Source organism: Erythrolamprus reginae, chromosome 1, assembly GCF_031021105.1.
Source record: "Erythrolamprus reginae isolate rEryReg1 chromosome 1, rEryReg1.hap1, whole genome shotgun sequence".
NCBI classification, from domain to species: domain Eukaryota; kingdom Metazoa; phylum Chordata; class Lepidosauria; order Squamata; family Dipsadidae; genus Erythrolamprus; species Erythrolamprus reginae.
The window spans coordinates 1,319,403-1,433,634 of record NC_091950.1 but is presented as its reverse complement, the minus strand read 5'-3'; the positions used below and the strand labels follow the sequence as shown (position 1 = coordinate 1,433,634).

Genomic DNA, 114,232 nt, shown 5'->3' with positions numbered 1-114,232 from the left:
TTTCAATAGTTACTTTAAACCAATGTCAGTTCTTTTAGTCGTTTCTCCACCTTTGGATTTGAGTCTCTCCCAGGAAATTAAGTGGGTCCTGTAAACCAGGAGCAAGTGAAATAAGGAGGGAAAAAGGTGCATGTTACAACTGCACATGGAAGGAATGCATCAACCCTGAATGACTTACATGTGAAAGTGACTAGAAGGAGCCACGTTGAAGAGCAAGGTTATATTTGATCTCAACGTTACCGTGGTGAGCATGCTGATGAGGTGGTCTCCTGGCCTGTAGTAGCTTGGTGGGTGTTTCCCATCCCGGTGCTCCAAATTCATCAGGCACTTCATCCTGAGCTTTGCAGAGACTGGCTGGAACACCGGCAGCACCAGAAGCAGCAGGAGCAGAAGCAGGAGGTCCATGATCCCAAGGAGGCGCAGAAGAATCCCAGGCCAAGATGGAGATGCCCCTGGTTCTCCTGACTCAGACAGAGACCAGCCGAGCTTCAGCCGGAAAGGGGAGAAAGTGCCTTCGAGAGCCCAGCCCCTGCCTGCCCCAAAGCCTGTGCCTGCATGACCTCAGGTGTTTTATCCTTTTCTGATGCAAGATCCCTTCCGTGCTGCTTCAGTCGCTGGAGAAGTGACAGAAGAGGCCTCAAAGACCAGGGTGGCCATAATTGCCCTCTGGAGCACCTTCTCCTTTGGGAATCCTGGAGTCCTCGCAGGGCTCTCTCGGGGGAGGAGGGAGGGCTGGAGAAAAGCGTGGAAGGGCAAAATCACACATACACTCCTGGGACACTATTCTGTGGTGGTGGTGGTCCTTCCTGTCTGGACGTGCCCAGAAAATGATGCTGGATGAAGGAAATTGACTTCTGCTGTCCTTCAACTTGGCATCACTGGGAAAGATTCCCACAGCTATGGACTGTGGTGCCACTCTGGGTTTGATGACCCTTAACTCCAATGTTTTCTGTCTTCTGAAGCCAGGACCCTTGGACCCTGACTAACTTGAGAGTAGGGCCTGTTTCTCATATATTTTTTCCCTATTGGATCTCTATTTATTAATCTCAAAAGTTAAATGTTGGACCTTTCTGGAAAAGGAAGTGAAAAATAAGGGCAGCCACTTCCTTCCACATGGTCCCACTTGATCAAAACTTGATCAGATTAAATGAATGGAATTTTGGCAAAAAGTGCAAGAGGACATTAACAGAATGTTAAATACACAATGGACAATCACAAAGGAAATAGCAGTATTAGACAATCACAAAGAAAATGGCAGTATTAGTTAAAAGTAAGGTTAAAAAAAAACCAGGACACACATACAGCCTGGGAGAAACCCCACTTAGCAGTAGCGACTGCGAAAGAGACCTCGGAGTCTTGGTGGATAATCAACTAAACATGAGCCAACAATGTGCAGCAGCAGCCAAAAAAGCCAACACAATCCTAAGCTGCATCAACAGGGGAATACACCCCAAGACCAGGGAAGTCTTAATACCACTCTACTACGCCCTGGTCAGACAACACCTGGAGTACTGTGTTCAGTTCCGGTCACAACACTTCAAAAAAGACATTGAAACTCTGGAGAAGGTGCAGAAAAGAGCAATCAAAATGACCAGGGGTCTAGAAACCAAGACTTACGAGGAGAGACTGCGGGAACTGGGCATGGATAGCCTAGAGAAAAGGAGGGCCAGAGAGGACATGATAGCAGTCTACAGGTATACGAGGGGTTGCCACAGAGAGGAGGGGATCACATTATTCTCCAGGGCATCGGAGGGACAGATGAGGAACAATGGCTGGAAGCTGACCAAGGAGAGATTCAACCTGGAAATAAGGAACAATTTCCTGACAGTCAGAGCGATCAACCAGTGGAACAACCTACCAGCGGACGTTGTGAACTCCAATACTCTGGACATTTTTAAGAGGAAATTGTACTGCCATTTGGCTAGGATGCTATAGGGTTCCTGCTTAGGCAGGGGGTTTGACTTGATGACCCGCATGATCCCTTTCAACTCTAACAATAAATAAATAAATAAATAGATAGATAGATAGATAGATAGATAGATAGATAGATAGATAGATAGATAGATGAATGAATGAATGGACGGACGGACAGACAGACAAACAAACAAACAAACAAACAAACAAACAAATAATGTGATGGGAGAATTTAGAGAGATAAAACAAGCAGTGATACAAAGCGCTCAGGCAGTAATAGTTCTGGGTTGGAAGGATGCAACAAAATGGACAATGCAAAATTGGTATAGGTACATGGTGGATCATATTCAATTTGAAATTATGGATAAAAGGATAAATTTGGATAATGAAACTGATTTGAGACAACTGATGGGATGGTGGGACAAAGGAAGACTGGTGGGTAACATGATAGCAGTGTTCCAGTATCTCAGGGGTTGCTACAAAGAAGGAGTCAACCTCCTCTCCAAAGCACCTGAGGGTAGAACAAGAAGCAATGGGTGGAAACTAATCAAGGAAAGAAGCAACCTGGAACTAAGGAGAAATTTCCTGACAGTTAGAATAATTAATTAGTGGAACTGCCTGCCTCCAGAAGTTGTGAATGCTCCAACAGTGAAAGTTTTTAAGAAGATGTTGGATAACCATTTGTCTGAAGTGCTGCAGGGTCCCTTCCAACTCTGCTGCTGTTGTTGTTGTAGTTGTCAGTTCTATCTCTGGCTCATCTTCCTCCTCAGATTCAGGCTCTGACGGGGGCACAACAAAACTTTTAAAAGTACATAGGAGTAAAACTACACATTGAAATTAGGATTGTGGTGTTAATTTCCTTGTATGTACATCTCTTTAGGAAAACCTGGAGTTGAAAAAGGTGTGATTCAATGTCCCACGATAAACAGATTCTTTTATAACATATGTCCCTATTCCAAAATTCCCATCATTTTTCAGGATGGCCATTTCTGCAAGAATGTGTATTAATCAGGAAAAGCCAATATTGAATGCTCTTTTTTTCCTGTCTCCAGAAGCAATTTCCAAGTAGAAACAAAGTAGGATAGGATAGGGGAGGGCAGGGCAGGGAAGAGCAGGGCAGGGTAGAATAGGATAGGGTAGGATAGGATCGGGTAGGGTAGGGTAGGTAGGGTAGGGTAGGATAGGGTAGGTAGGGTAGGGTAGGTAGGGTAGGGTAGGGTAGGGTAGGTAGGGTAGGGTAGGGTAGGGTAGGGTAGGTAGGGTAGGGTAGGGTAGGTAGGGTAGGGTAGGATAAAATAGGAAACGAAACAGGACAGGACAGGACAAGATAGGACAGGACCTCAGAAGTCTTCTAGCTCAATCCTCCACTCAGAGAGGAAATCCTAGGTTCACCAGTGATGGTGGACCTTTTAGACACTGAGTACCTGAACTGTGCATGGCCAAACTGAAAGGTATGCATGTATACACAAATGCACACACATGCCAACATGTGCTGATGTGTAGCAGAGTCCCAAAGACCAGCTGGCCGGTGCAGGTGGGGCATCCCAACACCAGCAGTGCAGCAAGAGGTCAGATATTTTTCTCCCATGAGTTTCTATTTCATCATTTGCAGGGAAACCAAAGACCAAAGACATGGAGATCTGACTTGGAGTGACAGCACACGTGCCAGCAGTGAGGGCTCTGCATGCCACCTCTGACACGGCCCTATGCCATTTCAGATGAATAGTTGTCCAATCTCTTCTTAAAAACCTCAAAATCCAACTACTGATCGTTCTTCTGAATGAAAGGCACAATTTTTCTCTTCAAAGTTTGTGTTCTCCTAAATGTGCCTCTTCTGCTGGGACTGTGGATCTTCCTTGAAACTTACAGGCCTGTCAGAGAAATAGATCAGTCTTCCCATGTCTGATAGCCACTTCCTGCAAAAGATCTTTGAATGCATGCTGGGAGAAAGCGATTTGACATTGGGAAATTCATTCTCCCACCTCACAGACTGCCCATTCCACACTCAGGTGTCTGAGTGTGTTCTCTCTCTCTCACTCTCCCTCCCACTCTCTCTGTCTCTCTTTGTGTGTGTGTGTGTGTGTGTGTGTGTGTGTCCTTTTGATTTTAGGATAGATAATATTCCCTCCTGGTGGACAGCAGGAGGAGGTAGGAAGCCGCTGCTCCACTAGACTATGGGTTTTAACATCTTGTATAGAAGTTGCTTATGCGTGCAGTAGCCCGTTTTCTGTACCATCAGAGAGGGGAAAAGTTGCTGCCTCAGAAGATCTGTCTGTTTGTCTGTTTGCCTCTGCTGAAGACACTTGAAGGCTGGTCAGCCGATTAGCCGGGACCAGCTGGGACTCGGAAAATGGCGGCCGCCATTACAGCCTGAGCCGCCTGCTTAATTACAGCCTGCATAATTACATCCTGAGCCGTCTGCCATCTGCAAGTGCCACAAGAGCTATCTTTTATGAGAGTCATCCTCTTTGATATTCAATACCTAATCCCTGCTATCTCCTGCTATCTACCATCTGTGGAAGAAATGTGAGTTGTGCTGCAGGACAGGTGAGAGAGGTGTTGAGGGCACCGAGGGCTGACAGGCTGATCAGCTGGGAGTCGGGAATGGCGGCTGTAGGGAAAAAAAAACTGAGCCGCCGATTGCCTTCCATCTCTTACACTCACCCAGGACTGAGACTCAGATTGAGAAAGAAACTATAGAAAGAGAAAAATAGCGACATCCTACTTATTTCATCAGCGGATTAACGGACCTAAGATGCTGGGACACCGAAGGTGGGGGCGCCGGGTGTCGGAAGGACGTCTTCCGCTATTGCAAAGAAGAGGAAACGGAGTTTTTCACCGAGACCGTGTTACACCAAGATTTACTAAAAAGCGCTTTGCAATTGTGTAGACGGCGTGGCGCTACAAAGGGGCGATGGAGATAGAGATGTTATCGAGTGTGACTGAGGACTACCGGAGATTGCCCAGGGCACCTGATGGAAATTGGAGCCCCCAGAGAGGAAGAACTTGGGACATTCTCAATCGAGGCAAAGACACAGAATTTTTACAACACTGGTCACCGATCTTGAGCAGTCCTAGAAAAACCAAACTGTATTTAGACCCTGAGACCCAGATACTGATATCCGAGGCTTTCAGAACTTTTACAACTTTGAGAACTAATCAGCCAAATCAACTTGGAGTCTGGCGCCCTCTTGCTGCTGCTTTTTGCCCCTTATTTTTGCTACTTCCCCTTTTTAAGAACTATTAGCAAATTACTTCTATACTACTCCTGTCTATGTGTTACATGTTTTTATATTTACTGTTTTTTAATTAATTGATTTTAAGGGATCAATTATTGATGCTATTAGTGTTTTTTAAGTAATCTATTTTTTAAATTAATTATTAGGGTTTTTAGCAATGGATTTTTATGGCAATGAAATTAATGGGGGTGGGTGGGAGGGGGATAGTGAATGGAATGGGTTTAGTGGGTGTGATTACAGTATGTATGAATTGAATGGTTATGTTTTAAATGATACTCTTGGCACACCTGACGCCGGAGAGGCAGGAGGGGAGGGGGCACCTATCTCTGGGGTGGCGGAGGGTCAAAATATTCCGGTCTTGCTGGGGAGAGGCAGATATGGTGGGAGCCTTGGAGCTAACTGTTCCAGGGGAAGGAGAGATCGCTGCTTAGTAGCGATCCCTTCTTCTGGCTCCTTGAGCTCAACCCAAGATACTGGTGACAAGTGTAATTCTGGCCCTGGGCTCATGTTGCTGCTGCTCAATGCCAGGTCAGTGGTAAATAAAGCTCTCCTCATCCGGGATTTAATCCTAGATGAGGAGGCCAACCTGGCTTGTGTGACTGAAAACTGGCTGGGCCCGGAGGGAGGAGTTCCTCTCTCGGAAATCTGCCCAACTGGGTTTTGGGTATGGCACCAACCTCGACCCCAGGGAAGGGGAGGAGGAGTGGCTGTTATAGCCAGGGAGAGTCTTTGCTTGCGTAGGCTCATTGCTCCAGAGGTTGCGGGTTGCGAGCCCCTTCTGGTGAAGTTGGACTTAGGGGTTCAGGTGGGCTTGTTACTCACATACCTGCCTCCCAGCTGCGTATCAACAGCCCTGCCTGTGCTGCTCAAGGAGGTGGCCGGGTTGGCGGTGGAGTTCCCCGGACTTATTGTCCTGGGGGACTTCAATCTGCCGTCACTTGGCGGTTCCTCTGGACTGGCACAGGAGTTCATTGTCACCATGATAGCCATGGACCTGACTCAAGTAGTTCAGGGTCCGACTCACGAGGGTGGGCACGCACCCGATATGATATTCCTCTCTGAGCAATTGAGCAATGGTCTGAGACTATGGGGCTTAGTTTGTTTAGTTTAGTTTAGTTTTATTGGATTTATATGCCGCCCCTCTCCGAAAACTCGGGGCGGCTAGCAACAATCATGAAAATATACAATAAAAACCAATACTAAAAGCAAATTAAAACCCCTTAATATTTAGAAACCAAACATACATACAAACATACCATGTATACAGTTGTAACGGCCTAGGGGGAGAAAAAAGTCTTAATTCCCCCATGCCTGGTGGCAGAGGTGGGTTTTAAGTAGCTTACGAAAGGCAAGGAGGGTAGGGGCAATTCTAATCTCTGGGGGGAGTTGGTTCCAGAGGGCCAGGGCCGCCACAGAGAAGGCTCTTCTCCTGGGTCCCGCCAAGCAGCATTGTTTAGTTGACGGGACCCGGAGAAGACCCACTCTGTGGGACCTAACTGGCCGCTGGGATTCGTGCGGCAGAAGGCGGTCCCTGAGGTAATCTGGTCCGGTGCCATGGAGGGCTTTATAGGTCATAACCAACACTTTGAATTGTGACCGGAAACTGATCGGCAGCCAATGCAGACTGCGGAGTGTTGGTGTGAGATGGGCATATTTAGGGACGCCCATGATTGCTCTCGCAGCTGCATTCTGCACGATCTGAAGTTTCCGAACACTCTTCAAAGGTAGTCCCATGTAGAGAGCGTTACAGTAGTCGAGCCTCAAGGTGATGAGGGCATGAGTGACTGTGAGCAGCGACTCCCGGTCCAGATAGGGTCGCAACTGATGCACCAGGCGAACCTGGGCAACACTTAGAAGTGTTGCCTTTGTCATGGTCAGATCATTTCCTACTGCGGCTTAACTTCCTGGCTCCAATCCTTCCCCGCAGGGAGGCGGAACCGATTAAGTTGTTCCGCCCCAGACGCCTGATGGATCCAGAAGGTTTTCAGACGGCGCTTGGGGTTATTCCAGATACACTCGTTCACAGTTCGGCAGAGTCTCTTGCTGAGGCCTGGAACAAGGCTGCAGTAGGGGCTCTTGACCGGATTGCGCCATTGCGACCTTTCCGCGGCACTAGACCCCGTAGAGCTCCATGGTACAACGAGGAGCTCCGGGAGTTGAAGCGCCAGAAGATATGTCTGGAGAAGCGATGGAGGAAGAGTAAGTCTGAATCCGATCGAACACTTGTAAGAGCTCATATTAAGACTTACAAAGTGGCGCTCAAGGCGGCAAGATGCGCGTATCATGCCGCTTTGATTGCATCAGCGGAATCCCGCCCAGACACTCTGTTTAGGGTAACCCACTCCCTTCTTAATCAGGGGGGAGTTGGGGAACCCTTGCAGAGTAGTGCTGAGGATTTTAACACGTTTTTCGCTGATAAAATCACTCGGATCCGGGCGGACCTCGACTCCAATTGTAAAACAGAGTCGACTGACAACAAGTCAGTCGAGGTGACTGGGGCTAAACGTCTTTGTCCACCTGTCTGGGCAGAGTTTGACTTGGTGTCACCTGATGAAGTAGACAAGGCCATTGGAGCTGTGAGTTCCGCCACCTGTTTACTGGATCCGTGTCCCTCTTGGCTGGTTTCCGCCAGTCGGGAGGTGACATGGAGCTGGGTCCAGGAGATTGTCAACACCTCCTTGGGGAGGGGGTCCTTTCCGGCCCTTTATAAAGAGGCACTCGTGCGCCCCCTCCCCAAGAAGCCTTACCTGGACCCAGCCGTGCTTAATAACTACCATCCAGTCTCCAACCTTCCCTTTATGGGGAAGGTTGTTGAGAAGGTGGTGGCACTTCAACTCCAGTGGTCCTTGGAAGAAGCCGATTATCTAGGTCCTCAATAGTCTGTATTCAGGCCCGGCTACAGCATGGAAACTGCTTTGATTGCGTTGATGGATGATCTCTGGTAGGCCCGGGACAGGGGCTTGTCCTCTGTCCTGGTGCTTCTTGACCTCTCAGCGGCTTTCGATACCATAGACCATGGTATCCTTCTGCACCGGCTGGAGGGGTTGGGAGTGGGAGGCATTGTTCTCCTGTGGTTCTCCTCCTACCTCTCTGGTCGGTCACAGTCAGTGTTAGGGGGGGTCTCTCCCTTGTGGTGTGCCTCAGGGGTCGGTCCTCTCCCCCATGCTATTTAATATCTACATGAAACCGCTGGGGCGAGATCATCCAAGGACATGGGGTGAAGTATCATCTATACACCGATGATACCCAGTTGTACATCTCCACCCCATGTCCAGTCAATGAAGCAGTGGAAGTGATGTGCCGGTGCCTGGAGGCTGTTGGGGCCTGGATGGGTGTCAACAAACTCAAACTCAATCCAAACAAGACGAAGTGGCTGTGGGTCTTGCCTCCCAAGGACAATTCTATCTGTCCATCCATTACCCTGGGGGGGATTATTGACCCCCTCAGAGAGGGTCCGCAACTTGGGCACCCTCCTCGATCCACAGCTCACATTAGAGAAACATCTTTCAGCTGTGGTGAGGGGGGCGTTTGCCCAGGTTCGCCTGGTGCACCAGTTGCGGCCCTATTTGGACCGGGAGTCATTGCTCACAGTCACTCATGCCCTCATCACCTCGAGGCTCGACTACTGTAACACTCTCTACATGGGTCTACCTTTGAAAAGTTTTCGGAAACTTCAGATCGTGCAGAATGCAGCTGCGAGAGCAATTATGGGCTTCTCTAAATATGCCCATATCACTCCAACAGTCTGCATTGGTTGCCGATCAGTTTCCAGTCACAATTCAAAGTGTTGGTTATGACCTATAAAGCCCTTTATGGCACCGGACCAGAATACCTTCGGGACCGCCTTCTGCCGCACGAATCCCAGCGACCGGTTCGGTCCCACAGAGTTGGACTTCTCTGGGTCCCGTCGACTAAACAATGTCATCTGGCGGGACCCAGGGGAAGAGCCTTCTCTGTGGCGGCTCCGACCCTCTGGAACCAGCTCCCCCATGAGATTAGGATTGCCCCCACCCTCCTTGTCTTTTGTAAACTCCTTAAAACCCACCTCTGCCATCAGGCATGGGGGAACTGAAACATCTCCCCCTTGCCCATGTTGTTTTGTTGTTAGATTGATTGTATGTTTGTTTTTTAATATTTTGGGGTTGTTTTTTATGAATTTTTTAGCTTAAAATTGTAATTGGATTGGTGGGTATTGGATTTGTTATTATGTATTGTTTTTACCTTGTTGTGAGCCGCCCCGAGTTTGCGGAGAGGGGCGGCATATAAATCCAATAAATCTAAATCTAAATCCAATAAATCTAAACGGGGAATATCACAAACCCTAACTGATAAAACAACCCATCTTCAAAGGATGCCCAAGGAGCTATTGTTCTACAGAGGAATCATTGAGTCTATCATCTGCACCTCTATAACTGTCTGGTTTGGTTCTGCGACCCAACAAGACTGACACAGACTTCAGAGGAGAATCAGAACAGCAGAAAAAACAATTGCTGCCAACCACCCTTCCATTGAAGATCTGTATACTGCAGGAGTCAAAAAGAGGGCAGTGGAAATATTTACTGACCCCTCGCATCCTGGACATAAAGTGTTTCAACTCCTACCCTCAAAACAGTGGGTTGGATTGGATGACCTGCAAGGTCCCTTCCAACTCTGTTAAATCTGTTAAACTATGGAACAGGCCAAACATGTCCATCTTGTGTGCACATGCTCAGTCTCACATAACTCAACTACCCATCTTCACCTTGACTCTCAACTGCATCTGATCTGTGAATTAACAAGAGACCCAAACTCATTTTTCTCCATCTGCTGTATGAAGAGTAGCTATTGCTCAGTAAATAGAACATGAAGTAAACCCAGAGGCAGGGTTTGTTAGAACGGTACTTTTATTCAGCTCAGCATAGGAAAGTGACTTCCAGTGAGTACCGTCTGCTCTGCTTGGGAGAAACCGCTTCTTTTATACATTTGCGGTTCCCGCCAAAGCAAGGGCAGGGCGCGTCTGAGCCAATCAGGAGCGACTCCCTGATTTCCAGCTCAGACAGCGCTTTAGCAAGGAACAAACTATTTATAGAGATACAAGGTAGCCATTACAGGATACAACACCCCTCCCTCCTTAGATGGATGCAACCATCACGAAAGCCATGTGACGAAATCGTCCAATCTGTTGGGTCGCCGCGAGGCTCGCTCCGACCTGCCCAGCTCAGTTGCGTCTTCGCTATCGGCGGTGGAGTTTGCTGGAATGGGAGAGTTTTTGTCAGCGGTTTGCTCTAGGGGGTTTCCCATGCGTTTCCGAATGTGATCAATGTGCCGTTTCCACATTCGACCATCCTCCAGTTTCACCAAATATGTTTTTGGAGCAGTCTGTTTAACAACAATTCCTTTCATCCAGTTTACACCTCCATCAAAATTCTTTACAAATACATTTTGTCCCAAATACATTTGTCTTTCCGGGTTCACATATATTTGGTCATTAGTACAAAACCTTGGGTGTAACCTATCCAGTGGGGACCTTAACTTCCTTCCCATTAGTAACTCAGCAGGACTCACGTGCGTGTGAGAGTTTGGGGTAATGTGCTGAGTTAACAAGAACTGGTCCAAATTCTGTTGTACGTCTCCTGGGCCTGACCTGCGTAATGCTTCCTTGGCCACGCGAACATAACGTTCCGCCAACCCATTAGCCCAGGGCGAGTAAGGTGAGATGAGTGCATGTCTGACCCCTAGGTTATCTAAAAATAATTCAAACTGTCTGGCCGTTAATTGAGGCCCATTGTCAGACACTAGGATATCAGGGCAACCATGGGTAGCGAACAGTCTGCGCAAAACCTTGATGGTAACACTTGTGGTTATGTTGTTCATTGCTATGATTTCCACCCATTTGGAAAATGCATCAACCACTATTAGGAAATATTGTGACCCCACTGGCCCTGCGAAATCAATATGGACCCGTGACCAAGGCCCTGCAGGTTGCTCCCACTCTGCTGGAGTTGTTTTGGGGGGGGTTAGGCCGTGATTCCTGGCATGGGTCACATTTGGCTACCCAATTTTCAATATCAGCATCCAAACCTGGCCACCATAAATGCCCTCTAGCTAGGCCTTTCATCCTGACAATCCCAGGATGGCCCACATGTAACATTTCAAGTACCTTTTCCCTTAGGCTTTTAGGAACTATTACTCTATCCCCCCACAATAGACAACCTTTTACATATGACAATTCAAGTCTTTTGGTTTTGAAGTCACACAATTCAGGTTTCACAGAGTCATATTGCCATCCTTTTAGTACACAGTTAACCACCTGTTTTAGGATTGGATCTTGCTGCATATGTGCAGCCACCTCCCTTGCAGTAGTTAGTGGTTTGTCTTCGAGCTCTATCATTAAGACATCCGCAGAAGGGGCAGGGTCCTCCACTAACTCTGCCATGGGGCACCTACTGAGGCCATCTGCGTGGTTGATGGTTTTACCCCCTTTATGGATGAGCTCGTACTGGTATCCTGAGAGGAAAAGGGCCCATCTGATTAATCTTGGGGACATAAATGGAGGAGTAGGCTTGTTGGGGGCTAGAAGGCCTAACAAGGGCTTGTGGTCGGTAACCAGTTCGAAACTCCTCCCAAAAAGGTAATTATGAAACTTTTTAACTCCTGCCACTAGAGCTAGAGCCTCCTTATCTAGCTGGCTATAGTTCCTTTCAGTATTGGTCATCTTTCTGGAAAAGAAAGCAATTGGGGCCTCTGTTTTGTTAGGCAAAACGTGAGCCAAGACTCCTCCCACGCCGTACGGGGAGGCGTCGCACGTAAGCCTGATAGGTAGCGAAGTACTATACTGGACTACCACACTTTTAGAGGTCAATAATTGTTTTATTTGTACAAAGGCTTCGTGTTCAGTTCTCCCCCATGTCCAAGGGGTTTCTTTCTGTAGCAAACGGTGTAGAGGCTCTGCTGCTGTTGCCTTCTGTTTTAAAAAAACGGAGTAAAAGTTAAGAAGGCCTAAAAAGGCTTGCAATTCAGTCTTATTTTGTGGCTCTGGGGCTTCCCTAATAGCTCTCAGTTTCTCAGTGGTGGGGTGGATACCTTCCCTGTCAATTTTGTACCCTAGGAATTCTACACTGTTGGTTCCCCAAACGCATTTATCAGGCTTAATTCTCAATCCTTTGTCTTGAAGTCTCTGGAGTACTTCCCTAATCCTTTTGTTGAGCTGTTCTTGGTTTTCCCCTGCAATTAAGATGTCATCAAAATAGGGAATGGCCCCTTTAATCCCTGATAACAATCTTTCCATTATGCTTTGGAATATCCCTGGGGCTATGCTTACTCCAAACTGTAATCTGGTACATTTAAAGGCACCCCTGTGGGTCACAATCGTTTGCGCGTTTGCTGTCGCTTCATCGACCGGCAGCTGCTGATAAGCCTGGGCGAGGTCGATCTTTGCAAACCTTTTCCCTTCCCCCAGGGAGTGCAGGAGTTGTTGTACCACTGGAATGGGGTAAGGGTGGTGTTGGAGGGCCTTATTTAGCGTAGATTTATAGTCAGCGCAAACTCTTAGGGAGTCATCCGGTTTCAGAGGTGTGACTATGGGTGTTTCCCATGGTCCCTGCTCCACAGGAACTAAAATGCCCTGGCTTATGAGCTTATCCAGCTGCAGGTCAAGTTTGGGGAGTAGCGGAAGGGGTACCCTGCGAGGTTTGAGCCGGACAGGTGGGACCTTGGGATCGATGGAAAACGAGATAGGGGGCCCTTTATACGACCCCAAGGTGGGGCTAAACACTTCAGGGAACTCTTGTAAAAAGTTAGGCATGCTATCACAGTTAACATTGCAAATACCGGAAATTTCAATTCCCAACGGTTCCATCCAAGCCAACCCCAGGAGAGAGTGTTTAGCCCCTGTAACAACAATCATGGGTAGGGTACATTTAACATTCTTAAATACGATAGGTACATTCACTTTGCCCAGAACAGAGATTATCCCCCCTTGAAAATCTCTAATTACCAACGAGGTTTGCAATAGCTCAGATATAGACAGGCTAGGCATGTACAATTTAAGCTTTTCCCATGGCATAATGGTGTATTTAGACCCCGTGTCAAGTTCCATAGAACATGGCTTGTTATTTAAAAGTAAAGAAATAACAATCTTGCCCCCATTTTCTGTTGCCGTGGTATTCACGGAAAATTGAGTGTTACCTCTTGAGTAGTCGCGGTTAGCGGCTGAGTAGTTCTTACGGCTCGAAAAATGAAAAGGTCGGTTTTCTCGCGGTTGCGGTGTTTGATTCTGGGGTCGTTGGTGGCGCGGTGTGGAGAAGGTTTCCTCCGGCGCTGATGCTCTGCAGGCTTCGGTGATGTGGCCCTGTCGGTTGCAGCGGCGGCATATGGCGTCCCGGAAGGGGCAACGTTGGCGTTGATGGTTTCCTCGGCAGCCGGCGCAGGGGGTGGCGGGGTGAGGAAATCTGTGTTGTCTCGGTTGGTCTTGCAGCAGGAAACAGCTGTCCTCGTTACGAGCTGGTGGGCTGCGGTCATCTGGGTCCTCGGCACGGGAGAACGTGGAGTCTAGCTTGGCGATGACTTCTTTCTTTTCGTGATCTATCAGCTCTTTAGCAGCGGCGTCGGCGACCTCCGCGGTTTGCGCTAGCTTAATCACTGTTTGTAGGGTTGGTTCGTCTTCGGTGAGGAGTTTATTCCTGACCGCGGCATTTCTCATGCCAAAGACTAAGGCATTGGTGAGGCGAGCTTCCGGGTTGTCAAACTTGCATTTCGCAAGCACCGTTCGAAGTCGCGTTGCAAATTGGTTGATTGATTCCGCTTCGCGCTGAGCCATTCTCGAGAACTGGTGCCGGAAAACCATGGCTGGTTTTGTTGGCCTGAAATGGCTCGCGAGCTTGTCTTGTAGGACGTCCCAAGCGACGGATCTTGCCGGCAGCGGGTCGGTGAGAGTCTGGGCGAGGGCGCGGATTTCTGGACTGCAGTAATTTAGGAAAATGGCCCGTCTTCGGTCGGCGTCCCGTATTCCTGCTGCCTCGAGGAAGATCTCTAAGCTGGCTAGGTAGTCATCCCAGGAAGTCTTTTCTGGGTTGAAGAACTCCGGAGCCCGGCCGATTTGGAGATTGTTCATGTTGCACGCGTAGTTTCTTTCGTTCCTCGTCGCCAGTGAAGTAAACCCAGAGGCAGGGTTTGTTAGAACGGTACTTTTATTCAGCTCAGCATAGGAAAGTGACTTCCAGCGAGTACCGTCTGCTCTGCTTGGGAGAAACCGCTTCTTTTATACATTTGCGGTTCCCGCCAAAGCAAGGGCAGGGCGCGTCTGAGCCAATCAGGAGCGACTCCCTGATTTCCAGCTCAGACAGCGCTTTAGCAAGGAACAAACTATTTACAGAGATACAAGGTAGCCATTACAGGATACAACAGAACAGTTGCTTTTTTCATGCAATTATCAAAAGAACAGTAATTTCTAAAGTATCCCCCATGGATTTCTACACACACACACACAAACCTTCTGAGATAAAACTTGTTTTGATGGTAACTTCTCCCAGTGGGGGAGGACATGTCACCTTGACTTGTCTTGCAAAGAGTGAACTCCTGAGATTGCGGAGACTCAGCTGGGTTTATTTTCCTCTTTGGTCGCAGCCCAAACTAAGACAAGTGGAAGCATGGTTGACATACATTTGTACTGGAGGCATCCAAAGTTCTGGTGATATTTCAGGTGCTACCTACCAACTCATCTTCTTCACAAGCGTGGATTTCTGATCTAGGAGGGAAGGTGAGAAGAATGGCTCGGCTGCCTCTTTCCCTCCCCCTCCTCCTCCTGCTGCTCTTCTGGCTCCTGCCTCCAACCTCTGCTAAGAGGATGCACACTGGATGTGCGTTGACAAACACTTTGCAGAATATGAGAGACTTTCACAGGCCTGGTGATTTCATTATTGGTGGGAATTTTCCCATAGGAACCATACATGCATTCGATACCCAATCCTACAGGACAAAACCATCTCTATTTCAAGACAGTCTTTCGTAAGTTTCTCGATATATATAAATAATTTATTTGCTTTGTGTTCAGGGATTCCTGTCAGACATGCTTGTTCCAGAGACGTTTGCAATGTCCTGGCACAGCTTAGATCTCTGTCCTTTTCTCAGTAGAGAACTGAACTCATAAAATTGGCTAGTTCTTTCCAGAAGATTATAGACCTTCCAAAAAAATTAGGAGTGACAGCAAATTAGAAATTCTGCAAGTGAAGACATTGACTTACAATATGGTGGAAAACTCCAAGATGGAGTCAACATGTTTATAGTGTGGAAGAGTTGGAATAAACTCCACAGTTTTGAAACCAGGATCGCTCATAAATGAGGGCCTTCATTAAGCCTATGCTGTCACCCCTACTATAATCCTGTGCTCAACCATGGTGTCCAGACCCGAAGAAGCTGCTTCAAGAGGGAAACAAATGAATTATGATGAAAGAAAAGCAATTGGGAAGAATTACCATCACTGGAGGAAAAGAGGGAGGACTGATAAAAGGGTATCAACTGGTCTGTGATGTGGATAAATGGGATTTTCTTCTTTCACCATCAAATGTTACTCAAGGAATGTCCTTAACCCCAAACTACAATAACAATGATACTTGACATTTCCTGCTACAACATTGCAGTAGGAACAATTGCCTGCCTTCCATAGAAGACCTGTATATTGTACAGTTCAGGAGGGCTGAGAAGATATCTGCAGCCCCCTCACATCCTGGACATAAATTGTTTCCACCCCTTCTCTCAGGACTCCACTATAGGGCATTGTGTGCCAAGACAATGAGTCACAGGGACAGTCCCCCCCCCCCATGTCATCAATCTACTGAACACTGAATTCTCCCCTTCTGCCTAATGTTTATGTATATTAAGCTATATAGTGTGGCTGTAGTATTATTATTTATCTTTCTTATTATCTTGCTCACTTTCCCCTTTTATTTGTATTATTATTAGTAGTAGTATTTAAGGTTTAATCTTCAGTTCAATTCACAGGCTGTGACTGGTAAAACTGTAACAGTTGAAGTCCAACTCAAAGACCTAAGAGCTGTTAAGGTAACATCTGGGTTTATAGGCAATTCTGAGTAAGGTGGTTTTTTGCAAAATAAGAATATTTAAGTCTGATAAGTTAAAAAATTCTATCTATCTAAGCAATGTTTTGGGTATTGCTCCAAGTATTGCTACATCTATTGGATTATTGTTGTTGCTGCTGTTGTCATTGTTGTTGATCATTGGTCAGTCAGTCATATGTTCAGATTGAATTTGGCATTTTTGCCTATCTAAGCACATAAGAACATAAGAAGAGCCATGCTTAATTGGGCCAAAGCCCATCGAGTCCATCATTCTGTGTCACACAGTTGCCCACCAATTGTACCTGGGGATCTTGAGCAGAAAGAGGGCAAAATTATCCCTTTCTCTTGACCCCTAACAAATGGGACCCAAGGGACCTATCGAATCCTTTCCAAGGACCTGGGATAGATAGATGTGGATGTTTGATAATGGTACAGATATTGTCGCAGGATGGAAGCTGTCTCCAGTAAACCCACATTTTGCAACTGACTGATGGCAAATTTGAAATTGACTGATGGCAAATTTTTACTATTATTATTATTTTTGTTGTTGTTATCTGTGTTCCATAAAATGTGTACTGAGCGCTTCTGTACTAGAGACAAATTCCTTGTGTGTCTAATCACATTGGCCAATAAAATATTCAAATTCAAATTACAAAGGAAAAAAAATTGGGGGGAAATAGCAGGATAAACTCCACCAGCCCACACAAACTTTGCTTAAAATTTCCCCAATGATTTTCTTCCCATAGAGTCATGCCCAAGAACTACCAGCAGTTCATGGCCTTGGTGTTTGCAGTCAGAGAGGTCAACAGGGATCTAGTTCTCCTTCCCAACATCACTCTGGGCTTCCACATCTATAGCAATTATCAGACTGGGATGACAATTTCCATTATCAACCTCTCCTTGCTCTCCAGACAAGGCCGAATGGTTCCAGGCTATACATGTGGCATGAAGGACCCTTTGCTCTCTGTCATTGGGGGTCTCAACCCCAAATCCTCAAGGCAGATGGCCTCCATCTTCAGCATCTTCAAGGTCCCACAGGTGAGGGGGCTCTACTGGAGACAATATGAGGTAGACAAACAAAAGAAGCCCAGACAGAAGCCCAAGAGGAGAACCTCATGTGTTTTGGGAGGCAAATGAGCAGTTTATGACCTAGAGAATCTGCACTACAGTTCAATTTGCTTTTTATATTTTATGTGTTGAGAAATGTTTTTATTGAACCCAAAAGTGATAGGTAATGAGATAATTCTGAAACGATGTACTTTCCAAGAGGAATTCCTTCCTAATCTATTCTTCATAAAAGTGTAAACATCCTTTCTGTGCAGTCTGTTATCTGTATCCAGTTGATGAATTGTTCCCATAAAAATTTACATTGATACTCTAGAAAAAGTGCAGAAGAGAGCAACCAGAATGATAAAGGGACTAGAAACTAAAACGTATGAGGGAAGGTTGCAGGAATTGGGCATGGATAGTCTAGCAAAGAGGAGGTCTGTGGGGGGGACATGATAGCAGTCTACAAGTACTTGTGAGGCTGCCACAGGGAGGAGGGGAACACATTGTTTTGCAAAGCACCAGAGAACCAGACAAGCAGCAATGGATGGAAGCTGACCAAGGACAGATTCAACCTGGAAATAAGGAGGAACTTTCTGACTATGAGAGCGATCAACCAGTGGAACAGCTTGACTGCAGAGGTGGTGAAGACTTCAAAACTTTCAAGAAAAGAATTGACTGCTATTTGACTAGTGTGATGTAGGGTCTCCTGCACCAGCAGGAGGTTGAACTAGATGGCCTGCAAGATCCCTTCCAACTAGATAGATAGATAGATAGATAGATAGATAGATAGATAGATAGATAGATAGATAGATAGATAGATAGGCAGGCAGGCAGGCAGGCAGGCAGGCAGGCAGGCAGGCAGGCAGGCAGGCAGATGAATGAAGGAAAGAAAATTAAGATTGCCACTCAAAGTGAGCCAGCCTAATAATAATCCATGTCACAGTGACTCCTAAAATCACCATAAAATCTTACTCTATCAATAATCTCACTTTCAGCAGCTAGGTGTTGGCTTTGAGTTAACCCAAGGAGGCAGAAGAGTTTATCCTTCCTTCTTTCAGATGAACCCCAAGGAATTTTCTGAGTATGTGGGTTTTGTGCAGCTGCTCCTGTATTTCCAGTGGAACTGGGTTGGGCTTGTAGCCCCTGAAAATGACAACGGAGAACGTTTCATCTCATCTCTGGTGCCAATGCTCAAGGAGAAGGAGATCTGTTTGGTTTTCACTGAAATATTGAAATCAAATTTTCTTCATACTAAAATGTTGAAATTACTTCATATGTTGGACACTTGGGCTAAAGCTGAAGTGATTGTTCTATTTGGAGACCCCCAAAGTATTACAAATGTACAGGCGGTAATGAGTATCCATGAACATTTGAGAAAGACATCAGTCTGGAAAGTTTGGGTCTTAACTTCCCATTGGAAACTCAGTGTGTTGGGGAATCAAGACATCTTGAAAGTAGTAAAGCCCTTCCATGGGTCTCTGCATTTTAGGCTCCACACTGGGGAGGTCTCAGAATTCAGTCGTTTCCTCCTGTCTTTAGACCCCCTGAAGCCACAAGGGGATGTCTTTCTCCCTCCATGTTGGGAGAGGTTGTTTGGCTGCATGATGGACAAACCAGGCAGGATCCTTCCAAAGGGGGGAAAACCATGTACAGGAAAGGAGAATTTGCAGACTCTGCCTTCTTACGTTTTTGAAACAAGCATGGATGGTGAAAGCTACAATATCTACAATGCCATTTTTGCTGTGGCACATGCATTGCATGCAATGGATGGGTCAAGAATTCTTGAAAAGAGGGTCTCAAATGTCCAGCCATGGCAGGTAATTTCTGTGACTTCTTATCTAGTCTGCAGATCCTTAGAGAGGAAACTTCCCATATGCATTTATTGCATTACTGATTATATACAGTAGAAGGAGAAATAAGAAATAAACCAAACCAGTTGTCCATAAGATCCACAGAGGAAAGATTTTCCCATAGGTTCCTGAAAGGTCTTCAGTGGTTGTCTAAGAGTCAGGGTTGACCGTTCCCTGAAGGAGATTTCAGCCCAGAGCAAGATGACAATTTACTTTTTTTATTTTATTTATTCTTTGTCCAATATACAATACATATGGAATGAAATAGACATTAAGTAGTATATATAGGGATAGTAAGTAAAAAAGAAGAGGACTGGATGAGAGGGAGAGAATATATAGGATATATGAGAAAAGGAAAGGTAATTGGACAGGGGACGTTAGGCACATCAGTGCACTTATGTACGCCCCTTACTGGCCTCTTAGGAACTTGGAGAGGTCAATCGTGGAGAGTCTAAGGGAGAAATGTTGGGGGTTGGGAGTAGACACTATAGAGTCTGGTAATGAGTTCCACGCGTCAACGACTCGATTGTTAAAGTCATATTTTTTACAGTCAAGTTTGGAGCAGTTAATATTAAGTTTGAATCTGTTGCATGCTCTTGTGTTGTTGCGGTTGAAGGTGAAGTAGTCATTGACCGGAAGGACATTGCAGCATATGATCTTGTGGGCAATACTTAAATCGTGTTTTAGGCACCGCAATTCTAAGCTTTCAAGACCTAGGCTAGTTAGTCTGTTTTCGTAAGGTATTCTGTTTCAAGTGGAGGAGTGAAGGGCTCTTCTGGTGAAATATCTTTGGACGTTTTCGATAGTGTTGATGTCTGAAATGTGGTGTGGGTTCCAGACAGATGCGCTGTATTCGAGGATGGGTCTGGCATAAGTTTTGTAGGCTCTAGTCAGTAGTGTGAGATTGCCAGAGCAGAAGCTACGTAGGATCAGGTTAACAACTCTGGAAGCCTTTTTGGCGATATAGTTGCAGTGGGCTTTAGCACTTAGGTCATTTGATATTAGTATTCCAAGGTCTTTTACTGAATGTGGGTTGGCTGTGAGGGTTTGTTTATTCAGTTCATATATGAGGTTTGGATTCTTTTTGCCGATGTGGAGGGTAGAGCATTTGTTGGTTGATATTTGAAGTTGCCAGGTGTTAGACCAATCTGAAACAAGGTCAATGTCTTTTTGGAGAGTGAGTGTGTTGTCAGTGGTGTTGAAAAGTTTCACGTCATCGGCAAAAAGCACACAGTTGCTTGTAATATTATCGCAGAGGTCATTGATGTATAGGATGAAAAGGGTAGGACCTAGTACGCTGCCTTGGGGAACACCACTTTTGACAGGGACGGGGGTGGAAATGGCGCTTCCAATTTTGACGACTTGTTGCCTGTTTGACAGGAATGCAGTAATCCAGTTGTGTAGGAGTCCTGAGATGCCATAGGATTTGAGTTTTAGGAGAAGTTTGTCGTGAACCACTGAGTCGAAGGCTTTGCAGAAGTCAATATAAATTGCATCGATGGATTTTCCTTGATCAAGGTGGGTGGTCCAGATATTTTTGCAGTGACGTAGTTGTAGGTTGCATGATAGTTTGTTACGGAATCCAAATTGTTTGTTTGAGAGTAGGTTATTAGATTTATAAGTGTCGAGTGATTGATCGGTTTATAATTGATTCCATGATTTTACAAGGGACGCAGCATAGTGATATTGGTCTGTAGTTGTCAACTAGTGATGGGTCTCCTTTTTTGAAAATGGGGATGACTACTGCTTTTGACCACAGTTTGGGAAGGGTGCTGGTCCTGAAGGATTTTTGGAAGATAATGCTTAGGGGTTCAGCTATGGCAGAAGAAAGTTTTCTTAGGAAGTAAGCACAAAGACCATCTGGACCGACAGATAGGGAAGGTTTGAGAGCACGGATTGCTTTTTCAACGTAGTCTATAGTGAAGATGGTTTGGGTTAGTTTTTTTAATGAGTTTGGAGTGCGAGTTGCGAAGAAGGGGCCGTTACTGTTAACAAGAACAGAGCCAAAAAAGGAGTTGAAGAGGTTAGCTTTGCATGGGTCATCAAGGTATTCTTTGTTATTGGGTCCTACGAGAGGTGGAATAGGTTTGGAGTCATTGAGTTTGTTGTTGACGAAGTTGTAGAAGGCACGGTTCGATTTGGTGTGTAGGAGGTTTTCCTCTTGTTTACTGTGATAGTTGAGACATTCTGCTTTTATTTGTTGGCATATGCTTCTGTAGCGGCTTTTAAAGTTGGTTACTGGGCCTTTTTTGTTTCTACGCCAGAGGGATCTTTTTTTGGTTTGTAGTTTCTTGATCGAGACAGGTACGTTATTTTTTCATTTTCTTCTGGGAGAGGTGAGTGGTACATGTAGATCTATAAGTCTATTAATTTGGTATAAGAACACATTGTAGAGGTCGTCAATGGTGCTGCAGTTAGAGAACAAGGATTGCCAATTAATGAGTGAGAGATTGGCGTCTATGAGTTCGTAGTTGGCTTTCCTGAAATTGTACTTAGGTGGTGCGTTGTTCAGTTGAGTGATATGATGGTGTAGGTTTAGGTTGAAGTTGATCATACTATGGTCACTGTTGGAAAAGGGTTCTCTGATATGCAGTCCATAAATAGCACTTTTGCTATTACAGAATATGAGATCAAGACAGTTGTTGAGTCTGGTATTGTTTGATACTAATTGTTCCAGTCCCAGGCTGGTGATGGCATTATAAATGGTGGTATGTATAGGTTTGGTGGAGCATTCATTTAGTGTCCAGTTGATGTGTGGTAGGTTGAGGTCACCTAGGAAGATAATAGGATAGGGGCAGGAGGTTGCCCATGTTAGTAGGGAGGTTAATTTTGTTGCATGGGTAGTGTCATAGTTTGGAGCTCTGTAGCACAGTAAAAAGCGGAGAGTAGTGTTGAGGGAAAGATTGCAGATTAAGGTTTCAGGAAGAAGTAAATTGTGTGCAACTTGAATGTTTTTTAGATTGAGTGAGCTTTTATAGAATATGGCTACACCACCTCCTCTGCGGGATTCGCGGTCGGACCGGAAGACCAGGTAGTTATTTTGAGTGATGATGGAGTCAGGATAGGAACTATTCAGCCATGTTTCGCAAACAAAGATTATGTCAAATAAGTTGGTGTCAAGTACAAGGAGGAATTCAGATAACTTGTTGATTAAACTTCTTGCATTGATTAGTTTGCATTTGAGATTGTATTTGTTTTCAGGAAAGAGATTGGGTTGGGTTGAGTTGAAGTTGGATTGAGGCGAGGTAGTAAGGGGCGCGTTTTCCTATTTATTATTTAAATAAATATTCTGTATTGGTAATATACATAGAAATAACATTGTTTATATAAATGATGTGGGTACTGATAAGAGGAAACATTAGGACAGGGACGGAAGGCATGCTGGTGCACTTATGCACGTCCCTTACTGACCTCTTAGGAATCAGGTGAGGTCAACAGTGGACAGTCTAGGTGTAAAGTTTTGGGGGTTTGGTGATGAGTCAGGTAGTGAATTCCAGGCATAACCACTAGGTTGCTAAGGTTGTATTTTGTACAGTCAAGTTTGGAGCGTTTCCCTTTGAGTTTGTATTTGTTGTGTGCTCGTGTATTGTTCCACATGCGAGGAAGCAAAAAAACCTCACTGAAACACACATGCACATGCATCTGCATATGAGATCTTGCTATCTGCACAGGTGCAGGAAGCAAAATTGCGCTTGATCCCACATTCTCACACCAGAGCCATGAAGCTGCACACAATTAGCCATACCGGTAGGGAGTCCACCACTGGTAAAATCTAATCAAGGAGAGAAGCAACCTGTAACTAAGGATAAATTTCCTGACAATTAGAACAATTAATCAGTGGGCAGCTTTCATCTAGAAATTGTGAATGCTCCAACAGGGGTTTTACTAGAAACATAGAAACACAGAAACACAGAAAAACAAAAACACAGAAACACAGAAACACAGAAACACAGAAACACAGAAACACAGAAACACAGAAACACAGAAAACACAGAAACACAGAAAACACAGAAACATAGAAACAAAGATTGAGGGCAGAAAAAGACCTCATGGTCCATCTAGTCTGCCCTTATACTATTTCCTGTATTTTATCTTAGGATGGATCTATGTATATCCCAGGCAGGTTTAAATTGAAGAAGACACAATACAAACGTCCAATGATCAAGATAATGTGTTGTCTTTTGTGGAATGGAGTTAAATAATTGATGCTACTCTTCAGTGCTCAGACCTGCCCCAAGGGAAATCCTCTAGCTAGTGAGATGCCACCTCTCAGGATGATTGCCATCGCATTTTGATTTTGGCTTCCTGGCAATGGCTCTGATTTCTGCAGGTCTCTTTCAGATTCTTCCCTATCTGGGGCATGTGCAGTTCAACACCAGTGCTGGAGAGGGAGTCTCCTTCTCAGAAAAAGCATTGCTGTCTGCTCATTATGATCTTCTTAACTGGCTTTTTCTCCCCAATCAATCTTTGGTCCCTGTGAAGGTTGGGCAAATAGATCCCAGGGCTTCCCCGGACCAGCATTTCACCCTGAACTCCAATTCAATCATCTGGGCCACAAAGGTGAGTTGAAAGGAAATCTCATCAATTCAGGAAAGTCTTCATTGTCCCTTAGAGGGGCAGAACATCTATCTGGAAAACGACTCTATTGGATGAGAAAATATTTCAGGAATTTGATGAAAAAAACTTCCTTCAATTTTAACGAATTTGAGATTTGAATTCCAAGATTGGGATAGGGTGGGGGAGAATTCCTGCAGTTCCCATTCAGTTGGATCCTCACAATTCTTGGCACCTTTTTTTAATGTCACAAGCCTTCCTTTGCATTTGGAGTCCCAGTTCCAATCTCCAGCATTCACTGGTGGGTTGGGATTGCCATTGGCCTGAATCTTATTTGGGTTTCTGGTTGGCCCTAGTAAACCATTTCTTATGAAGACATTCTAAAGATGGAAACAGAAATTTTATTTATTTATTATTTTATTTTATATTTTATTTTATTTTATTTATTATTTTATTTTATTTTATTTATTATTTTATTTTATTTTATTTTATTTTATTTTATTATTTTATTTTATTTTATTATTTTATTTTATTTTATTTTATTTTATTTTATTTTATTTTATTTTATTTTATTTTATTTTATTTTATTTTATTTTATTTTATTTTATTTTATTTTATTTTATTTTATTTTATTTTATTTTATTTTATTTTATTTTATTTTATTTTATTTTATTTTATTTTATTTTATTTTATTTTATTTTATTTTATTTTATTTTATTTTATTTTATTTTATTTTATTTTATTTTATTTTATTTTATTTTATTTTATTTTATTTTATTTTATTTTATTTTATTTTATTTTATTTTATTTTATTTTATTTTATTTTATTTTATTTTATTTTATTTTATTTTATTTTATTTTATTTTATTTTATTTTATTTTATTTTATTTTATTTTATTTTATTTTATTTTATTTTATTTTATTTTATTTTATTTTATTTTATTTTATTTTATTTTATTTTATTTTATTTTATTTTATTTTATTTTATTTTATTTTATTTTATTTTATTTTATTTTATTTTATTTTATTTTATTTTATTTTATTTTATTTTATTTTATTTTATTTTATTTTATTTTATTTTATTTTATTTTATTTTATTTTATTTTATTTTATTTTATTTGTTAGAGCAGCTTTTATTTTATTTTATTTGTTAGAGCAGCTAACAAATGGGATAAATACAATAGTACTAAGATATAATCCAAATATGTAATAAAACCAGTATTATAATAACAATGAAATAATATCCAAAAAAAGAACCATACACACAATCTAATTCCAGGCCTGCTGAAAAAGCCAGGTCTTAACAGACAGGTCTAAACCTGCCTGGGATAAACAGATCCATCCAAAGATAAAATACAGGACATAGTATAAGGGCAAACTAGATGGACCAGGAGGTCTTTTTCTGCCATCAATCTTCTATGTTTCTTTGTTTCTAAGACCGGTAGGCAGTTGATTCCATAGGGTCGGAACTGCCACACAGAAGGCAATTCCCAGAGGGTTGAGGTTGGAGGTGGTCCCGTAAATTTAGAAAGAGAGAAATGAAGTATAGATTACTTAGGCTATCTCAAATATATCTCTTTCCCCTGTTAGAAGGTGCCCTTTGCCAGGTGTGGCTTGAAGAGGTGCCAGGCAGGAGAGAGGAGAAGAGTTCCAGAGGGCAAGCAGGTCTGCTGCTACCAATGTGACCCTTGTCCAGAAGGGACCATTTCTCATCAGACAGGTAGGTCAGAGCTCCAATGTTGATCTTCCAGGAAGTCATTAAATGGAAAAATATTAATTTTGGATTCAGTTTTGGTAGGCTGCTTTACCTGCTTCAATATATTCATATTTTCAGCTGACCCTCTCAGTTCATGAATTTAAATTGTACTACACCACAGGCCATTTTCTCATTCCTCCACAATTTAATATATATTAGTTGGAGGGAATAATTCATAGGTTACATACTAGGCTTTCTACTCCTACTTTTATAGCCCATCAAGAAAACCAGCTCTCAATCTTTTGGGGAAAGAATGGGATGTGAGATTCAAACTTTAATTATTATTAAGGATCTGTGTCTTCTATCAGAAAGTTCACTCTCCCAGGAAATTCATGGAACTGTCTGCAAACCCTTCCTGCAAAATAAAAAGTTTGAATGAGTGGATTTGAAGTCCAAAGCAGAGACGTTGAGCCAGAGAGAGGTCTATTTTTCTGGCTAACCTATTCTTAGAGTTGACAATATGGATGATGATTTGCCCTTGTTGATTCACCATAAAATGCACACTGACTCTTGATTTCAGATGCAACTCACTGTGACCCCTGCCCAGAAGATCAATATCCCAACAAGGAGAAGGACCACTGCATTGCCAAAAGACTCCACTTCCTTTCCTATCAAGGCCCCCTGGGATCCTCTTTAGCATCTCTAGCGCTATCTCTCTCTGGGATCACATCTGCAGTCCTGGTCATTTTCCTTAAGCATCATGATACACCAATTGTCAAGGCCAACAACCGAGATCTCACCTATATCCTCCTGGTCTCCCTCCTGCTGTGCTTCCTCTGCTCCTTCCTCTTCATTGGTCAACCCAGGAAGCTCAACTGTCTCTTTCAACAAAGTGCCTTTGCCATTCTCTTTGCCCTTGCAGTTTCCTCTATCTTGGCAAAAACAGTCATGGTGGTTCTGGCCTTCATGGCCACCAAGCCAGGGAACAGGGCAAGGAAACTCTTAGGAAAACCACTGACTAATTCCATTATCATAGCCTGTCCTCTAGTCCAAACTGTTCTTTGTTCCATCTGGCTAATAACCTCTCCCCCATTTCCCAACATGGACTTCCACTCCTTGGTAGGAGAAGCCATCTTGCAATGTAATGAAGGTTCGGCTTTAATGTTTTATGCTGTCCTTGCCTATCTGACTGTTCTGGCCCTGGTCAGTTTCATGATAGCTTTTTTGGCTAGGAAATTGCCTGACAGCTTTAATGAAGCCAAGTTCATTACTTTTAGCATGCTGGTCTTTTGCAGTGTTTGGATCTCATTCCTTCCCACCTACCAGAGCACCGAAGGGAAGTCCATGGTGGCCGTGGAGATCTTCTCCATCTTGGCCTCAGGGGCTGGTCTCTTGGCTTGCATCTTTCCCCCAAAATGTTATATCATCCTATTAAGGCCCCATCTTAACTGTAGGGAAAATATGATAAGAAACAAACATCTCTAACTGATGCAAACCTGGGAAACAGTTTAGTTTTCCTTTCAGGCACATTTAGTGCTGAGGGAGAAAGAGCAACATGTCCATTAAATGACACCTTATCAAATGCTCTAAACAATACAGCAACAAATCTAATCAATTAAAATTACAACTAAAAACCCAATACAGTAAAATCAATCAGCAATGGCCTTTGTCTTCTATCAAGATGGTGCCGATGGAGGCTGTCTTGGTGAAATGCTCTCAAATGGTTTCTTTATTTTCTATTATTCTTTGAGATTCTTTATGCATTTCATACTCACAAGTCTACCTACGGGACCGTCTCCTGCCACATACCTCCCAGAAAGCAATCAGATCCCACAGGGTTGGTCTTCTCCGTGTCCTGTCGACTAACAGTGCAGGTTTGCAGGCCCTCAGGGGAGGGCCTTCTCTGTGGCGGCCCTGGCTCTTTGAAACCAACTATCCTCCAATATCCATACTGCTACCATCCTATTGGCCTTCCGAAAGGCCTTGAACACCTGGATTTTGCAGCAGCCAACCCCAAAGGACTCAGGGCAGCTTACAACAATAAATAGATACAAAGGGGTAAAAAAGAATTCAAACATTATCTAAAACTAAACCCCATGAAAAAGTTAAAGGCAGTAAAATGGAATTAAAATGGGATTTTTACTCTTTTTATTGTTCTTATTTGACTTCTAATGTATTATTGTTTTATTATATTGTTTTAAGCCACCTCGAGTCCCATGGAATTGGGGGGCATATAAGTCACATAAATTAAATTAAATTAAGCTCATTTGCTAAGAAGTAAGGAATGTTTCTTTAAGAATGTTTCTATAACCTCACCCCCACCTGTCTTTACAAATATGGGGGTGATTCTAACACAGAAGGAAGCTAATTCTATGGAACTATAGATCACTAAAAGCAAATGCAGACAGCAAAGATGAAGAGGTAAAAGGACTGGAATTTTAAATAGACTAAGGAATAAGGGAATTTAATAAACTCCGCTCCCTTCAATCTTTCTTACCAATTTATGTTCACTTGCTAATAAGATGAATGAAATACTCCCTTTGAACAGGAGCAATTCTGATTTTTACAAAGCATCTGCCCTGTGCTTCATTGAATCCTGGCTAAATGAGGAGATTGATGACAATAGCATGCATATACCAGGCTTGTGTGTGTGTGTGTGTGTGTGTGTGTGTGTGTGTGTGTGTGTAATATATTTTTGCTGATAATGAAAATAAAGACAGGCTAGTATAGCTATTTCAAGCTATTTAGCTCTCATCAGATGTATACGTGTGTGTTTGTGTGTCTGTGTGTATAAGAGGTGATTACAAACTCTAGCTGATCAAATTATGGAAGCTGAAGCCAATTAGCCCAATTCACTGGCCGTTATTTTGGGAGATTCAAACAAGGGAAACTTAAGGAAAGAGCTACCAAAATACTTTCAGCATGTCAATTATTATTATTTATTAGATTTGGATGCCACCCATCTCCGGAGACTCGGATCGGCTTACAACAACAATACATAGTACAAATCTAATGGTTAAAAAGGACAGTTTAAAACCCTTATTATAAAAACACGCATCCCAAACAAATCATACATAAAATGAAACGGCCCGGGGGAATCAATTTCCCCATGCCTGACGGCAAAGGTGGGTTTTTAGGAGTTTGTGAAAGGCAAGGAGGGTCGAGGCAATTGTAATCTCAGAAAGGGAGTTGGTTCCAGAGGGTCAGGGCCACCACAGAGAAGGCTCTTTCCCTGGGCCCTGCCAGATGACATTGTTTTGTCGACGGGACCCAGAGAAGACCAAATCTGTGGTACCTAATTGGTCGCTGGGATTCATTTGGCAGAAGGAGGTCCCGGAGATATTCTGGTCCGATGCCATGAAGGGCTTTATAGGTCATAACCCACACTGAATTTTGACCGGAAACTGATTGGCAACCAATGCAGACTGCGGAGTGTTGCTGTAACATGGGCATACCTAGGGAAGCCCATGATTGCTCTCACAGCTTCATTCTGCATGATCTGAAGTTTCCGAACACTCTTCAAAGGTAGCCCCATATAGAGAGCATTTCAGTAGTCGAACCTCGAGATGATGAGGGCATGAGTGACTGTGAGGCTATGACTCCGGGTCCAGATAGGGCAACAACTGGTTTACCAGGTGAACCTGGGCAAACGCACCCCCTAGACTGTCCCACTAGTCCTGTCGACTAACTTTAGACATTGCTACACAACACTAAAAGATGTTTATCGGAAGAAGAAGAGAGGAAGAAGAGGGCAACAAAGAATGAGGTGGCTGGATGGGGTCACTGAAGCAGTAGGAGTGAGCTGAAATGGACTCAAGACTGCCAGCAGAGGTGGATCTTTAAAACTTTATGGAAGGCAGGGAAAGCGGGGGCAGTACAGACCTCTGGGCGAGTTTGTTCCATAGGGCCGGGGTCACCACAGAGAAGGCTCTTCCCCTAGGCCCCGCCAGATGACATTGTTTGGCTGACAGGACCTGAAGGTGGCCGACTCTGTGGGATCTGACTGGCAGTTGGGATGTATGAGGCAGAAGACGGTTTCATAAGTAATCTAGTCCAATGTCATGTAGGGATTTATAGGTCATAACCAACACTTTGTATTGTGTTCTGAGATGGGGTCAAAGACGGGGAAGCACGGGGCTGGTGTCAATGGCCGTGGAAGCATGGGGCTGGCCTCACTTCTTTGAGGGTAGCCCCAAATCCCCGCCATCTGGAGGTCTCGGTTCTACCGAACCGAGCCCGATCCTCCCTGAGGGGGGGGTCATAGGGGATGCTACCAGGGGCCTAGTTGGAGGTCAGTAAACACCCGCCAGGTGAACTGGCCTGGTCTCACACCGGCAGTGGTGCAAAGTCGGCCAGGCTGCAATGCCTGCGCCGACACCAGCCGTGGGAGACAACGCAATGCAGGATATTGAAGAAGAGCGGTAACATCTGGGGGGAAAAGGCTGCCTATAGGAGTTATAAAGAGTCTGGAAGTATAGCTGATAGAGAGGAGGTGAAACAGATAATATATGCTGCTAAAGCCTCAAAAGAGGAAGAAATTGCCAAATCTTTAAAGAAGGGGGAGAAAACCTTCTTCAGATATATTATTGATAGGAAGAAGAAAAACTGCAACATCACAAAGCTTAGTAGCAGAAATAATACATGCTGTCAACCTTCGCTATGCTGCTGCAGTCTTTCGCTTGGTTGTCATAGAGACGGGGTGGGGTAGATAAGAAGGGGGGTTGGGGAGAGCACAGGAGGAGAGTTAAGTTTCGTTTTCCTAGGTACCAGGAGAAGACCATTAGATGGAAAATTCCTGAAAAGTGACGGCAGGGGCAACATGTGCCACCTGATGATTCTGGACAATGAGGATTGGGCAAAATCCCAAAAGTGGGTGGAAAATGGGTTTTGATATATGCTTGTATCATGCCATTTTCTCAGACTTTTCTTTTCTTTCGATGCTTCAAGTTCTGATTTTGATAAAATCACTTTTGAACCTTTATAAAGGGACTCTGAGTTTTATTTGTCTGAATTCTGACTGGCAGCTTGACATTAAGCAAAGTCTGCCCTAACAGTCACTCCTGGAGAAGAAATTCTACCAGGGACTGGCGAAGATGTTCTGAAGTGAAAGTGAGGGAGATTCTTCTGGAGAGGATATTGTCCTCAAAAGCCCTGCTCCTCCGATACTTGAGAAAGAGGGAACTCTGGATCCCAGTGGAGATGAAGGTGGCGAAGACGAGCCAGTGAGAAGAGCCCCGCAATGGTCAACCGGGGTAGGTGTAAGTGGACTCCTTGGCGATGCAATGAGGGATTCTGATGCTAATGTGACCCACCGCAAGAAACTCTTTATTTGTTTGTTTGTTTGTTTGTTTGTTTGTTTGATTGATTGATTGATTGATTGATTTGTATGCCGCCTCTCTCCGCAGACTTGGGGTGGCTCACAACAATAATAAAAACAATGCATCACAAATGGCATCGGACCAGAATATCTCCAGGACCGCCTTCTGCCGCACAAATCCCAGCGACCGGTTAGGTCCCACAGAGTTGGCCTTCTCCGGGTCCTGTTGACTAAGCAATGTCATTTTGTGGGACTCAGGAGAAGAGCCTTCTCTGTGGCGGCCCCGGCCCTCTGGAACCAGCTCCCCCCAGATATCAGAGTTGCCCCCACCCTCCTTGCCTTTTGTAAGCTCCTTAAAACCCACCTCTGTCGTCAGGCATGGGGGAATTGAAATTTCCCTTCCCCTAGGCTTTTATAATTTATACATGGTATGCTTGTATGTATGAGTGGGTCTTTAAATTGGGGTTTTTTAGATTGTTTTTTTAATATTAGATTTGTTTACATTGTCTTTTTATATTGTTGTTAGCCGCCCGGAGTCTTCGGAGAGGGGCAGCATACAAATCTAATAAATACATGCAAATGCAAATACAAATCTAATATTAAAAAGACTGCGGAGTGTTGGTGTGACATGGGCATACCTAGGGCAGCCCATGATTGCTCTCGCAGCTGCATTCTGCATGATCTGAAGTTTCCAAACACTTTTCAAAGGTAGCCCCATGTAGAGAGCATTACAGTAGTCGAACCTCGAGGTGATGAGGGCATGAGTGACTGTGAGCAGTGATTCCCGGTCCAGATAGGGCCGCAACTGGTGTACCAGGCGAACCTGAGCAAACGCCCCCCTCACCAGAGCTGAAAGATGTTTCTCTAATGTAAGCTGTGGATCAAGGAGGACGCCCAAGCTGTGGACCCTCTCTGAGGGGGTCAGTAATTTCCCCTCCCCCAGGGTAATAGACGGACAGATGGAATTTTGCACACTTTAGAGTCATCAGCAAATAGGCAAACCTTCCTTACCAATCCTTCCCTTATGTCACTCACAAAGATATTAAAAAGAATAGGACCCAGAACAGACCCTTGTGGCACACTGCTTGTAACCAGTCTCTGCTCAGAATACTCATCATTAACAACAACTCTCTGATGTCTATGCTTCAGCCAACTGCAAATCTACTGAACTATCCAGGGATTAAGTCCAATCTTCACTAACCTATCTATCAGTTCTTTATGTGGAACTGTATCAAAGATTTTGCTGAAGTCCAAATAGGCAATATCCACAGCAACACTGTCACCCAACACCTTTGTGACATAGTCAAAGAAATCAATGAGATTAGTCTGACATGATTTGCCTTCAGTAAAGCCATGCTGATTTGGATCCAATAAGTTATTGGTTTTTAGGTGCTGATTTATCCTCTTTTTGAGTAGAGTCTCCATCATTTTAACTACAACCGATGTCAAGCTAACTGGCCTGTAGTTACCAGCGTCTTCTCTACTGCCCTTCTTGTGGATAGGCACAACACTGGCCATTCTCCAGTCCTCAGGAACATCTCCCGTTATCAGGGATTGGTTAAACAAATCAGTCGGGGGGGGGGGGGTAGCAATGAGAAATCTGAGTTCTTTAAGAACACTGGTGTGGATGCCATCTGGACCCATTGCCTTATTTGTCTGTAATCGTTCAAGTTCCTCTAGGACATCGGCCTCTGAGATCACTGGAGCTGAATTCCTACAGATGGAAGCAATGCTATATCACCCATAGTATTATATTGTAAGCTGCCTTCTGAGAAAACTGAACAGAAGTATCTATTCAAATGGTCAGCAATCTCCTTATTCCCATCAATGTTTGTATTATCTCTAGTACTAAGCTTTGTGATGCTGCAGTTTTTCTTCTTCTTCTTCCTCCATGCCCCATGAACACTTGTATTATCCAAACATACTAAAACCCCAGCTGCTCTAGCCTAGAGGTGGAGCTCTTGCCCCACAATAATAGTAATAATAATAATTATACAGTGATACCTCGTCTTACGAACTTAATTGGTTCCGGGATGAGATTTGTAGGGTGAAAGGTTTGTAAGACGAAACAATGTTTCCCATAGGAATCAATGGAAAAGCGATTAATGCATGCAATCCCAAAACTCACCCCTTTTGCCAGACGACACACCCGTTTTTGCGCTGCTAGGATTCCCCTGAGGCTCCCCTCCATGAACATGGAAGTCTGGAGGTGGGGTTTCCTCCATGGGAAACCCCACCTCCGGACTTCCGTGTTTTTGTGATGCTGCAGGGGAATCCCAGCAGCACAAAAATGGGTGCTTCGCTGGCAACAGAAGTCCGGAGGTGGGGTTTCCCAGCGAGGGGAGCCTCAGCGAAATTGCAGCATCGCAAAAACATAGATGTCCTTGAAACCCCACCTCTGGATACAACACAATCATACCCACTCATAACTTTAATGGTCAGAGAAGGGGATACATTAGTTGCCCCATGCCTGATGACATAGATAGGTCTTCAGGCTCTTGGGAAAGGCGAGGAGGGTGGGAGCAGTTCGAATCTCTGGAGGGAGCTGATTCCAGAGGGCTTGGGCTGCCACAGAGAAGGCTCTTCCCCTAGGCCCCGCCAGACAACATTGTTTGGTTAATGGGACCTGAAGAAGGCCAACTCTGTGGGACCTAATTGGCCACTGGCATTTATATGGCAGAAGGCGGTCCCGTACGTATTCTGGTCCGATGCCATGTAGGGCTTTATAGGTCCTCACCAACACTTTGAATTGTGTCTGGAAACTAATCGGCAACCAATGCAGGCCGTGGAATGTTGATGAAACATGGGCGTATCTGGGACGTATCATGGCTCATGCAGCCGCATTCTTCATGATCTAAAGTTTCTGAACACACTTCAGAGGTAGCCTCATGTAGAGAGTGTTGCAGTAGCCGAACCTCGAGGTGATGAGGGCATGAGTGACTGTGAGCAGGGACTTCCTGTCCAAATAGGGCCACAACTGGTGCACTAGGCAAACCTGGGCAAATGCCCTCCTCGCCACAGCCGAAAGATGATGTTTTAAAGTCAGTTGTGGATCAAGGAAGACGTCACAATCAGGAGGCTGTGAGTTTCATCCTAGGTAGAGGCAGATGTCAGGTTTCCTGCTTGGGCAGGGGGTTGGATTGGATGACCTGCAAGGTGCCTTCCAACTCTGTTAAATCTGTTAAACTATGGAACAGGCCAAACATGTCCATCTTGTGTGCACATGCTCAGTCTCACATAACTCAACTACCCATCTTCACCTTGACTCTCAACTGCATCTGATCTGTGAATTAACAAGAGACCCAAACTCATTTTTCTCCATCTGCTGTATGAAGAGCAGCTATTGCTCAGTAAATAGAACAATTGCTTTTTTCATGCAATTATCAAAAGAACAGTAATTCCTAAAGTATCCCCCATGGATTTCTACACGCACACACACACAAACCTTCTGAGATAAAACCTGTTTTGATGGTAAGTTCTCCCAGTGGGGGAGGACATGTCACCTTGACTTGTCTTGCAAAGAGTGAACTCCTGAGATTGCGGAGACTCGGCTGGGCTTATTTTCCTCCTTGGTCGCAGCCCAAACTGAGGCAAGTGGCAGCATGGTTGACATACATTTGTACTGGAGGCATCCAAGTGGCCCAGTCTCTCTCCAAAGCTCTGGTGATATTTCAGGTGCTACCTACCAACTCATCTTCTTCACAAGCGTGGATTTCTGATCTAGGAGGGAAGGTGAGAAGAATGGCTCGGCTGCCTCTTTCCCTCCCCCTCCTTCTCCTCCTGCTCTTCTGGCTCCTGCCTCCAACCTCTGCTAAGAGGATGCACACTGGATGTGCATTGACAAACACTTTGCAGAATATGAGAGACTTTTACAGGCCTGGTGATTTCATTATTGGTGGGAATTTTCCCATAGGAACCATAGAAACATTCACTACCCAATCCTACAGGAGAAAACCATTTCTGCTTGAAGACAGTGTTTCGTAAGTTTCTCGGTTTATATAAAGAATTGATTTGCTTTGTGTTCAGGGATTCCTGTCAGAAATACTAGTTCCAGAGATGTTTGCAATGTCCTGGCACAGTTTAGATCTTTTCTCAGTAGAGAACTGAACTCATAAAATAGGCTAAAATTTTCAGTCTTTCCAGAACTCTTGATCAGGAACATTATAAACCTTCCAAAAAATGAGGAGGGACAGCACATTAGAAATTCTGCAAGTGAAGAAGTTGATTTCCAATATGATGGAAAACTCCAAAATGGAGTCAACATGTTTATAGTGTGGAAGAGTTGGAATAAACTCCACAGTTTTGAAATCAGGATCACTCATAAATAAGGGCCTTCGTTAAGCCTATGCTGTCACCCCTACTATAGTCCTGTGATCAACCATGGTTTCCAGGCCTGAAGAAGCTGCTTCAAGAGGGAAACAAATGAATTAGGGTGGAAGAAAAGCAATTGGGAAGGATTACCATCACTGGAGCAAAGCGAAGGAGGGAGGAATGATGAAGGAAGGAATGATGAAGGGGTATCAAATGATCTGTGATATGGACAAATGGGATTTTCTCCTTTCACCATCAAATATTCTTCAAGGAATGTCCTTAACCAAAAACTACAATAGCAATAATTATTTATTATTATTATTTATTAGATTTGTATGCCGCCCCTCTCCGTAGACTCGGGGCAGCTCACAGCAATAATTAAACAATGTAAAACAAATCTAATCATTTAAAAAACACCAAAAAACCCATTATTAAAAGCAAACGTACACACAATCATACCATGTATAAACTGTATACTTAATACTTGTATAACTGTATAATACTTGACACTTCCTGCTACAAGACTACAAAAAGAACAATTGCCTGCCTTCCATAGAAGACCTGTATATTGTGCAGGTCAGGAGGGCTGAGAAGATACCTGCAGCCCTTGAAAGACGGCGTTTAAGGGGTGACTTGATTGAAGTGTATAAAATCATGAATGGGATAGAAAAAGTGGATAGAGAAAAATAAAGGGAAATATTTCTTCACCCAGAGGGTCGTTGGTTTATGGAATTCACTTCCAGAAGAGGTTGCGACAGCTGTCAGCCTTGATAGCTTCAAGGCAGGATTAGACAGATTCATGGATGCCAAGTATATCGGTGGTTATTGAAAGGGATGTCTATCTGCCGCCTCTATGTTGGGTGAGGCACGCAGGATTCCCTTGAGCACCATTTGTTGGGGGCCAAGGGAAAGGGAGAGTTTTGCCTTCTCTTTCTGCTCAAGATCCCCATGGACAATTGGTGGGCCACAGGGTGACACAGAATGCCGGACTCAATGGGGTTTGGCCTGATTCAGCAGGGCTCTTCTTAGGTTCTTATGACACCTCGCATCATAGACATAAATTGTTTCAACCCCTTTCCTCAGAACTCCACTATAGGGCATTGTGTGCCAAGACAATTAGTTGCAGGGAGAGTTTTTTCCCCTTATGCCATCAATCTAATGAACACCTAATTCTCACCTTCTGCCTAATGTTTATATATATTAATTTATAAAGTGTTGCTGTAGTATTATTATTTATCTTTCTTATTATCTTCCTCACTTTCCCATTTTATTTGTATTATTATTAGTAGTAGTATTTAAGATTTAATCTTCAGTCCAATTCACAGCCTGAAATAAATAAAAAATAAAAAAAATAAAAAAAATTAAAGAAAATAAAAAAAATAAAAATAAAAAAAACTAAAAAAAAAACAATTCACAGCCTGGGAGTGGTAAAAACCTAACAGTTCAAGTACAAATCAAGGACCTAAGAGCTGTTATGGTAATATCTGAATATATAGACAATTCTGAGTAAGGTGGTTTTTTGCAAAATCAGAATATTTAGGTCTGATAAGTTCAAAATTTCCATCTATCTAGGCAACGTTTGGGGTATTGCTCCAAGGGCTCTTATTATTATTGGTACAACTATTGGATTATTATTGCTGCTGCTGTTATCATTATTGTTGATTATCGCTCAGTCAGTCATACGTTCAGACTGAATTTGGCATTTTTGCCTACCTAAGCACATAAGAAGAGCCCTGCTGAATCAGGCCAAAGCCCATCAAGTCCAGCTTTCTGTGTCCCACAGTGGCCCACCAATTGTACCTGGGAATCTTGAGCAGAAAGAGAGGGAAAAACTCTCCCTTTCCCTCGACCCCCAACAAATGGGACCCAAGGGACCTATTGAATCCTTTCCAAGGACCTGCAATAGGTAAATGTGGAGGTTTGATGATGTTACAGATATCGTCGCATGATGGAAGCTGTCCCCAGTAAACCCAACTTTTGCAACTGACTGATGGCAAAATTTTACTGTTACTGTTGTTGTTGTTATCTGTGTTCGATAAAATGTGTACTGAGCGCTTCTGTACTGGAGACAAATTCCTTGTGTGTCTAATCACACCTGGCTAAATAAAATATTCAAATTCAAATTACAAAGGAAAAAAATGGGGGAAAATAGCAGGATAAACTCCATCAGCCCACACAAACTTTGCTTAAAATTTCCCCAATGATTTTCTCCCCATAGAGTCATGCCCAAGAACTACCAGCAGTTCATGGCCTTGGTGTTTGCAGTCAGAGAGGTCAACAGGGATCTAGTTCTCCTTCCCAACATCACTCTGGGCTTCCAAATCTATAGCAATTATCAGACTGGGGTGGAGATTTCCATTATCAATCTCTCCTTGCTCTCCAGACAAGGCTGAATGGTTCCAGGCTATACATGTGGCATGAAGGACCCTTTGCTCTCTGTCATTGGGGGCCTCAACCCCAAATCCTCAAGGCAGATGGCCTCCATCTTCAGCATCTTCAAGGTCCCACAGGTGAGGGGGCTCTACTGAAAAGAATATGAGGTGGACAAACAATAGAAGCCCAGACAGAAGCCAAGAGGATAAGCTCATGTGTTTTGGGAGGCAAATGAGCAGTTTATGACCTAGAGAATCTGCACTATAGTTGAATTTGCTTTTTATATTTTGTGTGTTGAGATATGTTTTTATTGAACCCAAAAGTGATAGGTAATGAGATAATTCTGAAATGATATACTTTCCAAGAAGAATTCCTTCCTAATCTATTCTTCATAAAAGTGTAACCATCCTTTCTGTGTAGTCTGTTCTCTGTATTCAGTTGACGAATTGTGCCCTTATAATTTACATTGATACTCTAGAAAAAGTGTAGAAGAGAGCAACCAGAATGATAAAGGGACTAGAAACTAAAACATACGAGGGAAGGTTGCATGGATAGTCTAGCAAAGAGGAGGTCCGGGGGGGAGGAGGACATGATAGCAGTCTACAAGTACTTGAGAGGCTGCCACAGGGAGGAGGGGAACCCATTGTTTTCCAAAGCACCAGAGAGGCAGACGAGGAGCAATGGTTGGAAGTTGTCGAAGGAGAGATTCAACCTGGAAATAAGGAGGAACTTTCTGACTGTGAGAGTGATCAACCAGTGGTGAACACTCCAACACTAGAGACTTTAAAGAAAAGACTGGACTACTATTGGACTAGCATGATGTAGGGCAGGGGTCCCCAAACCTTTTACACAGGGGGCCAGTTCACTGTCCCTCAGACTGTTGGAGGGCCGGACTATAAAAAAAACCTATGAACAAATCCCTATGTACACTGCACATACCTTATTTAAAGTAAAAAAGAAAATGGGAACAAATACAATATTTAAAATAAAGAAGTAATAAGTAATTAAGTAATTAATAATTAAGTAATAAAGTAATTTATACTTCTTTATTAACAAGTAAATTTAAACTTTAATCAACAAACTCCATCCATTTCTCTTCCTTCCTTCCTTCCCTCCCTCCTTCCTCTCCACTTCTCTCTTCCCTCTTCCTTTTCTCTCATTTGTTTCATTTTCCTCTCCCTCGTTCTTTCCCTCCATCATTTTCTCATTTTTCTCTTTCTGTCTCTCCCTCTTTCTGTCTCTCCCTCTTTCTCTCTCTCTCTTTCTTTTTCCCTCTGTCCCTCTCTCTTTCTCTTTCTTTCTCTTTCTCTCTCTCTCTCTCTTCTCTCTTTCTCTTACTCACTCTCTTTCTAACTCTTCCTCTTTGTATCTCTCACACTTTCTCTCTCTCCCCCTCTCTCTATTTCTCCTTTTCTCTCTCTCCCATTCTATCTCTCCTCTTCCTTTCTCTCTCCCTCTCTATTTCTTTCTCTCTCTTTCTCTCCCTCCCTTTGTCTCCCTCTCTCTTTCTTTCTCTCTCTTTTCTTTCTCTCCCTTTCTCTCACTCACTCTCTTTCTATCTCTCCCTTTTTGTATCTCTCCCTCTCTCTCTCTCTCTCTCCCTTACTTTCTCTTTCTCTCTCTCTCTTTCTTTTTCTTTCTCTCTCTTGCTTTTTTTCTCTTCTCTCTTTCTCTCATTCCCTCTTTGTATCTCTCACTCTTTCTCTCTCTATCTCTCCTCTTTCTTTCTCTTCCCCTCTTTCTCTCTCTCCCTTTCTATCTCTCTCTCCCTCTCTTTCTCCCCCTTTCTCTCTCTTCCTTCCCTCCCTCCCTCCCTTCCCTCCTTCCTTCCTCTCCATTTCTCTTTCCCTCCCTCTCTTTCCCTTTTCTTTCTTTTGGTCCACTTCTCTCTCTCTCCACTTCTCCAGCAGGCACCGCCTCTGCACTCTCCCCTTTGCTCTTCCCCCATGGCAGCTGCCATTGGTGCAGCGACAGCGGTGGCTCCTCTCAGACCAGGCCCTACCAGCAGGTGCCACTTTCCATGCAACTCCAGCCTTCTCTTGCCCCGGCCAGCATGGCCACCTCGCTGCTGACACAGGTGGCAGGGACCACCCTGTCTCCCTTCAGGGCCTCTTTGACAGCCCTTCCCAGCAGAGGCACCACGTCTGCCTTCCCAACAGCTCCTACCACCAGCGTGCAGCTCTGCTCACCCGAAGCCAGGCGTTGATGCTGGGGAGCGGGCTTCGGGCTTTCGGCATCAGTAACTGCCACGGGGCCGTTGTTGTTTTTGTTGTCGCGACGGCTGCCCTGTGCCAGCCAGCAAAGCATGGCTGCCATGGGCCAGTTAAAAGACCTCAGTGGGCCGCATCCGGCCCATGGGCCATAGTTTGGGGATCTCTGATGTAGGGTGGACTAGATGGCCTGCAAGGTCCTTTCCAACTCAATGGATGAATGAATGAATGAATGAATGAATGAATGAATGAATGAATGAATGAATGAATGAAATTAAGCTTGCCACTCAAAGTGAGCCAGCCTAACTGGTGTGGCAATAATCCATGTCACAGTAACTCCTAAAATCACCATAAAATCAATAATCTCACTTTCTCCAGCTAGGCGTTGGCTTTGAGATAACCCGAGGAGGCAGAAGAGTTTATCCTTCCTTCTTTCAGATGAACCCCAAGGAATTTTCTGAGTATGTGGGTTTTGTGCAGCTGCTTCTGTATTTCCAGTGGAACTGGGTTGGGCTTGTAGCCCCTGAAAATGACAACGGAGAACGTTTCATCTCATCTCTGGTGCCAATGCTCAAGGAGAAGGAGATCTGTTTGGCTTTCACTGAAATATTGAAATCGAATTTTCTTCTTCATACTACAATGTTGAAATTACTTCATATGATGGACACTTGGGCTAAAGCTGAAGTGATTGTTCTATTTGGAGACCCCCAAAGTATTTCAAATGTACAGGTGGCAATGGGTATCCATGGACATTTGAGAAAGACATCATTCTGGAAAGTTTGGGTGTTAACTTCCCATTGGAAACTTAGTGTGTTGGGGAATCAAGACATCTTGAAATTAGTAAAGCCCTTCCACGGGTCTCTGCATTTTAGGCTCCACACTGGGGAGGTCTCAGAATTCAGTCGTTTCCTCCTGTCTTTAGACCTACTGGAGCCACAAGGGGATGTCTTTCTCCCTCCATGTTCGGAGAGGTTGTTTGGCTGCACGATGGACAAACCAGGCAGGATCCTTCCAAAGGGGGGAAAACCATGCACAGGAAAGGAGAATTTACAGACTCTGCCTTCTTACGTTTTTGAAACAAGCATGGAAGGTGAAAGCTACAATATCTACAATGCCATTTTTGCTGTGGCACATTCATTGCATGCAATGTATGGGTCAAGAATGCTTGAAAAGAGGGTCTCAAATGTCCAGCCATGGCAGGTAATAATAATTAATAATTAATAATTAATAATTAATAATTAATAATTAATAATTAATAATTAATAATTAATAATTAATAATTAATAATTAATAATTAATAATTAATAATTAATAATTAATAATTAATAATTAATAATTAATAATTAATAATTAATAATTAATAATTAATAATTAATAATTAATAATTAATAATTAATAATTAATAATTAATAATTAATAATTAATAATTAATAATTAATAATTAATAATTAATAATTAATAATTAATAATTAATAATTAATAATTAATAATTAATAATTAATAATTAATAATTAATAATTAATAATTAATAATTAATAATTAATAATTAATAATAATTTAATAATAATAATAATAATAGTTTATCATTGTGAATGCTCCAACAGGAGGTTTTAATAGAAATATGAAAGAAAGATAGAAAGATAGAAAGATAGAAAGATAGAAAGATAGAAAGATAGAAAGATAGAAAGATAGAAAGATAGAAAGATAGAAAGATAGAAAGATAGAAAGATAGAAAGATAGAAAGATAGAAAGATAGAAAGATAGAAAGATAGAAAGATAGAAAGATAGAAAGATAGAAAGATAGAAAGATAGAAAGATAGAAAGATAGAAAGATAGAAAGATAGAAACATAGAAAGATAGAAAGATAGAAAGATAGAAAGATAGAAACATAGAAACATAGAAACATAGAAACATAGAAACATTGACGGCAGAAAAAGACCTCCTGGTCCATCTAGTCTGCCCTTATACTATTTCCTGTATTTTATCTAAGGATGGATCTATGTTTATCCCAGGAATGTTTATTTTTATTTTTTTTATAAATATTTTTATTAATGTTTCAAAGACATGCATGACACACATAACATATAACATTAAATGGAGCTACAGTTGCTCCACTCAGGATAGAAGTCTTCATTGTACAGAAAAAAGAAAGAACTTATTATTGTTTAGAACCATCCAGAGAATATATAAGAATATCCGTTACAACTCACTGCATAGGAACACATCTAATAGTATATTAAAGTATATAAAAAAGATTTTAATTTATGAGTTATATCAAATCCAAATAGGAAAAAAAAGGAATGTTACATTGTATTATAAAAAAACACAATCTAGTTTACTTTTTCTATTAAGTTCAATTTTTTTACTAATATTTCAACAAGCTTATATATTTTTTATTTTATCCCACCAATTAAATACCCTCTGCCAAATGTTATAAAATTCCAAATCTTCTTGATTGTTTAACCACCTCGTCATCATATCAAGTTCAGCACATTCTAAAACTTTCTTAAGTATTTCTTCTTCTTTCAGAGTCTCCTTTTCTTTCCATCTTTGTGCAAAGATAATCCTAGCAGCCATTGTTCCCTGTAAGCTGTGCGTGCAAGGAGCCGGGCGTTGGAGTTGGGAGCGGGGAGTGAAGGAAATTTCGGAGGCGCCGCACACACTCCCCATCCCCCTGCCAGCCCATGGGTGAAAGGAAAGGGAGCCGGGGCCGCCCCTGCCTCCCCATGGTGCCTCCGGTCCCCTTGCGCCCCTGGCCTCTCACCACTGCCCCCCACCCACCCGATCTGCCTCCTCTCTGGCTTTCTCCACCTCCCACCTTGGGGCGCGACTTCTCCTGCAGCCTCTCCTCCTCCTCATCCGCCCTCCCCGCCCCTCTCGCAGCCCCTTTGCTGGGAGCACTTTTGTCCTGAGCTTTCAGCAAGGGGGCTGCAGTAGAGGCAGGGCAGGCGTTCCCGAAGCACTCGGAGAAAGTAATCTCACAGCCCCCTCACTGAGAGAGAGAGAGAGAGAGAGCAACAGACAGAGCAAGATAGAAAGAGAGAGGGAGAGAAAAAGTAAGTGAGACAGAGAGAAAGAGGGGGGAGAGAGAGAGAGATAGCAAGAGAGAGAACAAGAGAGAGAAAGCAAGCAAGAGAGAGAAAGAGTGAGTGAGAGAGAAAGCAATAGAGAGAGAAAGAAAACAAGAGAGAAAGAAAACAAGAGAGAAAGAGTGAGAGAGAGAGAAAGAAAGAGAGAGCAACAGACAGAGCGAGATAGAAAGAGAGGGAGAGAGAAAGTGTGAAAAAGAGAAAGAGAGCAAGAGGGGGAGAGAGAAAGAGAGAAATGACTCTTGATTTAAAGCATATGGTAAAAAGCACCCAAATAATAACAGAGAAATAAACCCAGCCTCGTGTGTGTGTGTGTGTGTGTGTGTGTGTGTGTGTGTGTGTGTGTGTGTGTGAACTCTTGAACCATTTCCAATAGCCCTCACCTGTTTTTGGAAATGGTTCAAGAGTTCACATACACACACACACACACACACACACACAAGGGGGGAGGAGACAGGGATGAAAAAAGGGGATAAGATAGTAATAATAGTAAGAGATTTTGGTTTTGTTTTATTATTAATTTCTTTTAATAAAAAAGAAGGGAATTTTTTTCTTATATATTTGTTTGTTTGTTTATTTAATTTATTTAATTTATTTAATTTATTTAATTTATTTAATTTATTTAATTTATTTAATTTATTTAATTTATTTAATTTATTTAATTTATTTAATTTATTTAATTTATTTAATTTATTTAATTTATTTAATTTATTTAATTTATTTAATTTATTTAATTTATTTAATTTATTTAATTTATTTAATTATTGGCATTGACTCCTAATTTCTGTAGGTCTCTTTTAGATTCTTCCCTATCTGAGGCATGTCCAGTTCAACACCAGTGCTGGAGAGGAAGTCTCCTTCTCAGAAAAAGCATTGTTGTCTGCTCGTTATGATCTTCTTAACTGGCTTTTTCTCCCCAATCAATCTTTGGTCCCTGTGAAGGTTGGGCAAATAGATCCCAGGGCTTCTCCGGACCAGCATTTCACCATGAACTCCCATGCAATCATCTGGGCCACAAAGGTGAGTTGAAAGGAAATCTCATCCATTCAGGAAAGTCTTCATTGTCCCTTAGAGGGGCGGAACATCGATCTCGAAAACGACTCTATTGGATGAGAAAATATTTCAGGAATTTGATGAAAAAAACTGCATTCAAGTTTAACGTATTTGAGATTTGAAGCCCAAGATCGGGGTAGGGTGGGGGAGACCTCCTGCAGTTCCCATTCAGTTGGATCCTCACAATTCTTGGCTTTAGAAAAGCTGCAGCTTTTTTTTAATGTCACAAGCCTTCCTTTGCATTTGGAGTCCCAGTTCCAATCTCCAGCATTCACTGGTGGGTTGGGATTGCCATTGGCCTGAATCTTATTCTGGTTTCTGGTTGGCCCTAGTAAACCATTTCTTATGAAGACATTCTAAACCTGGAAACAGAAATTTATTATTTGTGTGTGTGTGTGTGTGTGTGTGTGTGTGTGTTTATGTCAGATCACCCAGGTATATTGAAGGAACGTCACAACTCCTTACTGGGATTTGATCTGGCAGCTTCTGCCTTGTAAGGCAGAGAATTAACCTCTAGGCCACCAGATTAAATCCCTTCAGCTTTGTACCAGGGAGGGGCTGTATGTTCTTTCTGTTGGATCACCCTGGTATATTGAAGGAACGTCACAGCTCCTTACTGGGATTTGATCCGGCAGCTTCTGCCTTGTAAGGCAGAGAATTAACCTCTAGGCCACCAGATCTAATCCCTTCCGCTTTGTACCAGGGAGGGGCTATATGTTCTTTCTTTTGGATTACTCTGGTATATTGAAGGAATGTCACAGCTCCTTTTTTGCCTCTAGGCCCAACCCAGGGCCATTTCAAGGCAGTTAATTTATTCATAGCCAACAATCTATATTCTGTATGTATCACATGTTTTTTGCCACTAGCTGATGAGGCCAGAACAAGGCCGAAATAGTGCTATCCTAGCCTCCCTTAATTTTCAATATTCAGCAAAAACATGTAATACATACAGAACATAGTTTGTTGGCTATGAATAAATGAAGAAGGCCGACTCTGTGGGTCCTTACTCGCCACAATGAGGTAAGAGGTTAAAGGCGGTCCCGTAAATTTAGAAAGAGAGAAAAGAAGTATAGATTACTTAGGCTATATAAAATATTTCTCTTTTCCCTTTTAGAAGGTGCCCTTTGCCAGGTGTGGCCTGAAGAGGTGCCAGGCAGGAGAGAGGAGGAGAGTTCCAGAGGGAGAACAGGTTTGCTGCTACCAATGTGACCCTTGTCCAGAAGGAACCATTTCTGATCAGACAGGTAGGTCAGAGCTCCAATGTTGATCTTCCAGGAAGTCGTTCAGTGGAAAAATATTAATTTTGGATTCAGTTTTGATAGGCTGCTTTACCTGCTTCAATATATTCCTATTTTCGTTCCTCCACAATTTAATATATATTAGTTGGAGGGAATAATTCTTAGGTTATATACTAGGCTTTCTTTTTTTTTTTTTTTTCAATTTTTTTATTATTTTTTTCATAAAAACAGACAAATACATACAAACAATAAACATAAAGTGGGGGTATATTTCCCCCGCTTCTTATGAAAGTATACATTCAAATATAGAAAAAGAATACATAATTAAATATATGTTAACTATTATAGTAAAAAGAGTTAATAAATTTGAGTTAAAGTTTTACAGATCTTGATGTGAGTGTTAAGTAGGGTTAGTATAACATAATTACCAAAAAATACCTTTAATATAATCTTAATTACTATAGTAAAATAGTGTCAAACTTTCAATCCAAACAATAGAGCTAAATTCAACTATTATACATCTTGGTATGTTGCTTATACTTATACATACATACACTACTATATCATAATCGTCAAAAAGTCCTTTCAAACTAATATTAATATTATTATCACCTAGGTAAAAACTAATACAAAAAAAAAAACAACTAAAGATATATCTTATTTTTTCTTATCTATCCATTTATAGACATTGTTCCATGTTTCATAAAATTTAGTATCCTCTTGATCGCTTAATCTTCTTGTCATCATATCCATTTCCGCGCAATCTAATATTTTAGCTATGACCTCTTCTTCCTTGGGGATTTCCTCCCCTTTCCAATTTTGCGCATATATTATTCTAGCCGCAGTTAATATGTGTATAATTAAATAAAAGATTTCTTTCTTGTAGGTCTGATTTGTAACACCTAGTAAGTAAAATTCCGGGGTATTATCTATATCTTGCTTTATTATTTCTTTTAATATTTTTTCAATCATTTTCCAATATATTTTTGCTTTACCACATGTCCACCATTGATGATAATAAGTTCCTATATCCTTCTTACATTTCCAGCATATTGGGGATGTTTTGGGAAACATTTTTGCTATCCTATTTGGTGGGAGATGCCATCTATAAAACATTTTGATTTGATTTTCTTTTAGGGAAACTGATTTAGTCATTTTCCAATTATTAATCCATACTTTCTCCCATGTGTCTATATCTATTTCCTTGCCAATATTTCTACACCATCTTATCATAGTATCTTTTAAAGTCAACTCTATATTTTTATGAGCGATAAGTAGTTTATATATTTTCCCTATCATTTTTGTTGAATTAGTGGTAATTAAAGTAGTTAAAGGATTCTTACTTTTATTAAAAATGTAAAGAGTTTTATCCTTCTGATATCTAGATCGGATCTGGGCGTAGTGCCACCAATCTATTATTATCCCTTCTTCTTGTAATTCAATTCTAGATTTAAGCTTCATCTGATCATTTAATAGTTCTTTATATCTATAGGTTATTTTCTTATCCTTTATAGACTTTGGATGTATTATTGCTTCTAAAGGAGCTAGCCAGTCTGGGATACTTAAAAAATGATTTTTCTTTATGTCTTTCCATACTTCTAATAAGTATTTCCTCAACGTATGCCTTTTAAAATATGAATGGTTTTTGTCCTTATCATACCATAAAAATGCGTGCCATCCAAGCATTAAATCATATCCTTCTAGGTCAAGTGTTCTTTTGTTATCTAAAATTATCCAATCTCTAAGCCATGTTAATGCAGCGGCCTGATAATATAGTTTCCAATTTGGAAGGCCAAATCCACCTCTTTCTTTAATATCTTCTAAACAATTCATTTTTATCCTTGCTTTTTTACCTTGCCATATAAATTTTTTAACTAAGTTTGTTAAAGTTTTTAAAAAAATACCCCCTGGGTTTATTGGTATTGTCTGAAAAAGAAATAAGACCTTGGGTAAAATGTTCATCTTGATTGTTGCAATTCTTCCTAAGAAAGATATTTTCAAATTATTCCACATTGCTAAGTCATTTTTAATTTCTGCTAGTAATTTCATATAATTATCATTTTTTAATGTTATTGTTTTCGCTGTTAAATTTATTCCTAAATATTTTACCTTTTTTACGATCTTTATTCCAGAAATATTTTCTAATTTAGTTTCTAGTGTTTTATTAATATTTTTAGTCAAGTAATGTGTTTTGTTTTTGTTTATCTTTAGACCTGCTACGTTTCCATATTGTTCAATGGTTTGTAGTAAGGTAGGAACTGTTGTAATCGGCTCTTCAATTATAAACATTAGATCATCTGCAAAGGCCTGGAGTTTGTAGGTTTCATCTCCTACGGTTAAACCTTTTATTTTGGGGTCCGCTCTTATTTTAATTAATAAGGTTTCAAGGGTCATAATAAATAGCAATGGTGATATAGGACATCCTTGGCGAACTCCCTTATTTATATCAAGTATTGGTAATTGACTATTATTCAATATTATATTCGTTGTTTGTTTTGAATATATGGTATCTATTAGGTTAACAAATTTTGGGCCAAATCTCATTTTATTTAATTGCATTTTTATAAATATCCAATTAACGTTGTCAAAGGCTTTTTGAGCATCCAAAAACATTAAAGATGCCGTCTTGTCTGAGTGTTGTTCATAGTACTCTAGTATATTTATTACAGTTCTAATATTATTTTTAATTTGTCTCCCTGGAAGAAACCCATTTTGGTCTTGGTGTATTATTCCATTTATAACTCTTTTAAGTCTCTCTGCATAAATGGCAATAAAGATCTTATAATCTACATTTAATAGTGATATAGGCCTATAATTTTTAATTTTTTCTGGTTCTGTACCCTGTTTATGTATTAAGGTTGTCAGTGATTCTGACCAAGATTTGGGAATTTTTCCCTCGAGTCTACATAAATTAAAAGTTTCTAACATATGGTTTCTTATTGTTTCGTTGTCTATCTTGTACCATTCTGCAGGTATGGCATCTGGGCCTGTAGCCTTATTGCTTTTCTGTTTTTTAATTGTTATTAAGAGTTCCTCCATTGTTATTGGTCCGTCCATGGTGGCCTGTTGATCTTCTGTTATTTGTGGTAAATTTGAAGCCTCTAAATAGTTAAAAACTTCATCTTCGATAACATGATCTTTAGCATATAGTTCTTTATAAAAATTATACACAATGTCTGCCTTACCTTCTGTGTCATATTTTATTTTACCATCTTTATCTTCTAATTTTTGGATTAATTTTGATTGACTCTGTTTTCTAAGTTTATACGCTAGCCATCTGCCAGGTTTATTTGCATGTTCAAAATAATGTTGCTTTGCTCTTTTGATCTTTTCAGTTAGTTGGTTTTGTTCTATAACTCTAATTTTATGTTTAATTACATTTATTTCTGTCTTTAGATCTCTGTTCTTAATATGTTGCTGCGATAAGGATTCTAATTGTTTTAGTTCATTTGTTAATTGTAGGTACTCTAATTTCTTTTCCTTATTGTGTTTTGCTGTATAGGATATTGTTAAACCTCTTATATACGCTTTAACTGTATCCCATAAGTTCTGTGGAGTAGTGTCTGATGTTTTATTAATTTCAAAAAATATTTTTAATTCCTTTTCAATCCAATCCTTATATTTCTTATCATTTAATATATACCTATTCATCCGCCAGTTGTTCTGTTTGTTGTTCATCGTCATATAGACCACTATTGGGTTATGATCAGCCCATGTATTAACGTCTATCTCGACCTCTCTTATTTGTTCTGCCACCATTTTTGGTGCCCATAACATGTCAATTCTCGTCCAAATTTTGTGAGGATTGGAGTAAAAGGTAAATTGCCTTTTGTGAGGGTGTCTTTCCCTCCAAATGTCGCTTAGTAATAATTCCGCTTTCATTTTTTGAAAAGTACTAGGTAACAAATTTCTTCTTGTTTTTTTACCTTTTCCCCTTTTTTTATTGTCTCCCCCTCCTGAGTGGTCTAATTGTCTATTCGCGATAGCATTGAAATCACCTATTATCAATAAATTATCAATAGCTAAATCTATTATTGTTTGGTGTAAATTTTTGTAAAATGTCATTTGGTCTTCATTGGGAGCATAAATAGAAACAACCACTAGAGGTCTAGGTTCAATATCTACTTGTACAATCAATATCCTACCCTCTTTATCCTTGTATATTTGTTTGGAATTTATAGAATTCTTGACATACATCACTACACCTCTTTTTTTTTGGTCTGCTAATGCAGCATACATTTTTCCAATTTTGGGATTCAACAATAATTTTTGGTTATCTTTTTTAATATGAACTTCTTGTAGTATTGCAATCTGAACATTTTGGTTTCTAATTTTAGAAAAAATTTGCTTCCTTTTTCTTGGTTCGTTAAGTCCATTAACGTTTACGGAAAAGATTTTTAAGTCTTTATTCGTTGTCATTTAATGGGTTTTTTGGTTTCTCGCTGAGGTTGAACTCTTCTAGCACCTTGGTCCTGCTCTATTACTTGGGCAGTTGCCCCCAAGTTTTCTTCTTGCTGGGTTGGTAATTTTTCCCCTGGTTGCTGTTGAACTAGTTGTAGTTGGACCACTTGTTGCTTACTTGCGTAGTCGGAGTGGCCCAAGCCACTCTGTTCAAGAAAGTACATGGCTTGTTCTACGTTTTCCAGTTTGTACCTTGTAGAACGCCATGTCAGAGAAAGTCCTTGTGGAATAAGCCAACGGTAAGTAATGTTTTCTTTGATCAAAATTTTAGTTAGAAAGTGATAATCTCTTCTGTTTTCTCTGACACTTCTTGGAACTTGCTTTAGTATCTTTATTTCTACTCCCAGACGTTGGGGCGGGGAGTTTCTTGAATAGTGAAGTATCTCATCTCGCAACGCCTTTCTTGTAAATTTAATATGTATCTCTCTTGGAAGATTATGCCGACGGATATAGCTATTCGAGATTCTGTAAACTTCATCGATTTCTCTCTGTAAAGCTATGGGGTCCTCTTGAAGTATACCTCCAATAATTTCCGCCATAGTCACTTTTAAGTCTTCATCTTTTTCCTCTTTTATATTCTGAAATCGAAGTCCGTACGAAGCTCGTTGCATCTCCAGCTGGATAATAGATTCATCATATCTTCTATATCTCTCATCGGCTCTCCCTTCAAGATACTCCATTCTTTTCTCATTTTTATCAGATTGTTCTTCAACTTTTTTAACTCGGTCGTCACTTTCTTGAAGTGTTTGTTGGATCTGCTTTATCTGGTCTTTCATCTCCCCCATATCAGCTTTCATTTGGGCCATCTCCACTTTAAATTCTGCCAAGTCAGCTTTTATGGCTTCTCTTTGTTGTGTTGCCTCCTCCTTTATGGCTTCTCTTTGTTGTGTTGCCTCCTCCTTTATGGCCTCTCTTTGTTGAGTAGCGTCTTCTTGTGATTTGACCATGAAGTCCTTCAAAGTATTCAAAGTCTCATGTATAGTTGCAAGATTGGACTGCATTGTTTTGTCTTTGTCTTTGGTAGACATAGTTAACACTTGATGCGAAGGAGAAGAATGCGGTGAGACTTGTGGAGATAAAGTAGTTGGTGTAGTTTGTTTTTTTGTTGTTTTAACAAGAGTTGAGGTGTGGGACATTATCAAGTTAGAATCCACTATTTCAAATTTTAAGGTTGGTTTCAATTTTATATGTAGTGAAAAGGAAAAGAAATTACTATAAATTCCAAATCTGTTCAATATATTTTGTTTTCCTTATAATATGGCTATACCAATTCAATAACAGTTCAATTAATAACAGAATTCAAAAAAAAAGAAAGAAAAAGAAAGAGAAGGAAAAAGAAATATTGTTATTTAGTGCCACAGAACAGAAGAACAGGTGCCTTTTCAAGTAAAAGGAAGACAAAAAGTAAAAAAAGGGAAGGAATATCAACTATATATAGAAAACAAAAGAAAAAGAATTGGAGAGGAAACTTTAGGAGGAGGGAAGAAAAAAAAGAAAGGGAAAAAAAATGAAGTAAAAAGAGTTGTTCAAAAAGAAAAGGAAGGGGGGTAGTATTTTAATTCAACTATTTAGAATAGAGCAGGAACCCAAGGTTTTTTAACAATGCATATAGTTCAAACCAAGCTTCTTCTAGTAATAAAGATGTCCAAGAATAGGGAAGAAAGTCAAAGAGAAATCAGGGGGGGAAAAAACAGATAATTATTCAAAGACACAATAACAGTATTGTATACTTAAATTCTTCTTATAAATCCTGTAGTTTTGCTAGGAAGTGAAGATGAAAATCCAAATCTCAAAGGATAAAGTTATATTTGATGTCAATTCAAAATTCAAAGAGTAAAACAAATCCAAAGCTTGCTTGTGTTCAAAATGAAGTCAGTTTATTTTCCAAGTTCAAGACAGGAACAAAGAACAAAGAAACAGATCCCAAAATGGAGTCAAGTTAATTTCGGTGCAGCAGGCAGATGTTAAACCAAAGAGTTCTCAGCAGATAATCCAAAAGGTGTCAGCAAATAATCCAAAAGGCTCAGCAAGTATTCCAAATAGGTTAATCCAACAATAAGTAATCCAAAAAAGAAGTGATTTCAATCTCTTCTAGATTCCATTTAGTTCATAGTTATTAAGTTATTTCATATTGTAAAAAGGAGCAGCAGAAGAAAAAAAAAAAGGCAGCAAGACTGTATTCCTCCGCTTCAGAAATTAAGTCCAGAACATTATGATTTTAAAAATCTATCAACAACAAATTCTGATCATCACTAGGAATTTCCTTTAGCAGTTAAAGTTTTCTAAATAGTCATGTCAAATTTAAACTATTTTGTTAAACCATAAAGTCAGAAAATTATTTTATAGGTTCCAAAGTTCGCGTTCAAGATGGAAAAGTAAAAGTGAAAAAAAGAATTAGATCCGGCTGTTATTTGCGGATGGGTTTAAACAAGAGAAAACTTTCACTTTCGCCCTAGAGAAAAAAACTTTTACTTGGAGCTTTTACGATCTTCTGGCTTTAAACACGAAACAGAATAGAGGTTTTTACCTTAGGTCCTTTGTCTGCTATATTCTTTTCCAATGTAGATGTAAATATTTGTACTTTCGCTTCTTTGATTTTTATTCTTCCCACTGAGTGAGGGGAGAAAGCGCTGGCCGGTCCTCTTAATCAAAGAGGAGCGGTTCTCCCGTCTCCGAAGCTGCGGGACGAACCGCTGCCTCCGGAGTCCTGGCGATGGGTCCTCGGGCAGAGGAGAGTCCCCTGTTCATGGATCGGGCCATCCGGGCCCGATCCGATCGCAAATGCGACCTTCGGAGGGGGTAGAAAGGATTCGCCTGGCAGAGCCCTGCCAGACACGTCCTGCCGCGATCTCCACCAAACCGGAAGCCAGGTTATATACTAGGCTTTCTACTCCTACTTTTATAGCCCATCAAGAAAACCAGCTCTCAATCTTTTTGGGAAAGAATGGGATGTGAGATTCAAACTTTAATTTTTATTAAGAATCTGTGTCTTCTATCAGAAAGTTCACTCTCCCAGGAAATCCATGGACCTATCGGAAACAGAACAGATCCATCTATCTATGTCTGCTAACCCTTCCCTACAAAAAAAAAAGGGTTGAATGAGTGGATTTGAAGTCCAAAGCAGAGAAGTTGAGCCAGAGAACAGATCTATTTTTCTGTCTAACCTATTCCTAGAGTTGACAATATGGATGGATGATTTGCCCTTGTTGATTCACCATAAAATGCACACTGACTCTTGATTTCAGATGCAACTCACTGTGACCCCTGCCCAGAAGATCAATATCCCAACAAGGAGAAGGACCACTGCATTGCCAAAAGTCTCCACTTCCTTTCCTATCAAGACCCCCTGGGATCCTCTTTAGCATCTCTAGCGCTATCTCTCTCTGTGATCACATCTGCAGTCCTGGTCATTTTCCTTAAGCATCATGATACACCAATTGTCAAGGCCAACAACCGAGATCTTACCTACATCCTCCTGGTCTCCCTCCTGCTGTGCTTCCTTTGCTCCTTCCTCTTCATTGGTCAACCCAGGAAGGTCAACTGTCTCTTCCAACAAACTGCCTTTGCCATTCTCTTTGCCCTTTCAGTTTCCTCTATCTTGGCAAAAACTGTCATGGTGGTTCTGGCCTTCGTAGCCACCAAGCCAGGGAACAGGGCAAGGAAACTCTTAGGAAAACCACTGACTAATTCCATTATCATAGCCTGTCCTCTAGTCCAAGCTGTTCTGGCTAATAACCTCTCCCCCATTTCCCAACATGGACTTCCACTCCTTGGTAGGAGAAGCCATCTTGGAATGCAATGAAGATTCGACATTAATGTTTTATGCTGTCCTTGTCTATCTGACTGTTCTGGCCCTCGTCAGTTTCATGATCGCTTTTTTGGCTAGGAAATTGCCTGACAACTTTAATGAAGCCAAGTTCATTACTTTTAGCATGCTGGTCTTTTGCAGTGTTTGGATCTCATTCCTTCCCACCTACCAGAGCACCAAAGGGAAGTCCATGGTGGCCGTGGAGATCTTCTCCATCTTGGCCACAGGGGCTGGTCTCTTGGCTTGCATCTTTTCCCCAAAATGTTATATCATCCTATTAAGGCCCCATCTTAACTGTAGGGAAAATATGATAACGAACAAACATCTCTAACTGACGCAAACCTGGGAAACATTTTAATTTTCCTTTGAGGCACATTTAGTGCTGAGGGAGAAAGAGGAACATGTCCATTAAATGACACCTTATCAAATGCTCTAAACAATATAGCAACAAATCTAATCAATTAAAATTACAACTAAAAACCCAATACAGTAAAATCAATCAGCAATGGCCTTTGCCTTCTATCAAGATGGTGCCGATGAAGGAGGCCTCGGTGAAAACCGCTCCGAGTCTCCGGAGAGGGGCAGCATACAAATCTAATAAATAATAATAATAAATGCTCTCAAATGGTTTCTTTATTTTCTATTATTCTCTGCCCTTCTCCGTGTCCTGTCGTCTAAATAGTGCAAGTTGGCAGGCCCTCAGGGGAGGGCCTTCTATGTGGCGGCCCTGGTTCTTTGAAACCAACTATTTATACTGCTCCCACCCTATTGGCCTTCCGAAAGGCCTTGAAACCTGGCTTTGGCAGCAGGCCTGGAGGCCATTAGGGTAACACCCAGTCATGGCCAAATTATGATTTGCTTGACATGTATATGTATAAAAGTGTATAATGCAGTTCTGGTTTTTTTTACTGATGAGTTAAATTATGATTATGATTATGATTAGAAACATAGAAACATAGAAGTCTGACGGCAGAAAAAGACCTCATGGTCCATCTAGTCTGCCCTTATACCATCTAGTCTGCCCTTATGATTATGATTATGATTATGACTATGACTATGACTATGACTATGACTATGACTATGACTATGACTATGACTATGACTATGACTATGACTATGACTATGACTATGACTATGATTAAGATTAAGATTATGATTATGATTATGATTATGATTATGATTATGATTATGATTATGATTATGATTATGATTATGATTATGATTATGATTATGATTATGATTATGATTATGATTATGATTATGATTATGATTATGATTATGATTATGATTATGATTATGATTATGATTATGATTATGATTATGATTATGATTATGATTATGATTATGATTATGATTATTTATTCGACCTCTATACCACCCAATCCCAAAGGACTCAGGGCACCTTACAACAATAATAAAAATACAACATAAATAGATACAAAGGGGAAAAAAGAAGTCGAACATTATCTAAAACTAAAACATTATCTAAAACTAAACCCCATAAAAAAGTTAAAGGCAGTAAAATGGGATCAAAATGGGATTTTTACTAATATTATTGTTCTTATTTGACTTCTAATGTGTTATTGTTTTATTATATTGTTTTAAGCCACCTTGAGTCCCATGGAATTGGGCGGCATATAAGTCACATAAATTAAATTAAATGAAGATCATTTGCTAAGAAGTAAGGAATGTTTCTTTAAGGAGTAGCCCTCTGTAACCTCACCCCCACCTGTCTTTACAAACATGGGGTGATTCTAACACAGGAGGAAGCTAATTCTATGGAACTATAGATCACTAAAAGCAAATACAGATAGCAAAGATGAAGAGGTAAAAGGACTGGAATTTTAAATAGACTAAGGAATAAGGGAATTTAATAAACTCCGCTCCCTTCAATCTTTCTTACCAATTTATGTTCACTTGCTAATAAGATGGATGAAATACTCCCCTTAAACAGGAGCAATTCTGATTTTTACAAAGCATCTGCCCTGTGCTTCATTGAATCCTGGCTAAATGAGGAGATTGAGGACAATAGCATGCATATACCAGACTTGTGTGTGTGTGTCTGTGTGTCTGTGTGTTTGTGTGTGTATGTAATATATTTTTGCTGATAATGAAAAGAAAGAGAGGCTAGTATAGATCTATTTCACGCTATTTAGCTGTCATCAGCTGTATACATATGTGTGTGTGTGTGTGTGTGTGTATAAGAGGCAATTACAAACTCTAGCTGACCAAATTATGAAAGCTGAAGCCAAATAGCCCAATCCACTGGCCATTCTTCTGGGAGATTTAAACAAGGTAAACTTAAGGAAAGAGCTACCAAAATACTTTCAGCATGTCAATTGTCCCACTAGAGGCAAAAAAACTTTAGACCATTGCTACACAACACTAAAAGATGTGTATCTGAAGAAGAAGAAAGAAAGAAGGAGGGGACAAAAAATGAGGTGGCTGGATGGGGTCACTGAAGCAGTAGGAGTGAGCTGAAATGGACTAAAGACTGCTGGCAGAGGTGGGTCTTTAAAACTTTATGGAAGGCAGGGTAAGTGGGGGCAGTACAGACCTCTGGGGGGAGTTTGTTCCATAGGTCCGGGGTCACAAAGAAGGCTCTTCCCATAGGCCCCGCCAGATGACATTGTCTGGCTGACAGGACCTGGAGGTGGCTGACTATGTGGAATCTGACTGGCAGTTGGGATGTATGAGGCAGAAGACGGTTTCATAAGTAATCAAGTCCAATGTCATGTAGGGCTTTATAGGTCATAACCAACACTTTGTATTGTGTTCTGAGATGGGGTCAATTTTGGGATCAATGGCCACGGAAGCACGGGGCTGCCCTCGCTCCTCTGAGGGTAGCCCCGAATCCCCACCATCCAGGGGTCTTGGTTCTGCCGAACCAAGCCAGATCCTCCCTGAAGGGGGGGGTGACATAAGGGATGCTACCAAGGGCCTGTTTGGGGGTCAGTATGTTGGATAAGAGGGTCCTACCTTGCAGCATGCCCAGCCTGTTAGGACTGAGGCAGGACCTTCCAGAGGAGATGGCTATAAAAGTACAAACAAAGCATGTTCGAATGAACTAAACTTTTATTAGAAAAAGTAGAAAAATAAAGTTTGTCTTAGGAGACATAAAATGAACGTCTACATTGCTAGAGAACATAGATCGTAAAGATGGCGTTTTCTTCTCTTCCTTGAAGAAGAAGGATGTGAGCAAAATAGTTACATCATAAAGGAGGAGCTACATTAATAAACAGAGTTAACTATCTAACTACTGGATGTTTCTTAATGTCTTTGGAGGCTGTCAATCTACAGGAGGTAGCATTGGGAAAAATAAAATAAAATAATAATTGGAATGAAAGACACAGTTAATAGGTTTTTTTATTATGAATATTTAATAGGAAATAAGTAAGAATCATGGAATTAATAATGGAATTAATCCAGGTTGAGTAATGAATTGAATTATAATATATAAATATACAGAAATGTAGAGATTATTGCAGTAGTCAAACCTCGAGGTGATAATGACTGTGAATAAAGACACCCTGGCCAGGAAGGGCCACAACTGGTGCACCAGGCAAACCTGGGAGAACATCCCCTTTGCCACAACTGAAAGGTGGTGTTCTAAGGTCAGCTGTGAGTTGAGGAGAATGCCCACGTTGCAGAGACTCTCTGAGGGATCAAAAGTCGTCCCCATCCCCAGAGTGATGGAGGGACAGATGGGATTGTCTTTGGGAGGAAAAACCCACAGCCACTCCATCTTGTCAAGGTTGGGTCTGAGCCTGTTGACACCCATCCAGACCCTAAAACACTGGCACTTTGCTTCTACTGCTTCACTGAGTGGACATGGGGTGGTGATATATAATTGAATATCATCAATTATAGCCCTTCATGGCACCGGACCAGATTATCTCCGGTACTGCCTTCTGCCACATGAATCCCAGTGACCAATTAGGTCCCACAGAGTGGGCCTTCTCCGGGTCCCGTCAACTAAACAATGTCAGTTGGCGGGACCCAGGGGAAGAGCCTTCTCTGTGGCGGCCCCGGCCCTCTGGAATCAACTCCCCCCCAGAGATCAGAATTGCCCCCACCCTCCTCGCCTTTCGTAAGCTCCTTAAAACCCACCTCTGCCATCAGGCATGGGGGAACTGAGATATTCTTTCCCCCTGGGCCTCTACAGTTTATGCATGGTATGTCTGTATGTATGTTTGGTTTTTATAATAAGGGGTTTTTAGTTGTGTTATTATTGGATTGCTACATACTGTTTTTATTACTGTTGTTAGCCGCCCCGAGTCCACGGAGAGGGGCGGCATACAAATCCAATAAATAAATAAATAAATAAGTAAGTAAGTAAGTAAGTAAGTAAGTAAATAAATAAATAAATAAAAATAAATAAATAAATAAATAAAACAGTGCCCCTCACTCCTTACCCCACCAGCCGGCACCAGGGCCACCATCAGGAATTTTGGGCCCCCATACAGCCTAAGTGTCTGCCCCCCCACACCATTTTAAAACTATTTTAAGTCGCCAAGCCACTCCATCCCCCGGGGATCATTTCCCGCTTCACGCCAAGCGAGGCAGTTCCATAGGCCAGTGTTTCCCAACCTTGGCAACTTGAAGATATCTGGACTGGGGAATTCTGGGAGTTGAAGTCCAAATATCTTCAAGTTGTCAAGGTTGGGAAGCACTGCCATAGGCTATTTCAGGAACTGGGTTAAGCTGATTGTGTGGACTCGTCCAGGAGAAAGAAAGAAGCGGGAGCGACGAGGGAAAGAAATATCCTCCTGGCATCCGTCAGGCAGAGCGAGGCTTATTTACGGCTCCTTGGCACTTCTCCCTTATAAATAGATAGATAGATAGATAGATAGATAGATAGATAGATAGATAGATAAATAAATAAATAAACAAATAAACAAATAAACAAATAAATAAATTTAAATAAATAAATTTAAATAAATAAATTTAAATAAATAAATTTAAATAAATAAATGTAAATAAATAAATTTAAATAAATAAATTTAAATAAATAAATAAATAAATGTAAATAAATAAATAAGTAAATAAATAAATAAATAAAATCAGCATACTGATGGTAACTCACCCCATGTCATCAGATGATCTTATCCAATGGTTTCATTTAGATATTGAAAAGCAGGGGGGAGAGGACCAACCCCTGTTAAACCCTACAAAAGAGGGACCTAGGAGTTGACCTCTGACCTCCTGACAACACCAACTGCGACCAACTGGAGAATTAGGAGGTGAAAGAAAGAATGGGGGAAGGGACAGGAACAGAGGAAGGAAGCAAGGAAACTTATGAAAGGGGAGAGTAAGAGAGGAAGGACTGAAGGAAGGGAGGGAAGAAGGTAGGAAGGAGAAAGAAAAGAAGAAATAGAGGAAGGGAAGGTAAAAGAGAGAAAGAAAAAGAGCAAGAAAGAAAGAAAGAAAGAGAGAAAGAAAGAAAGAAATAGAATGAAAGAGAAATAAAAATAGAGAGGGGGAATGAAAGAAATGGAAGGAGGGAAGGAAGGAGAGAAAGCAAGAGAAAAAAGAAAGCAAGAGAAAGAAAAAAGAATGAAAGAGCAAGAGAGAAAAAGAGAAAGAGAAAGAAAGAGAGAAAGAAAGAAAGAAAGAAAGGCAACTTCAAAGAAAGGCTCACTGAGCATCTCTCACTCTCTCTCTCTCTCTTTCTATCCCTCTTTCTTTCTCTCTCTTCCTTTCTATCTCTCCTCTTCCTTTCTCTCTTCTCTCTCTCTCCCTCTCTTTCTACCCTCCTTTCTCTTCCTTCCTTCTCTCCCTCCCTCCCCTCCCTCCCTCCTTCCTTCCTCTCCATTTCTCTTTCCCTCCCTCTCTTTCCCTTTTCTTTCTTTTGGTCCACTTCTCTCTCTCTCTCCGCTTCTCCACTTGCCTCCCCCTCGAAGATTTGTTCTCTTATACGGCTTATACAAAATTACATTTCAGATCATTTTTTTAAAATCTTCCTTACTGGTGGTGGTATTAAAAAGGGACGTTTAAAGGCGCCCCGCGGAATGCATGGTGCCAAGATGACATCAAAGGAACGAAGCTCAATTCTGTAGCCTCCCAACATCCCCCCCCTGCAGGACGGGACTTTTTTGGGGGGGCGCCGCGCAGGCTCTCTATTCAGCGCCGCCTCCCCACCTCCGCACTTCGGACATACAACCACCTTTTGGAAGGGAACGAGCCCGCCCTCCCTCCCGTCTTTCCTGCGAAGATGGCAGAGATCTCTCCTGGTTAAAGCTGGCAAACAAACCGCGGAGATCCGGCCTGGCACTGGCAGCCGCCTCTGAGGGCTGACCTCGCACCACACCACACACACACACACACATGTGTCTCGGTTGCACCTTTGGAGGAGGAGCAGCTTTTTCAACCCAATGGTGATTCTTACTCAGCCTTCTCCTTGATCTACATGGACTCCTTCTTTCCATCCGTCTCTGGTGCTTGCCTTTCCTGTCCTCCTTCCCGCGGTTTGATATTTTTCAACCCTGTTATTTGTTTTTTTAAATCCTAATTAAGATCAGGAGTAACAGCGGGGCGGGACCCAAGGTGACTGGCAGGCTCGGGAGTCAATGTCGGGAGAAGAACAAGGGGGCAAATCTGGGGTACTGTGTGGGCTCGCCGCTGCTAGAGAGTGCCCCCCCTCTCCTTCCTTCCCCCCCTTTTCCCACCCAGTGCCACATCGCCTTTGTCTCTTTCTGCTGCGACGGGCAGAAAAGAGAAGGGAGCTTTTTTGCCCCCCCTTCACCTCCTACATATCCTTTGCTGCATCCTTCCTTATACTAAACGTACTATTATGGCCGTTTCGTGAACAGAGAGTTTTGGGCGGGCGCCGCCCCCCCTCCCATTTTTCAATTTGGCCGGGCCCATGACGGGACTCCCAGTAATACTGGTCTATCGGCGGCCCTGGCCAGCACAGAAGGATACCATGGCCGATGGTATTGAAAGCCATTGAGAGATCAAGAAGCACCAGGATAGAGGATTGACCCACCTGGGGTTATTCATCAGTGCAACCAAAGCAGTTTCTGTGCTGTAGCCTGGTCTGAATCCCGGCTATAGCACTTTTATTAACACACACACACACCATCTATTATTCCCTTTTCTGGTTTTAGTTTTGCTGCTCTTATGGTTTCTAATTCTTTTTCATAGATATTGTGTAAAGGTGTTGCTTTCTTTACTTTCATTAGATTATTGTATGCTGCTTAGAATCAATTTGCATGATTGACTCCACTTCACTTTGACTCTCAAGTCCCTCTGCTTTGTGGACTGGAAACAAGAGGCACAAACATGTTTTCCCCTGTCTGGTGTGCAAACAACATCTATTGCTCTGTGGGTAGAAAAATTGCCTTTCCCTGCAATTATCCGAAGAAAAGTAACTCTGAGTGGATCCCCTGTGGGCTTCAACCCTCCGAAATCTTCCAAGGTTAATCCTGCTTTTAAAAATATGCTCTGAACTCTCTCAGTGGTAGAAGACATTGGCTGATCTACCAAAGAGCTAATTCCAGGGTTTGGTGACACTCACCTGGCCTAAATGTCAAAGCTCAGATACAGGTAAGAGACAGTATGATAGATATAGTAGTAGTTTATGGATTGATTTGTCTTGCAATCTTAATGCAACATAACGTTGCAGAGCAGAGCAGAGCATAGCATAAAACATAGCATAACATAAAACATAACATAGCATAGCATAGCATAACATAACATAACATAATTTAGATAAATTAATAGGCCCTTTGAAAGGGACCTTAGAAATTTTGAAAAAGTGGCAGGGGAAAATAGGATTAAATAAATCCAAGCTTTCAACGTTGTATGTTATAAATAGAGACAACGAAACAAACCTAAATAAGATAATAGGTGAGTGGAAGGGTAGGGGCATAAATAGGATAGGACAGTTATATGAGAACGATGGAAGAGTTAGTAGAAGCCGAATAGAATGGTGGTTGGGGCAACAGAGATGGTTTCAGATAAATGCAATATATACATACTTGAATGAAAGAGAAAATAAAGAAGCACTACTAAGGGAAGAGACAGAATTAGAGAAAATTTTAAGACATAAAAGTGACAATACAAGGTCACAGACAGGTAATAGACAGCCACTTGACTGGTGTACTATAGAGTTCCTGCTTGGGCAGGGGATTGAACTCGATGGCATTCATGGTCCCTTTCAACTCTAACAATAGATAGATAGATAGATAGATAGATAGATAGATAGATAGATAGATAGATAGATAGATAGATAGATAGATAGATAGACAGACAGACAGACAGACAGACAGACAGACAGACAGACAGACAGACAGACAGACAGACAGACAGACAGACAGATAAACAAACAAACAAACAAACAAACAAATAAATAAATAAATAATCCTTTAAAAATATGCACTGGTCGATGGGACCCGGAGAAGGCCAACTCTGTGGGACCTTATCGGCCGCTGGGATTCGTGCGGTGTAAGGCGGTTCTCATTGTCAGAAATTTTCTTCTTAGTTCTAGGTTGGATCCAGGGATGGGTTCCACTCCAGTTCAGGGTGGGGAATTTGTGGTGAGTGGGGGATTGTTATGTGTGTTGGGACTGGTCTTGAGGCGTCATGTGAATTTTGTTTTGTGGGTATACTTTGTATATAGATACAATGACAATAAAGTATTTTACCATCACCTCCAGTTCGCTTGCTCCGCTCGTGCATCCCTTTGTGCAATTTTACATCCATGCATGCCCTGTAGTTAGAATCGGCCCAAAACACAGCTGAGGAGCTGATCAGCTGTGTTTCGGGGGAAGGAATAAAGGGGGGTGTAGACCTGGTGGTGGGTGGGAGGGGCCTTTTTCAAGCAGCAGAACAGGAAAAGACTTCAAAAGAGTTTTAAAAAGTGCTTAAAAACACTAAAAAAAGATGGTGGCATTAACAGACTTGCATCAGTTGATCCAGTTCAGTGGGTCACTCCCAGTTCAGGTGATCTGGTCCAAGCCAGGAGAAACCCATCCCTGGTTGGCTCTCTCTTTGATAATCTAGAAAATAAAATATAGCACATTGTCTAATTTCAGAACAAGATCGATCGGAGGATACAAAATACAAACGTGTTAGCACAAAAGGACTTCAGTAAATTTGCCTTGAGGTTTCCGGAGCTCCCTGCAATTCAGCCTCTGCCCAAACCTTGATTTCTGTTGCAGGAGGGCAGGTGAGAAGAATGGCTGGGCTGCCTCCCCTACTGCTGCTGCTGCTGCTGCTCTTCTGGCTCCTGCCTCCCATGACTGCTAAGAAGATGCAAACCATGTGTCCACCGAAAAAGCATGCGATGTTTCAGCATGGATGGGAATATTACAGGCCTGGTGATCTGCTTATTGGGGGGATTTTACCCCTGTTGTCTTCTGTGGGCTCCGATTCCCCAGATTTTAAAGGGGACCCATTCCTGCTTAGTAAGCATAACTTGTAAGTTCCACCTGGAGGGGGAGGATAGCGATGGTTTTCTTTCCCTCTCCCTCCCTCCCTCCGTCTCTCTGTCTCTCTCTCTCTCCTTCTCTCTCTCTTAAATCCAGGGACTACTTTCAGAAATATATTTCATCTAGTAATCTTCTAGTAATCTTCATCGAGTCATCTTCACCTCATTTCCCCTTTTCTCAAAAAGGTGGCAAATTCAAGAAATAGGCTAGAATTCTTTTCTTTGGTATAAATTTGTTATTGTTTTCTCCACCTAAAACACATATATCATTATCTAACATAATACCTAACTTTGTGTGTGTCTGTGTGTGTGTGTATATATATAGAAGCATAGAAACATAGAAGATTGACGGCAGAAAAAGACCTCATGGTCCATCTAGTCAGTCATTATACTATTTCCTGTTCCATCTTAGGATGGATCTGTGTTTATCCCAGGCATGTTTAAATTCAGTTCCTGTGGATTTACCAACCATGTCTGCTGAACATTTGTTCCAAGCATCTACTACTCTTTCAGTAAAATAATATTTTCTCACGTTGCTTCTGATCTTTCCCCAACTAACCTCAGATTGTGTCCCCTTGTTCTTGTGTTCACTTTCCTATTAAAAACACTTCTCTCCTGGACCTTATTTAACCATTTAACATATTTAAATGTTTCGATCATGTCCCCCCTCCAGACTATACAGTTCTCCAGACTCTACAGATGGAGTTCATGAAGTCTTTCCTGATAAGTTTGATGTTTAAGACCTTCCACCATTTTTGTAGCCTGTCTTTGGACCTGTTCAATGTTATCAATATCTTTTTGTAGGCAAGGTCTCCAGAACTGAACCCAGTATTCCAAATGTGGTCTCACCTGTGGGATCCCAAGCTCCCTCTTCCTGCTTGTTTCACCTCTAGCTATGCAGCCAAGCATTCTACTTGCTTTCCCTACTCCCTGACCGCACTGTTCACTGTTCATTTATACATAGTTCTCTTATATTAAAAATTTATTAAAACTTCCTGAAATTCTATTTGCCTTTTATCAATCCTAACATAACTCCATCTATCTAATAACACCGCTAATTAAAAATAAAAAAACTAACTTTAATCTAAATGATAATAAAAAAGACCAAAACACAAAACTATAGGAAAAATACATATATCTTCTCCAATTATAACATTCATATTCAAAACTTAAGTCTGTGTTACATAATTATCCAATACTGCTGCCCATTCTCCTCTTGTCAACCAGTTTTCTACCATCTATCTCTAATCCTTTCACATTGTTTTCAAAATGTTTACCTATTTTATTTATTTTTGTTTTCTATCATTCATAAATTTTCCCCCAGATTTTGTAAAATTCCGAGTCTTCTTTATTTTTAATTTCATTGTAAGTCTATTCATTTCAGCACAATCCATGATCTTCTAAAAAAAGGAGAAAGAAATAGGCGAGAATTCCCTGGTTTTTCCAGAACTGAAGACATCAGCAGTATATACACAAATTATATGTGGGGTATGACCTGTCATTCCAGATGTTTTTATCAGGATGATGAAATAAGCACACCACTGTGCTTACCATCCCTGTCCGATTGTCCTGTTGTCCTTCTGTATCCATACTTTTTTTTGCTTATGTTTCTACAAACAACTACTATCCTGTACATGTTTGACAAATAAAATCAATAAATAATAGACAGACAGACAGACAGACAGACAGACAGACAGATAATCAACCATATAAAAATGGGGAGGGGAAACACCTTGAAAACTGTCAACTGAACTAATGAAGAACTTAACTTATAATATTAATTTGGACATAAATTCACTGTTTAAAAAAAAAGCTCAAAGAAAAGTTAGATCTTTTTCCAATGTTGGGAACCATCCAAACCCCCTCAGACTTGGCATCAGAGCTCATGAATTTTGGCCCTTAGTAAATTGGATGGCGATTGTGACCCTCATTGGAATGCTCAGATTTGAAACGGCTCCAAGGGAGAAATGCATGAATTAGGAATGAAGACGACCAATTGGGGAGAATTTCAGGAGAAAGGAAAGTGAATAGAGGGGTGTTGCATGATCTGGGAATAGGACCACCAGGATTTATTGCTTGCTTGCTTGCTTGCTTGCTTGCTTGCCTGCCTGCCTGCCTGCCTGCCTGCCTGCCTGCCTGCCTGCCTGCCTGCCTGCCTGCCTGCCTGATTGATCAGGGTGGTTTACAACATATAAAAAAGAAGAATACAATACAAATCCTAAATCCAATTAATATAAAACCCAGTTATCTAATGTAAAAACCCCATTATTTAAAAAATCAATCATTTCCACTCAACAGCAACATACATATCATTCGTTGTCCAGGGTGGCTAGAATCTACTGGCCCCAAGTCTGGTGGCATAGATGAGGTTTTAGACTCTAACAGAAGGCGAGGAGGGTGGGGGCAGTATGAATCTCTGGGGGAGCTGATTCCAGAGGGCCAGGGCCCCCACAGAGAAGGCTCTTCCCCTAGGTCCCATCAAGTGACATTGTCTAGTTGACAAGACCTGGAGAAAGCCAACTCTGTGAGACCTCACCGGTTGCTGGGACTCATGTGGCAGAAGGTGGTCCTGCAATAAATATGGTCCGATTCCTTTCTCAGGAATCCATCCAAGTCCAAACAAGAAATATCCTTAAAGAAGCCAAAACCACCCAATGGAACCTGTGACTGGCAAGAACACACAAAAAAGGAAAGGCCAATTTCACCAGCACACAAGACCTTTCCTATAATGTTCCCCAATCTTTTTCTCACTGTAGACCCCTACTCAAAAACTACCAGCAGTTCCTGGCCTTGATGTTTACTGTCACAGAGGTGAATAAGGATCTGGTTCTCCTCCCCAACATCACTCTTGGATTCAACTTGTATGACAGTTGGAAGATGGAGAGGAATATTTTCTTGTACAGCCTCTCGCTACTCTCCACACAAGGCCGAATGGTTCCAGGTTATAAATGTGACTGGAAGGACGTGCTTTTATCTGTCATTGGGGGTGATGAGCCCAAATCCTCAAGGCAGATGGCCTCCATCTTCAGCAGCTTCAAGGTCCCACAGGTAAGGGGCTCCATTGTATATTTATTTATTTATTTACTTACTTACTTACTTACTTACTTACTTACTTACTTACTTACTTACTTACTTAGTTACTTATTTACTTATTTATTTATTTAGTTACTTAGTTACTTAGTTACTTAGTTACTTAGTTACTTAGTTACTTAGTTACTTAGTTAGTCTAATACACAATACACATTGAAGAGAATAAACATGTAGTAATATATATAAAAAAAGGATAGAAGAAAAGATATAAGAATAAAATACGTCAATGTAGAATAAAGGAAAAGATATATGAATAGAAGAAAAGATATAGGAGATATAGGAGAGACAATTGGACAGAGAACGGAAGGCACACTAGTGCACTTATGCCCACCCCTTACTGACCTTTTAGGAACCTGAAGAGGTCAATCGTGGATAATCTAAAGGAAAAATGTTGGGGGTTAGGGGTTGACACTACAGAGATTGGTAATGAGTTCCACACTTCGACGACTCGATTGCTAAAGTCATATTTTTTACAGCTTTGGATGGATCATTGTGGTCTTCTTTGTTGTTCGATCCTGCGAGGTGGAATAGGTCTAAAGTCTTTGAGTTTGTTGTTGGCAAAGTTGTAGAAGGCTCGGTTAGATTTGGTGCAAAGGAGGTTTTCCTCTTGTTTGCTATGAAAGTTGAGACATTCTGCTTTTATTTGCTGGCATAAGCTTTTGTAGCAGCTTTTGAAGTTGGTTACTTGGCCTTTTTTGTTTTTATGCCAGAGAGATCTTTTTTTGGTTTGTAGTTTCCTTATTGAGACAGGTAAGTTATTTTTTGTTTTTCTTCTGGTTGAAGTTAGTGGTACATGTAGTCTGATAAGTCTTTTAAATTGTAGTAAGAATGTGTTGTAGAAATCATCAATAGTGTTGCAGTTAGAAAATATAGTTCACCAGTCAAGAATTGAGGGATTGGCATCTATGAGTTCATAGTTGGCTTTCCTAAAATTGTACTTAGGTGTCACGTTATTCTTGTGAGTGTTAGGGTGAGATAGACTGAGGTTGAAGGTAATGATACTATGATTGCTGTTGGAAAAGGGTTCTTTTACATAAGTGCTTTTGCTATTACAGATTATGAGGTCAAGAGAGCTGTTGAGTCTAGTATTATTTTATACTAATTCATCAAGTCCCAAGATGCTGACGGCATTGTATAAGATAGTATAGATTGGTTCCGTGCTGCATTCGTTTAGGGTCCAGTTGATGTGGTCGCCAAGGAAGATAATGGGGTTGGGGCAGGAAGTTGCCCACATTAGTATGAGGTTAATTTGGTTGCATGAGTGATGTCATAGTCAGGAGCTCTGTAGCACAGTAGAAAGTGGAGTGTGGTATTGAGGGAAAGATCACATATCATGGTTTCAGGGAGGATAAGATTATGTGCAACTTGAATCTTTTTTCGATTGAGTTATTTTTGTATAGAATATAGTTACACCGCCTCCTCTGCGGGATTCTCAGTCAGACTGGAAAACAAGGTAGTTACTTGATGTCATGATGGAGTCAGGATAGGATGTATTTAGCCATGTTTCACAGACAAAGATATATCAAATATGTTGGTGTCACGTAGAAGGAGGAATTCAGACAACTTGTTGATTATACTTCTTGCATTGATTAGTTTACATTTGAGATTGATTTTGGGTTCTGGATTGAAATTGGACTGAGTTGAATTGAAATTGGATTGAATTGAGGTATTAATGGGTGCACTTTCCTATTCTTGGTTGGAAGTGCTAGGGGTGTCCATTTGCTGATGAGGGATGGTAGGTAGAGAAGTGTAGGATGGTTGAGGAGAGACGGTGGGTTGGAAGATGAAGGGAGGGTTGTGGGTCTTGGTTTTGATGCATTCAGTGTGGTAATCTATGTATAGGTTAGTTTCACCAAGATCAAGACGTCTCTCTTTTTTTTTTTTTTTGAAAATAAATTTATTAAATATATACAATAAAAACAAAATACAGAAAGACAAAAGAGATATGCATACTGTACATTTTAACATTTACACTCTACTTATGTAGTAATTGGGGAGTGGGAGAAAGGGGTTGTGAAGGGAGGGAAGTAGATATAGAAGGAAGGGGGATAGGGAAGAGAAGGAGGGGGGGATAGAGAAGCGAAAACCAGCGTTAGAGCTGGGTCTTTCATGATTTGCGGCCTGTAGTTTGAGCTCGTAGTTGGTGTGTTTTACCCTAAGGCTTTTTCTATATTTTTTGAGTATAATGTATAATTGATTTAGGGGTTTACAGTGATCCCCCGCTCGTTGCAAGGGTTCCGTTCCAGGACCCCCCCGCAACGAGCGGGTTTTCGCGAAGTAGCGCTGCGGAAGTAAAAACACCATCTGCGCATGTGCAGATGGTGTTTTTACTTCCGCAGCGCTAGCGAGGAGCCGAAGATTGGGGGCGGCGCGGCTGTTTTAAAACATCGCCGCCGGCATGGGGGGCTTGCCAGCACCCCCCAGACCCCCAACCCGGGTTTGGGGGGCTGCTACGAAGCCCCCCATGCTGGCGGCGCCGTTTTAAAACAGCCGCGCCGCCCCCAATCTTCGGCTCCTCGCTAGCGGGCAGGCAGGCGGCTCGCTCTCGCCGCTTTCCACCTGAGTCCTGAAGCAAATTCGCTTCAGGACTCAGGTGGAAAGCGGCGAGAATGAACGGCGTGGGCGCGGGACGCGCGGGACGTGCGAGCGAGCAGCGGACAAGACGTTCGCTAGCGCTCGCTCTCGCCGCTTTCCACCTGAATCCTGAAGCGAATTCGCTTCAGGGCTCAGGTGGAAAGTGGCGAGAATGAACGGCGTGGGCGCGGGACGCGCGAGCGAGCAGCGGACAAGCCGTTCGCTAGCGCTCGCTCTCGCCGCTTTCCACCTGAATCCTGAAGCGAATTCGCTTCAGGGCTCAGGTGGAAAGCGGCGAGAATGAACGGCGTGGGCGCGGGACGCGCGAGCGAGCAGCGGACAAGCCGTTCGCTAGCGCTCGCTCTCGCCGCTTTCCACCTGAATCCTGAAGCGAATTCGCTTCAGGGCTCAGGTGGAAAGCGGCAAGAATGAACGGCGTGGGCGCGGGACGCACGAGCGAGCAGTGGACAAGCCGTTTGCTAGCGCTCGCTCTCGCCGCTTTCCACCTGAATCCTGAAGCGAATTCGCTTCAGGGCTCAGGTGGAAAGCGGCGAGAATGAACAGCGTGGGCGCGGGACGCGCGAGCGAGCAGCGGACAAGCCGTTCGCTAGCGCTCGCTCTCGCCGCTTTCCATCTGAATCCTGAAGCGAATTCGCTTCAGGACTCAGGTGGAAAGCGGCGAGAATGAACAGCATGGGCGGGCGAAGGGCGGGCGGCAGCGAGGAGTTTGCGTGGGCGGTGGGGAAACTCCTTGCTGATGCCCGCCACTCGCCCTCCCGCCAGCAAGAGGGGGAAGACCCAGGGAAGCCGCCCAGCAGCTGATCTGCCGGGCGCCATCTACGCATGCGTGCCCATAGAAAAAAGGGGCACGCATGCGCAGATGGTGTTTTGACTTCCGGGTTCAAAAATCGCAAATTACCCTGTTCGCAATGGTCGGGGACGCAATAACCGGGGGATCACTGTATTTTCTTTGTAAAGTTGGAGTTCGTGTTGGTCGATGTTTACAGTTTGTTGTTTCAATTTGGTGTTATGATTTGTGGTGTAAGTTGCTATTTTTTCAAGTTGTTTTTGTTGGATATTTTTCTTGATGAATAATTTTTAGATAATTCCTTTTTTTTAACCAGAGGTACCATTTATCCCAAGCTTTGTAGAAATCTGTCTCATCCTTGTTTTGCAGTTCCATTGTTAGTTTGGACATTTCTGCGCATTCCATTATTTTAATCAAGAGTGGTAGAGTAGTTGGGTTTTTTTCTTGCTTCCAAAATTGTGCATATAAAATCCGTGCGGCTGTAATAATATGGATTATAATATATCTGTTTTCTTTACTAAAATTTTGTCTTGTGATTCCTAGTAGAAATAGTTCGGGTTTCACATGAATAGTCTGAGAAGTAATTTGTTCTAGTATAGTTTTAATTTTTTCCCAATATTTTTGGGTGGTTTCACATGTCCACCAGATGTGGTAATATGTACCTGGTTTTTCCCTGCATTTCCAACATAATGGTGATAGATTTGTATACATTTTTGCAAGTCTAGCAGGTGGCAAGTGCCATCTGTAGAACATTTTATAATGGTTTTCCTTATATGAGGTTGCCATCATTAGTTTATAGTTAGCAGTCCAAATTTTTTCCCATTCGTTTAAATAAATTGTGTACCCAAAGTTTTGTGACCACACTATCATAGTTCCTTTAACTATTTCTTCAACAGTATCGTGTTGAAGGAGGATATTGTATATATTTGATATTTGCTTTTTTTGTGGACCAAAAATTATTTTATCAAGGGGGTTATTTTTTTGGAAGTCTGATTTGTTCTTATCTTCATTATATTTTGATTTTATTTGTAGGTAGTGTAACCAATCTACTTTAATACCTTTTTCCATGAGTTTTTGCTTAGGGATTAGTTCATTATTTTCGTTTAGCAGTTGGTCGTATGTTATAATTTTATCAGGGGTTAATGCATTCGGGTATATAATGGCTTCTGTTGGTGAAATCCATTTTGGGATGCAGAGGTATTTTTTAATGAAGTGCCAGGTGTTAATTAAGGTTTTTCGGATGTAGTGTGATCTGAAATATGTTGGTATTTTATCTATGTCTGTCATCAGAAACTTGTGCCACCCGGATTGAAGGTCATAGCCTTCAAGTGTTAATATTCTAGAATTTTTAAGTATTATCCATTCTTTCAGAAGGTTTACAATTGAGGCGTAGTAGTATAGTTCCATGTTTGGTAACCGAAAACCACCCCTTGACCTATGGTCTTGTAGGTCCTTAAGTTTTATCCTGGCCTTTTTTTTTGTCCATATAAATATGCAAATTTTTTTGTGTAAGTTTTTGAAAAAGGTCCTGTTTAGTTTAATGGGTGCAGTTTGGAAAAGGTGTAGAAATCTAGGAAGTATATTGCTTTTAATTACAGCAATTTTCCCCATTATAGAGAGTGGGAGTTTCGACCATCTGCAAAAATCTTTCTCCATTTCATTGATTAGTTTATCATAATTGTCTTTCTTGATAGTGCTGCAATTTGCGGTAATCCATAATCCTAAGTATTTAACTTTTTTGGCGGTTTTTATAGAAACATAGAAGACTGACGGCAGAAAAAGACCCCATGGTCCATCTAGTCTGCCCTTTTACTATTTCCTTTATTTTATCTTACAATGGATATATGTTTATCCCAGGCATGTTTAAATTCGGTTACTGTGGATTTACCAACCACGTCTGCTGGAAGTTTGTTCCAAGGATCTACTACTCTTTCAGTAAAATAATACTTTCTCATGTTGCCTTTGATCTTTCCCCCAACTAACTTCAGATTGTGTCCCCTTGTTCTTGTGTTCACTTTCCTGTTAAAAACACTTCCCTCCTGAACCCTATTTAACCCTTTAACATATTTAAATGTTTCGATCATGTCCCCCCTTTTCCTTCTGTCTTCCAGACTATACAGATTGAGTTCATTAAGTCTTTCCTGATACGTTTTATACTTCAGACCTTCCACCATTCTTGTAGCCCGTCTTTGGACCCGTTCAATTTTGTCAATATCTTTTTGTAGGCGAGGTCTCCAGAACTGAACACAGTACTCCAAATGTGGTCTCACCAGCGCTCTATATAAGGGGATCACAATCTCCCTCTTCCTGCTTGTTATACCTCTAGCTATGCAGCCAAGCATCCTACTTGCCTTTCCTACCGCCCGACCACACTGCTCACCCATTTTGAGACTGTCAGAAATCACTACCCCTAAATCCTTCTCTTCTGAAGTTTTTGCTAACACAGAACTGCCAATGCAATACTCAGATTTAGGATTCCTTTTCCCCAAGTGCATTATTTTACATTTGGAAACATTAAACTGCAGTTTCCATTGCTTTGACCATTTATCTAGTAACGCTAAATCATTTACCATATTACAGACCCCTCCAGGAATATCAACCCTATTGCACACTTTAGAGTCATCAGCAAATAGGCAAACCTTCCCTACCAAACCTTCCCCTATGTCACTCACAAACATATTAAAAAGAATAGGACCCAGAACAGACCCTTGTGGCACACCGCTTGTAACCTGTCTCTGCTCAGAATACTCGCCATTAACAATAACTCTCTGATGTCTATGCTTTATTTTAGTGGATTCTTCTAATTTCGATATCTGCTGTTTTGTCATATTTTTTGTTATCATTTTTGTTTTTTCTCTATTAATTTTTAACCCTGCTGTTCTGTTCGGGTCTGTGAGACCCGAAATCAAGGTTTGAGACCCTGTAAAAAATTTTCCCTGCATATCTGAAACTTGAAATTTCATGACTTTTCATCATTTCAGGGGTTCTCTCTATGAGAATTTTTTTTGGGGGGTGGGAGGTTTCTTTCTTGCTGAAAAAAAAAAACTCCCTAATGTTATGTTCCCGGGTCACCCTGACCCGGACCGAAAACTCTTCATTTGCAGTGCTTATGTTTGGTCTTTTTGAAAGCTTTTTTCACTTGGAAAGTAGTCTGAACATTTCTTCACACAATGGAATGAAAATTGAACTGAAAAAATTAATCCTTATTGGTTTATTTTGCCCATAAATGTGCCTCCCCCCCCGTTTTTGTGAAAGTTTTTTCAATTTATGGATAGTTTTGCTTGCAAAATGCAGTCTATTTTACTGGAGTTGGTGTGGGAATGGTACCTTGAACATTTCTGAATATAAGAAAAATATAAAGGAACTGAAAAAAATGATTCTTACTGTTTTTTTAACATCAGAAATAAGCCCCCCCCCCCCTGGCTGCTTGCAACAATTTTCACTTTTTATTTTTTTATGCTCCAAATCCGAAATATTCTTTAAAATCTTACACATTCATTTACTCAATTTAACAATGCTGATCATCAAAAAAATATTTGTGGGGGTGGGTGAAAAATTTTTTTCTTGGCAAAAAAAAAGTCACATTTACTCTGTTCGGGTCATATAGACCCGGATCAAAATGATTTTTTTTAGGTACTTGAATTTGGTCTTTTTGAAAACTTTTTCCACTGGAAAACTAGTTTGAACATTTATGAACATAATGATATGAAAATTGAACTGGAAAAATTGAGACTTATATTTTTATTTTGATCAAAAAGCCCCTCCCCCCATCCTTTTTGAATTTCGTGTCAATTTATATTTTTTAAGGCTACAAATCCCTAAGGAATTTTCCCCCAAAAGGTTTGATATACTAAATTGAACAATCCTGAACATAAGAAAAATATAAATGAACTGAAAAAAATGACTCTTATTGGTTTATTGTTTTATACTCGAGTATAAGCCTACTCGAGTATAAGCCTATTTGAGTATAAGCATGGGGGCCCATTTATGAGCAAAATAAACCAATAAGGATCATTTTTTCAGTTTAATTTTCATATCATTATGTTCAGAAAGGTTCAAGCTACCAATCCCACACCAAAATAGAATAGTAAAATAGAATGCATTTTGCAGGCAAAATTATCAATAAACTCAAAAGTTTTGATATACTAAATTGAACAATCCTAAACATAAGAAAAATAGAAATGAACTGAAAAAAAATGATTCTTATTGGTTTATTTTTGAATATAAGACCATATCATTTTATACTCGAGTATAAGCCTACTCGAGTATAAGCCTATTTGAGTATAAGCATGGGGGCCCATTTATGAGCAAAATAAACCAATAAGGATTAATTTTCTCAGTTCAATTTTCATATCATTGTGTGCAGAAATGTTCAAGCTACCAATCCCACACCAACTTTAGTAAAATAGAATGGATTTTGCAAGCAAAACTATCCATAAATTGAAAAAACTTTCACAAAAACGGGGGGGGAGGCACATTTATGTGCAAAATAAACCAATAAGGATTAATTTTTTCAGTTCAATTTTCATTCCATTGTGTGCAGAAATGTTCAAACATGTTTCCAGGTGAAAAAAGCTTTCAAAAAGACCAAACATAAGCACTGCAAATGAAGAGTTTTCGGTCCGGGTCAGGGTGACCCGGGAACATAACATTAGGAACTTTTTTCGAACAGAACAGCAGGGTTAAGTACCATTCAAGAATCTGAAGTACTAATGATCGAAGTGAGTTGGCAGTAGATAAAAGTCAATGGCATTTGTATATTTCTTGTATTTAGTTTGTGGGTTGGCCAGAGCAAAAAAGGGGCAGCCATGTCAATCTTTGGAAAGGGATAACGACACATGACACTGAAATCCTTACACAAAAATTCTTAATTTCAGATGCAGCCCAGTGTGACCCCTGCCCACAAGACAAGTATCCCAACAAGGAGAAGGACCAATGCATTGCCAAGAAGATCCACTTCCTCAGCTATAAAGACACCCTCGGATACACTTTGGCTTCTCTAGCTCTTTTCCTTTCTCTGATCACATCTGCAGTACTGGTGGTTTTCCGTAAACATCATGAAACACCAATAGTCAAGGCCAACAACCGAGATGTCACCTATATCCTCCTGGTCTCCCTCCTGCTCTGCTTCCTCTGCTCCTTCCTCTTCATTGGTCAACCCAAGAAGCTCACTTGTCTATTCCAACAAACTGCCTTTGCCATTTTCTTTTCACTTGCGGTTTCCTCTGTGCTGGCAAAAACAGTCATGGTGGTTCTGGCCTTCATGGCTACCAAACCAGGAAACAGGGCAAGGAAATTCTTAGGAAAACCACTGACCAATTCCATTATCTTAGCCTGTCCCCTGGTCCAAACAGTTCTATGTGCCATTTGGCTGATAACCTCTCCCCCATTTCTCAACTTGGACTTCCACTCCTTGGAAGGAGAGACCATCTTGGAATGTCAGGAAGGCTCAGTTTCCATGTTTTACACAGTCCTAGTCTACCTGGCTTTTCTGGCCTTTGTGAGTTTTATTATGGCCTTTCTGGCTAGGAAATTGCCTGATAGCTTTAACGAAGCCAAATTCATTACTTTTAGCATGCTGGTCTTTTGCAGTGTTTGGATCACTTTCCTCCCCACCTACTTGAGCACTAAAGGGAAGTCCATGGTGGCCGTAGAGATCTTCTCCATCTTGGCCTCTGGGGCTGGTCTCTTGGTTTGCATATTTTTCCCCAAATGCTACATTATCCTACTGAGGCCCCAATTGAATTGTCGAGATAATATAATGGGGCACAAAAAACTCTGATTTATGTCTCAGGTTTCTGTGGGTCTCCTGCTTGAGCAGGGGGTTGGACTAGATGGCCTCCAAGTTCCCATCCATCTCTATGATTCTGTTTCAGTTTCCAGCTTTAACAGGGGTTCATACTAGATGGCCTCTGAGATCCCCTCCAATTCTATCACTCTGAATCTGTCTCATACTTGAGCAGGGGGTCCGGATAGATGGCCTCTGAGGTCCCCTCCAACTCTATCACTCTGTATCTGTCTCATTCTTCAGCAAGGGGTCAGGATAGATGGCCTCTGAGATCCCCTCCAACTCTAACACTCTGTATCTGTCTCATGCTTCAGTAGGGGTTTAGGATAGATGGCCTCTGAGGTCCCCTCCAACTCTATGATTCTGTATCAGTCTCCTGTTTGAGGAACGGTTCAGACTACAACTGGTGCATGTGTGTGAGTGAGTGAGTGAAAGAGCTCCCAAAGCCCCTTCCCCACCCCACTTCTGGGGACCCTCAAGATGAATGAAGGAGGAATTAAAAGAGGCATGGGATCGTGTAGATGTCCAGAGCGTGTCCAGACCTCCCTCTCTGGAAATGGGGCAGGATCATTTGACCTCCTCCACTTTCTCCCCCAAAGCCCCCTCTCCACCCACTTCTGGGGAACCTGAAGATTAACTGGTGTGTGTGTGTGTATCTGTGTGTTTCTCTGTGTTGAAAGAGGCTCATCTAGATGCCCAGAGGGCATTTGGGACCTCCTCCGTTCCCAAATTAGCTTTTTAAGGATTTAGGGGGAGGCGAACTGTCCCATTCTTTCCTTCCCAAAGTAGCTTTATGTGAAGACTGCTCTGATTGTCTGGTGGCAAAGTGTCCCATGGGGCCAAAAGGCCAGGCGTGAATGTGATTTCTTGTGACAGAGAGGCTGGGCTGAACAACTAGGGGCCTTTCGGTGAGCGAGAAAAGACAGCTTCCAATCGTCAGAAGTGAAAGGCTGTAGAATAAAGAGCTGCATCCAACTGGTGGAGGTGAAATGTCCCATTCCCCTGTCACACGAACCCTTCCCTATCCTCCCATTCCCCCTCACCTAACTTTATGGCAGGTTGACATAGATGCAAAGAGAAACAGGACTGAAGTGGTTTGATGGCAGGTCTGACAGTTGGGTTTTCCTGATTTAAACCAGAACTTCATGGATCTGGTCCCAGCAATTCTCTTTTATTCCAAATCTAAAACACTTATACAGTGGTACCTCTACTTAACAACTTTTCTAGATAAGAACCAACTGTTCAAGATTTTTTTGCCTTTTCTACTTAAGAACCCGAACTCAGGAAAATTTCCCAGAAAATTTGAAAGTGGCACGAAGGCCCGGTCAGTTTCCTGCCATTCCCCTTATAATCCCGGCCATCTCGGGCTTTTCTGGGCTGCCAGAGGAGCTTTTCAGTGGCGCTTAAGAAAGCTTTTGCTGTCCAGAGCAAACGAAGCATTTTCCTTTCTCTGGGCAGTTCGAGAGGGAATAAACCTCTGCCAGTGCCCAGAGAAAAGAAACACTCCCTTCACTCTGGGCAATGACTATCCTCCTCCTCTTCTTCCTCCTCCTCCTCCCACCCAAGTTCTAAGCTTTTATTCCTTTCCTAATGGGTTTGCATGCATTACTTGCTTTTACATTGATTCCAATAGGAAAAATTGCTTCTACCTTTCTACTTAAGTTCATAAGTAGAGGTACCACTGTATATATCTTTGATAGTTTATCATGTGTTATATACCAACAGTACATCGCTTTATGAATATTTTTTTATCAAATTATAATCAATAAAATATTAAACCATTCATCTGCCTATTTTCCCATTTCTTGACCATTGTTATATTCAAACCTCCTTGCCCAATAAACCATACATTGTTTAACATAATGGTTTTCCAGTTTGAGTTTCAACAGTATTTTACAGACTTTGGCAATAACATACTCATTATTATCAGTTTCAAATTATTCTTTTTACAGACTCAACTCCAACTTTCCTGCCTAAATTTAATCATTTCTTTTATTGTGAGGAAACACATTCTTTTTATTCCAATTATTGTTTTGTCCTGAGTTTTGGTTTATTTATTTATTTATTTGACTTCTAATAAGCTCGGTTAAGTTTAGTTAACATATATTATCTGCCTATGTTAACATTAGTTTGGTATCAACATTATTTCTTTTCTAAATAAAGTTCCTTGAGCTCAGGGATAGATTCCAATTGTTTTTCCTATCACTCTGTGGGCAGAGCTTTCTTTTGTCCGAGTGGCTTCATGGTCATGTGACTGGGTAGGAGTGGCCTGGTAGTCAACCCTGCTCTTAATTGGGGTGCACTTACCCTCAATCTGAAACTTAGAAAGAGGGATAGGGGAGCATGGGAGATGTGCTCGCATTTTTAATTTTAAAAAACAACAATGTTGTTTGGCGGGACCCAGGGGAAGAGCCTTTTCTGTGGCGGCCCCGGCCCTCTGGAACCAACTCCCTCCAGAGATTAGAATAGCCCCCACCCTTCTTGTCTTTTGTAAGCTTCTTAAAACCCACCTCTGTCGTCAGGCATGGGGGAACTGAGACATTCTTTACCCCTAGGCGTCTACAATTTATGTATGGTATGTTTGTATGTATGATTGGTTTTAAAATAAGGGTTTTTAGCTGTTTTAGTATTGGATTGTCGCATATTGTTTTTACCACTGTTGTTAGCTGCCCCGAGTCTATGGAGAGGGGCGGCATACAAATCCAATAAATAAATAAGTAAAATAAATAAATCTTGAGAGATTTTCCTATGTATATATATTAACTTCTATGGGAGAAATTAATTTCTAAATTCATCCCCTACCAAGTTATTTCATATAAATTTGGGAATGATTGTTCAAACTTACTAGAAAACAATTTATTGTCCTGTGCCACTATGCCCCATTAACACTCAATACTATCCAAAGAAAACTATGGCTCAAGTCAAACTCCATCTTCTTTTCCAGAGGTTCAGTTTCATGTAGGTCAAATACCCAACTTCCCTATGATAGTCAAATCTATCTGCACTAGGGATTAACAACAAGGGAGACAAACTTGTTTTTCTCATTCTGGTGTGTAAATGAAATATATTGCTGAATGGATAAGAGGATTCTTTCCCTTTGCAATTATCATAAGAGTAATTCATAATGTATCCCTCTGGATTTCTGTCCTCCAAATTATTCCAGGATAAAACCTGCTTTGAAAACATGTTCCAATGTTCTCCACTAGGTGGCAGGATCTGTGAAATTACCTTGATTTGTGTTGAAAAGAGTGTTTCCTGGATTTGTTGAGACTCAGCTATCCTTACTTTCTGCTTTGTTCATGCCTGTAAGTCAGCTTCTGCATGAACCTTGGATTATAATTTAGAAGGGATAAGAATGACTGGGCTGCCTCTCCTGCTGCTGCTCTTCTGGCTCTTTCCTCCAACTACTGCTGAGAGGAGGCAAACTCTATGTGTGTTGAGGAATTTGTTCAAGCCTAAAGGAAGAGAGCACTATTACAGACCTGGTGATCTCATCATTGGTGGGAATTTGCCTCTACAGACTCTAATGAACTCCAGAGTTGCTAATTTTCAGAATGAACCATTCAGGCTTCCTTATAATGCTTTGTAAGTTTCACCTGGCAGGGAAAAATGCATTAATTATTTCCTGTGTCAAGGATTTATTTATTCTTTTGTTTTATTAGATTTATAGACCCGTGTTCTTGCAGACCCAGAATTCAGGGCCTCTTTTCAGAAATCCCTGGTCCACTAATTTCCTCATGTACTTCTTGCCTTTGATCATACAGCAGGCTCAAATGCTAAATCATTTCAATATTCTATATCAGGATGATCATAGACCCCATAAAAAGTGAGGAACAACAAAGCTGAAGTTGTCCTGGCTTTAAAAAAAAGTTGACAATGTTCATTTGGATAGAAAGTCATAGTAGAAAATTCATAGAAAAACTTTATAGTTTTTCATTGTCTGGCATTGTAGTAAGTTTTGTATTATGGTGACCAGTTCCAGTCATCACAATAGGGGGAAAATGAGACAGTATGAAGTATGGAGATAAGAGCAACAAAGATGATTAAGTGGCTGGAGGCTAAAACTTACAAGGAATTGGGTTATGTTTTGTCTAACGAAAAGAAGGAGGGGGGTTAGGGTTTGGGGCTTCTACAAAGACAAAGGGGTCAAACTATTTTCCAAAGGGCCAAGGTAAGAAACAATCTTTGGAACCTAACAAAGAGAAAAGCAACATAAAACTAGGGAAAACATTACATAATGGTGAGAGCAATTAACCAATGGTGTAGTTTGCCTTTCTCCTGTGTCACTAAGCCATACAATTTTAATAAAATATGGGATTTGCTATACAACATCAAAAATATGGCTAGAACACACACTTTCCTCTCTGTTATTTTCCCAATGGTTTCTTTACTACAGACCCACAGAGAAGAAGTACCAGCACTTCCTGGCTTTAGTGTTTGCTGTCACGGAGATCAACAAAGATTTAGTTCTCCTCCCCAACGTCACACTGGGCTTTCAGATTTGTAACAATGATCAGAGGAAAAGGTTGATATCTTTAATCAGCCTCTCCTTGCTCTCCACATGGGGCCAAATGGTTCCGGGTTATAAATGTGACAGGCAGGACCCCCTGCTCTCTGTCATTGGAGGTGACCACCCCACATCCTCAAAGCAGATGGCCTGCACCTTCAGCATCTACAAGGTCCCACAGGTAAGGGGGATCCGTTGGATAAAGTATGGTGTAGACAAAGAACAGAAACACAGACAGTCAAGGATAAAAATGATGTTAAAGGGGATATCCTATAGTTGAATTCATTTTTATATTTTATATGTCAAGATATATAACCCCAACAGACTGATAATGAAATAATTCTGAACTGGTCTACTTGCCAAGAAGAATGAATTTTTGACTTTTATAAATGTTTAGCCAGCATTTCATTGCATTTTTTTACCTCTATCAGGTTAACCATTTATTCTCTTTGACAAGTCACAACCAGACAAGATATGTCACTAGCAGTTCTTCCTAGGAAGAGAAGGAACTTTAGCTTGTTAATTAAACCAAATCTGCCTGAATGGTAAGTTTAAAAAAAAAGCATGTAAAGTCAGCACAATACTTTACTTTGTTTTGAAAGAGAAATCTCCCTTTCTCCAGCTGGGTGTGGGCTTTGAGTTTCCTCCGGAATACAGACCAGTTTATCCTTCCTTCTTCCGGATTAATCCCAGTGACTATTCAGAGTGTGTGGGCTTAGTTCAGCTGCTCCTGCATTTCCAGTGGAACTGGGTTGGGCTTGGGACCTCTGAAGATGACAGTGCAGAACATTTCATTTCAACTCTGATGCCAATGCTGAAGGAGAAGGAGATCTGCCTGGCCTTTATCGAATGTTTGAACACTAAGGACATAATTATTGCAATAAAGAATTTCCTTTTGAAAATTGTATTGAAAGCTGAAGTCATTATTCTATTTGTAGATTCCACTGATACTGTTAAATTTTTGTCATTTCTAAAAGTTTTTGTAATATATAGAAAAATACGACTTAAAAACGTTTGGATCCTAACTTCTCACTGGAAATTTGCTATTCAGGGAGACCGTTCTGAAAGTGTAAAACCTTTGCATGGGGCTTTGCAGTTTAGGGAAAACACTGGGGATGTTTCAGAATTCAGCCATTTCCTCCTGTCTTTATATCATTTGATCAAAGAAGAGGACACCATTCTGCTGGAATTTTGGGAAAGACTCTTTGGCTGCCGTATCCCCAAACCAGGCCAGGTCCTTCGAAAAGGAGAAGAAAAATGTACAGGAAAAGATAATTTCCGAGATATTCCAGAGGTTATTTTTGAAATGAGCATGACAGGTGAAAGTTACAATATCTACAATGCCATTTATGCAGTGGCACATGCATTGCATGCAATTTACAACTCAAGAGCACAACCAGCTATGCTGAAGCTTGGAAAAAGGATCTCAAATGTGGAGCCATGGCAGGTAACCTCTGCGACATTTTATCCAGTCCACAGATCAATAGAGGAGAAGTTTCTCATATGCATTTCTTGAAATCATATCAAGGGATATCATATCATGGCATCTCTGAACAGATTAAAACAGCAATTACTTGCAAATAATAATTATGTTGTAAGAGGGGGCAAAAGAAAATTAACGTATATAGTATATATGGTCCTGAAACATCTTCAACTGTTCCCTGAATATCAGGAGGTGGCCAAGGAGGTGGTATCATCTCAAAACAAGATTATAATCTGGTTGCATTTGTGCAATATGCAAGATGCTTCAACAAGACAGTTGAAATCCTAATGGGCATAGCTACAGAACTTCCTCTATTTCCCTCATCATGTAACCTGAATTCAACATGTAGAAAGATGCTCAGCTCAATTCCTTTTAATCTTGTCTTATGTTTCTATGAATTAGCATCCTGTGTGACTCCACCCTGTATGTTTAGTTCTCTATGTTTTGTAACGTTCAGCTGTTTAACAGAATAAGGGAATTGTACAGGGCCTTGGAAGTCTTCTAGTCCAATCCCCTACTCAAGCCGTAAAATTTAAACCATTTCAGATAAAATTTGTCCAACTTTATTTATTTATTTTATTTTATTTATATATATTTTCAAAGGTAGCCCCATGTAGAGAGCATTACAGTAGTCAAATCTCGAGGTGATGGGGGCATGAGTGACTGTGAGTAGTGAGTGAGTCCCGATCCAGATAGGGTCGCAACTGCTGTACCAGGTGAACCTGGACAAATGTCCCACTCGCCACAGCTGAAAGATGGTTCTCTAATGTGAGCTGTGGATCGACGAGGACGCCCAAGTTCGCCCCCTCTGTGAGGGGGTCAATAATCCCCCCCCAGGGTTATGGACGGACAGATGGAATTGTCCTTGGGAGGCAGAACCCACAGCCACTCTGTCTTATCTGGATTGAGTTTGAGTCTGTTGACACCCATCCAGACCCCAACAGCCTCCAGACACCGGTACATCACTTCCACTGCTTCGTTGACTGGACATGGGGTGGAGATGTAAAAGTGGGTATCTTCTGCGTACTGATGATACCTCACCCCATGCCTCTGGATGATCTCACCCAGCGGTTACATGTAGATATTAAATAGCAGGGGGGAGAGGACCGATCCCTGAGGCACCCCACAAGGGAGTAACCTTGAGGTCAACCTCTGACTCCCCACTAACACCGACTGCGACCGACCGGAGAGGTAGGAAGAGAACCACTGAAGAACAGTGCCTCCCACTCCCAACCCCTCCAGCCGGTGCAGAAGGATACCATGGTCAATGGTATCGAAAGCCGCTGAGAGGTCAAGAAGCACCAGGACAGAGGATAAACCCCTGTCCCGGGCCCGCCAGAGATCATCCATCAATGCGACCAAAGCAGTTTCCGTGCTGTAGCCAGGCCTGAATCCTGACTGCTGAGGACCTAGATAATCGGCCTCTTCCAAGGACCGTTGGAGTTGGAGTGCCACCACCTTCTCAACAACCTTCCCCATAAAGGGAAGGTTGGAGACTGGTCGGTAGTTGTTAAGAATGGCTGGGTCCAGGGAAGGCTTCTTGAGGAGGGGGCGTTCAAATGCCTCCTTGTAGGGATCTGGAAAGGACCCCCTCCCCAAAGAAGCATTGACAATCTCCTGGACCCAGCTCCATGTCACCTCCCTGGTGGCGGAGACCAGCCAGGAGTGACACGGATCCTGTAAGCAGATGGCGGAACTCACAGCTCCAATGGCCTTGCCACTTCATCAGGTGTCACCAGATCAAACTCTTCCCAGACAGGTGAACAAGTACGGGCCCTTGTCACCTCGACTGATTCGTTGTCAGTCGACTCTGTTATCCAATTGGAGTTGAGGTCCGTCCAAATCCGAGAGATTTTATCAGCGAAAAACGTGTTAAAGTCCTCGGCACTACTCTGTAAGTGCTCCCCAGCTCCCCCCTGGTTAAGAAGGGAGCGGGTCACCCTAAACAGAGCGGCCAGGCGGGATTCCGCTGATGCAATCAATGCGGCATGATACGCGCATCTTGCCATCTTGAGCGCCACTTTGTATGTCTTAATGAAAGCTCTTAAAAGTGTTCGATTGGATTCAGATTTACTCTTCCTCCATCGCTTCTCTAGACATCTCTTCTGGCGTTTCAGCATGGGCATGTGCTATCTGCCATGCGCGAGTGCCCACACCTATAATTCAATGCCAGGGGAGGGCAAAAACAGCTTCCCCCATCCCCCCAGTGGTCATCTGGAGGCTTTGTTTGTTTCCCAACTTGTGGTGGGCCCAGTAGGGTCATGTTTCACCCTCCCCTGGCTCCAAAAGGGGCAGGGTCTGTGAAATTACCTTGACTTGTGTTGAAAAGAGTCATTCCTGGATTGGTTGAGACTCAGCTGTCCTTACTTTTTGCCTTGTTCATGCATGTAATTCAGCTTCTGCATTAATATTGGTCTATAATTTAGAAGGGATAAGAATGACTGGGCTGCCTCTCCTGCTGCTGCTGTTCTGCCTCTTTTCTCCAACTACTGCTAAGAGGAGGCAAACTGTATGTGTGTTGAGGAATTTGTTCAAGCCTAAAGGAAGAGAGCACTATTACAGACCTGGTGATCTCATTATTGGTGGGAATTTACCTCTAAGGACTCTAATGGACTCCATTGTTGCTAATTTTAGGAAGGAACCATTCGGGCTTCCTTATACTACTTTGTAAGTTTCACCGGGCAGGGAAAAATGCATTAATTATTTGTTGTGTATAGAATTCAGGGCCTTCTTTCATAAATCCTTCGTCTACTGTTCTAATATCCTAATGAGTTCTTGCCTTTGATCATACAGTAGGCTCAAATGCTAAATCATTCCCGAATTCTGTATCAAGATGATAAACCCCATAAAAAGTGAGGAACAACAAATCTGAAATGGTGCTGGCTTAAAAAAAAGTTGACAATGTTCATTTGGATAGAAAGTCATAGTAGAAAATTCATAGAAAACCTTAATCGTTTTTCATTGTCTTGCCTTGTAATACGTTTTGTATTATGGTGACCAGTTCCAGTCATCACAATAGAAAAAAAAATGAGATACTATAAAGTATTCCGATAAGAGCCACAAAGATGATTAGGTGCCTGGAGGCAAAAACTTACAAGGAATTGGGTTGCTTTGTCTAACGAAAAGAAGGGGGGGTTAGGGTTTGGGGCTTCTACAAAGACAAATGGGTCAAACTATTTTCCAAAGCACCAAGATAAGAAACAATCTTTGGAACCTAACAAAGAGAAAAGCAACTTAAAACTAAGCAAAACATTTTATAATGGTGAGAGCAATTAACCAATGGTACACCTTGTCTTTCTCCTGTGTCACTAAGCCATACAATTTTAATCAAAGAGTATCTATGAAAAAGCCACAATAAAACATAGGATTTGCTATTAAAAAACAACATGAAAAATATGGCTACGACACACATTTTTTTCCACTGTTATTTTCCCAATGGCTTCTGTACTACAGACCCACATACAAGAAGTACCAACACTTCCTGGCTTTAGTGTTTGCTGTCACGGAGATCAACAAAGATTTGATTCTCCTCCCCAACATCACACTTGGCTTTCAGATTTGTGGCAATGATCAGAGGAAGAGGAGGATATCTTTAATCAGCCTCTCCTTGCTCTCCACCTGGGGCCAAATGGTTCCAGGTTATAAATGTGACAGACAGGACCCCCTGCTCTCTGTCATTGGAGGTGACCACTCCACATCCTCAAGGCAGATGGCCTCCACCTTCAGCATCTACAAGGTCCCACAGGTAAGGGGGATTCATTGGATATAGTATGGTGTGGACAAAGAACAGAAACAAACACAGAAGTCAAGGGTGAAAATGATGTTGTTGAAGGGGATATCCTATAGTTGAATTCATTTTTAGATTTTATGTGTCAAGATACATATCCCCAACAGACCAATAATGAAATAATTCTGAAATCCTGTACTTGCCAAGAATAATAAATTTCTGGTTTTCATAAAAGTTTAGCCAGCATGTCATTCAATTTATTGCTTCTATCAAGTTAATTGTTTCTTTTCTTTTGACATATCAAAACCAGACAAAAAATGTCACAAGCAGCTTTTCCTAGGAAGAGAAGATGCTTAAGCTTGTTAATTGAAGTAAGTCTGCCTGATTGTTAAGTTTAAAAAAAATGCAGGTGAAATCAGCACAATACTTTACTTTGTCTTTGAAAGAGGAATCTCCCTTTCTCCAGCTCGGTGTTGGCTTTGAGATCCCTCGGGAATACAGACCACTTTATCCTTCCTTCTTCCGGATTAATCCCAGTGACATTTCAGAGTATGTGGGTTTAGTTCAGCTGCTCCTGTATTTCCAGTGGAACTGGGTTGGGCTTGGGACCTCTGAAGATGACAGTGGAGAACATTTCATTTCAACTCTGAAGCCAATGTTGAAGGAGAAGGACATCTGCCTGGCCTTTACTGAAAGTTTGAACACTGAGGATATAGTGATTGCAATGTATAAATTCATTTTCAAAATTGTATTTAAAGCTGAAGTCATCATTCTGTTTGGAGATTCCACTGATACTGTTAATTTTTTGTCATTTCTGAAACTTTCTGTAATGCATGCCAAGGTCCGAATTCATAATGTTCAGATCCTAACTTCTCACTGGAAATTTACTATGAAGGGAGACCCTTATGAAGGTGCAAAGCCTTTGCCTGGGGCTTTGCAGTTTAAGGAAAACACTGGGGATGTTTCAGAATTCAGCCACTTCCTCCTGTCTTTACACCATTTGATCAAAGAAGAGGACACCATTCTCCTGGATTTGTGGAAAATACTCTTTGGCTGCCATATCCCCAAACCAGGCGAGGTCCTTCGAAAAGGGGAAGAAAAATGTACAGGAAAGGAGAATTTACAGGATGTTCCAGATTTTATTTTTGAAATGAGCATGACAGGTGAAAGTTACAGTATCTACAATGCCATTTATGTAGTGGCACATGCATTGCATGCAATTTACAACTCAAGAGCACAACCAGCTCTGCTGAAGCTTGGAAAAGGGATCTCAAATGTGGAGCCATGGCAGGTAATCTCTGCGACATTTTATCCAGTCCACCAATCAATAGAGAAGCTTCTCATATGCATTTCTTGAAATCATATCAAGGGGTATCATATCATGGCATCTCTGAACAGACTAAACCAGCGAGTCTTCGGAGAGGGGCGGCATACAAATCCAAATAATAAATAAATAAATAAATAAATTACTTAAAAAAACAACATTAATTAAATGTTTTGTTGAAAGAGGGGACAAAAGAAGAATAACCTATATAGTACATGGTCCTGAAACATATTCAAAGCTTCTTGAGTATCATGAGGTGAGCAAGGAGGAGGTGTCATTTCAGATCAATATGATAATCTGGTTGCATTTTATTGTTGTAAGACACCCAGTCCTTCGGGTGTGGGCAGCATACAAATGCAAACAAACAAACAAACAGATAAACAAATAAATAAATAAATATATTAATAAACAAACAAAAAAATTAACAGGCAGATGGACAGGCAGAAAGACAGGCAAACAAAAACAAACAAACAAATAAAGAAATAAACAAACAAACATGAAAGATGGTTCAACATGAGAGTTGAAATTCTAAAGGGTATATCTGCAGAATCTTCTCCGATTACCTTCGCATGTAACTTGAACATGTAAAAAGATGTTCAGCTTAATTCCTTTTAATCTTCTTTTATGTTTTTATGAATTAGCATCATGTGTGACTCCAACATATATGTTTACTTCTGCGTTTCTTTTAATGTGCTTAACAGAATTGAAAAGAATAGGAAATGGAATAGAATAGAATAGAGTAGCTGTACACTTGTGACAAAAATTATAAGTCTATTCTATTCTATTCTATTCGACTCTACCCTACTCTTCTCTACCCTACCCTACTCTACTCTACTCTGCTCTGTTTCTGCCATCCAGCTAATTGCTCCCATTTATTTAGATCTCTTTTCTTTCAGATTCTTACCAATTTGAGAAATGTCCACTTCAACAACAGTGCTGGAGATGAAATCTCCTTCTCACAAGTTGGAATGAGAACTGCTCATTATGATATCGTCAACTGGGTTTTCCATCCCAATAAATCTTTAGTCCCTGTGAAAGTTGGGCAAAAGGATCCCACGGCTGCCCCAGGCCAGGATTTCACCATTAACACTAATGGGATCATCTGGGCCACAAAGGTGAGCTGGAAGGAAATGTTGCAAATTCAGGAAAACAATCACTCTCTCCTGGAGATGCTGAACATCCTTCTAAGGTAGAGTTATTAAATGTGCCAACTTTAAGATCTATGAACCTCAAACACCCAGAATTCTCCAGCCAGCATAGCTAGAACACCTGTTGTAAGGTCAAAACAGGTATATAGATGCAGAAATTTGGAATTTGAAATTTGGTGAACTACTTGCATTTGAGGTTAACAAATTTGATATCTAATTTATGAAACTTTTAGCAATGAGTGGGAATGAGAAGAACCAGGATGCTATTAGATCAGGTAGAGATTTGCACGGACCATAGCCATTCTTTTGGATCTTCATCATTCTTTGTTGTAGCAAAGTTGTAACTCAATGTAACAAAACTTCCTTTGTGTTCTGAGGTTCAAGAGTCAAATATTAGTATCCATTGGTGAGTCACTATTGCCACTTGCCTGAATCTCCTAGGAGATTTTCATGGTTCCTGGTTGATAACATTCTCAACAGAAAAAGAGGAATATGGAAAAGAATAAATGTAAGATCTTCATTGCACAGGCCACTTCTATCACTTCTCTTTTCTCCTTTAGAAGGTGCCCTTTGCCAGGTGTGGCAAGAAGAGGTGCCATGCAGGAGAGAGGAGACAAGTTCCAGAGGGCAAACCCACTTGTTGCTACCACTGTGCCCCTTGTCCAGAAGGAACCATCTCAAACCAGACAGGTAGGGCACTTGTCATACGCAGATCTTCTAGGATCCAGGACGGGCATTGGCAAACTTAAAAAGTCAAAGGCAAACACAGAGGGTGACTGGCTGCTCATATAAGGAGAGGTTTTAGACATGGCTTCTCTCCTGCACTAAGGATCTGGCCATTGCCTTGCCAAGTCCTATTCCATCCCGGTCCCCCTCCACATCTTTGGCTTAGCAGGGACGGTTTGACCAGTAGGAAGCAATGATGCCTTACACACAAATGTGGCATGAGTAGGAGTGGGAGGCGGGTCGCCCGAGCCAAGCACCTTTAGCTGCCTTGAGTCCTTCAGGATTGGGTGGCATAGAAGTTGAATAAATAAATAAAACTTTGCTTGACAATGCTGAAATCCTTACATAAAAATTCTTAATTTCAGATGCAGCCCAGTGTGACCCCTGCCCAGAAGACAAGTATCCCAACAAGGAGAAGGACCAATGCATTGCCAAGAAGATCCACTTCCTCAGCTATCAAGAGACCCTGGGTTACACTTTGGCGTCTCTAGCTCTTTTCCTTTCTCTGATCACATCTGCAGTACTGTTGGTTTTCCGTAAACATCATGAAACACCAATAGTCAAGGCCAACAACCGAGACCTCACCTATATCCTCCTGGTCTCCCTCCTGCTCTGTTTCCTCTGCTCCTTCCTCTTCATTGGTCAACCCAGGAAGCTCACGTGTCTATTCCGACAAACTGCCTTTGCCATTTTCTTTTCTCTTGCGGTTTCCTCTGTGCTGGCAAAAACAGTCATGGTGGTTCTGGCCTTCATGGCTACCAAACCAGGAAACAGGGCAAGGAAATTCTTAGGAAAACCACTGACCAATTCCATTATCTTAGCCTGTCCCCTGGTCCAAGCAGTTCTTTGTGCCATCTGGCTGATAACCTCTCCCCCATTTCCCAACTTGGACTTCCACTCCTTGGAAGGAAAGACCATCTTGGAATGTCAGGAAGGCTCAGTTTCAATGTTTAACACAGTCCTAGCCTACCTGGGTTTTCTGGCCTTTGTGAGTTTTATTATAGCCTTTCTGGCTAGGAAATTGCCTGATAGCTTTAACGAAGCCAAGTTCATTACTTTTAGCATGTTGGTCTTTTGCAGTGTTTGGATCACATTCCTCCCCACCTACCTGAGCGCTAAAGGGAAGTCCATGGTGGCCGTAGAGATCTTCTCCATCTTGGCCTCTGGGTCTGGTCTCTTGGTTTGCATATTTTTCCCCAAGTGCTACATTATCCTACTGAGGCCCCAATTGAATTGCCGAGATAATATAATGGGGCACAAAAAACTCTGATTTATGTCTCGAGTTTCTGTGGATCTCCTGCTCTAGCAGGGGGTTGGACTAGATGGCCTCCAAGTTCCCATCCATCTCTATGATTCAGTTTCTTGCTTTAACAGGGGTTCATACTAGATGGCCTCTGAGATCCCCTCCAACTCTATCACTCTGTATCTGTCTCCTGCTTGAGCAGGGGGTCAGACAAGATGGCCTCTGAGGTCCCCTCCAACTCAGTCTCCTGTTTAAGTTCAGACTACAACTGGTGTGTTGGCTCCGAAAGCCCCCTCCCCATCCCACTTCTGGGGACCCTCAAGATAAATGAAGGAGGGGATTAAAAGAGGCATGGGATCATCTACATGCCCGGAGCGTGTCCTGACCTCTCTCTCTGGGAATGGGGCAGTATCATTAGACCTCCTCCACTTTCTCCCCCAAAGCCCCCTGGGCTGAACAACTAGGGGCCTTTCAGTGAGCGAGAAAAGACAGCTTCCAATCATCAGAAATGAAAGGCTGTAGAATAAAGAGCTGCACCCAACTGGCAGAGGTGAAATGTCCCACCCGCCTGTCACACACATCCTTCCCTATCCTCCCATTCCCCCTCACCTAACTTTATGGCAGGTGGACATCGAAGCAAAGGGAAACAGGACTGAAGTGGTTTGATGGCAGGTCTGACAGTTGGATTTTCCTGATTTAAACCAGAACTCCATGGATCTTCTCCCAGCAATTCTCTTTTATTCCAAATCTAAAACACTTATACAATGGTACCTCTACTTAAGAACTTTTCTAGATAAGAACCAGGTATTCAATATTTTTTTGCCTTTTCTACTTAAGAAACCGAGCCCAGAAAAATTTCCCTGGAAATTATAAAGCTGCACGAAGGCCCGGCCAGTTTCCTGCCATTCCCCTTTTAGTCCAGGCCATCTCAGGCTTTTCTGGGCTGCCAGAGGAGCCTTTCAGTGGCTCTTAAGGAAGCTTTTGCTGTCCAGAGCAAACAAAGCATTTTCCTTTCTCTGAGCAGTTTGAGAGGGAATAAACCTCTGCCAGCACCCAGAGAAAAGAAATGCTCCCTTCGCTCTGGGTAGAGACTGTCCTCCTCCTCTTCTTCTTCTTCCTCCTTCCACCCAAATTCTGAGCTTTTATTCCTTTCCTAATGGGTTTGCACACATTACTTGCTTTTACATTGATTCCTATGGGAAAAAAATTGCTTCTACTGTTCTACTTAAGAACCTGGTCATGGAACGAATTAAGTTCTTAAGTAAAGGTACCACTGTATATATCTTTCATAGTTTATAATGAGTTATATACCAACAGTACATCACTTTATGAATATTTTCTAATCAAATTATAATCAATAAAAATATTAAACCATTCATCTGCCTATTTTCCCATTTCTTGACCATTGTTATATTCACAGATCCTTACCCAATAAACCATACTTTGTTTAACGCAATTGTTTTCCAGATTGTGTTTCAACAGTATTTTACAGACTTTGGCAATAACATGCTCATTATTAGCAGTTTCAAATTATTCTTTTTACAGACTCAGATCCAACATTCCTGCCTAAATTAAATCATTTCTTATGTTGTGAGGAAACACATTCTTTTTATTCCAATTCTTGTTTTGTCCTGAGTTTCGGGTTATTTATTAATTTATTTGACTTCTAATAAGCTTGATTAATTTTTTAAAAAATATATTACCTGCCTATATTAACATTAGTTTGGTATCACCATTATTTCTTTTCTAAATAAAGTTTCTTGAGCTCAGGGATAGATTCCAAAATTTTTTGCTACCACTCTGTGGGCAGAGCTTTCTTTTGTGGGCATGGCTTACTTTTGTAGGAGTGGCTTGATGGTCATGTGACTGGATAGGAGTGGCCTGGTAGTCAGCCTCGCTCTTAATTGGGGAGTCTTAGCCTCAATCTGAAACTTATGAAGAGGGATAGGGGAGCATGGAATAAATGCTCGCATTTTTCATTTAAAAAAACTTAAAATTTACAATTCTGCTTTATTCAGAATGCTGTGGCAAAACCCTTTTCTTCAGCAGGGAAGAGGAAACCTCCTGCTTCCACTGTCACCATGCAAGTCCATCCACACCTGAGAGTCTTCTGATGCTGCTGTTGTCTCCCACGTGTTTCCTTCCCTCTCGTCACCTGAACAGAGACTCAAAGTTTGGGAGCATCACACAAGAAGAGAAAAGGCAGGAAAGCCCCCTGGAACAACAGTGCAAAGCACATGTGGCTGCAAAAGGAAATTAGGCCTGGTGATATCCGAGGCTTTCTGGCTCCCCTTGTCAAACCCCTCACTCTCCGCTCTTTGCTAGCAGCCACCCTATTTTTCACACTCAGGACACTCTTCAAAGGCAGCCCCATGTAGAGAGCATTGCAGTAATCTAACCTTGAGGTGATAAGTTGCCCTCTTCTGTACTTTTTCCAGAGTTTCAATGCCTTTTTTGTAGTGTGGAGGCCAAAATTGAATGCAGTTCTCTAGGTGAGGTCTGGCAAAAGCATTAGTACCTCTTTAGTCTTAGATTCTATCCCTCTGTTGAGGCAGCTCAAAATTGTGTTACCTTTTTTAGCCGCCATTGCACATTGCTGGCTCATAGTGGTTACAGCAGAGCAAAGAGAGTTCTGAGGGTTTCCCTCTTAGTCCTGTTAATTTCCCCTTCACTCAAGTCCTCACCTCCACCCACCCACCCCCTCTATCCTTGTGATGACCCATAAATTTCAGGGTAGGTATTCTGAGAACAGTTCCCACATGCATTTTGGCATTTCTTTGCATGGCTGTTCAACATTCCATCCCCAGGCTTGTGTCCTTGGATCTTTCTCTGGATGCCACATTTGGCTCTTGTCACACACCCCTCCCTCTCCTCCCATTCCCCCTCACCAGACTTTATGGCAGGTTGACATCTATACAAGGAGAAACAGGACTGAAGTGGTTTGATGGCAGATCTGACAGTTGGGGGTTCATGGTTTAAACGAGCCCTCCATGGATTTGGTCCCAGCATTTCTCTTTTATTCCAAGTCCACCAGAGATGCTAAAAAATACCTTCTTCAGATTTATATTTCCCACATAAATCTAAAACTCTTATATGTCCATGACTCTCAACACTCTGCATGCTGCATTGGCTGCCCATTGGTCTCTGACCAGATTACTTACAGGACCACCGTCTGCCTCAAGTATCCCAAAGGTCAGTTATTTTCCACAGAGTTGGCCTTTCCCAGGTCCCATCTGCCAGACAATGCCGCCTGGTGGGCCTACGGGAAGAGCCTTCTCTGGAGCGGCCCGGCCCTCTGGAATCAACTCCAGCCAGGTATTCATAATGCCTCCACCCTCCTGGTCTTCTGCAAGGCCTTAAAAATAATCTCTGCCACCAGGCTTGGGGCAGTTGAGTGTTAGCTCTGGCCAATGTATATGGAATGAATGTGGATGACTGCTTTTAAAGTATTGGGTTCTAGAATTGTTTTAAACATGCCTGGGATAAACATATATCCATCCTGAGATAAAATACAGAAAATAGTATAAGGGCAGACTAGATGGACCATGAGGTCTTTTTCTGCCGTCAGACTTCTATGTTTCTATGTTTCTATGTTTCTAACTTGGTAGGGGCTGAAGTTATAAATTAATTTCTCCCATAGAAGTTAAAAATAGACAGGAGAACCTCTCAAGATGTTATACTAATTCAAACTGTTTGGACCCAGTATTTGGACCCAGTGTTCTGCTATATTTTGTTGATCAAGCAATGATCCCACAGTTTTGTCCTACTGCATGAAGGGCTTTGAATATAAAGAAACTATCATATGTAAACCTAGCAAAGACCAAATCAACCATGGATGCTTGGCGTTTCCAGTATTGGGACTTAGAGAGTTTTCAAATAAATAAACAGAAAAAAATGTTGCTTAAAATTATGACTGCTCAAGATCATGAAATTTTGGTGAAAACATCACATTTAAAATTTATTTTATTATTTGGATTTGTATGCCACCCCTCTCCGAAGAAGTGATCTTTAACTTAATTCATCTATTTCTATTTATTTCTATTTCAATTATTTCTATTTCAATTATTTCTATTTCAATTATTTCTATTTCTATTATTTCTATTTCTATTATTTCTATTTCTATTATTTCTATTTCTATGCTGCCCCTCTCTGCAGACTCACGGCAGCTCAGAGCAAATGGAAACAAAAATACAATATGGAAGAAATCGAATTTAAAACAATTATAAAACCCAAGACATTAAAAATAGTCATCCACATTCATTCCATATACATTGGCCAGAGCTAACACTCAACTGCCCCAGGCCTGCCAGCAGAGATTATTTTTAAGGCCTTGCAGAAGGCCAAGAGGGTGGAGGCAGTATGAATCTCTGGCGGTAGTTGATTCCAGAGGGCCGGGGCCGCTACAGAGAAGGCTCTTCCCATAGGCCCACCAGGCGGCATTGTCTGGCAGATGGGACCTGGGAAAGGCCAACTCTTTGGAAACTAACTGGCCTTTGGGATACTTGAGGCAGACGGTGGACCTGTAAGTAATCTGGTCCTAAGCCATGCAGGGCTTTATAGTTCATAACCAACCCTTCGAATTTCATCCAGAGACCAATGCGTAGCCAATGCACCATGCAGAGTGTTGATGAGTCATGGACATATAAGAGTTTTAGATTTATGTGGGAAATATTAATCTGAAGAAGGTATTTTTAGCATCTCTGGTGGGCCTGGAATAAAAGAGAAATGCTGGGACCAAATCCATGGAGTGCTCGTTTAAACCATGAACCCCCAACTGTCAGATCTGCCATCAAACCACTTCAATCCTGTTTCTCTTTGCATTGATGTCAACCTGCCATAAAGTCTGGTGAGGGGGGATGGGAGGATAGGGAGGGGTGTGTGACAGGAACCAAATGTGCCATCCAAAGAAAGATCCAAGGACCAAAGCCTGGGGATGGAATGTGGAAAGGCCATGCAAAGAAATGCCAAAATGCATGTGGGAACTGTTCTCAGAATACCTAATCTGAAATTTATAGGTCATCACAAGGATGGAGGGGGTGGGTGGGTGGAGGTGAGGACTTGAGTGAAGAGAAATTAACAGGACTAAGAGGGAAACCCTCAGAACTCTCTTTGTTTCAGTAAAAGCATATCTTTCTCTACAAATGGAGTTCAGGGTCTTTCTTTCCTGAACACTCAAACTGGGACAAGTCAGACATTAAGCAATAGCAGTCCATTTTGGCCACAATTGTAGAGTGTGAAAGTACACAGGTCCTGCTTTTCTCATGCAGGCCTGGACTGTAAAAAATTGAGTTCTCTGATGTTCCTCAAACTATTTGCAGAAGAATTTCTCTGAAATGTATTTGGTCCCAATTTTATGGGTACCATCATTGTTCTTCTAGTTAACTGCAGACTGTGTTGAATTGCAAATGAACAAAGGAAGCCTAGATAAAAAGCTACTTTCTACAGCCTCATTCAGTTTAACTCTTATTTGTTTGTTTGTTTATTTGTTGGCTTGCTTGCTTGTTTGTTTGTTATACAAATATAGTATTGTATTGTAGTATATTTAACATAATACAAGTATAAAGTAGAGATAGAAAAGATAAAAAGGCATTAGGACAGCAATGGTAGGCATGAAGGTGCCCTTATGAACACCCTTTACAGACCTCTTAGAAAAGGGGAGAGGTATATTGTAGATAATGTAAAGTTGAAGATTTTGGGATTGGGGAAGGAAACAACAGAGTCTGGTAGTGAATTCCAGGCATAGATCAGTCTATTGCTGAAATCGTATTTTCTGCAGTCTAGTTTGGAGCGGTTTACATTTAGTGTGTCTCTATTGCATGCTCTTGTGTTGCTGTTGTTAAAGGCAGGGCCACCATCAGGAATTTTGGGGCCCCGTACAGCCTAAGTGTCTGCCCCCCCCCCGCCATTTTAAAACTACTGCCCCCAAATCCCGTGCCATGCCCACCATGGGCACACACCCTGGGCAAGCCCTCCCCCGGCCCTCTGAGGTCAAACACAGCCCTCTCTTACTCTCTTCCTTCCTCTCTCATCTCTTTCTTTCTTTCTCTCTTTCTCTTTCTCTATCTTGCTTTCTTCCACTCTCTCTCTTCCTTCCTCTTTCTCTATCTTGCTTTCTTCCTCTCTCTCACTCTCTTCCTTCCCCTCTCATCTCTTTCTTTCTTTCTCTATCTTGCTTTCTTCCTCTCTCTCACTCTCTTCCTTCCTCTCTCATCTCTCATCTCTCTCTCTTTTTCTTTCTTTCTCTTTCTCTCTCTTCCCCCTCTTTCTCTATCTCTCCCCCTCTTGCTCTCTCTCTCTTTTTCTCACTTTCTCTGTCCTGTTTTCTTTCTCTCACTCTTTCTCTCTCTCATTCTCTCTCTCTTGCTATCTCTTTCTTCCCCCCCCTCTTTCTCTCTCTCTCTCTTTCTCACTTTCTCTCTATCTTGCTCTGTCGCTCTCACTCTCTCTCATTCTCCGGACGCTGGCGAAAGTGATTTTCAATGTCCCTGCCAGCCCGCCCGGAACATTCAAATTAAGAAGAAAAAAAAGCCGGCAAAGGTTTTCTTTCTTTTTTTTTTCGGCAAGAAAAACCTTGGCTGGTGGAGGAGAAAGAGAGGTGGATCGGGTGGGTGGGCGGGCATGCGGAGAGCAGCAGCAAGTAGCCAGGGGCGCGAGGGGGCTAGAGGAGTGGGGTGGGCTGGGGGCGGCCGCAGCGTGCGTGCCCTTGGAAAAGGGTGTGCGGGGCCAGGGGGACGTTTTGGGGTGCGCTGGCTAAGGCGTGTGCAGCCTACAGCTACAGGGAACGCCCCAGCCGCTCAAGCCTCGTTCCCCAACGCCGCCACCCCGAAGGGGCTCCTACCTTCGCCGCACGCTCCAAGAGAGGGTCGGTACTGCGCCTGTGCGAGCGAGGAGCTGGAGCTCGGCGTCGGCGCTGCTCACTGGGCACAAATTACTGCGGGCGCCAGGGGGCCGGCAAAACCATCCGGGCCCCCCCTATTTGTCAATTTGGCCGGGCCCCTGACGCCACTACCAGTAGTACCGCCCTATCGGCGGCCCTGGTTAAAGGTGAAATAGTCACTAACAGGGAGTATATTATGATGTATGATTTTATGAACAGTTAAATCAGTTCAGAGGTGGCGTAGCTGTACATTTTCTAAACTTAGTAATTGAAGTCTGGAGGAGTAAGGTAATTTGTTGCCTGAGGAGGAGTGGAGGACTCTTTTTGTGTAGTATTTCTGGACTCTTTCAATTGTATTAATGTCTGTTATGCAGTGTGGATTCCATACAGGTGAGCTGTATCCAAGAATTGGTCTGACAAGTGTTTTGTATGCTCTCATTAGTAGATCAGTGTTTCTAGAGAAGAAGCTGCATAGAATTAAGTTTGTGACTCTTCCATTTCCTTCCATTAGACCACAATCATGTCCAAACAATTAAACAACCTCCAAATATATTGCCTCTCCTTTGTTCATGTTCCTGGGGGAAAAGTGATCAACTTTGTCTAAGTGTGACTTTCTCAGTCTCTTTTAACTATACAGTGATACCTCGTCTTACAAACTTAATTCACTCCATGACCAGGTTCGAAGACGAAGCAATTTCCCCCATAGGAATCAATGTACACGGGGTGGACAAAGAAATGGAAACACCTTGAAAATCCAGATTTGGAATCCAGATTTGTGAAGCTCCCTTCGAACAGTTTTTGTGGAAACTGGGTTCTGTATGTGTCTATTGAACTCTGCAGTGATTTTAGCAGCTATGGTCTTGCAATCTGCACTAACAATTTGCTTTAGAGTCCGATAGTCTCTCTCAGACAACTTCGACTTTCAACCAGACCTGTGCTTGGCTGAGGATGTTTTCCCTTCTCTTTCAAAAGCAGTCATTACTTTTGAGACATGACTTCTTGAAACCCCAAACATTCAGGCACTTTCTGTTACACTAGTGCCTGCCATTCGAGCACCAAACAATTTGGCCTCTTTGAAAGTCTGAGAGGTCTGCCATTTCTAGAAGGTTATAACCAATTTCCTTAAATTTCTGTAAAGAAAAAGGTAGTTTAAAAAAACATATCAAATAACAGAATTAAAAGAACCATTAAAATATGTCAAGTTTTGATTGATTTGAACATGTTCAAACATTATGATGCAAAAAAATCAAGTGTTTCCATTTTTTGTCCAACCCTTTCATAGCAAATAATGCGTGCAACCCAACCCCAAAAGTCACCCCTTTTCCCTTGCGCTGCTGGGAATCCCCACCTCCAGACTGGGATTCCCCTGAGCCTCCCCTCTCTGGGAAAACCCACCTCCGGACTTCCGTTGCCAGCCGAAGTGCTGGGATTCCCATGAGCCTTCCCTTGCTGGGAAACCACACCTCTGGACTTCCATTGCCAGCCAAAGTGCTGGGATTTCCCTGACGCTCCCCTTGCTGGGATTCAAAGCAGCTCCAGCAAAAATGAAGGGAATCCCAGCAAGGGAAGCCTCAGGGAAATCCCTGCAATGCAACAACGGGTGATTCAGCTGGCAACGGAAGTCTGGAGGAGGGGTTTCCCAGTGAGGGGAGCCTACATCTAACCCATTCCTCCACTAAAAGGACCCAACAAGAAAGAATGCTATGATGAATCAACGAAAGCTAACTTCTTCAACATATACTTTGGATCAGTCTTTGTAAACAGCAATGGCTCATCCCCCAAATTCACTAATCGCACCTCAAACACTCACAACGACTTAACTCAAATAGACTTCACTGAAGACATTGTCAGAAAAGCACTACGCAACTATAAACTTTCTCTATCAATTAGTCCTGATGGTCTATATGCATATTTCCTTTAAAAAGCTCTCCACAGCCATAGCTGAACCACTAAGCATAATCTTTGAAAAATCATTCAGGACAGGCTCACTAACAAAGCTATGGTCAAAAGCAATGGTCATTGTCATCTTCAAAAAAGGAGATACTAGTCTTGTTTAAAACTACAAACCAATCTCATTATGCTGCATCACATGCAAAGTCATGGAATCAATCATAAACCAATCAATTACTCTCCACCTAGAAATTAATAACCTACTCGCTAACAAACAATTTGGCTTCAGAAAAAAGAAATTATGCTGCAACCTGCAACTCATTCACTGCATATGGACTACACATCTCAATCAGGACAATCTATATATGCAATTTACATTGACTTCTGTAAAGCCTTCGACCCAGTGGTTCATCACAAACTACTTCTAAAACTCAAATTCTACAGCATCTTAGGATAATAATAATAATAATAATAATAATAATAATAATAATAATAATAATAATAATAATAATAATAGAATTGAGGAGAAGCAGCTGCAATGACTCTGACATAAGCCAGTGAAAGTGGTCCCAGTGGTACTTGGCACGCTGGGCACAGTGCCAAAGGATCTCAGCAGACATTTCAAAACCATCAGAATTGACAAAATCTCCATCTGTCAATTGCAAAAGGCCGCTTTACTGGGATCGTCAAAAAAAATTTGCCGCTACATCACGCAGTCCTAGGTGCTTGGGAAGTGCCCAACTGGTGATGAAATACAAAATCCAGCATAGTGATCTTGTATTGAAATAATAATAATAATAATAATAATAATAATAATAATAATAATAATAATAATAATATTTATTAGATTTATATGCCGACCCTCTCCGTAGACTCGGATCCCTCCATAGTTTATTTATTTATTATTTATTTATTACTTAGATTTGTATGCCGCCCCTCTCCGAAGACTCGGGGCGGCTCACAACATGTAAAAACAAATCATAAGCAATCAGACAAATTTAAAATATTTAAATATTTAAAAAACCCATATACTAACAGTCATACACACAGACATACCATGCATAAATTAAACGTGCCCAGGGGGAGATGTTTCAGTTCCCCCATGCCTGACGGCAAAGGTGGGTTTTAAGGAGTTTACGGAAGGCAGGAAGAGTAGGGGCAGTTCTAATCTCCGGGGGGAGTTGGTTCCAGAGGGCCGGGGCCGCCACAGAGAAGGCTCTTCCCCTGGGGCCCGCCAACCAACATTGTTTAGTTGACGGGACCCGGAGAAGGCCCACTCTGTGGGACCTAATCGGTCGCTGGGATTCGTGCGGCAGGAGGCGGTCTCGGAGATATTCTGGTCCAATGCCATGAAGGGCTTTAAAGGTCATAACCAACACTTTGAATTGTGACCGGAAATTGATCGGCAGCCAATGCAGACTGCGGAGTGATGGTGAAACATGGGCATACCTAGGTAGGCCCATGACTGCTCTCGCAGCTGCATTTTGCACGATCTGAAGTTTCCGAACACTTTTCAAAGGTAGCCCCATGTAGAGAGCATTACAGTAGTCGAACCTCGAGGTGATGAGGGCATGAGTGACTGTGAGCAATGAGTCCCGGTCCAGATAGGGCCGCAACTGGTGCACCAGGCGAACCTGGGCAAACGCCCCCCTCGCCACAGCTGAAAGATGTTGTTCTAATGTGAGCTGTGGATCGAGGAGGACGCCCAAGTTGCGGACCCTCTCTGAGGGGGTCAACAATTCCCCCCCCAGGGTGATGGACGGACAGATGGGATTGTCCTTGGGAGGCAGAACCCACAGCCACTCCGTCTTATCCGGGTTGAGCTTGAGTCTGTTGACACCCATCCAGGCCCCAACAGCCTCCAGGCACCGGCACATCACTTCCACCGCTTCGTTGACTGGGCATGGGGTGGAGATGTATAGTTGGATAAACTGTGTTCCTATCAAACAGACAAGAAGTTGTCAAAAGAGGGAGTGCCATATCTAATCCAGTTCTGGTTAAGAGCGTTGTACCCCAAGGCAAGGTACTTGGACCAAAACTCTTCATACTCTATATAAATGACTTTTGCAATCACATTACAAGCAATTGGGTTTTCTTCACTGACCATGTCAAATTTTTAAACACAACCAATAACACAGCTACTCTCCAAAAAGACGTTGACTTTGTTTCTGAATGGTCAAACATCTGGGAACTCCAAATCTCAACCAAAAAATGCTCTGTCCTACACATTGGCCGAAAGAATTAGGACACCAAACACAAGATAAGGTTACTTACTCAAAGTTACTCCCTTGTTGGGTACCTCACGGGTCGGTCCTCTCCCCCCTGCTATTCAATATCTACATGAAACCACTGGGTGAGATCATCCAGAGGCATGGGTGAAGTATCATCAGTACGCAGATGATACCCAGTTTTACATCTCCACCCTATGTCCAGTCAACGAAGCAGTTGAAATGATGTGCCGGTGCCTGGAGGCTGTTGGGGTCTGGATGGGTGTCAACAGACTCAAACTCAACCCGGATAAGACAGAGTGACTGTGGGTTCTGCCTCCCAAAGACAATTCCATCTGTCCGTCCATAACCCTGGGGTGGGGAATTATTGACCCCCTCATAGAGGGTCCGCAACTTGGGCGTCGTCCTCGATCCACAGCTCACATTAGATAACCATCTTTCAGCTGTGGCGAGGGGGACGTTTGCCAGGTTCACCTGGTGCACCAGTTGCGGCCCTATCTGGACCAGGACTCACTGCTCACAGTCACCCATACCCTCATCACCTCGAGATTCGACTACTGTAATACTCTCTACATGGGGCTACCTTTGAAAAGTGTTCAGAAACTTCAGATCGTGCAGAATGCAGCCGCGAGAGCAATCATGGGCTTCCCAAGGTATGCCCATGTTACACCAACACTCCGCAGTCTGCACTGGTGGCCGATCAATTTCCAGTCACAATTCAAAGTGTTGGTTATGACCTATAAAGCCCTTCATGGCATCGGACCAGAATATCTCTGGGCCCACCTTCTGCCGCACGAATCCCAGCGACCGATTAGGTCCCACAGAGTTGGCCTTCTCCGGGTCCCATCGACTAAACATTGTCGTTTGGCTGGTCCCAGGAGAAGAGCCTTCTCTCTGGCGGCCCCGACTCTCTGGAACCAGCTCCCGTCGGAGATTAGAACTGCCCCCACCCTCCTTGCCTTTCGTAAACTCCTTAAAACCCACCTCTGCCATCAGGCATGGGGGAATTGAGAATCTCCCCCTGGCCTATACAATTTATGTATAGTATGTTTGTGTGTATGTCTGTTTTAATAACAGTTTTTTAAATGTTTTTAAATTATTAGATTTGTTTTGAATTGTTTTTTTATTGTTGTGAGCCGCCCCGAGTCTACGGAGAGGGGCGGCATACAAATCTAATTAATAATAATAATAATAATAATAATAATAATAATAATAATAATAATAAATAATAATAATAATAAATAATAATAATAAATAATAATAATAATAATAATAATAATAATAATAATAATAATAATAATAATAAATAATTAATAATAATAATAATAATAATAATAATAATAATAATAATTTTTTTAAAAACCAAGACCTTGCAGACCACTCTCACTTCATTAAAGACCTTGGAATACTCATATTAAATGACCTAAGTGCCAAAGCCCACTATAATAACATCACCAAAAAATGTTCAAGAGTTGTTAACCTAATCCTACATAGCTTCTGCTCCAGTAATCTCACAGACCTAACCAGAACATACAAAATTTTCTCCAGACCAATCCTTGAATACAGCTCATCGGTGTGGAACCAACACTGCATTTCGGACATAAACACTCTAGAAAATATCCAGAGATACTTTACTAGAAGGACCCTCCACTCTTCCACTCACAACAGAATACCTTACACAACTAGACTTAGAAACCTAGGTTTAGAAAGCTTAGACTACGTTATATTAAACACAACCTAAGCATAGCCCATAAAATCATCTGCTACAATGTCCTTCCTGTCAACGACTACTGCAGCTTCATCCTCAAAAACACTCAAGCACTCAACTGATATAAACCGCTCTAAACTCGACTGCGGGAAATACGACTTTAGTAACTCACTACCAGACACTGTAGTATCATCACCTAACCCCCAAAGCTTTACCCTTAAATTATCCACTGTTGACCTCTCCCAATTCCTAAGAGGTCAGTAAGGGGTGTGCATAAGTGAACCAGAGTGCCTTCCATCCCCCGTCCTAATGTTTCTCTTTTACTAGTATCATATATAAAAATATTATATGTTTGTGTACCACCAATATGTACTTGACCAAACAAATAAATAAAAATAAATAAAAATAAATGATAATTCTTCCAACCATTTTTCAATTTTTATGCCAATGTCATGATACAAAAATTCATCCATGTACTCTTAGACTGAATTTTTATAGGCAAACTTTGGGGATAGCTCTTCTGCAGCTCTCTCTGACAAAGGAAACATTCAAATGGCTCATTCCATTGAAGGGGTCCTTGGTACTCTCTGAAATCAGTGCTAGGTCATCAGCTCTAGCATTAATGAGGAGACCTATTTTGGATAAAGAATAGCCTCCATTAAATCATCTAAAATTTGAGAGCTCCAAAGACCCCTAATTTCAACCCGGAGCTACAAATATTCTCTTTTATTTCTCTGCCAAATATTGCTGTTTGATATACAGTGTTCCCTTTCTTTTCGCGGGTTCAAACTTCGCGAAAAGTCTATACCACCGTTTTTCAAAAATATTAATTAAAAAACACTTCACGTTTTTTTCCCTACAACATGGTTTTCCCCACCCGATGACGTTGTATGTCATTGCCAAACTTTTGTCTGCCTTTAATCAATATTTTTTTTAATAAACTTTAATAAATAACCCTGGTGAGTAATAATCTAAATGGTTGCTAAGGGAATGGGAAACTGCAGTTTAGGGGTTTAAAGTGTTAAGGGATGGCTTGTGGTACTGTTCATAGCCAAAAATAGTGTATTTACTCCCGCATCTTTACTTTGCGGAAATTTGACTTTCGTAGGTGGTCTCGGAACGCATCCCCCGCGAAAATCGAGGGAACACTGTATCTTTATATTGTATTCATGCATAAATGTATGTATATATATATAAACATAGAGACACACAAATATTAAATATAATATATTACATATATTATACTATATATTAATATATTATACAATATAATATATTACATTATTAAATTATGGATTATAAATACATAACACAAATATGTTTTAATTAATTATATGGAACATTGGTGGAAATGACTTGAGTCCTTAGATAACATAACTTTACATTTATATAAAAGTACACAGACTTATGCCTTCACAATTAACAAATGTCTAAGCATTTTTTAGAATTGTAACTTTAAAAAAACAATACAACAACCTATAATTGTGTTTCCCCCTCTATTTAATAATGAACAAGTCATGATTTACTCCATTTATTCTTATACCTTCTTCCTCACTTTCCTCTATCCAACCTTTCTTCTTCATAATACTTGGAATGGATAAAAAAGTTAAAAATTCCAATGCTAAGAAGATATCAATTGATATCAATTTCACATGATCTTCTTTATAAATTAAATTTTATTCCTGTAGTTTATTTAATAGAGAGTAAAAAATGTAGCTCATTTAAATTTAAATATTCTAATAAAGAATTAAATGAAAAAGTTAGTAGGAAACTCAGCAAAGCCTGAGGGATTTAGAAAAACAATCATGTTAGAAACACTTTTGAAAAACTCTTTTGGCTAAAATAAATGAAGTGAGAAACAATCATGCTGGAAACTAATATCCACTTTTTTAATAGTTTACGGAGTCTATGGAGAGGGGCGGCATACAAGTCTAATAAATAATAATAATAATAATAATAATAATAATAATAATAATAATAATAATAATAATAATATTAAAATAAAGTTCCCTGTCCCCACAGAAACCCGAGACATAAATCAGAGTTTTTTGTGCCCCATTATATTATCTCGGCAATTCAATTGGGGCCTCAGTAGGATAATGTAGCATTTGGGGAAAAATATACAAACCAAGAGCCCAGCCCCAGAGGCCAAGATGGAGAAGATCTCGACGGCCACCATGGACTTCCCTTTGGTGCTCAGGTAGGTGGGAAGAAATGAGATCCAAACACTGCAAAAGACCAGCATGCTAAAAGTAATGAATTTGGCTTCGTTAAAGCTATCAGGCAGTTTCCTAGCCAGAAAGGCTGTTATAAAACTCACAAGGGCCAGAAAACCCAGGTAGGCTAGGACTGTGTAAAACATGGAAACTGAGCCTTCCTGACATTCCAAGATGGTCTCTCCTTCCAAGGAGTGGAAGTCCAAGTTGGGAAATGGGGGAGAGGTTATCAGCCAGATGGCACAAAGAACTGCTTGGACCAGGGGACAGGCTAAGATAATGCAATTGGTCAGTGGTTTTCCTAAGAATTTCCTTGCCCTGTTTCCTGGTTTGGTAGCCATGAAGGCCAGAACCACCATGACTGTTTTTGCCAGCACAGAGGAAACCGCAAGAGAAAAGAAAATGGCAAAGGCAGTTTGTCGGAATAGACAAGTGAGCTTCCTGGGTTGACCAATGAAGAGGAAGGAGCAGAGGAAGCAGAGCAGGAGGGAGACCAGGAGGATATAGGTGAGATCTCGGTTGTTGGCCTTGACTATTGGTGTTTCATGATGTTTACGGAAAACCACCAGTACTGCAGATGTGATCAGAGAAAGGAAAAGAGCTAGAGAAGCCAAAGTGTAACCCAGGGTCTCTTGATAGCTGAGGAAATGGATCTTCTTGACAATGCATTGGTCCTTCTCCTTGTTGGGATACTTGTCTTCTGGGCAGGGATCACACTGGGCTGCATCTGAAATCAAGAAAACTTTTATTTATTTATTCAACTTCTATGCCACCCAATCCCGAAGGACTCATGGCGGCTAAGGTGCTTTGCTCGGGCGACCCACCTCCCACTCCTATTCCTATCATTCTGGGTGGGGGGGCATAGCAAGGTAATGTAGCTGTCTTCATGCCACATTTGTGTGTAAGACATTATTCACTTCCTAGTGGTCACACCCTCCCTACTAAGCCGAAGACGTGGAGGGGGACCGGATGGAATGGGACATGGCAAGGCAATGGCTGGATCCTTAGGGCCGGAGAGAAGCCATGTCTAAAACCTCTCCTTATATGAGCAGCCAGTCACCCTCTGTGTTTGCCTTTGCACCTTGAGGAGGGTCTCCCTGGACATGCCACAACCACCCAGTGAGAGGGGATGGAGAGACACCCGAAAAGAAACCAGGGCTGGTTATTGTTACTCAGCATACACAAAGAGGGGGAGAAAGAGAGAGATGGGAGAAAGAGAGAGATGAGGGAGGGAGAGAGTGGTGTGTGGGGAGGAAAGGAGAGAGAGAGAAATAGAGAAAGACAGGAAGAGGGAAAGAGAAAAAGAAAGCTGAGAGGGAGAAAAAGAGATGGAGAGAGATAACTTTTCCAAACCTAGGTATTATTATTATTTATTAGATTTGTATGCTGGGGGGGGGGAATGTATATTGGTGAGAGTGAGGTCAAGTGAGGTCATGTTGGTCAGGACCACGCAGGTTTGCTGACTGTAAATGTTTTGTTTTCTCTGGAAAATAGGGCCAAATGGCTCTTTGACTTTTTAAGGTTGCCAACCCCTGTCCTAGATCCTGGAAGATTTGCATATGACAAGTGCTCTACCTGTTTGATTTGAGATGGTTCCTTCTGGACATTCGGCACATTTGTAGCAGCAAATGGGCTTGCCCTCTGGAACTTGTCTACTCTCTCCTGCATGGCACCTCTTCTTGCCACACCTGGCAAAGGGCACCTTCTAAAGGAGAAAAGAGAAGTGTTAGAAGTGGCCTGTGCAATGAAGATCCTACATTTATTCAATTCCATATTCCTCTTTTCCTGTTGAGAATGTTATCAATTACAAATAGTTTATAAAGGTCTAACAGGAACCATGAAAAGCGCCTGGGAAATTCAGGCAAGTGGTACTAGTGACTCACCAATGGATACTAACATTTGACTCTTGAACCTCAGAATACAAAGGAAGTTTTGCTACATTGAGTTACAACTTTGCTACAACAAAGAATGTTGAAGATCCAAAAGAATGGCTATTGTCCATGCAAATCTCTGCCTGATCTAATAGCATCCTGGTTCTTCTCATTCCCACTCATTTCACAAATTAGATCACAAATTTGTTAACCTCAAATGCAAGTAATTCACCAAATTTCAAATTCCAAATTTCTGCATCTATATACCTGTTTTCACCTTAGAAGAGGTATTCTAGCTATGCTGGCTGGAGAATTCTGGGTGTTTGATGTCCATAAATCTTAAAGTTGGCACATTTGAGGACCTCTACCTTAGAATGATGTTCAGCATCTCCAGGAGAGAGTAATTGTTTTCCTGAATTTACAACATTTCCTCGTAGCTCACCTTTGTGGCCCAGATGATCCCATCAGTGTTAATGGTGAAATCCTGGCCTGGGGCAGCCCTGGGATCCTTTTGCCCAACTTTCACAGGGACTAAAGATTTATTGGGATGGACAACCCAGTTGACGATATCATAACGAGCAGTTCTCAGTCCAACTTGTGAGAAGGAGATTTCATCTCCAGCACTGTTGTTGAAGTGGACATTTCTCAAATTGGCAAGAATCTGAAAGAAAAGAGATCTTCATAAATTGGAGCAATTAGCTGAATGGCAGAAACAGAGTATAGTATAGTATAGTATAGTATGGTATGGTAGGGTAGGGTAGGGTAGGGTAGAGTAGAGTAGAGTAGAGTAGAGTAGAGTAGAGTAGAGTAGAGTAGGGCAGAGTCGAATAGAATAGAATAGACTTTTATAATTTTTGTCACAAGTGTTCACCTATTCTATTCTATTCTATTCTTTCCTATTCTATTTCCTATTCTTTTCAATTCTGTTAAGCACATTAAAAGAAACACAGAAGTAAACATATATGTTGGAGTCACACATGATGCTAATTCATAAAAACATAAAAGAAGATTAAAAGGAATTGAGCTGAACATCTTTTTATTTGTTCAGGTTACATGCGAAGGTAATCGGAGAATATTCTGTAGATATACCCTTTAGAATTTCAACTCTCATGTTGAAAAATCTTTCATGTTTGTTTCTTTCTTTCTTTCTTTGTTTTTCTTTGCCTGTCTTTCTGCCTGTCCATCTGCCTGTCAGTTTGTTTGTTTGTTTGTTTATTAATATATTTATCTGTTTGTTTGTTTATCTGTTTGTTTATTTGCATTTGTATGCTGCTCACACCCGAAGGACTCTGGGTCCTTACAACAATAAAATGCAACCAGATTGTCATATTGATCTGAAATGACACCTCCTCCTTGCTCACCTCTTGATACTCAAGGAGCTTTGAATATGTTTCAGGACCATATACTATATAGGTTATAATTCTTTTGTCCCCGCTTTCAACAAAACATTTAATGAATATTATTGTTTTTTTAAGTAATTGCTGGTTTAATCTGTTCAGAGATGCCATGATATGATCTCCCTTGATATGATTTCAAGAAATGCATATGAGAAGCTTCTTCTCTATTGATCGGTGGACTGGATAAAAGGTCGCAGAGATTACCTGCCATGGCTCCACATTTGAGATCCTTTTTCCAAGCGTCAGCATAGCTGGTTTTGCTCTTGAGTTGTAAATTGCATGCAATGCATGTGCCACTGAATAAATGGCATTATAGATACTGTAACTTTCACCTGTCATGCTCATTTCAAAAATAAAATCTGGAATATCTCCTAAATTCTCCTTTCCTGTACATTGTTTTTTCCCTTTTGGAAGGACCTTGCCTGGTTTGGAGATATGGCAGCCAAAGAGTTTTTCCCACAAATCCAGGAGAATGGTGTCCCCTTCTTTAATCAAACGGTACAAAGACAGGAGGAAGTGGCTGAATTCTGAAACATCCCCAGAGTTTTCCCTAAACTGCAAAGCCCCATACAAAGGTTTTATATTTTCAGAAGGGTCTCCCTGCATAGTAAATTTCCAGTGAGAAGTTAGGATCCAAACATTTTGAAGTCGTACCAATCCATACGTTACAGAAGCTTTCAAAAATGACAAAAATGTTACAGTATCAGTGGAATCTCCAAACAAAATGATGACTTCAGCTTTAAATACAATTTTGGAAAGGAATTTCTGTAATGCAATCTTTATGTCCTTAGTGTTCAAACCTTCGATAAAGGCCAGGCAGATCTCCTTCTCCTTCAACATTGGTATCAAGGTTGAAATGAAATGTTCTGTACTGTCATCTTCAGAGGTCCCAAGCCCAACCCAGTTCCACTGGAAATGCAGGAGCAGCTGAACTAAACCCACATACTCTGAAAAGTCACTGGGATTAATCCGGAAGAAGGAAGGATAAACTGGTCTATATTCCCAAGGGATCTCAAAGCCAACACCCAGCTGGAGAAAGGGAGATTCCTCTTTCAAAGACAAAGTAAAGTATTGTGCTGATTTCACCTGCGGTTTTTTTAAACTTAACAATCAGGCAGACTTACTTCAATTAACAAGCTTAAGCATCTTCTCTTCCTAGGAAGAGCTGCTTGTGACATATTTTGTCTGATTTTGATATGTCAAAAGAAAAGAAATAATTAACTTGATAGAGGCAATAAATTGAATGAAATGCTGGCTAAACTTTTATGAAAATCAGAAATTTATACTTCTTGGCAAGTACAGGATTTCAGAATTATTTCATTATTGATCTGTTGGAGATATATATATTGACACATAAAATATTAAAAATGGATTCAACTATAGGATATCCCCTTCAACAACATCATTTTCACCCTTGACTTCTGTGTTTGTTTCTGTTCTTTGTCCACACCATACTATATCCAATGAATCCCCCTTACCTGTGGGACCTTGTAGATGCTGAAGATGGAAGCCATCTGCCATGAGGATTTGGGGTGGTCACCTCCAATGATAGAGAGCAGAAGGTCCTGCCTGTCACATTTATAACCTGGAATCATTTGGCCCCAGGTGGAGACCAAGGAGAGGCTGATTAAAGAAATGATCCTCTCAATCCGAACATTGTCACAAATGTGGAAGCCAAGTGTGAGGTTGGGGAGGAGAACAAAATCTTTGTTGATCTCTGTGACTGCAAACTCTAAGGCTAGGAACTCTTGGTATTTCTTGAGTATGGGTCTGTGGTAAAGATAACACTAGGAGCATTATATGGAAAATATGTATGTGATTTAGGAATAGAATAAGAGAATTGAAAGGGACTTTGGAAATTCAGATTGGATTAGATTATTATTACAGTTGGAAGGGAACTTGTAGGTCATCTAGTCCAACACCCTGTTTGAGACAAATGGTTATCCATCACCATCTTCTTAAAAGCTTCCAGTGTGTGAGCATTTAAAATGTCCGGAAGTATGTTGCCCCACTGGTTAATTGTTCTGTCAGGAAATGTCTCCTTATAGAAAAAAATAAAGAAATGAATGGAAACTGATCAAGGACAGAAGTAACCTAGAAATGTTGCTTCTGTCTTTGATAAGTTTCCATTCATTTCTTTTTCTACCTTCAAGTGCTTTGGAGAATAGCTTGACTCCCAATTCTTTTTGGCATCCCCTGAGATATTTGAACACTGATATCATGTCTCCCCTAGACCTTCTTTCATTAAACCAAACTTACCCAATTCCTGCAACCATTCTTCACATCTTTTAGCCTCCAGCCCCTAATCATCTTTGTTGCTCTTCTCTAAACTCTTTCTAGAGTCTCAACATCTTTTTAATATAGTGGCAACCAAACCTGGAGGAAGTACTCTAAATGTGGCCTTACCAAGGCATCATAAAGTGGTATTAGAGAGCCAAGGTGGTCCAGTGGTTAAAATGCTAGCTGCAGTTCTGCAGTTTAAATCTCACCAGCTCAAAGTTGATTCAACCTTCCATCCTTCTAAAGTGGGTAAAATGATTACCCGGATTGTTGGGGACAATATGCTGACTCTGTAAACCCCTTAGAGAGGGCTGTAAAGGCTCTTTGAAGTGGTATATACATCTAAGTGCTATTGCTATTAACACTTCTTCATTCTATCCCTCGGTTTATGCAGACTAGAACTGTATTGGCTTTTTTGGTTAATTGCTCCCACCATTAGGAAATTTCTTCTTAGTTCTAAGCTTTTTCTGTCTTTGTTAGTTTCCACTGTTTCTTATCTTGGTGCTTTGGGAAATAGTTTGATCCCCTTGTCTTTGTAGGATCCCTGAACCCTAATCACACTCTTTCTTTTCTTTAGACTAGACATAATCCAATTCCTGTAACCATTCGTGTAAGTTTTAGCCTCCACCCACCTAATCATCTTTGTGGCTCTTATCTGCATACTTTACAGAGTATCATTTTTTGTTGTTGTATTGTGATAACCAGAACTGGTCACCACAATACAAAACTGGTCTTATTACAATGCCAGTTGTCAGTTTTGTTGTTCCTCACTTTTTATGGAGTTTATCATCTTCTTGATATAGAATTCTGAAATGATTGAGAATTTGAGCCTGCTTTAAGATCAAAGGCAAGAACTAAACCAGGACATTAGAACAGTAGACCAAAGATTTTTGAAAGGAGGCCATGAATCCGGAACTAAAGAAAATAATTAATGAACTTTTTCCCCTGCCAATTGCAACTTACAAAGTATTATAATGAAGACTGAATGGCTCCTTCTGAAAATCAGGGACTTTGGAGAGTATATGAATTTGAAGGGGTAAATTCCCACCAATAATGAGATCACCGCGTCTGTAATAGTGCATTGTTCCTTTAGGCATGAACACAGTCCTCCACACACATAATGCTTGCCTCCTCTTAGCAGTAGTTGGAGGAAAGAGGCAGAAGAGCAGCAGCAGGAGATACAGCGCAGTCATTCTTATCCCTTCTAAATTATAAACCAAGGTTTATGCAGAAGCTGAATTACATGCATGAACAAAGCAAAAATTAAGGACAGCTGAGTCTCAACAAGCCCAGGAACCATTCTTTTTAACACATAAAGATAATTTCACAGATCCTGCCCCTAGTGGACAACCTTGGAACATGTTTTCAAAGCAGGCTTTATCCTGGAATAATTTGGAGGACAGAAATCCAGAGGGATATATTAAAAATTACAGTTCTGATAATTGCAAAGGAAAAGAATCCTCCTATACACTCAGCAATATTTTTTATTTACACTCCAGAATGAGAAAAACAATTTGTCTCTCTTGTTGTTAATCCCTAGTGCAGATAGATTTCAAAATCAAGGGGAAGTTGGGTATTTGACCTACATGAAACTGAATCACTGGAGATGAAGACGGAGTTTTATCTGAGCCATATTTTTTTTGATAATATTGAGTGTTATTAGGGCATAGTGGCACAGGACAATAAATTGTATTCTAGTAAGTTTGAACAAACATTCCAAAATTTAAATCAAATAACTTGGTAGGGGCTGAAATTATAAATTAATTTCTTCCATAGAAGTTAAAAATAGACAGGAAAACCTCTCAAGATGTTATACTAATTTAAACTGTATGGACCCAGTATTTGGACCCAGTGTTCTGCTATATTTTATTGATCAAGCAATGATCCCACAGTTTTATTTATTTATTATTAGAGTTGAAAGGGACCTTACAGGTCATCAAGTTCAACTCCCTGCTTCAGCAAGAAATCCTACAGCCCCCCAGCCAAATGGCAGTCCAATCTCCTCTTGAAAATGTCCAAAGTTGGGGAGTTAACAACCTCCGCTGGCAGGCTGTTCCACTGGTTGATCGCTCTCACCGTCAGGAAATTCTTCCTTATCTCCAGGTTGAATCTTTCCTTGTTCAGCTTCCAACTGTTGTTCCTCGTCCGGCCCTCTGGTGCCCTGGAAAATAGTGTGTCCCCCTCCTCTCCATGGCAACCCCTTAAGTACCTGTATACAGCTATCATGTCCCCCCAGCCCTTCTTTTTACTAGACTATCCATGCCCAGTTCCAGCAACCTTTCCTCGTATGGCCTGGTCTCTAGTCCTTTTATCATTTTAGTTGCTCTTTTCTGCACCCTTTCCAGAGTCTCTATATCTCTTTTGAAGTGTGGTGACCAGAACTGGATGCAATACTCTAGGTGCGGTCTGACCAGGGCCTTATAGAGTGGTATTATTTTTGTCCTACTGCATGAAGTGCTTTGAATATAAAGAAACTATCATATATAAACCTAAATCAACTATGGATGCTTGGTATTTCCAGTATTCGGACTTAGAGAGTTTTCAAATAAATAAACAGAAAAAAATGTTGCTTAAAAATATCACTGCTCAAGATTATGAAATTTTGGTGAAAACATCACATTTAAAATGAAGTCATCTTCAAATTAATTTATCTATTTCTATATCTATTATTTCTATTTCTATTTCTATATATCTATATCTATTTCTATTGTTTCTATTGTTTCTATTGTTTCTATTGTTTCTATTGTTTCTATTGTTTCTATTGTTTCTATTGTTTCTATTTCTATTTCTACTTCTACTTCTACTTCTACTTCTACTTCTACTTCTACTTCTACTTCTACTTCTACTTCTACTTCTACTTCTACTTCTACTTCTACTTCTACTTCTACTTCTACTTCTACTTCTACTTCTACTTCTACTTCTACTTCTACTTCTACTTCTACTTCTACTTCTACTTCTACTTCTACTTCTACTTCTACTTCTACTTCTACTTCTACTTCTACTTCTACTTCTATTTCTATTTCTATTTCTATTTCTATTTCTATTTCTATTTCTATTTCTATTTCTATTTCTATTTCTATTTCTATTTCTATTTCTATTTCTATTTCTATTTCTATTTCTATTTCTATTTCTATTTCTATTTCTATTTCTATTTCTATTTCTATTTCTATTTCTATTTCTATTTCTATTATTTCTATTTCTATTTCTATTTCTATTTCTATTCGGAGAGGGGGGGCATACAAATCTAATAAATTATTATTGTTGTTGTTGTTATAATAATAATGATAATAATTAATAATAATAATAATAATAATAATAATAATAATAATAATAATAATAATAATAATTATTATTATTATTATTATTGCTATTATTTCTATTTCTATGCCGCCTTTCGCCGCACACTCAGGGCGACTCATAGCAAATGGATACAAAAAACAAAAATATGGAAGAAATCGAATTTAAAACAATTCTAAAACCCAATACATTAAAAATAGTCATCCACATTCATACATTGGCCGGAGCTAACACTCCATTGCCTCAGGCCTGCCAGCAAATATTATTTTTAAGGCCTTGCAGAAGGCCAGGATGCTGGAGGCAGTATGGATTCCTGGTGGGAGTTGATTCCAGAGGGCTGGGGCCACTACAGAGAAGGCTCTTCCCATAGGCCCACCAGGCGGCATTGTCTGGCAGACGGGACCTGGAAAAGGCCAACTCTGTAGAAACTAACTGGCCTTTGAGATACTTGAGGCAGACGGTGGTCCTGTAAGTAATCTCGTCCTAAGCCAAGCAGGGCTTTATAGGTCATAACCAACCCTTTGAATTTCATCCAGAGACCAATGGGTAGCCAATGCAGCATGCAGAGTGTTGAGAGTCATGGACATATAAGAGTTTTAGATTTAGGTGGGAAGTATAAATCTGAAGAAGGTATGTTTTAGCATCTCTGGTGGACTTGGAATAAAAGAGAAATAAAAATAAAAAGAGGACACATTTTCTTGTGGGTGATTCGACCGTTAGAGGTGTTGATTTGGGACAGAGCAAGGATGTGGTTAAGGTGCTGAGGTGTCTCCCAGGGGCCACTGCCAGCAGGGACAGGAGGCGGATTACAAACATTGTTAAGACTGTGAGTAAAGGTAATAACGTTGATGTGGTGGTGCATCTTGGCACAAATGATTTGTCCCAGAGAAATGTTAATGTAGTAAAAAGAGATTTTCAATGTCTAAGTGTGGAGCTGGGTAAAATAACTGATTCAGTGACTTTCTCAGAGGTGTTACCGGTTTGTGGCCAAGAGGATAAAACAACGTGTATCAGAGAGTTTAATGTGTGGTTAAGGCAGTGGTGTAAAGCTGAAGGTTTTGGCTATGTAAGTCATGATGTCAGTAGGTGGTCTAATAGGGAGTTGTTTAAGAGGGATGGTTTGCATCCATCATACAGAGGTACCCAGGTGCTCGGTGAGGAATTCAGAACTTTTTTGGACAGGCATTTAAACTAGGTAAAGGGGACAGAGATGTAACTGATGTGGGTGATTTCTGTCCCCGACCAATGAGGATAAAGCAGTTTTTGGAAGCTTATGAAAAGGGAGCTGCAAATAATATAGATGTAGTTGTTGATGATAAGGGGCAAACTAATAACGAAAATAATGTTCTTCGGGTAATGTGCACAAATGCTCGAAGCTTGAGCAACAAGCTCTGTGAATT

At 41.4% G+C, this 114,232-nt stretch overlaps 3 protein-coding genes and 1 pseudogene across 3 annotated transcripts; 3 read left to right on the top strand and 1 right to left on the bottom strand.

Annotated features, from left to right (window-relative positions):
• The first annotated feature begins 16,957 nt into the window (after positions 1-16,957).
• LOC139158163 (vomeronasal type-2 receptor 26-like) lies at positions 16,958-26,842 on the top strand. The gene is made up of 6 exons (XM_070735581.1): positions 16,958-17,245; positions 18,253-19,074; positions 22,779-22,854; positions 23,438-23,667; positions 25,252-25,381; positions 25,938-26,842. Exons 1-6 carry the CDS (start codon positions 16,958-16,960, stop codon positions 26,840-26,842), a joined length of 2,451 nt encoding a protein of 816 aa, XP_070591682.1.
• A 10,536-nt stretch (positions 26,843-37,378) lies between these two features.
• LOC139158162 (vomeronasal type-2 receptor 26-like) lies at positions 37,379-74,904 on the top strand. The gene is made up of 5 exons (XM_070735580.1): positions 37,379-37,495; positions 39,947-40,768; positions 43,459-43,677; positions 44,825-44,954; positions 74,000-74,904. The coding sequence occupies exons 1-5, from the start codon at positions 37,379-37,381 to the stop codon at positions 74,902-74,904; spliced, it is 2,193 nt and encodes a 730-aa protein (XP_070591681.1).
• On the top strand, positions 52,354-53,548 carry LOC139156609 (vomeronasal type-2 receptor 26-like; annotated as a pseudogene).
• A 28,905-nt stretch (positions 74,905-103,809) lies between the features above and the next one.
• LOC139158161 (vomeronasal type-2 receptor 26-like) lies at positions 103,810-110,728 on the bottom strand. The gene is made up of 6 exons (XM_070735579.1): positions 110,499-110,728; positions 108,734-109,025; positions 107,460-108,341; positions 106,301-106,519; positions 105,563-105,692; positions 103,810-104,714 (listed from the first exon to the last, which is right to left on the bottom strand). Exons 1-6 carry the CDS (start codon positions 110,726-110,728, stop codon positions 103,810-103,812), a joined length of 2,658 nt encoding a protein of 885 aa, XP_070591680.1.
• Positions 110,729-114,232: the final 3,504 nt, after the last annotated feature.

Bases quoted from the DNA above. Each gene is read 5' to 3' on its own strand.
- LOC139158161 (XM_070735579.1), bottom strand. From the start codon at position 110,728: ATGACTGCGCTGTATCTCCTGCTGCTGCTCTTCTGCCTCTTTCCTCCA. The intron at 106,520-107,459 runs GTAATCTCTGCG...CTTTTCTTTCAG, and splicing joins CAAATGTGGAGCCATGGCAG to ATTCTTGCCAATTTGAGAAA. The intron at 104,715-105,562 runs GTAGAGCACTTG...TCTTGATTTCAG, and splicing joins AACCATCTCAAATCAAACAG to ATGCAGCCCAGTGTGATCCC.
- LOC139158163 (XM_070735581.1), top strand. From the start codon at position 16,958: ATGCCCAAGAACTACCAGCAGTTCATGGCCTTGGTGTTTGCAGTCAGA. The intron at 19,075-22,778 runs GTAATTTCTGTG...CTATCTGCACAG, and splicing joins CAAATGTCCAGCCATGGCAG to GTGCAGGAAGCAAAATTGCG. The intron at 22,855-23,437 runs GTAGGGAGTCCA...TGATTTCTGCAG, and splicing joins GCACACAATTAGCCATACCG to GTCTCTTTCAGATTCTTCCC.
- LOC139158162 (XM_070735580.1), top strand. From the start codon at position 37,379: ATGGTTCCAGGCTATACATGTGGCATGAAGGACCCTTTGCTCTCTGTC. The intron at 37,496-39,946 runs GTGAGGGGGCTC...CACTTTCTCCAG, and splicing joins GCATCTTCAAGGTCCCACAG to CTAGGCGTTGGCTTTGAGAT. The intron at 44,955-73,999 runs GTAGGTCAGAGC...TCTTAATTTCAG, and splicing joins AACCATTTCTGATCAGACAG to ATGCAGCCCAGTGTGACCCC.